Raw genomic sequence first — 110,574 nt, forward strand, 5'->3', positions numbered from 1 at the left:
AAGTAACTCCATTAGCAGTCTTCTCATCATTGTGTTTACTTTGGTTGTGACACATGTGGGGGATGCAGCATTCCCCCCTCTCCTGTCTCTCCATCACATGCTGGATAAATTATTCACAAGTGATCACATTCCAGTAGTATAATTATCACTGTCCGACTTCAACACTTCAGCAGTTTCTTAGCAACTGCTATCCACACATTTTCTGCTTCCACAACAGCAGCATTTTCCCTCTCGTTGAAGCCAGACTCAATGCGTGTGGAATTTATGAAATAATGCCATATGGTCCAACATATAAAGGAACACACTGTACCTTCCGATCAAAGCTGTTTTAATAGTCGCTCCTAAGCTAACGTCACAACGAAACATTTCTGCTCTATGCTCTTTTTCTGTGTGTGTTTGTTGAGATGAGGTGAACACGTCCTCTGAAACTCTGGCTCTTGATGTGGGAGTAACAGACAGAACATAAAGAGAGGGAGAGCAGCTCCATGGACACTGGTTGAAGGGATGAAAAACCTCCGGACTACGTTTGTCCATTATTCATCCACCCTTTGGAGCTGGCCTGTGCTGTGCATGTCAGCCTGGATGGCAGACAACCACCGCAGGCAACAGGCTGAGGGAGTCAGACTTGGTCTTAGTCAGGGAGCTGGTGGCTCAGATGGCTGTGTGGATGGCAGCCAAAACAAACAGGAGGGCGCCTCAGAGAAAGAAGCAGGGACATTTTTGAGGTTTTATTTGTGACAGTTTCAGATCAGTGAATTGCCACTTGGAGAATTTCACTTGGGGACATTTTCAACCAGTTAGTCCCAAGAATTAGGCTCAGGACACATGAGAACTAAAACATGATTTCTTATGTTTGGATTCCCACCACATCTCAACAAATGTAAAGATTAGGCAAGTTAGACCATTGACAGATAGACAATGACTTGTAATCACACAAACTGTGACTGTGTTACAGATTCTATGTTGGAAATGTGTGCAAAAGTTGGAAAGTGGGATTTAAATATCAGAGAGTGAAGACCAACGTCTTCAACGTTGCAATAACCCCCTATGTAAATGTTTCTGTGTATTATGTAATTGTATGAAAGCCTTTAACACTAGACTGATATCATGATGATGATAGCCTTTTTCAGATATACCAACTGTGTATATGTCTGCTGATGATAGGAAATGTGGTTGAGGTAATTTAAAGACAGTGTTATTTTCAAATGTTAATCTAAGGTTAATCTAAATTAACTGTAGGTCATGTCTCTAATCGTGCTGGTTGCAAAAGTGAATGCATTACTTCAATATATGACACTATTGACATCATGATGATGTCATCCCAGGATGCAGATATACTTCATCATGACATCACCTTCTGACTTCATCATGACCAGATAGAACAGGTGTGTAGACCACTACAGAAAATGATGGCACAACACAGGAGAGCCAGTTCCTCAGGCCACAGAGGAGAATGGTAATGTGCATATTTTGGACAGACAAGACAGATGATTTGAATGAGGAGTGAAAGGAGCCATCTTTGTCAAAAGACTCAACAGAGGAGGTTGTCTACCACCTACAATGCTGTCCTAAGCTCTCTCCCCAGACACCCCAATACGCATCCACACCCCAACTCCTGTGACCCTAATGACTTACAGAAGAGCAGCAGGGTGGGTCTACAACTTGCAGGTATCAACATCCATTCACAGCTTGACTAAGGTGACCCCAACATCATTGTACAGGGGTTCAACGACTTGCATGTTCAACAAAAAGAATTTTAACAAATACCTGAAACCTCCCACTAGTCAGTTAGAACTGAAGAAGCCTCTTGGATATGAAACAAGTCCAGTTGTCTTTGGACACTTGTACAACTCCTGAAGATACCATGACCTGTATGACTGACAATTTTCACACAGATATCACTTGATGGGGAGTCGTTTTCTGATTAATATAAACTATAGATTGTCTCTCAATTATTACACACACACAAAAAAAAGGTTATACAATAGAAAATGCAAACTTGGTCAAAATTCAGGTAAAACACATTTTTGGCTGTTCTACAGGGGAGGCGGTGAATGGGCGGAGACATACTCTAATTTTAACAGCAATCTGTCCCTGGAGAAGGCTGCTTATCGCACACAGAGATTTGTCTGTCACAGCCTAGTCTTGTGTTTCAAATTGTGTGGAGGCAACTCTCTCCTCTACTTCACAGTCTGTCTATAATCAGGTGTCAAGCTGCTATTTGGAGGAAGCATTCAAATAGGCACTGACAACACAAGTGACAATGCGATCCCTCTGTTTCTGCTTCTCTAATTCATGGCTTGTTAAAGCTGAAGGTGATCTGCACAGTAGTCCCGTTTAATAATCAGTGCACTGTGTGTATGTGTCTCCGTGCTGGTGGTTATACTGACATTTACAACCTTTTCCAGACTCAGATATTAGTACGATATCTCTTTCTCGTTAAAATGCCTTTTCACAGTTTGAACCAAATCTGTTTGGGATGTTGAGTGATATTCTGTGAAGCACTTTACTGACAGTTGTTTTTACGCAAGGTCTTATTGACCTGTGTAACACGGATAAGGAAGAAGGTGCAACATCAATAACCTTCCAGGATTAGTCATTAGGGTTAATTAGGAGGGACAGACTGCAATTTAACATTTACTCTTGAGTCGACTTCAAACTATATGACACTGTGTCAAAGACTTCTGTGCGAACTACACTTTGTAAAAATGGATGAACAATGAATTGGCTGAAGACTTGGTACAAACTCATATATATATATATATATATATATATATATATATATATATATATATATATATATATACATATGTCTTTGATGGATCAAGCACTACAGAAGACCAGGTCGGCTTCCACTCCTGTCAGCCAAGTACAGAAATCTGAGGACTCACAGACTATCTCAAACTTGGCAGTTGAAGAATATAAAACCACAGGCTAATCTGATGTATCTCGATTTCTGCTGAGGAACGCAGCATCAACCAAATCAATCCATCTGCACCCAAACTGGCTCGTGTCAACACCCTAATACCGACCATTTGTGTTTTGAATGCCACAGCCTATCAGGGTATTAGTTGATGACTATAATTTATAATCTTCAAATAGCTACATCCAGCATTATCTCTGTAATATGATAATAATATCAATATGGACTTCTGTAGGAAACTCATAGACACTGATGTCTGTTTTCCATTAGCCTTATATATTAGATTTTTTTCTGGAAAACTCAAATGAAAGGATTAACTGTAGCAATTAATACAATCACACTTCAAATTGTGTACGGCCCTCTTGGAAATATTCAAAAAGTTTTGAACACAGCACTTAGCACTTAGTGATAGCCGAGGGCTGAGGGAGCTGTTTTGCTCCAAGCAAAGAAAGCTCTCACACAAGCATCATCCAAAGACTGTTAACCCCGAGTTTAGCCTCGGGCTTGCTGGCTGTGCTCCCCTGAAAATGAATAAACATGGTTCCAGAGGGAAACAGGGCAGCTTGCTTTTAATCAGATCCGAATCAGAATCAGAAATACTTTATTGATCCCAGGGGGAAACTGTGTAAAGACGAGTCTATTGAAACAACATTGGACAATGTGAACATTAGTTCCAACAGACATTCAACCCAGGGCTAGTGACAATGCAGTGACAATCGTATAGCCCTGGGCTAAGGTTAACCCGAGGTTAATAATGTGTGTGTAAAAAGGGGGTAAATATTAGGTCTATTCTTGGATAGCCCTGGGCTCAGAATGTGCAGTGTGAATAATGTGCTACAAATTAACAACTGAATGCCAACTTATCAACTTAAGGAAATTCTGAGAAAAGTTTCTAGTAAATTTGATGGAAAGTATTGTTAAAAACCTCATCACAACCAAACTTCTCGGACAGGCTGCTGCTGCTGCTGTTGTTTATTTATTACTATTTTTGGAGTGCTTTGCTTTCTAGTCACTCCTTCACAGCAGAGAGGGGAAAGTGACAGATGACAAAAGCTCCAGGCAAAACCAAGGACACCTTGCACATTCATTAGCTTCATCACCATAATTCAATGATATGCTTGTGTGTTAAATGAGCTCTATCAATAAACCTGAATACTAATCGGCTCTGTGTCTAAAGAGAGAACCAGATGTTCGTCTCTGTCGCCTTCTTGTTAGTTTAATTTGTTTGCTCAGAAGTTCAAGATGCTCTTTTGTAGCTGAACCAGATGATTTGGTACAACTGAGGCTGCCTCTCCGAGTAAATCTCCACAGAAGCCTCTTCAGTGTTTGATTGAAAGCTGCACAGTTAATGTGTAATTACTTTTTAAACTCAATGACTCAAATAGTCCGATGGACCAAACACATCTACCAGTGACTTACTGTTTCTCTTCATTGCATTTTAATCTGATAAATTGATAATTGAAAACTCCCAGTAGCATAAATCCATTTTCTTTCATGTTTCCATGTTAAGAGATTTTATTGAACTGAATTACACAAAATGCATCATCAGTAGAGTACAAACAGAGGGATGGCCAGATGGTGTTTACATCTCTTACTGTTCGTACTATTACCAACTGCATATGAGTAATTTGATCTGTAGGTTTTACTCATCACTAGCATTTGGGTAGAATGTATCATTTGCATCAAAATGAAGATAAATAATTAAAATTTACAGAACGGTTCCAAAGCAATGTGCAATGGAGCTGTTTTCACTTAGTCGTGGATAAGGTTTGAATTTTACAGTGTCCTAAGACGATAATTGACAAACATTTATGATGTTAGATTTCACAAAATAATTTTCAATAAATCCCTGTCAAGTCTTGTTAGGGTCTTTCTGGTTTGGGTTCCTGTATGACAGTGACTTAAAATGGTGAAGGCTTATTTCCGAGATCAGGTTTGCCTCTGTGTGTTTAGTCGGTGGAATGAGAACATGTCTGACAGGAGATTTGTCATGGATGTTGACCATGTACTGATGCTCCATCACACCCGGGTCTGTGTGTGGGTATATGTGACCTATCAGACCTGGACACAGACACAGATCAGCCTGCTCTTTGGGAAATAATAGCCAGTCTTACAAGAACAGGTTGAAGGTTAGGACATAAATCCAGTAATAAACTCAGCTAAGTCTTTATTCTTGCATGCTGTTTCCTGCATTGACATCCCCTCAAATGTCAGTGGATCCCCTTTCTGATCGAGCTTATTCAGTGGGGTTGACATAAAGACTTTTGTACAGCAAATGTCAAAACCTGCTGGTTTCATTGACTGGTCTCCCGCCACCCACAATTCCAGTCAACACCGGTAACAATGATTCTTGATTTCTGTACAAGAAAGATTATGACATGCTGAGTCAGTCAGCAGAGTTAAATGGCAAACCTGTTGGAGACTTTCGAATTTCTATGGAGAGCTATTTTCAACTCATTTTATGCAAGTAAAAGTGAGCTGCCATTTACAGAAAGAAGTGCTTCCTGAAATGTTCAAAATGTCAGTAAAACGCACTTATTAGTTCTGCAACTAACAATTATTTAGAAAATAATGGAACCTACTAACATAACATAACCCCATGGCCAATGTACCTGCTATCTTTCTAGACCTAAAATAGGCATTTGATACAGTTAACCACCAGATTCTCTTTAACTTTTCTGACGAAGCTATTCTATGGATAAAATCATATTTATCCAATAGATAAATGTGTTTGAGTCCAAAAAACACTTCTGGAGTTTAAGGGGTAAACTTTGTTGCAGCCGAATCTGATAAAATTAAAGTCAATGGGTAAACTACATTTCAGACGTAATAAAACAACAGAAAAAACACAGCATGGCTCCATACTGCTCGTGTGTTGTCATCCAAGTGTCCGCAAGCCCCGATGTTCATATTCGACTCGAAACGTGATAATTTACACCGTGTTTTAGTCTAAAAGTCCACTGGAGGTGGCTAAGATAGCGGACGATTTCCTTTTTCTGTGAACTATCCCTTTAAGGTAAACCAGAACTGTGATCACTTCTTAATGGATACATTGCAGGCTGTGTTTTGTCCTCTTTTACTTGTGTGATGTTTATATTTGTTTCTGTATGTTGTTGCTTGTGATGGGTCTGTCTATTTTTGTTACCTGCCTAGGGACTACTGATGTAAATGTGCATTCTTGCTAGAATCCTGCATGTTTACATGGAGTGTTTCCAAACTGATGTTCATTAACATGCTCTGTCCTTATCAAACAAATAAATGAACTGAAATTATAGCGATAGTTGCTGATTATTTTGCAGTCAACCAATTAACCAACTAATCGTTTTAGCGCTACTGGATATTTGCAGCAGGGTCTCTTTGGCCCTGTTCACACCTGGGATTTAAAATATGTCCTGAATGTGTCTCCTGTGACCACTTGTGATTAGATCTCTATGTATACTATGTATAATTACAGACGTACATCTTTTTTTTAAACAGTATTTTAAAACAAAAACAATCTCCATCAACTCAAGCGTTTCAGCTGTGTTTCATCAGTAATAATCCACGTCCATAATAACACACTCGAACATTTATATCACGTGACCATTCATGTACACTACGTGTGCGTGTCGGTGTGAACAGGAAGCAGATTGACTACTCTGCAGTTGCTTAGTTAAAGAAAACACAATGAACAAGAAACTGCAATGGTGAAAAGTTAGATGATAACTTTCTTGGACCGACGATGAGGTGGAATTGTTACAAACATTAAGTGTTGACAACGTTTTGCCTGCACTGGTGGTAGTTGAGTCAAGACTGATAAGGACCAATAAAGAAACAAGTGAGGGTGACTGCGTTAGTGTTACCGAAGGTTTTGCCCGTCCAGACTACAACGCAGCCGGAGAGTTTTCGAACCAAAACAGGATCAACGTTTCCACATTTTCAACATTTGGAAACCTAGCAGCACTGACGTAGTAGTGGGGATGTAGCCTGAGTACTCGGATCTCAAGACACATTGGGGATACATTTGGGTGCCTTCACACCTAAATTAGGTGCTATTCACTTGTGGTGGGATCACTAAGGATGAATGTTAATACCAGTTCTTAACGGGGTCTTACAGATTCTCCCATTAAAGCAGGTCACAGATCTCCTCCTGTTCAGCAACAAACATCCAAAAGTAGCTATTTATACAACAAAGCTTCTACTTGCTGTAATTACCATGCTTTACCACAGTGAATAAAAGAATGTAAACAGGGCAGTAGTCTCCTGTTGAATCATGAGACTGGGAAAACGTTCCCATCATTTCTCTATTCCACAGAAATGAAATAATACTATGGGAGATATAAATAAAACATGATATCATATCCATCTGGCTTTGTGGTGGTGCTATCAGTGGGGGATATCTCAACTATAAATCAAAACCTATATCATTGATATGTAACCCATGTCAGCGGTTTGGTCCCCATGGTTCAAGATACATTCAGCTTGTTGTGGCTGGAAGTAATTATAGTGTCAAAAAAGTATTTAAGCTGCAGGAAAAAAAAGGAAATGAGTGTAAGTGCATGATAAAAAATGTGACGAATGACAAACAGCAAGAAGGACAAACAAAAAGATAAACGTGACAAACTTTCAGGTCCAACATGAAGCACCAGCTCAGTGTGCTGATAAGTGAATGACCAAGAAAATAAAAAACATTATTATCTGGAGCCTTAGTAAAAGGCCTCTTCCCTTTTTAGTCTATTGACCTTATGACCGTGATCTCTGAATAACTACCATGGCCTGCTGGACGCTGAGGAGAGCCACTTAGCTGCCAATACGGAGCATATACGATTATGTCCTCTAAATTTGATTTGTACGGAAGGAAAGATGAATTGCACTTCTGATGGCTCTAATTATGTTTAAAAGGGGTGACCGCCATAACATCAGTGGGAATGTACTTGCCTTGCTGAATTAAACATTCTGCTTCAATGTGAATTATACATACCATATGAAGGTTTAAGTGGATTAAGTGCCAAGATTACCACAAATTAATTTAATAGGAAATAAATGCAAGTGGAACACTTGTCATTCTAATTCCTGACTTAAAAACTGACAGCCAAATACTATAGCATATCTAATTATTGTTAATTCGATTGTTCAATTATTGTTTCCTGTTATTTGAGACTCTTCCTCTGCAGAAAATGGAAAATGCACCATCAAATGCCAAATGGAAGCTCGCTTTACTTTTCTAATCCCGACCTTTATCAAGGAGATTTACCACTACTTAAGTTATTTTACTTTTATTATTGAGTAAGTTTTATGAGGTGCCATCCTGTTAACCTGAGGAGACAGAATCACAGAATCATAACATCTATGTCATTGAAAAGACAAGCACATCCTTGGCACCAGCACAACACCAACAGTGTGTTAACCACTTACTCCACAGTGTAAAACACTGGTGACATAGTGGGGGCATAATTTAGCAATGCATGATTTGGAAAGGACATCAAGTCCCTTGAAACAGCTTTCCTTCCTTTGCCACTAATGAAGTTCACTTTGGTTGGGAATAATGGCTTATTTAGTAAACGATCTGTAATATTGTGAAAGACTACCTCACAGTAGTAAAAAACACAGTGCTAATAAATTCTAGGAAGGCTTTGCAGTTGGGGTTTTCAAGCATTCCTGTTATTTTTCAAGAACCAATAGACACTTCCTTATCAACTGCATCATAAACACCAGCAGAACAAGCCTACCTGTTTTTTAGTAGGCGGTATTATCTGCCTAAATCGGAATGCTCAATGTAGGATATTGTTTTAATGGGAGAAGTGATTTTAAAAATCCAATACAAATTCATATAACCTGGTTTAAGAAGCTGTGACCTGCAGTAGTGATCCGAGCTCAACACTTACAACACACTGATATGCTTACAGTGACAATGCTAAAAGGCTGGTGTTTAGCAGGTATGTTGTTTGCCATGTTCACTATCTTAGTGTAGTGTGTTAGCATGTTAACATGTGCTAATAAGTGGTAAAAACAAAGTAGAGATGAGGCTGGTGGGAGTGTCATTAGTTTTGCAGACCTTTGGCCATTTACATAGACTGTATATAAAGAGTTGCAAGGTTACAAGTCAGTTTTAATAGAAGTCTATAAGAAAATGACCGTACTTCTCACATATGACATCAGTAAACATTTTCCAAAGGAGACTATGGTTTCAATCTGTGGAAAGTTTTTTTCAATACAGCAAGGCGTTCATTCTGTAAATTACGGTCCCATTTAGAATAAAATAGGTTATAAAGCATGGTATGCATTGGAGCATGGATAAGGTGTGACTGACAACCAATACCATAAAATGGGTGCAGGTCACAGGTGTAGGTGGGCGTGCAGTGTCCTTGATCTCTCAGTAAGGCTCACCCCACTGCTCCTGCAAATATGGTTACACCTGATTTATATAAAAACAAGATGGCATCGGCCAAAACGCCAAAATAAAGGCTATGGGTAACATCAAGATGGGTTACCACTAAAACAAAGTACTAGAAAAATCAGATTATTTGAGTTAGAGTTATTTTAAATTAATCTGATGGGTACATCAATGTATTTTTTAAATTCCATTGCAATCCATTAGTGATGCTACACTTGCGAATGATCTGATGCTTTTGAGCTGCTCTTTGGTCTGAACAAAGAAAATGGAGTTGTAATTGAGAGCCATTTTTTACATTGTCGTGTCTGACATTCCCTTTTGTGCAGGGTCCACTAGTACTGACCAACAGATACACTATGATAACCCATGCCAGTCCACTACAGTATGTGAACTTTGCTTTGGTAATGAACATCTTCCTTTTACTTGAAAAGCTGCATCAATAATTCATCCTCTGACTTGAGAAACATTTCTCTCAACTAAGAACTTTTTCACCTTTGATACTTTTGATGTGTGCAGGACAGCCACCTCCAACTTTTATCTGTTCAGAACCCCAATGCTCCTCAAAAACGATGGTGTTAGATTAGTGCAAAAAACACCAGAAGCCATTTTAAGCTGGCTGTAAGAAGTGGCAAGATGAGAACAGATGAGACACAGCATGAGGGGCATGACACACTGGGGTCAGACGTAGTGTCTTGATAAACTCCCACCTGATGTCCCAACCTCAAAATCCTGGATCTTGTTAAAATCTCCCGGCTGAGCCCTGAGGAAAGTTGTCAATGTCTCACTTTGCTGTCACCTAGATGCCTGTCAGCAGTGCAATGACACTGAGCACCTACAGTAGGCTCTCATTTCTTAACTATGCTACATTCATTTTATAACAACATTTTTATTATAGCCATAATACTGCACGATTTACAAATTGGACCATTAGCTTTTGTGCAAGTGTGAACAGTAACCTACATATTGTCCTCGTAGAAGTGTCTTTTCTTTAATGGCACCAAAGAGAACAGTTCAATTTAATCAAATTATTCTAAACAATAAAACATTCAAATTGGCATGATAGGATCTCATTCTTTATCAACTCAGACGCTCAATTGGACAAAGAAAGTTGCTAATTTCCTCCGACTAATTGCTTTGCCCAGGATTGGCCCTGCTATGCTGTTGTAATAGGATTTTAAAAGAGCCATTTCAAGGATTATGGGGTTGGCTGGTATAACTCATTGCCGTCAGCTCTTCCTGAAGTCAATTTCATTTAAGAAGGTCAGGATAACTTGGATTGTCTGGGTCCCTGGGAATAGATGCTTTCATAAACAAAAGGGATTTTAACTCATCTCATCTACTTTGTGATGAAGGTGGTTGAACAAAATGGCTCCAGAAATAGTCCTGGGTCTTTTAATTTCTCGGAAGATGTGGTATGACATGAAGAAATACAACATACACTTGTGTATGAAAGGATGATTCACACCATGTAACTTGAGTGTTTAAGCTTTATGGAGCGCCACTGGCAAGGGGGGGGGTTGGGGAGGTGGTCATGTTGTTGTTTGCAATGAAATCAAGGTTCTTTGTAAAGAAGTTTACTCCTGATTAAAGTGACTGTATAGTGGCACATGTGTTGCAAAAACACTCTCTATCCAAGTTTGGCCTGAGAGGAAGTAATAATCTTGTCAAAGGAAAGCAATTAAAATCACCTGGATCCTGAGTCGCTTTTAAAAAGCTATTTCTCAGAGCTGCAGGCTACTGGGGGCTACCCAGCCTCCTCTCTTTATAGTCTGGAGTTCCCTTCTCTGACAACCACAACGCTGACATGTACTAAGAAGAACACACACACACACACATCAACCTCTCGAGCAACTTTCAAACAACCTTGAAAGCACAGTAGAGGCCTTACAACAACTTAAGATAGAAATGTTCAGCTATGGACATCCCCAATAAATCATTATTATTTTGTGTGGATATACTGTTAGCTTGCAGAGCTGTTAAGAAGAACTAGCCCAGTTTATAAATATACCATCTACGGATTGGGAGCAGTGGCTGAAAGGTAAAGTCTCTTCAGTGGTTCATAATTTCACGGCATTAATTTTATGTTGACTTGTATCATTGTTGTAGTTAAAAGACACTAAATTACCAACAGGAAAATTAATTTACTGACTGTGATGAAAGTGTGTACATGGCTGCAGACTGATATCTCAGTGGATATTTCCACCAGGACCAGGATGCATGAGATAATGCCTGAAGTACGACAGCCTACTATAGCATTTGTGTCTGTAATAGCATTAGGCTAAAAGCTAATGTAGCTCACCACAAGTGATCAGAAAAACCAGAGACAAAGACCAACCTGATGTTGCTGCTCCTGATCCAGCTCATTGACAGAGTTGAAAGAAGAAGCTTTTTAAAGGAGTTCAAGTGGTTATGGTCAGTGATAACGAGTTTGTGGGTTTAAATGTTCGAGTTCCCCATCGTGACTTGAGCTGCTTTCAGACATGCACTGAACTGTGCAGATCCGGAGGAGGAGATGCATGTGTGAACCCAAAGGTCAGAGTGAGAGGCTCTGGATTATCTGCAGACTTTCTCTGCCTGGCCCCCATAGTTTAAACTCTGTAGAAAGTCGGGAGAATCTGATATGAGAACACAGCAGGGGATCCCCGCTGGATTCATCGCAAGTGAGGTGGGGGTAGATGATTCTTCTAACATGCGACAGATACAAAAATGATATATATAAAGAAAAAAATACATATATAGAAAACAAACATTTACTCACTGTAAAAAAACTGTGTCATACATATAGAAATCAGATCAGTAGTTTTGCATAATCCAAACACACACAAATGAAAACATAACCGCTGTGGATGTCAGAAGTCAAACAGCCAATCAATTACCGGAAAAAAGGCCAATTCAATTTCTTACAATCAACTCATGCAGTAATAATTTCACCTCTTATTAGATTTGAATCATACCTCAAGATGTCATGGCAGAGTATTTAATTCAACTTGCAGTAGTCACACCTCGGGTGAATCCAATAACCTGTTGTACTGTATAATACTAAGCATGAATTGTATATATGGAAGCTGTTTGCTGTGTCACCTGCTCAAGGTACTAAAGTTTATGGTTCCTTTGTTCCTAAACATGGCAGATGAGCCTTTGACTCCCCCTACCATTCAAAAGAAGGGGGAGCAAAGAAAACTGGAGGAAAAAACTGAGAAGACCAGTCACCTCTGCCTGAAGGGTTTCCACAGTAATTGAAACTGAAATACAATCTCGATGCAGCACAGTGTCAGGGTGTCACAGGAGACACCTAATTGGGGGCAACCCCTTGTACATCACGCCGTGATTAAGCCGGAGATGGCATTAGAGGACTGGAACAAGTTTAATTGAGTGTGTTGAATAAGTTGATAACTTCTGAGGTTTCTGCTCATTTGTGTGATCTCTACATTTCTGGTTATCTGCCAAGACTAAAGGGCTAATTCTTCTGATCAGCTGTGAGGAAAAAGAGGAAGAGTATTCACGTAAAAAAGGTGATGCAACAAGGATGTCCATAATTGGCTGCAAATCAAAGCACCTCTTTTAGATTTGCACCTGCTTTAATGAAATAGGTTGTGATGTCTCGCTCTTTGAAGAGAGGGCTGTTTTTTTTTTCCATTTGGAACATAGAGTTGTAACTGGATTTGTGACAAATAGGATCAAAACAAAAGACATGCTACAAAGCAGATTGCAAATTAGCTTGCTGAACAAAGGATCTAAAGAGAATGATTACATTTGTGTTATTGTTTGATGTGATCTATAAAAGTGTCTTCATTTGAAATGAGGTTTGTGCTAATTGCAGTTGTCACCAGAATTGGATTTTTTTAAAGAAGATTTAATACAACATAAAATGTCATTTGTTTTGCAGTCATACTGTTGATAAAGTATAAAGAATATATAAATAAAAACCATGCACTTACTAATCAATTTTGCTTATGTGTGTGAAAAATGTTGAATGGTTTTAAGCTAACATAGTATTAATATTCTACAAAGCTTGGTCAGCTCAGCCATTGACAATTTATCCTCGACCATGATTTTTCCTCTAGTGTACATTCATTGTATTTGGTATATAAGCTTGCCTGAGAGAGAGAATGCACTGGTTTCCATAGCAATTGTTGGCAATGTCACATGGTTACCAGGGAACTAGTCCTGTGATGCTGTGCAATTTATCTGTTTATGTTTGGCAGGCCTCCAGCTGTCGCTTATATAGAACAAAGCCATATCTTGTCATCACACTTAGAACTGTTAATGAAATTTGAAAGGTCGGACTTTGAGAGATGTGATGTGTAACGAAGGGACAAGGAAACCTCCTGCGTATTTCACATCAAGCGCCATGATTACAACCTAACAGGAGGACAACAGTGGGTCATTTGCAGGTCAAGAGGACCACACAGAAGCAACATTAGCCCTGGAACTCCAATTGGAGTGGACTGATAAATGCTCAGCAGATGTGGGTAACAGAGAGTGCAACGTGGGGCACACTGAATGAAGATGAAGATTAAAAGCAGAAGCCTTAATGAGTAATTTATGTAAATAATATATGAATCCCTCTTCCAAGCCTTAGTTTCACCTTTGACAAAGAAACCCAAATGCTCCATTTGTCTGAAATGATAATTTTTTTCAACATGGATTCGATTACCAGGGTTTGGGAGTTATACATTCCAAGCATCTGAATTACAATAATCCCATTACAAATATCTCAATCTGATTAATTATAGATGTTTAACTCACCTTTGACAAAGAAACCCAAATGCTCCATTTGTCTGAAATGATAATTTTTTTCAACATGGATTCGATTACCAGGGTTTGGGAGTTATACATTCCAAGCATCTGAATTACAATAATCCCATTACAAATATCTCAATCTGATTAATTATAGATGTTTAACTCAAACCAGACTGTTGTTATTAGATTATCTGGGCTAAGTACATAATCGCTCAGAACCATGTTTAAAAAAATACATTGTACCGGTGAACTTGTAAATGAAGACATTTACGTAGACTGAGACAAATTGGACATCAAGTCTGCTGACATAGATTATGATTATACTATTGATTACTATACAATGTCTCAGATTTATATAATGTATATTATATATAACATACAAATGTAAAGATGGAGTGATATACTGGTTTGTGTTGCAATGTAACTGCCAATTATGGTGATTAGTATCAGTATTAGTATGAGTAGTACTCCTGAGTGCTGACCATCACTACAGTTTTCTATGGCAAATTATTTTGTGTCAACCAAATCACTGTAACATGTCGAGACAGTGTGAGAAACCTAATTTACCAGAGTGTTCACAGGGTGACGACAGGCTTCCAGCTCATCTGCTTAATGAGGAGACCGACTTGATTGAACACTCCGCTCCTGTGAATCCTTAAAACACCACCCTTCTTCCAATCAGAGCAATCATGCTTCTCTACAGGGTAATGGAACATGACCTGATACTTTTCAGTTTAGAAAAAGACGATTGAGCACAAACTTGCTCATGATTCAAAAACCACCATCAAGTTCTAATGAAAGAAAACACCAACTTTACTATACCAACATATATTGTTTCATATCTTTGAAATAAACCTTACTAACATATAACTTGGCGACTAAACACACAGATCTTTAGCTGAAGATTTAATACAGCAGCAACCTATGGTCCATTTTTCTCCTGCCATTCATCATTCCATATCCTGTTTCAGAGTGCCCTCTACTGTTCTGGTAGGTACACTGCACCTTGACCAAGGTACAGTTGATGAACACTTTGTAACAGTATGAGTCCACGTACACAAATTCAGAGGTGTGGTCAATTCTCGATTCTAAAGCATCAAACAAACAACAACCGACTTAGAATGAATAAAATATATAAATATACTAATAAAGATAAATTTCCATTAAAATGTTGCAATAAACAAAAAATGATGTATTGCATCAGTGCATGTTGGTTTGAGTTTGGGTCACTGTGTTCTAGAGTTCAGGGTTGTGATGGCCTTGGGGAAGAATCGTCAGCCTCACATTGCAAATTATGATTTTACACGTTAAAACCATGAATTTCAAGATGTCATTAATAATCATTGATTATTCACAGAGTGATTTACAGTGGGAGGGTCTCAAAACTGGACTGGAGGCCACATTGGATGTGCTTTTATTGTACATTACTTGATTATATCTAGTTTGTGGTACAACATTACAATTCAAAGGTAGATTTTGTACTTTTGTAGCTGGCAACAGTCTGCCCTTAATGCCAAGTTCGATTCCACACATTATTATCAATTTGGAAACACAATATATGTTGATTTATTGTTTTTTATACAATCTTATGAGTCTCCTAAGAGACCGACAAAAATTGCCGTCGCCGACTATATTTCAAGTCGTCTAGGCGGGGTATTGGGTAAAGTTTTCAACTAGCAATAATCACACCTCGGATAAACCTCATAGGCTACGATACTGCCACTGCGCAAAGCTGACGACCAGTCTCATTCAACACCAGCTGACTCCGCTCCGCACACCTCTCTGTTATGGTTTCAAGCACATGTGGTTTCATGTAGCAGAGATGTGTGATGTGTGAAGTCTTCAACAAACGATCAGACCAAGAAACACACATGTAACTTTAGATAAATAAAAAACAACACTAAAAGAGGTTACCACTGTAAATGACGTCACGCCCGGTACGTCTTTGTTTAGGGTTCTCTAAACTCAGGCGGAGTAAAATAAAAATAAAAAACAGTTTCGACTCGACCCTATCATTAGTGACATTATAACAACAAATCAGTCGCTTGCTTATTAAAGAACTGGTAGTGTTTTAGAAAGCTAAATAAATAAAGGATTAATATTTGTTAAACCTGATACATGTCGTTAGTGAACAGAAACAAATCATATTTATATATATATATATATATATATATATTGAAGTTGTAAGAAAGAAACACGTGGTCATATCAGTGCTGTTTGTAGATGCTGTAATTAGTGATGGCGAGATGAAGCTTCATGAAGCATTGACGCTTTCCATCCAATTGGTTCACTAATGGGCCGAAGCTTCATGGTGCTTCATTTGCTCTACTGTGCCATCAAGTGGACAATAAATGTAAAACAGGCAGAGTGATTATAATGACACCATGGCTTTGGTGTGTGGCGCGTTGAATTGAATAAACGAATGAATGATGTTTGTGATGCCAATAAATAAATTATGAACTTATTAATATGGTGTCTGTCTTTATGATACAATGGCGGGATCAAAAGGGAAAGTGGAAACAAATTGGGCAGAGGGTTGTGATGTGAATGTGCTTGTGTTACTTTTAACACGTAAATAGGGACAACATTTCAGTCATTTTTATTTAAAAATTACAACTTTTCCACAGTGCTCGGTTTCAGGCGGTTTCTTTTTTTTTGCAAACAAACGCGCAATAAAGTCCCCAGTCCACAAAATGTGAGGGGGGGGGTCCATTGCGTTTCGCTGCCCCTTATATTTCGATTCGCACGCCCAACCCGCGAACCATTTCCTGACTCAGTCACGTGGTACGGCCGGCTTGCGAGGCTTTGAACGTCACCACAAACGTCATCAACACAAGCCTCGATACGCGCTTCACAACAATCTTCCTGGATTACTCGACACACGATTCACTAGCTGTAATGATTGTGTTTCAACAGAAGTATGAGTCTCCTTAGAGACCGACAAAAATTGCCGTCGCCGACTATATTTCAAGTCGTCTAGGCGGGGTATTGGGTAAAGTTTTCAACTAGCAATAATCACGCCTCGGATAAACCTCATAGGCTACGATACTGCCACTGCGCAAAGATGACGACCAGTCTCATTCAACACCAGCTGACTCCGCTCCGCACGCCTCTCTGTTATGGTTTCAAGCACATGTGGTTTCATGTAGCAGTGATGTGTGATGTGTGAAGTCTTCAACAAACGATCAGACCAAGAAACACACATGTAACTTTAGATAAATAAAAAACAACACTAAAATAGGTTACCACTGTAAATGACGTCACGCCCGGTACGTCTTTGTTTAAGGTTCTCTAAATTCAGGCGGACTAAAATAACAAACAAGTTTCGACCCTGTCATTAGTGACATTATAACAACAAATCAGTCGCTTGCTTAGTAAAGAATTGGTCGTGTTTTAGAAAGCTAAATAAATAAAGGATCCATATTTGTTAAACCTGATACATCTCGTTAGTGAACAGAAATAAAACATACATATTAAAGTTGAAAGAAAGAAACAAGTGGTCATATCAGTGCTCCCTTTGTATTCAGTAGTATTTATGTTTCAACAATCTTAGGAGTCTCCTTAGAGACCGACAAAAATTGCCGTCGCCGACTATATTTCAAGTCGTCTAGGCGGGGTATTGGGTAAAGTTTTCAACTAGCAATAATCACGCCTCGGATAAACCTCATAGGCTACGATACTGCCACTGCGCAAAGCTGACGACCAGTCTCATTCAACACAGCCTGACTCTGCTCCGCACACTTCTCTGTTATGGTTTCAAGCACATGTGGTTTCATGTGACCAACTTCCTAATATATCATTATGTTGATGAAATATATATATATATATGAATACTATGTTATGAAATATGTACTATACATATAAAGATACAATCCCTACTGAACGGGACTTGATCATATATATATATTCTTCTTACGGTTGGGGCTGTAAACCCCTCCCATTTTTCAGACTCTCACTTCAAACAGAGGGGTACCCAGAATGCCTTGCGAATCACCGGCAAATTTAGTATTTTCTCCATTAATAAGGATTTAAAAATTACGATAATGATTGTAATATCTTAGTTTAATATCATTTCAACGTATTGTGGTCCCTTTTTTTCACAACAACCTTGGAAAAAAGATTGCGAGCGCTGTCTTATTTTGCATGAAAATCCCGTCGACTATTGATGACGTATCGGGTTTTCGGGACTACTACTGATGACGTAACGGCTTCTTGAAAGGCTGTCCCAATTCGTAGGGGAAGATTATAACCACTCCCCCTTGTGACTCCGTTTCAAGGGGCAAGATAACCCTCGAAAACAAGGGGTAGGGCCAAGGGGTGAAATGGGAGTGGGCCTAAGTCTTCAACAAACGATCAAACCAAGAAACGTGCATGAAACCTTATCTAAATAAAAAGTTATTTAGTCTTTTAAAGTTTGTAAAGTTATTAGTCCGGGAAATATTACCTTCTCAGGAAGTGCATGGTGCAACCTCAAAACATCTATTAGTCATCAGGGCGTTGGAAAACTGCTGAAATACTCATAGTATTTTTAGTCGCCATAGAGACCATCAAAAATTGCCATTGTCAATTATACTTCAGGTCTTCAAAGAGCACCTCGGATTAACCTCATAGGCTAGGATACTGCCACTGCAAAAAAAATAAAAAAAGAGAGTGATTTACAGAGGAACGGTCTCAAAGCCGTACTTGAGGTGTATTGATATAATTTGTGTACATGAACTAATTAACTAATTTACTTTTGTACACATGTATGGTTATTAAAAGTCAGGGTCCCACTTCAAACTCCACAGTCGCCATTGTTGTTTCTCACCGATGCAGAGGACAGGCAAATGGCTCAAAATATGATTTTCAGTTGAACAAGTAGTGCTGCATTGTAGTAACAGTTCATGTACTTTTCCACGTCAGTATTGGTTTTATTGTCTATATTTGTTAAATTCCATGCTTGTTCTCACCAGAGTTTTACTGCATAACGGCGAGCGTGAAAACTTTATTAGACTCCAAAAGTTAGTGAAAGTTATTGATTGATCAACAAAACGTCACTCTTTTATGTGTCAACCCTGGATGTTGTGAGATATTGGTGCCAGCTTTTAGTGTAACTTCTCAGAGTATCCTTTGATATTCCTCTGATAACACCTTTTGATGACATAATGTTAAAGATAATGTTGTGCTCTTTCTTGCACAGTGTGATATTTACACATAATAAGTCATTATTATTGAATTCTAATACATTTTTAAGCTGAAAGTCTCATTACTGCAATGCGTTCATATTCATTTCAGAGGATCGTTGATTGCATTTTAGGATATACACAACAATCGTCATTCTTCATAATGCATATTGTTCATCCAGTCCCGTAGTATGATAAAACATGATGTATAACAGTATTTCATTTTCAATTTACATTTATTTAATAGAAAAACACATGTCCAACGATGCCTCTCACCCTCCACAACATTTGTCATGATCCTGTAAAAGCCTCTGTATTCTTTCAATTCAACCACATAAGCTAAATCTCTTCAGTTTTTCACACTGAAAAATGAACATTTCCTTCTCCTACCCCTGTACTGGACAACATTTATTCTCATTGCTGCAACATGAGATATTATTTGTTTGAAAAAAGCTTAGATGATCAATATAAAGGTAAATAAGTTCCATGTCCAGTACATGAACCATCTCCATTTTTTTACTGAGTGATAACGGCTTCATTACTGTTAGTAAAACATGCTATTTCCTCTCATCCTCTGCAACACACATCTCATATACCGCTACACTGGCATGCCCTTAATTAACTGATTCAAATTGATTTGATTCCTGGTATTGTGCGGAGCATGTAGCACCACAGTATTTCCAGTATCTATGGTTATATTAGAAGTATTGAGGGTCAAAAGTGGCACATTCAGATATTTACCAAAAAACACACAAAATCTGCTAGTGCTATTTTAGCGGGGCATTTTAGTGCATCTACAGGTCTACCATTGAATTGATTAAATTATTAATAGGATTTCTTTGTTGAAAAAGCTTTGAGAGAAAGTGCACAGTGACCCAGAACTCCTGGAGGGGTACAGGAGATGGCAAAGAGAAAGGTCAGCTGTCAGAAAAGTCTTAAAATAGGCCTAGTCATGTGTAGCTGTTATTACATTATTTAACATGTGTTATATTATTTCTGCTTCATTGAATTGTGTCTCATTGGTTGCTAAACATATTCACTCACTCACTCAGACTACATCAGTACTACAATGTTTTTGACACATCAACTCTGCGATGTTTACGACTGGTGTCCACACTACTCTGGAGTTTTAGAGCAGTAGTATCGATGTAGCCTCAAGCACTAAAGCCCTTGAGCAAATTAATTATATCTGATATGTTGCATTATTAACTAAACTGGTGGTAACCACAATAAAGTCATGAAATTATCCTTTTATTAAATAATAATAATAATAATTTGTTCTTCTAGGCTTTTTGGTGGAAATGTGAATAAAAATTGTGTATTGTGTCAACATAGGTTTTGAGATTTATAGTCCAGATTACTAAAGACCTTGCTTAATAGGTTTCAAAATAAAATTACTTTGTTTATGCCTATTTAAAATTTCTAGATTCCGTGGGAATCCCTCATTTACAGAAACATTATGTTCCATCTGATATGGTCGTAGAGAAGAAAACTCTCAAGAGAAAGAACGTGGTTGGTAGCAACATCAGTAGCTGATACATTCTCAAAGATTTCACAAAAGGGAAGATGAAGTTGACCCAAGGGCCAGTTGTTCAAAAGATTTAATCTGGATAAAAGTGATCTGGATTTTGCTACCTCGGATTACGTAATCCATTTTACTTTTATCCTGGTTGTTCAAAGCGACATTGGATTGGATCATTCTGATCCAGATAGACTTTTTACAATGACCAAATCCGGATAAGCATCAATCTAAATAGGACTACACATCCCAATATATGCTACTAGCTATGTGAAGAACTACACATTGAATAGCCAGTGTGGAGTCACTTTCGTGAACGTTTTTATTTAAAAAGACAGGAAATGGCAAAAAAACAATACAAAACAAACCCTTACATTTTAACTTTCTTTTAAACCGTCAGAACCCTCATCTGACCAACAACGAAAATAAACAAATAGACAAAAGAAATTTGTAGATAATTTGTACACGTTAAATTATAAAAATGTTAAATGTCCAACAGAAAACAGTGAAAAAAAAAACATTCACAATACTTAATTTATGATGAGACCTGTGATAAAAGAGTATTAGATTCCAAAAAATGTGATTGATATTGAAAGTTATTCGGGGAATTATTTGATGTGATCAAAAACCTTTACTATTTCTTCATTTTACTCAACTGACAGGGTTGATATGGAGCCTAATTTCTGTTTCATCTACTTAATCATTGTAATGGTTAAACAATTCCAATGCAAAATGTAAATAAATAGGTATCCATACTACATGATGCAAATGTTGTATAACTTGATTATTTTTATTAGATGTTTATTTGCATTTTCTTATATTCAAATTAATCATACACAGTCAGAGTAGGATCAAATGTATCCCAATCCTACCTAAAGGTTTGATTTCAGAATCCCCTTTTTCTTTTGAACAACCCATTTTCAGGATTTGATCCAATCTGGATTACTTTTATCCGGATTAGAATCTTTTGAACAACTGGCCCCAGATGATTAATTTAACAACAACCTGATACTTAACACACCTTCAAACTATTTGTGTTGGACCAAATGTAGTGCATTTCATAGAGTTTCAACAGACAGTCCGGATTAAGTAGAGCAAAAATAATAACGGTAGTTGCATGGACACTCAATGAGGTATTAATAGACTGGTAGCCTCTGGCTGTTGGTCCTTCAAAAGATTAAATGCTAAACGTTTGAAATATTAAGAGGTTCAAGGCACCTTTTAGTTATTTCCTCTGTGTATATATATATGTGCTTTCTAAATTCGGGTTAAACATCAGTATTAAATACCAAAGTGAACTCACCTTTATAAGTCGATTTAATTCCTGTACATTTTATAAGGACTGCTCCATTAATCTGGCATTCTATAGTGAGAGCGACTTGTTGAAAGGGCAAAACTCATAAAAGGGATGAACTTACGGACTTAATGCCTCCTTGACATAAAATATTTCTCACAATAATGTTTGTCAATCTTAGTGAAAATCCAGTTACCACTTAGATATATTTTATCACAGACAGCATATATATCCCAGCAGTCTCTCCACTCGTCTCCTCTGAGTTGTCAACATTTTGAAGGTTCAGCCTCTACTGAGCCTGTGTTGTCTGGTTCTTCATGTCCTGCCACTTCTTCTCCCTCAGGTTGAGCTCTGCGTCAGAAAAGGCGGCTGGACCCCAGTTAGTGATCAGCCTCTGTCCCTTGGAACCTGGAGAAGAAAGCAGAACGAGAGATGATTGACCCGAGGCAAATATATATCCTTCAAGGTGGACTAGAACATTTTGTATATGACAAACTGTTAGGTTGGCAGGTGTAGGTGAACTTTCAAACTTACTCGGTGGTAAGGTTATTAATGTAATTATCACCTAAGACCTGAGACTAGTTCAAATCACTTGTGGTAAGAGGAAAAAAGTAAAAACTTTAAGATAATACTAGCTACGCTGACACTTAGCCGTAGTCTAAGGGACAAACCCAAAGAGATTGCAAAGGTCTGAAGGGAGTTGATGGACAGAGGACGCAAAATAACATCATAAATAGACTTTATTTAAAGTTTTAATTTAAAATTCTTACCAAAAGGACGAACAGATCTGTATATTAAAGTCATCATGTTACTTTGTAGTAAACAACATTCTCTCAATTAAAACCTCCAGCCAATGGAAAACCTAGCTGCTGTGACCTGCAGTTTGCTTTTCACACATGCACAACACAGCGGGAGGTTCTCTGAGATATTTGTTTTCTCTTTTTCATTTTTGTGTCGTTAGAAGCGTCATCTACCCCCCACTCGCTCGCTGTGAATCCAGTGGGGGATCCCCTGCTGTGTTCTCACATCAGTAATCCTTAGTCATTTAAATATATGTTACACTACATATTAAGGATATAAAGGTTTTACAGGTAAAGTTCACTAAGGTTTTGTAGGCTGGCTGAGATCGATAGCGAAGCTATTTCAGAGCTATTGTTATGTATGTAACACATCTATTCTATCTAATAGAAGAACCAGGTTACATCCTGGAGTGTTTGGTTTTATCAACACTTCTTGACCCATCATAATAGCCATTTAGAGAAAGGTCGATCCATTCAAACCTAACAAAGATAGTAATACAAGCAGAAAGTGTGTGTTTGTTACCTGGTTGAATGAGCCGTAACAAGCCCTCATGTTCAGCCACCTTGTGCTTCCAGGTCTTTGTGTTGTTGGCTGCGTCCTCCAGTTTCTTTATCACCGTCTGTCTCACACACAGAACCAGTCACAACACTGCAGTTATTACCAAGTTATAAAATACAAGAGCATGTAGTTGTAAGATTTAAGAACAGTATTTTGGGAACATTGTTTAGATTTTCTATTATGTCTCAATAATAATGACACCATGTGGCCAACGAAGAAAGTACCTAACTCTAAAACAGTATATTCTAATAAATGTAGACAGACTTACTGATCAAAAAAATAAGGTCATGGTTATTATGTCAATACATCAATAATAGGAGTTTCTCTTTATACCTGTTGTCACTGTTAAATAAGGCTTTACAGTTATAGCAATACTTGCAACCATATATTATACCCGTATGGTATTGAGTATCTTTATTTTAGTATCAAATTAGGCCACAAAGAGTCATGATGTGAGCGCACAGCAGGAGATCCTCTGCAGGATTCACCGCGAGCGAGTGGGGGAGTGGATGATGCTTCTAACACGTGACAAATGCAAAAATACTAACATAAAGGAAACAGATATCTCAGGATGACAAGGCGGAGTCACACACATAGAAGACACTGACGAAGATATCAAGAAAGTTTGTGATTTAAACAAAAACACATCATCTCCGAAGTGGAATTAATACATCCTGCCTCTGCACCACAGCTCACCTCACACTGCGGAGGATTTGTTGCCAGTGTTAATGTGTCTGAGCAGAGAATCTTCCACTGTGTTGTGCATGAGTGAAAGGAAAACTGAGGAGAAAGTCCCGACCCAATTCTCCAGAGATCCTCCGCAGCTCCCATCTAAAAACGGCTTGTGATCTTATTTACAGTGATTTGATTTGGGACACAATTAGTCTCTTAGCTGACCTGGTACTGCTCCAGGGCACCCTGCCTCTCTTGCTCCAGGTGGTCCAGTTGTGTCATCGCAGCCTGCAGGGCGCTCTCTTTAGCCTGACGTTCCCTCTGCAGCTCCTGGTTCTCAGCCTCCGTCTCCGAGATGGCCCGCTGCTGCCGCAGATGGATCTCCTCCAGCTCTAACCTCTTTGTGGCCTCTTCCTCCAGTAACCTGCTCCACACAGACATTAACATGGATGAGGGGAAAGTCACATGCTTTAAATATGGGCCATTTACAAGAGTTGTGCTTCTCATTTCCACAAATATCTTTTAAAACACTGAGGGGTATAATCATGTAAAACGAGGACACATGCATACATTACCTGTATATAACAAACTTTAACAGGTATAGACACATTTAAAATAACAATATCAAGGTGAGTACCAAATGTCACTAAATGTGTGACAGACATATTTCCTCTGTCCATTAAATACAACTATTTTAGACAAGTTATAGGTTGTTGTAGTTGGACAAAGTGTCAGCAGGTGGTGCTAATGCAACTATTGACTATGGTTAAATTCAGATTGCACTTTTATATTTGTTATAAAACCCATTTTTATAAAAATGCAGCCAGGAATTTAGAGCTCCTGTCATCCTTAAAAGACAAGACAACAGTGGTGCTGAAGTTGGCCCAGGTATATTGTGACATTAACGACTTTACACTGTGCAACGTCTCCTCTCAGTCTCTGTGAGGAGTTTCAAGTGCCTGTCTAACCACAGCGTCTGTTATTGAGTTTGTTAACTTGACATCTTGACACTGGCACTTCTGATAAGACACTTGTCAACACTTCGATTGGGTTTCCTAGTAAAATAAATGAAACCATCAGAAAGGGGGGGAAAAAGATAAACTGGGGGAAACATCCATGAACCCTGCCTCTAGCTTTAATCCCAAGAGTATGAGAATAAAGGTAAATATGTAATCGGCTTTTAGCACAGAGTTAGTTTTAATGAAGCATCTACAACTGGTCTAAATGAAGATAAAGGACTGTTTATTGTGAACACTGGTTGATAAGGGGCTGCTAACATGTTCTTTACTCCTTCGTCAAACGTGAGGTGGAAAGTAAATGTCAGCAAAGAGGAAGGAAGGACAAGGGAGGAAACATAGTGGAGAGAGGGAAGTAGAAGTTGAACGTCTGGCTGTGTGTGCATGTGTAATAAAAGAGAGGAGCAGACAGTTTGGAGGCGGCCTTATGTTAAAGCCCTGTCACACACAGTTTACTGTAAATATCAAATTGAAATAATAAACCATCATAGGAGGAAAACAGAACAAATGATCAAGTGCTGCAAAATGTGACATTAACCTCACCCCTAAGTGTGTGTTTGTTCATGAACTAACAGACTTCAAAGAGTTCAGTGTTATTGGGTTGAATCCCAGTGAACGGTACAGGTATGAAAACTGCTGCTGGTTTCCATTTGTTAGAATCTGAAGGATCCAGGATTTTTTTATTCCGATGATAATTTTGATATTTGAGGGTTTAAACAGAGATAACATTAAATGTGCATTCATTTACTGCTGGTGTTTTTCTGTTGGTCTCACATTATAACCCTGACTTCTTTTCTAGAAATTAAACTTTTAAACTTAATATATTTGCAAAGACTTTTGACGTAACCTTTACTCCTCATTGACTGACCGTGCCTGTAGCCTACGGACGGCCTCCTCGTCCTGTCTGGCCCGTCTCTCGTCCTCCAGAGCGTCCTCCAGTTGACTGTACATGTCCTCCAGCTCTTTGACCCGCTGCAGGTACTGCTCCAGCTCAGTGGACTTCTGGGCCACCTGCTCCTCCATCTGCTGCCGTACCTGTGGTACCAAACAACAGAGCGGTAATTAACCTGGAATTCATGCAATAAATATAAATAATAATATAAAGAAAGAAATATATATAAACTCCAATCACCAATCAGGGAATTGATTAAAGCTCCTACACTGAAACTCGGTGAGATTTCATCCTTATTAGAGGATTGAGGAATTTGTTTCATATTGTTCCTGTTCCATATTGAGGAACAGGAACATCACCACTCAAAAGGTCCAACAAATCTGAGACCGGCCCCATGCAGCTTGTTCCAATCTATACAGTCTATGGTTCCAACACACCGGTTACCTCAAGCAGCCGGTGATTCGGTTCAAAATTACATCATAGAAATCATAGACCAGCTGGCACTTGTCTCAGTAATCTTAAAACTGTTCATGTTCAGACACAACCAGCTTCCAAACCGGTCTTAAAATCACAACAGCTGAAGTTGGCTCTTCTTGATGTCAGATCTTTGGCCAACAAATCATTCCAAGTCAGAGGTTAATGATAATAATTTGGACTGTATGTTCCTGGTTGAAACATGGCAGAGGACCCGTCCTTCAAACTATGAGTTTCCTCAGTCAGCTAGACAGGACAGAAGAGGAGGAGGGGTCGCAGTGATCTATTCCACACAGTTGGTATGCAACAACATTGAATCTGGGTGAATTTTAATATTTAGCTGTTGAGCTCAAAGCAAAATTATCAGTATTAATTATCACAGTATATCGGTCACCAAAGTATTAGCAGTTATCTCTGAAGGAACTATCAGAGCTGATGTCACCTGGTGTCACCAGGCTAATTCTGAATGGAGACTTGAATATTCATGTGATCTCGGATCATCTCTGTGTATTTGATGATGTCACCGTAACCATTGCAAAGACCAAAAGAGAAAATCTGGCCTTATGTTAAATATATGCTTTAACATAAGGCCAGAGCTTGATGAGCAGGCTGAAGTTCTGTGATATAATAAGATCAACTGAACCATACAAATGAAATGGTTGAACATTTCAATAACACCGTTTTGTCCTTCACACTAGCCCCGCCCACCTGCAGCTCTCTCCATCAAAATGTGAAGAGCTGGCCCTTTTCTTCAAAAACAAAGTCACCTCAACCAGCAAAAAGAGAAATGCTGGAAAATAATCTGGGTCAGATAACTCCTTGGATTAAATCGGGGGGTGACAAGTCTAGGTGTTACCTTAGACTCAGATCTGAGTTTTAAAACCCACATTAACAAGTTGGCCGCAACGGCATATTTCCACCTTAGAAACATAGCAAAGGTTCGGCCATTTATAAATCACAAATATGATGAAACGCTGATTCATGCCATAATTTCTAGCCGAATGGATTACTGTAATGCACTTTGTACAGGCCTCCGAAAGAAAACTTTTGCCTGTTACACACATGATTGACTTTTATGTCCTCCTCATACCAGGCTCTGAATGGGCGAGGACTGAGTTACATAGCTGACTCCCTAGTTAATTATGTCCTGACTCGAACTCTGACATCATGTGCAGCAAGTCTATCAGAGGTTCCCAACAACAACATTTTAATATATTTTTATAAACATGTTTTGTTTTTTAACTATATACTGATGTAAAGCACTTTGAGCTGCATTTCTTGTATGTTATTATTATTATTAAATATATAAATAACTCCTGGGGAACACTTATTTAACAAGTGATCCCTAAAGTAATAAATCAGCTGCCTCCTTCCTCATCATACCCTTTTAATTTCACCCTATGTAGGTTGTGTGATAGTGTGTGTCATATACACACAGTGTACACAGATGCAAACCTGCCTGTGATGATAAGACACATTTTAATCAACAATTTTAAGATCTTCTAAGGCCAATAATTGCAATGATTGAATTTTAGACTTTTTTTTAAAATTTGAAGACGCTGCAGAAACCTTGTTCAATGACCTTCAAATGAGCTGTAGAGGTTCATCAGTTTAAATCTATTACAAGTTGTTCTCTCATCATTTCACTGACCCTGATACATGTACATAAAAAAACGTGTCCTTTAGGTAATGACTCTGTGGAAGAAGGCGAGTGACCACGTACCAATTTCTCTCTCTCCAGGTCCATCCTGTAGCGGTCCTGGAGCTCAGTTTGGGTCTGAAGCCGCCTTCGTTCTTCTTCTGCTGCTTGAGCCGCTCCTTCGTCCAGAGCCTGGCCACCAGAAAAACAGATCAGTCAAAAAAAATACACGGTCAAATATTCTCAGCAGATAAAAAACACCTTTAAAGTGTTTCTATTTTGGCCGTTTACAGGTGCATTATTTTTCTTTGGGAGCTCTACTCTCTCATGGAGATCACATGAACATCACCTGAATGTCTGTGTGTGTATGTAGCTAGAGGTCAACCTTTGCTCTCTTTTTTTGTCATGATTATATGAATTTTTTATCCTTTATTGTATCGAATTTTCTGTTATACCTCACAGATTTTGTGATTTATGTTTAGTTGCTGCTACAACCCTGCAACCTTGATTTAGGACTCATTAAGTTGTCAGTGGATATCTGACCCTTACAGTGAGGGACATGACTAAAATATCTACAACTTTACAAACTCACAGAAATTATGCTAAATAAACTTTAAGTATGTGTTTACTCTAAGTCGCCATCTTCGAAAGACAAATATATCTTCAGAGTTGGCTCCTTTCACTAGACTCAGCCCTTTTACACACTTGTCCCCTGACAAATAGTGCAGCATGAACCCTGTGTCTTCCTGTGTGCCAGTCAGGTGCAGGTGTTTCCTTTCATGCTTTGTGAATTTCCCCTTTTGTCCGTGTGCTTTTTTCTCATTTGTTGCGTTGCGTTGTTGAGTGTCTCTTTGAATAACAGAAATAATTAAAAGTAATGAGATACAATGTGTGAGTATAAAGAGCACATGCGGACATTCAGTCTCTGGAGGCCTTTAGGTGAAAAACCTTGCTGATTTAGCAGCACATCAAACCCTCCCTGTGTTGTAGCAGGCATACTACTACTACTACTACTACTACTACTAATAATAATAATAATAATAAACTAATATAAGTGAGTAAAGCAGTAACCTGACGTTAACTTGTGTCATCCAGCTGTGAACTGAGTGTCGAATGCACTACAGCAGTATAGTGTGAGAGGCGGGGTCACTATTGTATATTTGTGTGTGTGTGTGTGTGCAAGACAGAGAGTCCAATCACTTTCTGTAACCATGCATGTGTGTCCATTGTGCATTGAGGCCATCAGCTCTGTGAGACTGAGACTTGCACCTCAATGGCAGATTGTTGTGCTGCGTCGTCCCCAACAAACACACACTGTTCTCTACTGTACACAACTCTGATGTGACTAGCTTGTCATAATGCTGCAACATGTCCTGTATGTGCTGGAAACCTGGGAACCAAATTGCGGGGTTCGTGTTTTTAGTTGAGTTGAAGGATAATGTGAGTCGATACGATCATTCAAATGGGCCCTGACAATAGTGGAGATACTGTCCAATGTACAGTATAAAGGATGCACACACAACCACATCCATAAACAGTTTCATATCACAAAGACTTGTTTATAATTGCAGAACATAAACACCACAACCAGACCACACATTTTTTCTACAGTTTTCTACAGTTTTCTACAGGCAGCCCTGGGTTATTAGGTAAGTCATAAATAGAACATAAGAAGAACATTGTGAGATGGTCGTTTTTGGACAGTTTCTGATTCTACAGGGAATAATTCATGGATCTTGATGGGAAAAAATTAAATTTGTGTGTATACGTGTAAACACTAAAAAACGGAAACTGAAAAAATGCCTCCGCTTTTTGCCCCAACTGGTCGAGGCAGATGGCCGCCCACATTAAGTCTGGTCCAGCTAGATGTTTCTTCCAGTTAATGAGGGAGTTTAGTGCAATTTGGTGCGGCTTGATTACATTTAAAGGGGCTGTGTTTGACTGAGTGACAGTCTAGCTCTTCTATGGGAAATGGTCCTGTCTACACTGACATGGGAAACACATTTCAGTGCAGTCATATACAACACCACCACTGAGTATGGCCTCAATAATAAACACATTTCAATTAACTGAACATTATGATCCTCCTAAATGTAGAATCTGCTTTTTTAATAGGATGAAAATGTAGAAGAGGTCAACATGTTGAGTGCAAATATTACAATGATTACAATAGCTTCAAAGTTCAAAGTTCTGACATCTACAACCATAAATCAATAATTTAAGCTAAAGGTGTAAAACTATAGTATTTTCTATTTAATTTTTGTTTCCTATTTTTTATATTTTCTATATTTATAATTGCACAAACACACCACAGCAAATTCCATGTATGTGTAAACCTACTTGCCAATAAAACTGATTCTGATTCTAATTCTGATTCTACAGTCGACTCTGACGACGTCAGCTCTCTACTGTTTGTGAAACTGACACTTCCTGTTGAACCCTTTACAGTGTTAACAGGAAGCAGGTATTCGTCATCAGGTAAATCCACATCATGACTGATCAGTGTGAACAGGCCGCATGGTGACTCAGGTTTTGGGAGATTTACGGGAAAAACATGTCTGATGGAAACTTACCCCCCCTCAGTTCAATCCACATTCCTCTGTCTGCACCAGGTGACAGACTATTCATGAGGTTGCGGGTGGAGCTGATCTCTATACATGTTTAGGTGACCTATAGACCTGCAGCAGTGTGTGTCTGAAACAACTAATACATACTAACCAAAAATACATTCACTGTGTCATTGATAAGAACACCAAACATGATGGACTCAGCCTGAGCCACTTTAAGGTTTGACGTTATGTCTGAGGAATGTTGTTCAGTCAGCTCCGACACTTTGTTCAGCTGCACTTGTGAGGACGTCAGCTGCACTGACACACGTCTGATGGGAATTATTATCTGTCATATTTCCTTCTTCTGAAAGAACGAGTTCATCAGAAACTACGGTATTAGACAACATATGACTTATACCTGCAACAGTTGGTGTCATCTAATAGGAACTTGTGTTTAACATATTTGATTGACTAAAGGGGGAACTCGCTGCCTGACGCTGCTGCTCCTCCATGTTGTGTTTCTATCACATGTTCAGATTTTATTTCTGAAGTTCTCTTCTCTGGAAACTCTGCAGTGTTAACCTACTGCGGTTATTAATATGAATGGAAGGGTTCCTTTTTTAACACAACTTGACCTCAGAGACTCCTCCATATTTCTATAAAGACAATCAGGGGCTTGTACTACAAAGCAGGATTTGTGGTTATGGAGGAAACTTGAGGTTTAACTCTGAGTTTTCAGTCCTATGAAGCTGGTTCACTTGTTACTGATGTTCTTTGAGATTTTCACAGAATAATTCATGGATCTTGATAAAAAACAAAATCAGGCACATTAAGGTGTCAGGAAATTTGGTGCAGTTTGATTGAATTCAAGGGAACTGTTGGGCCTTGGTAGAGAAATGCGCTCCTTCTAGCTGACCTTAGTGTATTTCCAAAGGACAGATGCCATGTAAAATGTCACAGTAACTGAGTACAATATATTCTATTACAATCACATGCCACAAACTAGTGGAACAAGAAAAGAAAGAACCCTTCATCGTTGGATGTTCATTTTGTGACTGATTCAGTATGATGAGAAGAACCCACAGATCAGTGGATGAACAGGGATTTATCGGAGATTGTTTCCCAGTAAAGAGCTGAGTCAGCTATGTAGAGGTTTGTCTTAAGCAGCTACACAAAGTCCTTGTCAAAGATTTATAGTCAGTGGTGCTTAAGAAACTATTCAGAACAACAAGTCCTCTTCCTTCATGATCTGTTAGCCTCTCCTTCCAATGTTTTAAACAGTCTGAGCCGGCTGCTTTACACTATAAGTTTAAAATTCTCCTCTGGGGAAATCCCTCAGGGTTTTTTTTACTTACTTACTCCAGTGAATGACTTCCTTCTTCTTTGCTGAGCACATATTTAAACACAAAACCCATTCTGATGTTTCAGATGTGTTCACATCACCGTCTCTAACACTGATGCACAATCCTCCTGTTTTACTGCACATGTATTTTAATCACCAGTCCACTCAGTGCTGTTTTTCTATATAAGCCTCTCATCTTTGTCTGGGTTTTTCTTTGTCAGTATTTTTAATCTCTTCAGTGTCTATTAAACATGTTTTTTTCTTAGAAATAGAAAAGTACATTTAGTAGCCCCAACTAACCATGCAGTTCAACAGCTCTGCCATCAGTTCTGCCTCGTTTATAAAGTTTAATTTTTAGTTACTTTATTTCTGAGGATATACTTAAGTAGAGTTGTGCTTTTGTCCATCATGTTTACAGACATGAGCGGGGCACAAGGGCGTAAAGCAAGTCAGTACAACACCACCACAAACGCTGAACTCAGAGATAACTAACACCTTTATGACAAGTGTCAAAAAACATTACTGGCTTCACAAAACACTTAATGGTAGAACTGCAGTATTAAGTAGCACATGAATGTACTAAATCAGCAGATAGAAGAGTTAGTGGAAACAGAGCTAACTAACAATGTAGAACAAGAATGACACACAGAGAGTACATACCTCCACCAAGCCTCAACAAACTCCCTGTGAAACCTCATTTCAGTTTAGTAGATCCAGAGTTTTACTTGGATCTGCACCAAATTGCACACACTCATAAATACCAGTCATCTTAATATGGCAAATATTTTAAAATCACGATCCATGAATTATTCTCTGAGAAATTAAGGAAAAAAAACACTTAGTACTTGCACCCTTGCAACGTTAAAGAAAGTGAAAGAAAATCCTGGACGAGCCCCCTGATCAGGATCTGCACCAAATAATAATGAGTTATTTCCTGACCTATACCACAAACAGTACGTCCACTAAGTTTCTTGTAAATCCGTCAAATAGTTTTTGTGTAATCCTGCTAACTAACAAAAAAAACAACCAACAAACAACCCCCCCTGCCAAACTGTAAACTGGACCAGACTGAGGATAAACCATCTCATACACATATTATTACCCTTCCACATTAGCCCAATTTGACCCATTCATTCGTCCTGCCCTCCTTGTGCCAAAGAAATACTGAAACACACTAAACTACGTTTCATTCTGGATACTTTAAAGGGGGATCGGACATTTCCTGAGTAAACTGGATTAACAGAGGAACATAAGTATGTGCACATGTGTCTGAGGTTGTCTCCTCACCTTCCTCATGTTCTCCAGCTCCAGCTGTTTGGCCTCATTGGCCGTCTGCAGCTCCCTCATCCTCAGCTCCAGGTCCTCCTGCTCTGCCTGCTGCTTCACTCGCAGCTCCCGCCGCTTCAGCCGAGCCTCGCAATGCGGCGCCTTTCGGCCCTGACGCAGCAGACTCACACAGGTCTGAATGGCTGAGAGGAAAAGAATCATTTCAGAGAATTTTTTTTTCTTTTTCTGGTGGCAGCTTCTTTGCTACTTTGCTGGATTCTCCAGTTTTTTATAATAATAATAATAATCAGAATCTTTGGGTTTCGGGCTTTTGCTAAGACAAAAAACGTAGTTTGAATGAGTTACTATGTAGTTTATTGCTATTTTCTGACATTTTATGCATTTATCAATAACTCAAGTTATAAAAAAAATAATATTGATAAACAATTTTTATGATTTCAGGTTAATAAATCTGTGATGGAGAATAATCCCTATCGTTAAATTATCTTGATAATTAATGAGTCAATTTCATAAATCTTTCAAGAAAAGAGATCATATATTTTAAATCTTGCAGCCTCTCACATGTGTGCATTTGCTCTGCTGATTTTTTCTTTCACTGTCTAAAGTTGTTCACGTAAAACCAGACATTGTAGATGTCATCTTGGGTTCTGCAAAAATGCATAGGTCACAATTTATTTGACATTATACTGTATATAATAAATGATAGAAAGAAATCAGCAAATAACCCAATAATTTTCTAAGAGGGATTATGTAATGAAGAAAACAACTCAGGCTTTAGTTTCAAATATTCCAACCCTGAGCACCCCGATCTGATACTTTATCTTATTTTATTATCAATTTATATCTCAGTTTTCTACTGAGGTCAATGAAATATTCTCAACTTGTCACCATCAGAGAAATGCAGCTTTGCTAAAAATACTCTCTTTCAGTAGTGTGGAGTGACTGAGAGATAATGAAGTCACCATGTCAGCAGAGTTACAGGAAATGCTGATTATCAGATGAGTAATGAAAAAAACAATGTCGGTGTTTTTTAGTTTTGGAATAAGTCTCATCTCTACTCACCATGCATCCACTCCTGTCTCTTCTTCTTGTCCGACGCATTGATCTCAAAGCTTTTCAGTGACGACCTGATGATGAAGAGGCACTTCTTTCCCTCTTTGTCTGGTAAAGGCTGAATGGATACAAAATAGATTAAGATAAATAGACTAATGTGTGCAAACATGAAGAGTATAGATCATTTCCACAGAGCTTTCAGCTGTGCTTTTAAAATGCACAAGATCAAGAATAAATTCCATGAGAAACAGTAAGGTTCTTGCCTCCACACTGCAGTTTCCATCCAATAAGATGTTTCCTTTCTTATCAGCCAGGTCCTCGCCAACGTAGTAGGACATGGAGTTTGGTTCCAGCATGAACCAGCGCTCCGTCCAGTTCTTCCTCTTGTGACCTTTCTTCAACATAAAGCCCTGCAGAGAGAAACAGGGGTCAGTTACACCAACAATTAGAGGTTTGTCATCTACTGGTAATTTAATGGCTGGATTCTCTGTATGATGCTGGACAGGAGCAGAACAGTGGGATGAGTCCAAACAAACTGCTGTGTGTGTGATCATGGTTATGAACAAACTAGTGCAATCTAATACAACAATTCTACGATAAATCCACTCCTGTGTGAAATCAAAGCCTTGTTCGTCATGTATAAAGACTGAATGATCCGAGCTCAGTCTGTGCAGGGCTGCTGCGGCTCACCTGTTTGAGCACATCCAGGATGAGCTCCTGGTAGACCTCCGTGATGCCCATGGAGAGCGTCTGCCGGTCAATGGCTTTACTGAAGTGACCCGAACCCACCAGGCTGATGAGCTCCCAGGCGCTCAGACACTGCTGCTTCGAGTCCAGCTGCAGCTTGTAGTCCTCGAACCGCTCCTCCACCCAGCTGCCCCCCATCGCCTCCGTCAGCTTACGCAGGAAGTATTCGATCTGGGCGCAGAGACAAATACAGGACCTTGAAATATTATCATACAAAATGGTCACATTTTATTTGACATAAAAAAAAACAATATGATTGTTCAGATTTTTCTTTGAAACGATACAGCTGTTTATAATCAAAGATGCTTGTCCTGTATGTTTCCCACAATTCATCTGGACAAGGGCTTATTGCGGCATACAACTTGCTTCTGCAAACAATCTTCCAGTGATTCAGCTCTGATGTTTGTAGTACCCAACAATAAATCGTCCAGCTTTTGTAATAGAACAGGAAGCTGGAAACTTCCTTTTCTGCTCTTAACCGAAGCAGTGAAAAAACACATCGACACAAGTACAACTCAACTCCAGCTCTGAATTCATGTCTGGCCTGTGTGATATTTTCATTTAAATGAGCAACGAGAGAAGTGGGAAGTTATCAGACTAATACTGGTTAGCGTGACTCGATTGACATCATAACTTCCCCCATTTAGACAGGCAAGGAACCATTTCTTTTAAAAAAGTGTTTTTCCCACATGGAGATCGAGTAGACGGTTACAGATGAGAAGTGTTTTAAATAACTTGATTTTCTTTTCTAATTCTATACTTTTGGAAGTTTATCTTCTCTCTTGATCTCTTCACTTGTTACGACAGAACTTTAAACGGGTTACTGAGTTAGACCTGAAACAATTAGTCCATCCATTAATTAGTCAATCAGCAGAAAATGTAATCGTTTCTTTAGGATTCGATTTTTTAGGTTATTGTTCAATCTAAAAGTCAAAAACTTTGACCGCTTGGAGATTTAATTTCCCTCTCTTGTCTTACATGATATTTAAAAGATTTGGGGTGATGAACACTCACCTCTTCGGTGACGATTGTCAGCGGATAGCTGTCCTCAGACAGGAAGTTGAAGATGCACCAAATCTTGAAGGCGTCGTCGTTGGAGATGAGCAGCTGACTCTGTTGCAGGTTTTTCCTGGAGCTCAGAGTCCAGCACATTTTGTTGAAGTCCTGACGGTCAAAGTTATCAGTCACCTGCAGCAGAGCACAAGAGCTGTGGTGAGCTGGGGATTCATGTTCGACACAACAGATGAAAAAAAAGGAGAGATGACTTATTAAAACACTGCCCAAAAAAATGAAGGGAACACTTAACCGTCACACTATAACAGTTAAACTTCGGGATATCAATCTGTCCATTTAGGAAGCACAAGTGATCAACGAATCAATTTCACCTGCTTTGGTGCAAATGAAAATGTCAACAGGTTCAATGGAGGCAGAAGCAAGACATCCGCCCAAAGAGGGAAATGGTTTTACATGTGGTGACCACAGACAATTACTCTCTCCTTATCCTTCCTGACTAATTCCTCTCTAGTTTTGTGTTCTGCTGGAGTCCTTGCCGCTACTGGTAGCATGAGGCGGTATCTTCAGCCCGATTAGGTTGCACAGGTAGCCCAGCTCCTCCAGGATGGAACATCCATATGTGTGGTCGCAAGAAGGTTTGCTTAGTCTCCCAGCACAGTCTCACGAGCATGGAGGAGATACCAGGAGACTGGCCATTACACGAGGAGAGCTGGACAGGCCCGTAGAAGGGCATCAACCCAGCAGCAGAACATGTGACAGGCGTGAAAGAATCTGAAGACACCGTGGTGAACCTTATGCTACCTGTAACATCATCCAGCATGACCGGTTTGCTGGTGGGTCAGTGATGGTCTGAGGAAGTATATCCTTGAAGGGATTCACAGACCTCCATGTCGTAGCCAACGGTCCCCTGACCGCTGGTGCAGTGGGCCCTGGGTTCCTCCTGGTGCAGGACAATGCAGTGGCCAGAGTGATGAGGCAGTTCCTGGATGACGAAGGCATTGATGCCATTTACTGGCCCTCACGTTCCCCTGACCTAAATCCAATTGAGCAGCTATGGGACGTTATGTATTGGTGCATACGACACCACCAAGTACCTCCACAGACTCTCCAGGAGCTCACTGATGCCCTGATGCAGGTCTAGGAGGAGATTACCCAGGAGACCATCTGCCGACTCATCAGGAGCATGACCAGACATTGCCAGGAGTGCATAAAGGCACACAGGGGCCATACACACTACTGAGTCACATGATGAGTTTCTGTGATGAAATTGACCCAAGTTGGGTTTCAATTTTTTACTTAGATTTTCGGTGTGGTTTTGAATTCAGCCCTCAATGGGTTGAAGATTTTGATTTCCATTGACCGTCATTTTGTTCTTAACAAATTATACAATGTCCACCAGTGGAGATATCAACTTGAATAATCTATTCAACAAGATCTGATGTGTGATTAAAGGTTCCCCCTTATTTGTACTTCGTTCCCTTATTTGTACTTCATTACTTCCCACCTCTATAAATTGACCAAGGATTTAACCCCATCTGTCATTTGAATATATTCAAAGTACTTTTCATTCCCAGAGGGAAAACACAAACCCAACAGAAAACTGCCAAACAAGTGAGAAAAGGGGTCTGTTAAAACAAAAACCCTCTAAGGATCAGATTCCAGAGCAAATAAGAGGAAAGCTCTTGAAAAGGTACAACTGGTGCAGTGGAGTGGAAGTGTTTTCCTCGAGCTGGTGAACAGTAGTGTCTCCATGGAGACTCTTGGCCGCTGTCCCTTTAAAAAAAAAAAAAAAAAAGTCACCAGCTAACCCCGAAAAACAACTTGAAAAACGTGGACTGAAGTTTTTCTTTTCAAAAACCACTATTTGCATAGACTTTGTGAGAAATGTGGTGATGGCATTTCATTGTGGTCTGAGCAGCCTGCGAAGCAAAACCTGGTTTCGTAATCTCCGCACAGAAAAGAACACAATAAAGATAACAACAGTTACAGCAGCAATAACATGAACCTGTATGAAAACATCACTCACATGTTAACTGTGACTGTGACACTCCTGATATTAACAACTCTAAATAAACTTATATTAGCTTTATCAGATAAAATAACAGGAATGTATTGTAAATAGATTCAAACTAATATAACCACACAACACAGACACAAGATGTAAAGACCTGTCGGTGATTCTGTCAGTATCCTGCCACTGTTAATGTATTTCTGATCATGTTATGGACTTAACTGAACCTTCAGTAAATGGCTTCACAAAGGCTCATCATCGTTTGACATTTCTTTATAGATTAGTTGTAAGCCATTAGAAAACATTCAAACAAAACACCATGTTGTCATATTGTGATATGTAACGAGAGCCAATGTGAGACTAGAACTTTATAGTTCTGTTCCAGAAGAAAATGATATAACGGATAACACTTTGTTTTACAACATAGAAAGTAAACCACAGGTAGATGAAAGTAATGCGGAAGAGATTGCACTGAGATCCTCAAGCTAGTGGAACTGAGGCTCGCCATATTATCACCATCATCAGTAGTAGTAGTGGGAGTAACAACTGAAAGGTTCATTTTCATTTGGTATACAACAGCTTCTGATCTTGCATTAAAATCCCTTCTGCTGATGAAGTCTTTAGGTTGAAGGTAACAAAAAAATCCAAAAACAATAAGTGGATCTTGAGTCAAATAAATTGCTGATGTTGATAAAGTGATTCTTGTGTTTATATCACACAAACTGAGCTGTGACATCACATGAAAAACAGCTCAGAGCTTTTCCACTGGGAAAAAAAACAGAGATTTCAAAATAAACTTTGTACTATGATGCATTATGTTTAATTCTGTTCATTTTCTGTGCTGAGGCAGACATTCAGTCCTCGTGAATGACTGCAGTGAAGTGGTGTGGACTATTCTAAGGCAGCACAGGATCTGATGTAACTTTCTATTGTCCTAATTTAGGGCAAGTGCCTTTGTGGAAACCTGGGCTGGATGTTAAAGTGATACTCCACCCAGAATCTCCATAGCTCCCTCCCCTTTGAAAAAAGTTTGTATTCAAGAGAACATGCTACAGCCTTTTCTAATGGAAACACCAATCACTTCCTCCAACATAATATACTACTGTGCGTCCACAGGCTCAGTATGTTCCTGATAGTCCTCACTTTCCTCAGAGCTCACATGCTAAGAGAGAAACGTCTCTCAGTAAATACAACACAGTTTAACTGCAGCACAAATTACTTCGCCTAAAATAATGATAGACTTGCATCAAAACCTCTATACATCAGTTTCAACAACAACAAAACATTATAACCTCAGTGGAGATACGATTGATAGGAAGGTAGTTGCTGTTGGACCAATAAACTGGGTTAGGGTTAAGCAAATCAGTTGAGAGGTATTCTTTTTATGTTGTACTAAGGTTGTTTAAACTTTCCATATATGTCTTTTTGTCAGTGTGTAATGATATTGTAACATATTTCCATCAACCTGTTACATTAGAAAACGATGGTAAAAACTGCACTGGACTATTTCTATAGCCACCTCTAGAACCATCAAGACAGCGTTTCTCCCATGATGAATATCAAGTTATCATATTTCAAAATCTGACTGAAAAAAACTTGTGTTCAGGTGGTGACTTGTGTGCATCGTCCTGCTGCCCGTTTTAGACTTGTGGTTCTGAGTGAGTCAGCACACAGACGAGGGGAACGGCATGATGCTGTGAAAGCAGAGTTTGTTATGGAAGAGCAACTCTTTGTGTCATGCTCATCGTGTTGGTCTTTGTCCTCATGGCTCGGTGACTCTCGGTCTCTATCTTTTTCTATTCCTCCTCTCGCTCCGTCCATCACTCTCTCGGTCTCTACACTTCAACAATAAGAGCCTTGTCAGTGCTGCCTGCCCTCAGCTCCACATGTCCATTAGGATTCAGGAGCCAAACTCCAGCTTAATGAGCAGCAGCATTTTTCAGCTCTCACAGAAAGTCCACAGGAGTGAAGCAGGGACAATTACACAGCTCGTTAACAGTTAAACAAGACTTCCTGCTATTTGATCAAGGGGATTGCTGCAAATGAAATATTCACCACAAGGGACAGGACCAGTATTCAGTGGAGGTTAGAAGATGACATATTTAAGTCATTTAAAAAGAGGAAATGATAAGTTTTTAATGCTCCAGAGCACAAAATGATCACACGCACTGCAGGTGTTAGCTGGGAGGTTCATCCGTACCAAAAACCTTACAACTGTGTGGTCAATGTGTTGAGACTTCAGGGTTTCAAAACTTTATTTCTAAATGTCCGGTAAGAAAAATGAAACTAATTCACCCATTCTTGCACAATGTGTAGGTGGAAAAGTGTTTCTTACCAGCAGAGCAGGTTTTACAAACCTGGATGGTGTAAATATGAAATATTTGAACTATGAAATCTTCTTACAGTTAGGACTCTTTGAGTTTATCTATTCCTTCAAAGGTCAGCGCGATCAGGACAGTGTGCATGTGGTTGAGCATCATCACTGTACCAAACTTGAACTCAAAAGGAAAGCACCACACAAATAAAAAAGAGGAGTGAAAATGACAAAGAATGTAAAAATCTTTCAAACACAGATACAAGGAGAATGGTGTTATGTAATCACGGTGACATGATGTTAAAAGTTCACATTTTTGAAGTTTATCTAGCAGGTTTTTTTGGCTTCTTCCTCTTCCTCTTTCCTCTTTATGCTTGATGTGGAGATATCTCAAATCAAAATAAAAACTGACATAGCCGAGATATTGGTTGAATCAGTTCACCTTTCTGTGAGTTGGTCCAACAGAGTTGCAACAACTGCAAAATGTCCTCCCCTGTATATTTCTTGGTCATGACCATGAACTGTATATTAACATGGACAACACATCTCCACTTCCTCTCACTATCCTGAAGTGAGGCCAAAACATAGTGGATATCAACGTTGGAATCTTGTGCATTTGGAGCCAGAGTCTGCTTGGTGGAGATCAGGAGATTGAAGCCATTGATATCTCGACCAATCGCGAGTCAGTCTCGATCGCGATCCGTTTTTATAGCATCAAATAATTAATAGAGACCAAACTTACTAGGAAAATGTATGCTTCTTAAACAAACATCAGTGTGATAAGAATTATCTAAAATGAAAGAAAAATGTATTTGATATGTACTTTAGGTTTGGTCCATGTCCAATCCACTAACATGGAGGGATCAGGCTTTATGGCGGATACTGCAGCCAGCCACTAGGTGGCGAGACACTTTGGCTTCAGACACTTAAGCTTGGGAGCAGTCATCTTCAACCTTTTTATACAGTCTATACTCATGACGGTTAAAAACAATGGTACACAATTTGTTTTGGGTAGTGTAAAGGTGAATTCATAAAGTAACTAAACAAGTATTAGTGTATTAGTCATCTTACAATCCACCAGTTCTGTGTAAAAACCTTAAGTGTATCTTAAGCTGTATCTTAAGAATTGTGTGTTTGTCACATCATGTTGTCATCTTACAATTTTTGTGTTATTAACGTGAAATGTCCTCCCATATGTCGCACCACAGCAGCTCAGCATGGAAACACTGTCCATGAAAACATTACGACAAACATAATGTGATTAAAAAGTCATTAAGCCTCCTGAAGCCTCATATTAGCTTTAATAATTTTTTGCACTGAATTAGGACTTTCAATGGAATAGCATTAGAGAGGATTTCTGTCAGTGTGGACCGCAGGAATAATTACAGCCAAAAATGACACTCAGACACACAGACACACTCTGGATGGTTCAGGGTTAACACTTGCTTCTGAGGAATGTTTCACTTCAATGAACCACAAAGTGGTGAGTTCTGAGCTTCAATGTCACCGCTGTCTCTTCTTTCTTTGGCATTTCAGTGTCAGGTTTCACCGCACTGACACAGTTCTCATTGTTTTTGTACTTTGCTAAGAAGAAATGTCAGGGGTGTGCAATTTATTTACTTCTGCATTGTTACTGACTGGGTCAGAGAAGACGAGGATGACACACACACGTAGACAAATGATGAGGCAAAACAACCCTGGACACAGACATGTAAAATGTCCTCTACCTCTCTACAAAGAAGAAAGACCACCAGAACCAAAATCAGAAAATGTCTTTTAAAGATAATTGTGTCTCTTTGTGATTATGTTATGCCTCTATCAACTATGAAATGATTGTGACTCTTATCAGCTGTTTTGCATCATTTTGTAGTGTGTATTTGTTTTGTTTCATTAGTTTTGTTTCTGTGCCCGTGCAGTCGTTTTCTGTCTCTTTGGTCTAGTTTTGAATTTCTTTGTACTCGTCTTTGTGGTCATGTTGTGTCACTTTCAGCTGTCTTAGAATTTTCTATAGCTGATTAGTGTGTATTTGTCTCTATGGTTGTGATGTCTTTTAGCAGTCATTTTGTGTCTCTGTGGTCTGTTTTTGAGTCACTTTGCGGGTGAGTCAAATTACCAGGTAAATGCTCAGGACATGTTTTGCTGCTTTCCCTTCGTACTGTGGCAATAATGGTACAGCACAATGACATTTGCCATTCTTCCAGTGGAAATTGAAAAGCTTTCGAGTCACTTTGTGTCTGTTTTGACTCACTTTGTGTATTTTTATAGTTTCCATCTCTTTATATTTGTTTTGCATCTCTGTATGTGGTCATTTTGTGTCTTTTTTTCCATTTGATGACATTCAAGATGAATTCTTAACATACACATAACTTAAGAGTATTCCTACGTTTACATTTTTCTTGACCATCAACTTTATCAGTGTGTAAAATAGGTTGTTGTTGTCCTGCCTTTCAGGTTTCTGGTGACAACACAAACATGTGCATACACAACAACTCATACATACATGCATACATGTACACAGTCTCCCAGTGTGTGAGAGCGGGTGGAGTTTCCTCAGGAGTGAGAGCAGCTGAATGTACCAGCCGACGCCCTTGCTCTCCACTGAGAGGTCACCACCACTTCAATGGGAGGGTGGGGGGGTATTAACATCTGCTCATGAAGTCACTTCTCCTTTCCTGAAGCTAACTCCAGAAGTTCATTTACTAGAAGAAAAGAGTGCCTGTTTCCCAGAGACGTTACCTTTTCAAACCAAACATTACAAACTCACACTGTCCAGTCAAATTTAGATCCTATTCACATTACTGTATTTTATACTCTCATGTGAATTTTAGTCAAATGGCCAAATCATGCACAAGACATATGTCATCACAACCCTCAACAAAAGCAGCCTGCCTCAGTGATTTCAGCAACAACAGTGGCACCAGCGCCGGCCTTAACCTTGACAGATTTGTTACAATCCCTTCAGAGTAACAGAGTCCACATGAAACTTTACAGCAGCACAAAGACTAACACAACAGATGACGGAGAGATGAATAGATTCATTGAAACAAAATTAGTGTGATTTTAGGTAAAACTTTGTTTTTGCTTTTTCTTAACATAAAACTCATGAATTCAATATTTATAAATAAGGACACTAGCACATCATTTATCCATCATTTACAGTTTTAGATCTATGTTGCAAGAGTTGAATATGAATTAAATCAATATATTTCAATTTTCATCATATCTATCCAATAACCACTGTAAAAGTAATTTTAATTACCCCGTGGAGTAATCCAAGCATCATTCCACTAATGAACTTAATGACTACAGACCATGGAAATGCCATAAAAACAAATTAAACAATAATCAACTTATCATAGGACTTCAGAAAATAGGTATGCTGCATTTCTTCAGGGCTCAGCGAGTCCAATTTAGGAACCAACAAACATGCGACAGTATGAAGGAAAAACACAAGATATGATGATTAACTCTTTTTAGAGCTGCCACATTTAGTCAGTTAATCGAATAGTCCATCATTACAAAATCATTTCAGACATTCAAGCGAAACAAATGAGAAATGTTTGCAACAAAATGTGAAGATTGGGCTGATTTCTTCGGATTGATGAACGAACAAAGCAAGAGAAGATATTCAAGACTGTTGTCAATTCAATTCAAGACTTTTTCATACCTAAACGGCCTTTGTGCTGAGGAGAGTGACTCCACTTTAAGACTTGTAAAGACCTGGGCAGACACGCTGATCCAACCAGAGGTCAAAGGTTCTTTGACCTTTAGGAGAGTTTTTATGACACAACAGAATTCCAAACCTTTCACCACGGCAACACCCATAGACCATCATCATGACATCATACTGCAAGAACACCAGACAGCCAGCGAGAGTTCCAGGCTACTTATGACATCACAAAATGAAAGGCCTTTTCTCTTGTCATGATGCCTAGAACAACAATCACCAGCGTTCCACTCATGCTGTGACCCGTTATAACATCATCACTGAGGGATGGATGGAGGGAGGGACAGACGGAGGGAGGGATAGACGGAGGGAGGGACAGACGGAGGGAGGGACAGACGGAGGGAGAGACAGACGGAGGGATAGACAGACAGCTGAATGAATCGACTTAGTGTTCAATGACTGGTGCTGTGTTGCTGTTTGAGCTCAGTACAATGACAGAAATAACACTGTGACACAGCACAATATATAAATGCTATGTGTCAATCAATGGATTTTTACAGTCTAACAAAATATTCAAAATTTGCTGCATTATTAAATAAGATATAAAAAATATCCTCTTAACTGAATGAAAGAAACAATAACACAACGATCACATACTAGCCACAATCCACACTGAGATGGCACAAACTACTGAGGTCCACTCAGAGGATTAGAACAACAACAAGCTGCCTTATCTGGATTTGGCAGCGAGACAGTCAGAGGATGTTGTTTCAGATAAATCTGAATGGAAATTAAATAAATGGGCCTAACTGGAAATCAAACCCTTGAACTTCGTGCCACATCCCTTTTCAGGTCTGCTGTCAAGTCTGTTGAAGGTCTCATGATAATGTCTCATTTCCCATAGAGTATCTTATAGCACACTGCAATGGTGATAAAAAAAAAACATGACACACTCCCCACAGAAAAGCCATAGTGAGAGCAACAGCGGTTTCTAAATGTTAACCCTGAACCAGTATGTCTTTAATGAACTTTAGCTGTTTCACATCCATATTTGCTGACTTTATGAATCAACTAAATAAGGTTAAATATAATGTCTTGCATCAACACAAAACTGGTAATATTATATTATACTCTAGTTTTACTTGCTTGCTTTAAATACAAACATTTTAGTTTCATCCGCCGCCTGTGTCCAGATGTGCGACACAATGGGTTCTCCAGTGACAATCATTGTTGTGGACTGACCTTATCCAGGATGAACTTGTTCAGGTACGGCATGTACCCCTGGGTGGAAACGGGACCCTCGTCATCGTCTTTAAAATGCTCCTCCAGGGCCACGGGGTCGTGTGGGATCTTCATCACTGTGCACAAGTTGTGGGACAGCACCTGGAATGATGGGAAAAGACTTAGGTTCGAACTTCGTGTTTATAGAAGTTGCTCATTTATTAGGTCAATTGTCTATATATATAAAACAGGAAATGTCCATCACAGTGTCCTTGAGCACAATGTGATATCTTCTATTAGATCGATCAGTGCAACTAAGAATTCAAAACCCAATAATCGGAGCAATCCCAACAGGGTCCTCACACTGTTAGTGCTCAGGCCTTCAAAATATTTAGTTCACAAAATAAAAGCAGAGAAAATCAGCGACTCCTCCTATTTGAGAAGCTCTAACATGAGGATATTTGCAGATTTCTCAGAACAATGAGAAAGGCCCATTTCAATGTCCTAAGGTCAAACATGACGTCTTTAGGTGTCTGGTTTAGTCCAAAGCTCGAAGATATTAAAATGGACTACTTTTTTCATTCATTCATTCAATCAACCTCTTAACTCTATGAGGTAGAGACCTAATTTACAATATAGTTGAGTACAGAACATAAAACATTCAGAGACACCAAGAAAACACAAATAAGAAAGAGTCAAATTTGCCAGATAGCCAAAGCAAGAGCTAAAGTAATAGCCTATGGGAATATAATTTAGATTTAAAGAAAATTAATAAATTAAATCAAATAATTCAACTAAAACAAGAACCGCTTGAGGTGCAATAAATTGAGATTAGAAACTTAAATTGTTATTCTATACGTTATTCAATGTTGCAGGTGCACTACTTCATCATACAAGACAAATCAAATCCGCAAATATTCCTGTTTAATAAACTGGAACCAGAGGTTTAGGCCATTTCGCCTCAAACAGTAACCATAGTTACCAATTAATTTCCTGTTGATCGACTAGATATTTCAGCTCTAATTATTACACAGCTTTCATGAACTGTGTGTATTGCTCCTCTTGGCTCGTAGCTAGACTTTGACATGTATATTGTGTTTGTGAGAATCCGACTCCAGGATCTACTTCTTGCTTCATTCTGTGATGACCAACACATGTCAGGAGTAACATTTGAAACAAGTACAGTTATTGACAAATGTATCTTTTTTCTTAAGCTGTTGATTTCCTTTGTTTCACAGATCATCTTTTGCCACCCTGCTGCATTCAGATGGTGCTTAAACATGTACACATAGAGGATGCTTTGGAAAGAGGGTCTTGGGTCAGAAAAGAGAAAGGGATTCACCTCTTACAACAACAAGCTGCATTGCATTCTGGTCTACTGAGGCAAGTGAAAGCTCTTCTCTTGAGATTCAGACACTGCTGACCTGAAACCCTGACCTTTATTGTTTATATTTCCAGCTTGGGAACAATGTCTGGCTGGCACACTGCAGCCTTAACAGACCTGGGGATATGTGGGCATGTCTTAAAGTTGTATACATGTCGAGTTATCTTCCGGAAACTTAAAAAAGTTTAGTTTTGATTCGCTGAGCTGTGGTTTCATCTGGGTTTTTCCACTGACTGACCCAGCTCTCCTCCAATGAACAATGCATTGAACCGTGAAACATCGGACATGAATACGGATTAAGATGTTTACAGGCAGAACACACCTAACAACACAGAGGTTTAATATCATTTTAGTGTAATAATGCTGAGACTATCTCTCAGGGAAAGTTCCATTTTAACACAGAGGACCTTTAATTTGAGCACTAGAGTAATGATCCCAATCTAGCATCACTTTACAACACCTGCTCATTCCTTCTGTGTGTCCCAGACTGATGCTGGTGTCAGTCCCAGTGGCACCACAGTGACTTCTAAACCAATATAACCACTTCATTCAATACCTTTTGATTCGACACGTGCATTGGTTTGTGGTTTTATTGTGGTGGGTTTTCTCCCGGAAGTTGCTGAAGTTTCTAATAAGCGATCAGCGGGAGATGATCGGCAGGTGAGGAGCCGCAGTCTGGGTTCAACACTCTGTGCTAACAGGTAGTAGTGTTAATGACGGGGAGAGGAGGTGTGTGCGCTCACTTCAGACTCTCACAGGAAGATAATGAAACTATTGTTGAGTGTTGTTTGTTGTTTTTTTACCTTCAGCTGAGATTTGGAGACTTTCCCGCTCTGGTCCACGTCCAGAGCAGTGAACGCGTGCCAGATCGACTTCAGCAGCTCGTCCCTCAGCGCCATGATGGAGGATTCAACAAGTCAACCTCTTCTTCTTCTCCTCCTCGTCTTTTCTCTCTGGCTCCCCTCTAGAGATATATGTGTGTGTGTCTCCTCTCTCCTCCTCCTCTGAACGTGTGAGTGAGCTGTCCCTGCTGCACACACACCGCGGGGACGGGCAACAGGTCACGTGACGCGGGACAACGACGATGCTGCAGCACCGCTCAGCGAGAGACACACACATATACACACACACACACAACAGAGTGTTTGTGTTGTTGTGTCACATTTGGCCCATTTAATGGATCGAACATGAAACAATCTGTGCATCCTATTCATTATCCTAAAGGGATAGTTCACCCAAAAATGAAAATGGACTCATCTAGTCTCCACTATGCAGATGGAGGGGTGGGTGAAGTGTCTGGGTCCACAGAACCCTTCTGGAGTTTCAGGGGTAAACAGTGTTGCAGCCAAATCCAATACAAAGGAAGTAAATGGCGACCACTTCTTCAAACATGCATAGCGTGAATGTTTTTAGCCTGAACGTCTGCTGTTATCTTCCTCTGGAGCTGCGTTAGCAAACGTTTCAGCTAAAAACATGGTGTAAATTTGACCTCCTTTCGGATAATTGGTCACCAGTTACTTCAATTGCATTGGATTTGGCTGCAACACTGTTTACCAATGAGACACTTCACCCACCCCTCCACCGGCATAGTGGTGAGTAGATAATGAGTGAACTATCCCTTTAAGACAACAGCGATCTACAATAATAATAATAATAGTAGGTGTCTCTTTGTTTGGAACAATCTCCCTGAGGACATCCATCTTACCCCTTCTCCTCTTTTTACTTTCTATTAAAGACACTTTTTTACAGGTGAGCTTCTTCAAATTCTGATCTTACTGTTTGTCATTTTATAATTAAAAAAAAAAAATCTTGTTACTCTTCTATTTGTATTTGTCTAATGCAGTGTAATCTTCAAGTTTCTTTTTATTGTTTCTCTGGTGCTTTTATCATTGTTAATATGATCAGCGTTGTGATTATTAGTAATGATAATCGTAGTATCAGTCTCAAATTCAGTACTCTTATGTAGTAGATGGGTTGTTCTGGGATATATTGTTACCAAAGTACTGTGTTAAACTATGTTTGTTTCTTACTGTGCGTTAAATGTAATTTTTGAGACACATCATTTCCAATCTTGTCACCTATTTCCTGTCATTTTATGCCTGGAGAAGCCACTGTTCAAGCCCCTACAGAATATTAGACAATTTTCCTTTATATTGCCTAAAAAAATTACTGTAATTAGTGTTATTCAGCACCACTAACTTTGTCTAAAATGACAACAGGAAACGTCAATACAAAACGAACTTGAATGGGTTGTTATATTGGACTGCATGCTGTGCACATAGTAAAGCAGCTAACCCTAACCACCACCCCAGGCACATCATACCCACACAAACCTCTGAAGATTTCCAACCTTGTGTGCTGAGGGTTTTGGAACCACAGTGTCAGTTCCAGTCTCCTGTAAATGGCTGATCGTAGAATTTAAGTGAGCCCTCACAAAATTGGTGCCTGCTTTGTCTATTGCAAGGCCCCTGTTCACACGCATGTTGACATTATACAGGATCATGAGATCAGTGTAAATTTCATGCTCAAGACAGGACAATATAAATCAGTCTCAGGGAACAGGACAGGTGATTCAAGGTGTTTGTGGTTCAATGCAAAAAACAAGGCACAAGCATCAACTACCTGAAACCACTTCCTGTGAAAAAATGTTTACAACAAAAAATTGAAACTCCTAATAAAAAAAAATATATATATATATATATGAATATCTATGGACTGATCATCTCTATCGACTGCTAACATTAATTTGATGTACTGGATGACTAACTGTATAAACCGTAACAAATAAAATCATCTTGACATTTTTCAAAGCTAAACAAATCTGCAAATTAGTTTTTAAATTCCCCTATCACTTCTTGTAATGAATGACTCTTTAATTCAATTTAACAGCCCCTGCTAATCCCCTTAACAATTGCTTGTTTTGTGCAAACATCAAAACCCAAAAGACATTTTTGGTCACTTTTGAGGAACTGGCACTGTATTGGTCGTTCTTGTAATTAATCATCTATCTTGTTTCAACTCTAAAACAATCCTGTACAAGTAGTTCAAACACTGCAGATAGAAATAATCTTTACCAAGTGATTGAAGTCGAAACTGCAGGAAACTGTATAATATAATCTGACAATATTCCCTCTGCACCACAAATAATCACTAAACAGAGAAGAGTGTAGGAGAGACTTTATTAAAAGAACATATGTACATGTTACAACAAAAAGTTTTGTGTGTTAGAGTTTAACAGAACAAAGAGATGAATACTTCTCTAAGTGAAGGAGAGCCTCATGGGAATGACGGCATGAGAAAAACAAAAAAGGACAGAATACACGAGAATCCAAAAAAACAGGATGATGATTGTTGCAATGCTACAAGGCAGGGTTGGCAGCACCAATCAACAGGGGAAAATCACAACATGGATCCATTCTAACCTCACAGATGATTTCAATCACCGGGTTTGGTACTTCAAGATTATTTTCCTAAATGCCACGAGTCCTTTTTTTATCCAAACAGAAAAAAGAAAAGGTGTGATATGAGGGAAGGGCTGATGGACTCCTGCTACTTTCAAAATAAGAGCCAATGACCTCGAGAACAATCCAACCTGAAACTGGCCAAACCCTGATACATACAAAACATCAATAGCAGCAGGTTTTTCTTTTCTATTAAACAAAAAAAATGCAACGTGGGAAGTTCCACGTTTTGCCTCCAAAGTGCTCCATTACAGACACAGAAATCATCAGTTCTCAGACCCTCTGATACCCAGCATCAGGCTTTTGACAGGCAGTAAGGTGCACACGGCGACGGCAAGTACATTCACACTGAAGAGAGCTTCACTGCAGCTTTGTTGCGCTGCCAACGGACTTCGGCTTTGTCGAGGGAAGTGCAAGGGCAGACACAGAGAGACACCGACGTCTATGCAAACTTAAGGAATGACAGAGTGTAAAGGTAAAGTAACTACCTTTGAGGAATGAGTTTTTTTTTCCAAATAAAGTTCGTTGGCAAAAAGGCTGAACTATGTTGGCAATGAGAGTCTATCGAGATGAGTTCAAGTTCGGTGTGGCAAAAGTCTACAGCTTCCGTTGAGCCGCGGAGCCCAACACCTTGACCGACCGGATTTAACCTCCGATAAGAAAAACAAGACCACTTCAACTGAACGGCCCGAGTAAAGGTCCATGAGCTACCTTCCTGTCAGGTTGGATTAAAGTCTCAGTAGATGGTGAGGCTGACCGACCGATTCATCTTCTTTCCGATAAGTCTGGAGGTTCTGGGGTTGGACTGGACTGTGGAGCGGGTCAGGACCCTGTCGGTGGACAGAACCTTCTCCTCTGCTGCAGCCCTGGCCATCTGGGCCTTCTTCAGCTCCCTGGGGAAGACAAACACATACAGGTGAGCATTAATGACACCACAACTCTTTCTTAAACTGAATCAAGGATGCATATTTTCAATCTTACTATATAGATTAATCAGTTTTTTATTTCCCTGATTAATGCCAAAAACCCGAAAGAGTTCAGATACAAGAGGCTCCAACAACTGAACATCTGTCATATTTGCTTGTGAAAAACTTCAGTGATTGATTATCAAACTACTTGATTAGATTACTGTTGATGTAAATATATTGATAATTTTTTCAATATATAAATCAGTACCACCTTTTCAGAAAGATAAATAAATATCAACCAACACTAGTGTGGGTCTAAGTTTAATACACTGAAAAAGCTTTTTGGGATTAGGCCGGAATTTCACCATAATCACGTTTAACGGAAACATTGATGTGTTTACATAAGCAGTTAATTTTGCTTGTAATTTCAGTTTTATTCTGATCTCTAACAAATGCGTAAACAGACACGTAGAGTCGGAGTCTGGTTCACTTGGAGGAGTATATGCACAGTTGATGCCTCATGTAGTCTAGTGGCCACAAGGACAACAGTAACAATCTTTTCCTCAGAGGGAATTTTCCTGAGTGCCCTGTACTTACTTTTGTAGCAGTGCGTTTTTGAACTTTTCAGCGTTGAGTTCGACCCGGAGCTGATCAGCACTCATTCTGGCAGCGGTGAGAAGCACTGGGTGTTTGATGAGCTCAGAAGTTGATGGTCTCCTTGTTGGATCAGGGTGGATCATCAGCTGAAGTACAAGAAAAAAAACTACAAGATTAGGCCAGAAAGAAAAGCTACTGAACGGCAATGGAAAAAGAAACATAGGCACAAAGTCATCTCCCTACAGAAATTAAGGCAAGACATAAACATGTACATTACATTAGTAATTAATCAGCAAGACATTCTCCGCATTTGTTTTTATAGTTGACAGTAGATTTCTTTCTATATTTATCAGTTTGTTAATGACATGGCAGAAAAGACATTGACAGTCATGACAGGGAGGGAAATAAACACTTCAGACATTTTCTTTAAGGTGTAAATCTAAAACAATCTAATGGATTAAAAAGACAGAATTTCAAATATTTAGATCTAAGACTTGTTGGCTGTTACCTTGAGGAGGCTGAGAAACTCGGAAGAAAGCACTTGAGGGATGGCTGGAAGTTTTCCTTTTCGGATCTCGTGCCATTTGTCTCCATTGGTGGGAAGAGGCTCGGCCCCAGAGACACTGACAACAGTCAGAGCAAGCGCAAAGATGTCCGCCTTCATCAAGTTAGTGTAGTCCTACATACAAAAAAAAACAAAACAAGTTAAGGACCTTGTTTAAAGCTTTACTGGTTCAAAAGGAGTTTGTATGCAGGATTACAAACCTCTTGTAAAACTTCATTGGCCAGGTATCTGCTGTCACCCTCCTCCACTTGGGGATTGTTTACTCTTGTCACATGACCAAGATCACCTGAAGAGCAAGCACATACAAAATAGATTTTAGATGCAAGGATGACCACCCAATTCTGAGTATAAATACAAAATTAATCGGTTAAAGATTAAAGATTCAAGTGCAGGAAGTCATTATACAAGAACTGTGAGAGCATCTTACCAATTTTGTAGACAGCACTGGTGACCAGACCATCTTCATCATCACAGTCATCGCAGCTCGCTACAGCTTTCCGAGAAATAAAGATGTTGCCTAGGAACAAGACATTAATGCTTCTGTTAGTTTCTGACCAGAAAACCCTTCACATGAAGAGTCTGGTCTCTTCACAGACTTGTATGAAAGACAGTATCAATAAAAACCAACAGGGATTGATTTGTGGGACTGGATATGAAGCAGAACATTTGGAATTATTAACCAATTGCTAACATAACATATTTATTTTTGGTTTTATACAAAATTTTAATATTCAAGTACTTTTTTCTCAGCATCAAACTCAAACGCATTTCAAGGAACCATGAAACCCTCCTTACATTAGTGTCACCTCACAGACTTGGTTTCAGCTGGCAATTTCTGACTTTATACAAATCTATAAACGGTTACTTTTCTTCTTATATACTCACTGGGCTTGATGTCCATGTGCACCAGAGATGTAGAGTGGATGTACTTGAGTCCTCGTGTGACTTGTAGAAGCAGATCTTTCAGCTCCAGCTCCGACAGGTAGCTGAGCCGCCTGTAGTTCTCTGCAATGACATCTGACAGCGTACCTCCATTGCAGTACTCGTTCTGAATGAGCATGTGGTCGTCCTCGGCCCAGGCAGAGTAGTACCGCACCACGTGGGGATGCTGACCCAGCACAGCGTGGGCATACACCTCCCGTAAGGCGTTCTGTCTGTGGAGGAGGGGAACAGATTGTTTTAATCAATTTACATCTGATGTAGGCTTTTGTAGTGAAAACGAAAAAGGATGCCTCAAACAAGGTAAACAGCTTTTATTGCATGGCCAATAAATTTAAGTTAACGACTCATCAAAAGAAGATAACTTAAAATTTTAAATATGTAGAGTTTTTCAACATACTCATCTATTGATCCTGCCAAGGGTTTCTTCGATCGCTTGATGGCATAGATGCAGCCGTCGATTCTTTTCACACACTTGAACACAGCACCAAATTCCCCGCAGCCAATCTTCTCCAGCTCGAGGAACTCTGAGGCGTACCGGGACATCATGTTGCTTTCCATCATGGTGATCCTCTGCAGGCAGATGGAGAGCTTTATCAAAACATGAACATTTTGAAGAACTAGTTTTTAAATTCAGTCTTTTTTGTCATGAAGTTTGTACTGTTGCTGCTTCACAGTGGCTATTTAGCATAACCACTATAAATAAACAGGTTTTCTTAGTGAACTGGTTTTAGTCAATTTACATATGAAATGATTTAAAGCCTTAACTGTTTCTACTTGTTGTACCTGGAGCTACAGTGACTATTGCTCAATATATACAATGAGTCTATACAATTCTTTATTTATGATAATTACATGTATCTTTTAAACTGAATTGTTTTGTGGGTGTTTTTCAATAAATAATTTGTATAGGCTCTGATTAATAAAATAAAATAACAAAAAATTGGATGAAACAAAAAGCTTCTAATGATTTTAAATAAATAAACTCCCTGCATGCAAGTGTAAAAGTCAATATCACTGTATGTCATTAATGCATACAATCATAAAAAACATTTAATTACCTTGGAAGGTGGGAGGGCTTCCTCCTCTCCTTCACCATCACTTGCCTCCATGTCTTCACCACATGAGCTGTAAGATCAAACACAAAAGTGGGTTAACATTCTATACAGCAGGGGGCAGCACTGTGGGCTTCACAAGCACATGGCAGAGTTCACCAGTAACCATGAGGTCTTGGTTCCCAGCCAAAAAGTCTGGCCCCAGTCAACGGCTTTAACGTTTTTTGGTTATTATAACAATAGGTTTGATCTGTGTACAAGATGGTGGTTAAAGGTGTTCAATGCCCCTTAGTATCTGTGGTTAACTACCGTCTCCTGACTGCAATAACAAATGTGTAAAGTCGTTTAGTTATAAAGCAACAGGATGGAAAGTGTGCATACAACATATTGACTGCAGCTGGTCTACTCATACCTCCCCTTTGGAGAATCAGCAGGTTTTTTAACGTGCAACTACTAGACACCCGAGAACAATGGTATTTCTAACATGAGTATCAGTGTGAGAACATCTGAGCAACATACTCATTCCAGTGTGCCCGTTTCCTGTTGTTCCTCTGCTGAGTTGCGGACTGGATGAGGAGGGAGTCCGGGGTGAAAGGGTTAAAATTGACCAGAGGGGTCTGCTGTCTCCTGCTGCCGTCAGTGATTGACTTTGCTGAAGGCTCAACATTCTTGAACAGGGCAACTCTCCTGCTGGAGGATCCTGGGCCGGAGCCCCTGGCTCTGGACAGCAAACTCTGAAAAAGACAGATTTATTGCTTTGTTAATTTGAGCCCAGTAACAGAGACAGACAGTTAAGACTTGGAAAAGACGACTACTTGACTTAATGATTAGATATAAACCTAGTTAACAAACCGGTATGTGATAATAAAATAAGGTTTTGAGGAATATCTGGGTTAAACTTTGGTGTTTAAAAGAGTGCTGTGCAATGCAGAAATCACAGATAAAGACATGCCCAGGCATAAAACAATCCATCTGCTCGGCTGACTACAGTCAAAGTATTATGCAATGATTACAGATATACAGTACGTGGGCCACTCGTTAACCGACACAGACACTTGTATGCGCTTGGTGTTGCTTGTTTAATTTCCCGAACACCTGAAAAGAGCCAATAGTGCAAACACAAAGTGTGCAAACTGGTAGATGTAACTTTAAGACATCTGAGGAAATCTACCATGAGTTGCGTGTGAGCTCATGCAAGCTGTTATCCAAAGCCTGATCTGCGGCCCGTGCAAAACATGTGTAAAACATGCCACTGATTCTCGATAAATTAGTCTCTCGGGATGATTGAACGATGATTTAAAGCATGCACAGACAAATACTAACCTTTGGTGTGTGTGGTGTGTCAAAAAGCCGGAGTTTTCTGAAGGTTTTGTGTGGAGGTGTGTCTGGACAGTCCGGGATCGGGGAGCTGGATCCTTCCCCGTCGTCCTGGACGTAGGACCGCTCCGGTGAGCCTCCGTACAGCCGGGAGCCTTTCCTCGGTGACGGCGAACAGTTGGCGAAGAGGACGCTGGTCGGGGACCGCAGATGAGACGGTGAGCCGAAACTCTCCTCATCCCACAGCTCCACGTCGTCGTCCCCGCCGGACTGGTTCAAGGGGCTGCTGCCGCCGGCCAGCCGTTTATCGACGGTGTCTCGTCGCACGGGCATCGGGGAATCCATCTCCGTGAAGCCGGACTCTCCTCCAGTACTGTTGTTAGCATCCTCAATGGGCTCGTCCTCTCCGTCGCTGGATGTAAACTGTAGTTTTTGCCGAATCGGCCCAGTCTTCGGAGAGGGGGATCCGTGCCGATGGAGACTGTAGCTCGACATGATCAGGGTTTAAACCCCGGCTTCGTCGACGGGTGAAACACGCGGTTGGACTTCCACTACGGTGGTAGTGGCGTTTCCGACCGAAAACCCAAACCTATTTCCGCTTTTAACTACCTTAAAGTCAAGGTATCGAACTAAAAATGACAACAAACTACGACGAAGCGCTTAAATGTCCGTTAACATCGTAGGAAAAAGTTAGCGTGTCTGCTATTTCCTACACGCCCATCTAGCGCTGAGAAGTAGCCCCGGAGTTAGCTTGTTTCCACCGTGAGCGCAACGTCCAAAGTCGGCGGTAGACTAGAAACCTCCCGGTTCAGTCGAGTATCGGTGTCCGTCACCTCCTTGCGATGAGTTCACCGAAACGCAAACACGTCTTTCCGCAAAAAACCCAAACCTATGTTTACACTAAACTTTGAATGAGCCGAGAACTAGCCTCTTCCTATCACGCGCGTGGCAAAGAGCTTCCCGCGACCGTTGGTCACGAGACTACGGGCGACCAATCACAGCGCGTTAGAGGATTTTGAAAGATGGGCGTGCCTGAGAGTGTTCGGGAGACGTTACGTCATGAGTGGCGCAGCAACAATGTGGCGCGAAGATCAGAGTCAGTGCTGTTATTGAGACGGTGCGATCAAAGAGGCGGAGGGACACGAGAAGAAGAACTCAAAATACAAGTTGACCCCTAATCCGATCACTCTCTGCAGCACAAAGTACCAATTAACCACTTTTACATGAACAACAACCGTGCGAGGAAGTTAAAATACACAACTACCACCACAAAGCCATCTTAGAAACTGCATGTCAAGGGTGAATTCTGCTTTGGGCAAGTAATTTGGATAAAAGCATCAGCTAAATGAAATATAATGTAATTTAGACCCCCCCCCCCCACACCATGTTTACTTGATATAATTTCCATCTGTATAATTTAGTCAATTTAAAATAAATTAGCTCTCGTGGATGAGCCAAAACTTTGTAGTTTCAATTCCTGAATTTATTTATTTTTGCTTATACTGGTTGCTCATTTGCTTTTGTTTTTTTAATTTGATCATTGTTTATTAAATCAATTGCTATTGTTTTATTAGAGTCCAGTAAAAAACACAGAAATCCTAAGTCAAGGTGGAATTGTTCCATTATATCAGGCTGCAATAACCGATTTACTTATCAGTCTCCCAATTGTTCATTGTTGTGAATAAAGTATGGAAAAATACCCAAAAATGCCCATCAGTATAACCTGATGCCAAAGAGAAGACGTTGAAAACATGAACATATCTAGTTTACCATCATAGAAAACTTGCAAGTACTCACATTCCAGAAGCTGGTGAGAAAAAAAGTTAAATATTAATCAGTTTTAAATTTTGTTGCAGATACATTTTCAGTTAATCAACTAATCTACTCTTTGTTTTACTGGTTTCTTTAAATAAAGTGCCACATTATAGCGAGGACAGATTGGGGCCCAACAACAAACTTTTGCGGGGGACTTATTATAAAATTAATCTGGTCATGATTTTAACAGATCGTAGTAAACTAACTTTACATCTGAGCAAATGTTAAGGTGTTCAAAATCAAGTACAGTCCATTAATCACACTTTTTTTTATTAGAAATAGCATTCGCTGTACACTGCACTGTACACTGTGCACCATAAACATTAGAAAGCATTTTTCTCCTCTCCCATTTCTTTTGGCTGAGGAACAAAATAGCATAGCTGAACTCCAGTTATCAAAATACTATGTACACATAAAAGCTAAGTTCTTTTGTGGAACAAAAAAACATGGAGGAAGACATGATTTCTCTTGATGAGATGGTTTTGATCCTAAATCATAGTCCATAATGAGTCCATCAATCATCCAGGCCTGGTGACTCTCCTTGTTGTATCCTTGATGCTATTCTGATGGCTTCTTCCAGCGAAGGCTGATCACTGAGCTACAGAGGAAAAGAAAACAATGTGCATCATACAAACATGGATTGACATACTGATAATCACTGTGAGTTGATCAGCACTACTGATTTAATTTATTTACTCTGGCACCCCTTTAAAAAGGCATTACCAGCTCCGACAGTGTGTGAACTGATTTTCCTTGATGATAGTCACATGGTGGTAAAGGTGGAAGGCTTCCTTTGCTTTAGTAATTAACATGGTTTAAGATGTTTTACATGATAAAGGTTAGTCACCAGACCTGCAACCTTTGCTGCAAATGAAGCTCCTCAGGGTTTAAGGACCTGAGTAGTTGATACATTGTAAAAACATTTACATAATATGTAGTTAAAGAAAATCTCGTTTTTCATGTAGGGAATCTGTCTGATGTAGGTACAACCAGTTTGTCATTACGTAGTCACATGGTCACCTCACCAATGGGAAACATCCAACCAAATTTAAGGTAAATTCAACAAATTTTCCTCTGCTCTTGCTAAGAATGTTTTTAGTGGTGTCAATGCAAAATGAAATAAAACCACAACTGTAAATGATTATTTATACATTTTCCTTTTTTCAAGAACAGTAAATTACATATAAAACCACACATCCCGTGGTTGTAAGTTTCAGTTTGGTCTGAATGCACCAGCAGGAGGGATGACACGTCTCCACCCCCTGAGCTAACCTACCCAGGATTTATGGTCAAGCCTTTAAGCAAATGGGTGCGAAGAGGCTGGGATCTGGGGTGTGATTATGTGGGTGGGCTTAATTTAACCATTAAGTTCTAATTGAAACTCCTGTTAGTATCACATAAAACTCCTGGCAGTATCATATTAACAAGAACATTGCAATTTTCAGCAAAAAAAAAAAAAGACTAATGTATCCAGTCTTCTTCATCATATCTTGAACTAAATGGAAACCACCCCACCATTCTAATCCCTCCTATGAGGTCGCTCTACTAACCTGCACTGCAATGTGAGTGCCGTTGGAGGTGGCTAGTAACGTGACAGGATGAATTCCATCTTGTTCTTGGCTGTAGCCGGCCTCCTCCACCGTTTGGAACGAGGCCATGTCGGGTGTCATGATGGCCACCTGAGGAAGACAGACATTGTACTCAGATCTATTTACTGTGATGTGGCGTGACAAATCAATTAGTGACCTTTTGTGACACATTTGAGGCCAGGTCCAACAGAGAATTGGTTAAGCACCATAAAGAGTTAATTTGGTAATTTGCCTTGACATGTCACAAGCACTAAAGACTGACGGTTCAAGTACTATTGACCGGTCCAAGGAAGCACATTTGTTTCTAAACTTAAGTAACTGTGACACACTCAACTCTTATTACATGACGTGTTAATGCATAACTTTTGTGTTACACACGAGACGACATGAAAATTAGATCCAAATTAGTTTTTTAATACTTCTGTGCAGTCCCCACTGAACTCTGACAGTTTTTACCTGTTCATCGGAGCCGTCTGTTGTTACCATGGTAACCGAGTGAGAACCTTGTGTTGCCAGTTCGTGGGCTGGGATGGTTATGGTTGTGCCTTCTTGGGTTACCATGGTTATTGTGCCACCCATAGCTTGTAAGTCCGCTTCAGAGATACTGACCTGATGTGAGACACAATACAGATTTAAGATTTAGTTTCATGGTAAATCACTCAGGGTCTTTGTTGAAAAACCCATTGTCCACAAATGATGTTGCCATATAGCCTTTTTGGATTAACATCAAAATACACAATATCAATCTTTATTTGTAGAGGACAAGACAGCAAAATAAGTCATAAAAACTTTAAGTTTAAAGGAAAAATATATTTTTTAAAAACTATTTGATGTATACAAAACAGTCTAGTAAAAACAAAGTTAAAAAGTTTAAAAAAGGAAGTTCAGTCTGGTAAAAAAATCTTGTTTTAAACAGTTTAAAAAGAGATAACAGACAAAAAGAGCCGATTGAAACCCATGGCTACTGTAAAGTCACTTGAAGGCTGATTGTAAAAGCAGTGTCCCTCACAGAAGACACCGATGAATATGTCATGACAGTTTGTGGTGATAAGAGCAGACGACGTGATCTCGGCAGCAGAGTTAATACGTCACTTCCTGCCTCTGTCCACCTCTCGCCTGAATAATACGTTAAATATAGTATAATAAAGTTGAAATGTTATATTTGCTGCTGAAGGTTAAATTAATGTTTATTGCTCAGTATATGCTGCCTCTATGAACAGAGTTATTGCAATCTATAATTACTTCCTTTTTTGATATTTTACAGGTTGGATAATGGGCGTATCTTCTGACTGCAATTTTTCTTCCATTCCTACTGCTAATAATCCGTGGTAGTGAAGACTCTTGAGTTGAACCTACTAATTTTTTTAACTGTATGGAAAGTATTTACTACTCACCTGTTGTTGTGTCCCGTCCTCCTGCGTTACCAAGGCAATGTGCTGCTGACCAACCATTTCTGAGTTCTCCACTGTAAGCTGCTCTGAGCCAGAGTCATCTGCCTCAACCACTGTAGCTGAGTAACTCACGTTAGGGTCATCAATAGCATCTGAATAAAGATACAAAGCATTTGTTAAAATTTGAAATTATGTTATTCTTATTTAATTATTTGTTATTCCATTTTTTTTAAAAAATCAATGTATATTTCCTGTACACTTTCACAGCGTGTACATGAACTATCCTTTCTTCCTGCTGTACCTTAGTTTTTCTTTCATATACATATATTTTTGCTATATATATTCTAATGTAAGTATATTATACTTTCTCCTCTTAACCATAGATCTTTGAATGAATATACTAGTGTTTATATGTGGTATCCAGCTTTGGGGGCTGTCACACATATTCCCAAAGAGTATTATTACAGTAAGCATAATAGGACTGTAACAAAAGGTTATTTTTATTCTTCATAAAAACATATTCAATATTTAAGTGAATAATATAGGTTATAAGGCCAAACTGACATTTCCCCAATTCCTTTGTGTTCATTTCTTCGACAAACAGCTTAAAACGGGAAGATATTCAGTTTATTGTCAGGACAAAATTCATCACAATTGAGAAGGTTGTTAATTGGTTGCAGATATATCTTCTGCCAAGAAGGTTATGTTTTTACCCATGCTGAGGGTTTGTTTATTTGTCAGCAGGATTATGCAAAAAGTACTGAACCGATTAGCACCAAACCTGGTATAGGAATGGGGTAAGGGCCAGGGATGAATGCATTCAATTTTGGTGCAGATCTAGTTAAAGGGGCAGATCCAGGATTTCCACTTTTCTTAACATAGTGAGAAAGAATATTTGTGTCTATTTCAGGAAATAATGTTTGCATCTTGGATCTGATTGTTATCAACAAAATGCAATAATGATTTTGATTAATCATTTGTTCCATAAAATGTTAGAAAAAGGTTAATTAAGATAATTTCCTACAGCCCAACATCATGTATTCAGAATGATAGAATGTTTTATTCCAACAGAAGACTGAACCTTTAACATAAATATATACATGTGTGAGAAAGAAAAACATCAAAATCTCTAACTGAAGACGGTAAAGCCATGAAGGCGATCAGCTAATCAACATGACTAATTGTTGCAGTTTTACATTCAAAGTCAATCTAATACATTCTACAGATTTTATTAAAATTTTTATCAAGATCTTTACACTGACCTGTTGGTGGTTCAAAGTATGTCTCCTGTTCCTCCTCAATGGGCTCGGTGTCATTGTGGGCTGTGCGTTTGTGCATGGCGAGTGTGGAGATCTGTTTGTAGGTTTTCCCACAGTGGTTGCAGTTGTAAGGTTTGCAGGGCGTATGAACAACATGATGTTTGTAAAGGCTGGAGTATTCTGTGAAGCGCTTTTCACACCCAGGCACTGTGCACACATATGGTTTCTCCCCTGGAGAAGCAGGAAAAGAAATTACATAGTCAGTTTTTATTTTATTATTATTACTGTGAGAAGTTGTGACCTTACAATATTGAAGTGCCTTGATATAATGTGTGTTGTGATTCAACAGTATACAAATAATAATGAATTAAATTGAATTAAAACACTGCTTGGTGACTCATGAATTACATGGAACAGACAAAATAACAGACTGAGGCATAGAAGGTCTCACCGGTGTGAATCCTCATGTGGTTCTTGTAGTTGGTGGCACTAGCAAAGGACCTTCCACAAGTTGGCTCAGAGCAGTAGTATGGCCGCTCACCGGTATGTGTTCGGATATGAACTTTACGGATGTTGGAGGTGGTAAACGATCTGCCACAGCCTTCGACTGGGCATTTAAAAGGCTTCTCTCCTGCCAGACAAAAAATGGGAAGTAAGGGTTTAAAGCTAGGGTTTGCAATCCTGGAAAAGCTAGCAAGGGCAGGCTACACTTAGAAAACATGCAACCAATACATCGCACTTTTGTAAAAAGTTACGACCCCAAAACACATGAACGTGCACTGACTGACAACTTCTAGAAGCCGACTCTTCCATGACTCACTTGCCAACTTCTGGCTATCGCCTCTGCTTCAACGATGTAAGTCTGTCTGACTCTCTGATAGTGACAGTGATTTTTGAAGGTTTAAAAAGGGAAAGTCAAGTCTAAATCAATTTTCAGTTCAATAATGTGACCAGATTTATGTGTATAAAATAAAAAATAAATCAATTTGAAGATATAATGTAAAGTCTTAGACATGTTGGTATATTCTGTGAAACATTGATGGTCTCTCTATTAGGTAATAAAACTCTATAAATAATATAACTGCAAAAATCATCTATTTCAAAAATAAACTGGAACATGTTCAAAATGTTGTGCTTCTCATGATGACCATGTGCCTGAAAACTCCTCCAGCACTTTGCTGGCTCTCGGCAAGAATTCAGCTCCAAATGTCTATTCAACAGTTCCTTGCACTTCGTTCAGCCAATCCTGGCACTTGACTATTATCTGTTTTGTTTCAAAAATCAGGTGGTTTATGACTCTGGCCTATTTGTTTGGACCAAAATAACAGAATATCAGCTGTTCATATTTTCAGCTCCCACCAGAAGCACAATTGCAGTTTAACCCTGTGTCACAACCATGACATATAAACAAGATATCTATACAGCTTCAGGCTTAATGTATACTGCAGTGACATTATGACTGTGGTCGAGTACCTGTATGAGTCCGTGTATGCTTCTGAAGGTCACCGGAGGTTTTGAAGGACTTGCAGCAGTTCATCTCCTGACATCTATATGGCTTCTCCCCTGTGTGTGTGCGTGAGTGACTCTTCAGTCCATACCCTAAAATAACCATGAAACAGAAAAGGAGTCACAGACATTCACTGAAGTCCTTATTCCTGGTCAACACATTGAATAACAGCACCCCAGCACACAGCATTTAATCTGATTTAAAAGGTTTAATTATTGGTGCCCATCAATAGACGATTTCCAAAGTAATTTGCCCCAAATGTTCTGATGTCCTATCTCTTTCTTCTCTGAAATATGCAAACTCAAGAGACACAACATAAGTATAATATGTTCCAATGTGTTAAACCATTTTACACATTAAGGCTGAGTTATAATGGCCAGAAAGGATATTTTTTATTTTAAGAATACTATGATGTCACAGTAAGGACGACCTTCGGGATATAAAATCTAATGTAATGTAAATGTAATGAAATTCCCTTTAGGTGTTCCAGAGATACGTTCAAAAGAACCTCTGACCACTAATTTATAATCAGTTGTTTGTGAAAAAGTTAAAGAGAAAATTCAGCTTGAAAACATAATGCCTCTGGTCATTACCGTCACCAGTGTGGAGGCATAAAACTATATGAATATGTTTAAAAGTGACAAAAACAACGTTCACCACTGATACCTGTAGCAAACTTCTTCCCACAGCCCGGATAGTCGCAGACATATGGTTTGTCTCCGGTGTGGGAGCGTTCGTGTACCTGTGAAAAGCACAAAAAACACTGTTCAGCAGTGAGGCTAAGAAATGAACATGTAGTTAACAAATAGGGCTGCACGATATTAGGAAAACAAATGCTATATGCGAAAACGATTTTGAATATTGCAATGAAGATATGACAAATACGAAGTCTGGGGCAGACACCCAGGGAGCCACTAAGTCCACTTACAGTTTTAATGTTTGGAACGTGAAAAGTTATTTTGTTACAGTTCTTACCGGCTCCGTCAGTAATTTACTGCTCCTCTCTGTGACTCTATCATTCGCACTGCGCCAACTGCATCTAGTCAATCCGAGCGCGCCCCGTCCAATGACACTGTTTGTGTGTGCGAGTGTGTGTGAGAGAGAGAGGGAGAGAGCAGGACGGCTGATGAATTTTGATGATGTTGTGGCATCATTTCAAACATATCAACATTTAAACCGTAAAAAGTCATCATCTGAGAGAGCGAGAGCGAGAGACAGCGAGAGAGAGCGAGAGACAGCGAGAGAGAGCGAGAGCGAGAGAGAGAGAGAGAGAGAGAGAGAGAGAAGCTGAGTCTCTGTGTGTGTGTGTGTCTGTGCCGTTACTTTTCCCTCAGGTTATGGGACTATCATAAATAAGCTATGCAAGTCATTTATATAAACAACCGCTTATAGTAACGAATTTGACCGAGGACAAACCACAACTAGAAGTTTCCACAGTAGAATTTAGTGTGGAGGAGGCAGAGGCGGCACGAGATTTGACAATGTCGCCACAATTCTCTGTTCTCTCGCTTCTTCCGACAATGATTCATTGACGCAAAAACCAGACGCAAAAACGAGAGCAATCCATCTGATTGGCCAAGCTGTCTTTTGCGATACGTATACATGTTGATATCGCGATGACGATACGTTTTCGATACATCGTGCAGCCCTAATAACAACATCATGGGAATATGCTTCTAATATCTGCTAATACTATCTTTAAACAATCACATACATGAGTAGAGACAAGCAAACACAACATCCACACTGACCTTGAGATGATGGGCAGTGGTGTAGAGTTTACCACACCCCTCATATTCACAGCGGAAAGATTTTTCTCCTACATTTGTCACCCTTGCTTGCCTGTTGTCTTGACCCTGTAACACAATCTGAAACAAGAATGGGTTAGACGTCATTGTTCAACCTCAATAAAAGGATAAAAAGTCATGAAAAGAAAACAGTAGAAAAGATTCTGTACCCGCATGTGAACGCCATTGTCTCCTTCCACTCTGCTGAAGGGGCCTAAGGGGTTTTCTATATTCTCCACCTTAGGAAAAATTTACAGTACATACCGTCAGAATTATTATGAACATTCACAGTCAAGGGAAATACATGGATCAAGACACACAGGTATGTCATCTAGATCTGTAAAAGGTTAAACAAGATAAACCCCAAGGTCTATATTTCAAAATCTAACCAGGTTAATATCAATATACGGTACATTAACAAATGCTTCATATTGTTTTATCTATACAGATTGCATAAATTTCAGCTATTACAACAAAAAAAAAGAATATGAAAAATAATGACACTTCGGGATCCAAAGGCTGGTAAAGGAGCAAAATGACACAATTTAAAAGAAACATTGTCAGTACAGAATTTGTACACAGAAAATACTCTACACAAAATATAGTATATGAGCATATCAGTTAAAAAAAATAAAAAATATATATATATGTACAACATCAATGGCATGTAAAATTCTAGATATTAAAATAGTATATATACAGACACAATAGAAAAGTGTACACATACAACATATATAAATTGATGGATAGATTATTCCAAAGAATTCAAACTTCCAGGTTGTTGTTTTTTTCCCACTAATTAGCCAAACTGGTGCCACACCAGCACCGTTGGAGGCATAATAGGTTTATGGATGGTTTATGAGGTCTCATGGGGGTTCATTAGTTTATAAAAAAGGAATCAACCTTTGACTGTTTAGGTCTTCCACCCAGAAGGTTATACAGTTTTTTGACCACTGCTGCAGCTTGATGCTGCAGTTGTTACTCATGTTCTGAATTCTTGTGATTGATTTTTTTATTATTGGAAAGAATTTCAGGTTTATTGACACTCAGCATGTCAGGGTTTTTTTCAACCGTTTTGCTGACCCTCAGTGACCTAAAGCACTGCCTTAGCCTCTATTAGTACACTGATGTGGAATGTCTACCTTGGTGGTATACTGTTCAAGCACGCTGATGGTCTCAGGGTCGATGGCAGTGCCTTCAGTCTGCAGGTCTGCGATGGTACCGTCAGCCTGGATGGCCAGGATGGTGTTGGACTGGGGCATGTGCACTGTGTGCTGGATGTAGGCCGTGCTGCCATCCTCCAGCTGCACCTCCTGCAGGCCGCTCTGGTCATATGTATCTTCACAGAAACAAGGAGAAGGAAGTAGAGACAGAAATAAGATAAAGAATCTGGCCTTGAGGTAGGTGTTTATACAGAGAGAATGGATGCTTTCATACTGTACACATCTGTAGACAAAGTATGTGCTACTATGAACAAAACCATTTATCTGTACGAGAGGTAAAATGAAAAACTACAGGAATGTATTTTTGTAAATCCTTTCTTTAAATTTGTATGAACAGTTTTAAAATGATCATAAATAAAAAATATAATATAAAGAATAAAAAGCCAGCCCGTAAGAATATTTCAAGATGTTTCACTGATTGACAACGCAGTGTGTTTGTAAACACACTAAGCTTTCTACTTGCACACAACTTTTCGTTTAGAGGTGTTATGAACAAGATATAGCAGAGGAAATTAGGTGTGCCAGACCAATAAATTATTTTATTACTTAATTTCTCTAATTTGCTCTTGTCTCTTCATTCTGAGTTAAATGGTAAATGGTCTGTATTTATATAGTGCTTTTCTAGTCTTGCCATTCACCCCCATATTCATACAGTGCATCTATGGGCAGCACGTTTTCTATAAGAACGGCACAGCCGTCAGGGGCTATTTGGGGTTCAGTATCTTGCCCAAGGACACTTCGGCATGCAGATGGGGAAGACTGGGATCGAACCGCCTTCTGGTTAGAGGACCACCGCTTTACCCCTTCAGCCAAAGCAGCGACTTTTCAGTTTTAAGTCTGTAATGTTTTGTCTTAAACTAAGAAGAATAAGAATAAAAAGTTATTCTTCAAAAATGACTTGCAGAATTACCTGGATTTAAGCAGCTCATGAAACATGTCAAAGTTCATTCATAACTGAACGACTTTAATTCTTCAAATTTGTATGAGATTCAATTTGATTTCCAACAAAGATAAAAAGTTTATAACAGTAATGAAGAGAGTGAAAAAAGGAACTAAAAATTATCTGAAAAAAGTTGTAGGTGATAAATGTCTTTTACCTTTGGGTGTGTGAATATAGGCTGTTGTTCCATCTTCAAGCTGAACTGCCTGTCCATCTTCAAGCTGTAAACTGTCCACTCCTACAACAGAAAAAATATATATAAAATAATATAATAAATAAATTACAAACACAGTGATTTGAATGCATTAGGTAACCCAGATGAAATACAAATACATCTGTTTCCTATCAAGCTACAAAACCTTGCAACAGTGGTGGGTGGTTTGCCAGCTCACAACAGAGTCAGAACGAGAGTACTATTCTGTGTGGAGATACAGCAGTGTTTTACCTGATTTAGGCATCGACACATGCTGAACGTAGGCAGCAGATCCGTCCTCCAGCTGGATCACCTGGCCGTCCATGATGTGTCCGTCCGAAAAGGAACCTTTGGAGTCATGTTGGATGTATGCAGTGGATCCATCCGCTAGAGTGACAGCCTGCAGGCTCACTGTGTCCATGCCCTCCATCTGATCTCCATCTGGGGAATTATTTGACAATAAATATACGTTAATTGTCAACTTAAGAAGTAAGAACACTGCATTGTGGCAGATGTAAGATCAACGTGTTACGGCTTGTTGTTTTCTAAAAGGATAGAATACTGATACTGGTACCATCTTTGTATCGATAGTTCACTTTTAAAGTCAATATTAAAGTTCCTTAATTAGATGATTTTTCTATTTCATCCCAATTTTGATTAAAGTTTAAATCAAATATGGTAATTCAACATGACAGCTCCTTTCCTATCAATTTTCAGGTATCTCTTTTATGAGACAATCAGCCTTGCCAACTGTCTGTATTACTATGTGCAGAAAAATCAAATCTCATATTTTATTACCATCTATTGAAAGATCTACATTGCCTCACTATAAGTAGCAAAGAATAAAATTACTCAACTCTTTTATATATATATTTTGCATAGTCTGGATTGTTTATAGTAGAAGCTAATAACATAAACAGTGTAAACTTAATTTACCTTTGACCTGTATTTCTTGTATGAAATGTGCTATACAAATAAAGTTTATTGTTATAATTATGAGCTTAATGAAGTTTGTCTTATTTCTTCAAAATAAGCACAGCAACAAAATACACACACACACACACACGATACAGGAATGAAGATTAAAATAAGAGAAACATTTGAACAATTGTCCAAAGCTGTAGTGTAATATTGACAATAAGTGGTATCAGAGGGTCAAGTGCGGACACTCACCTGCCACTGTCACAGCCTCCGTCAGACAGAGAGTGACCGGCTGCCCGTCGGCATCGTGAAACTCTGCCATTCCCTGCGAGTCCCGATTTATCTGGGCCAAGAGCATGCTTCAGCTGCTGGAGTGACACATGCAGGAGACACATTTGAAACGGTCATGTCAGAGACACACAATGGCATGATGCACTGTGCAATATGATAGAGCTACTGGTCCGTTGATGGTAGTAAGACACTTGTTACTAGATGGTACAAATAATTTGTAAAACCAACATACAAAAGTCTTCCCAATAAACTGATGGGTCCCTATTAACCCTGTTTTCCTCTCACATGTCCAGATTTTCTATGCTGAAAGACTGAAAATGGGCCTTGAAAACACAAACAGAAATAATAAAGGTCTTATAACTAATTCAAAACAGTTATCTTTAAATAAGGGCATTAAGGGTAGGACAATAAAGCATTACTTCTTTTTCTTTCTATATACTTTACTCCAGATCTTCTTAAGGATGAATAATTATCTATGTGTGACAATGTTCTAAATATAATTCTAAATTTAAAAAGTACAACGTGACCTGAACATAACATACAGTTACATGTCAAAGCTGAACACGGTTAACAAGGAGCAGCTATTTAAGACACAGCTACACAGGATTAGTAGGGAGACTAAAGTTTAAAACACAGCGTCAGATTTGTGAAACCCAATTCTATTTATGAAAATACAAAAAACTGCATTTTGCTGGGTGCTTTCTTATCATCTAGACATCAGACCATGTCCAGATCAAACCACTGAACCTGGATTTATCTAATCTGGACCACAAATTAAGCATGAGCTCATAACACAGTTTGAAATAAGGTTAAGGGGATTCCACAACCTTGTTAGTGCCAATGAAAGCTGCAATTAAGAGTCAATTAATCTATAAATTTAAAATTAACAATGCATGATCATTTTGAGGGTTGTAGTTAAGGCTCAGGTGCTGTTCCAATGCATGTTGTTGACAGGTGTTCCTTTTATTTTGTCCAACACATTAAAACCAAAGAGTGTAAGCTAAACGACAGACAAACAACAGTTCAACAGTATCCTCGTTCACTTTGATTAAAGCAGGTTAACTGCAGGTCTGCTGTATGAGACTGCATCAGTTTGACATGCATGTTCCTGTCAAACAAGTGAGTACATCAACATAGAAATGAAATAATCTATATCTTAAAACTGGATTCTGACAAGAGGTACACATTTCCAAGTCCAAGCCTCAAGTTCAGGCGACAACACAGAATTATCTTTAAGACCTGTGTCCTGTCAGTGACTGTGTTTTCATGGAGCATAATCCCAGACATATTTCTATATAATGACAAACTAAATTGTAAGTGCTCCGCTAAAACACCAAGCCTGGTGGTTTGGAGCAGTAGGGAAGTTGTCATCAAGCTTTGTTTACACCTTCACTGAACAAATAGATTTAGCTTATTTTATAACTGGTATCAAAGACCAGCATTTGTGGGGCTTTCCTGTTACTATATTTGACTTGTTTTCACCTGGCTCTGCCCTGATGTCAGTGTCTGCTGTCGTCGGTGCTGTTTTTGGCGCTTGTTGATTTGAATAGTAGTATCTGGGGCTAGCTAGTTAGCAAGCTATGCTATGCTATGATGTACACATGTACGAGTTGCCACACATGTCGCTATGAACATAAACATAATGTGACAAGTGTGTTAAACCGACGGTGTTGTCCGGCTGACGGTGGCTGGTTAGAGCACCGCCGGCATGTGTGTACGGTCACATACGGTTATAACGCCCTGTCATAACGGAGCTAGCGTGCTAGCCACCATGCTAACTGCGGTGGTAACAGCGCAAAAACCCGCTGTCACGACTTTAATTCCACGGCTATCATGACACTGTTTCTCCAATACCGTCAGGTTAGAAGCGAACACTTGGTAGTAGTTAGTATCGGGAGCCCCTGCTGACTGTGTGTGGAAGCTGGAGGGGAAGCTAGCTGCCTCCGTGTAGCTTCAAGCCGTGGAATTAGCAACGCAGTTCGGAAACAAGACCGGGGAACCGCTGCGCTAAGAAACGATAACATAAGCATTTTGACCCGCTGGGTGTCACTTTATTTAAGCCAAATCTGTCCTTTCTACGCGTGTTCAGAGTCCCAGCCGCAGCCTGTCGCGCACCCCTCCTAGTAGAGATGGCTGTAGGAATAATGCACACTGGGTAAAAACCAATTTATAAACTAACCTCCGAAAAATTTCCAACAATTCCTCCTGTTCGACCACCATGCACCAGTGCAGGAAACGCTCCGTGGTGCCCGCACGCCGGGAACATGTACACCAGCACTGTCCTCCGGCCCGCCTCCCCACACACCAGGCCCCATGGTTGGCTAGAGACTCACAAATCCCGCTGCTATTGGTCAATCAACATGTCCATCATCGAGGATTCGCCTCTGGTATTGCAGTTATTCATCTTCCCGGGCCCCTGCAAGACGCCATTCCGCGTCGGTTTTCGTATTGTCTGAGGGTTTGGACTGAAAAAGCGAAGCGCCCTCGTCGAAAATTAATATTCAAACTTCCACACAGGACGAGTTCTGACTGAGGGTGGTGTGGTCGGAGCCGCACTCAGCCGCGGGATGTGGTTAAGTTTGTTTTTTCTGCGACGTAAACAGCGACGTGTGGTGAGGTTTTTCAGCCTCCATGTTGAAAACAAGGCGATGTGGGAAAAACAGGGGGAATGTGGGCAATGGAGTGAAGAGCGCTGTCCGGCCTACATCTGTCAGACTGTGAGGCTAGCGTCACATCTGGAATATACAGGCGACTGAAAAATCAAACCATGAATAAATGAAAAACACAACAAATGCAGATGTTTCCACACATGTTAATTTACATGGTGTAATTTGTCAATCATGCCATAATTCATCATCATTATTCACAAAGTTCATTTGAGTAATCCAAGGGATAAAGAAACTTGTCCTTCTTGATGGGAGTGGTCCCCTCTAAGACTTTGACGACCTTTTACCCACAGGGTAACTGGGTGAATTATGAAAATTATGTGATTCGTATTCTTATATAGTTCAGCACCAATGGGATAATGGTCCATGTTAGACAGTGCTCAACATCACCATCATCAAAAGATGAAATGGAGGAATATTTTTGAAAGAAATGTTGTGCCCTTCCCAGATTCATAAAATCTCTTTAAAGGTTCAGTGTGTAGAATTTAGTGACAACTAGTCGTGAAGTTTTGTTGCAGCTGAATATCCCTCACCTCACCTTTTAAACATGAAAGACAACCTATATGGAAGACTTCAGTTGTCTTAAAATGAAAAAAATGTGTTTAGTTTGTCCAGTTTGTACGACTGTAAACAAAAATTGGCGGCCTCCGTAGAGAGGACCCGCTCCAGATGTAAATATAAAGGGCCCATTCAAGGGTGAAGAAAACAACCATTCATACAATTTAGATGAAACACACTAGTGAGAACATCACAAGGATTATTTTATATTCAATTTCTGCCACTAGATCTCTTTCACCTAAATCTCACACACTGAACCTTTAAGGTCGCATTGAAGCTGAGCTGTTGGCTCATGGTGGCCCAACATTGTTAATGTTGGTTTCTCCTTTAATTTGTAACCTGTCATGTACAGTGCACATTTACATGAGGTCTACATTGTTGCAAAATGCATAATGTCTAAATATAAAGTGAGCTACATAAAGACAATACAGTTAACACTATTTATGAAAAACATCATTCTGCACAGTTTTTATTATGTTCATATTATCTCCATCTTTAAGTGAATTTCCCAGCATGGGATCAATAAATCTTATCTGATTATAAAATAATCTATAGTATAGTATAGTATTTCATTGTTTGTGCTGTTTGATCAAATGCCCAGGCACATGTTCACTCTGAGGACAGGTACAGCAAGGTGTACTTAATAACCTGTTCACCTCTAAAATCATCATACAGTTGAATCATTTCTGATGATTTGGTTTGTGGTGCTGTTAAATTGGATTGGATTATGCAGCCTCCAAAAAATTGAAGCAGCACGTACAAGCCTCTGATGTACCTGTGGTCTTCAAATTCAGAGGCAAAGAATTTCACAGTATGGCTCCAGGCCTGCAGAGCGCAGCTTTACTGAAGGTCTTTAGTTATTGGTTTAGTGAGAAACAGAGTCTCAACCAGGATATACACTCAGCGGCAACGTTGTAAGGTACACAATTACTTACATATTCCACAACCCAGCTGTCCTGCCATGGAGTCGTTTTTTATGATGCACATAATATGTAATTTCAATATTCAAAAGATGTTAATTCAGTGATATTTTAGCACTGAGGTCATTGTTAGCAGTGGTGTTAGAAACATGGTTTTGCTACATATCCCCCCAAAAAGTCGTGATTCTTTTGTCATGTGTTCATGGTGAAAGTTCATATGTCTGACGTCTCTTTCTGTTGTTTCTGGTGTTTCTTTGAAATGTTAATCAGCATCTTTTTGTCCAGTTACAAAGCAATGCCAGACTAGACAGTAGAATCTAGCTGTACAGTTTTTTAAACTAAACTTTTAGCATCGATCACATACGTATAGATAAATCACTGACAAAAAAAGATAAGTGCAATATAAAGGACAATATTTATCATGAAAATAAAAATGGGAAACAAATTGAAAAAGACAAGTGTGCGAGAGTATAGTAACAAAGAAAATTCACCTAAAAACACAAATTATGATATGTTTTTGACATACATTTCATTCATGAACACAAAAACGTGGGGTTATTTGTTCGTGTATTAACATTTAGGTATATGGAATTTGGCGAGAAGCAAATAATGAGGGGAAAAGCATCACTATAATCAAGACAACGTGGTATAATATTTCTACAGTCAAAGTTAAAGTCAGAGACAATATTGTCAACATTAACAGAGTTAAAGTGTTTCTACTGCGCGCCATGGACATTGATGTGCACGATCTAACGACAACGCCGCGCGCCAGCGGAAACAACGTCATTTGTGGCGCGTCGCCGGACGCGAGTGCAAGAGCGAGCATAAACCTGCCGTGATGGAAGAGCTGAGAACAAAACCACCCGCCACGAAGCGGAAAAAAGAGGAAGAAGAGGACGGAGGACTCGGAGGGATAGAACTGGAGACAAGGCTGAGCGAGCAGGTCCGCCTGCACAGACACCTGTATGACCACTCCATGAGGGAGCACAGAGACCACCACATGGCTCAGAAGTCCTGGAGGAAGATCGCGCAGACTCTCGGGAAAGACGAGGTTTACTGCAGGAAACTGTGGAAGAACATCCGCGACCGCTACGTCCGGGCGAAGAAACGCGTACACGCTCGCAGCGGCGAGGATGAAGAAGAGAAGCCGTTACCGATCGTCTTGGACATGGACTGGCTGTGCGACTTCGTCAAACACCGAGAGAAGGACACGGAGGTAGAAGATACATCAGATTTTACTTTGTTATCGGTTCAATATTAGTTTTTTCGTAAAAAAATTAATAAATTCATTAAAGGGGACATTGTATGCCCATTTTACCACAAGTTGATATGGTTCCTTGGGGTCTTAATGAAATGTCTGTAACATACTTTGGTCAAAATACCACAAGGATCATTTAAAACAGCACCCTATTTACCCTGTATAAAACAGCCCTCCACAGAGTGACCTGTTTTGAGTGCCTGTTCCTTTAAATGCTAATGATAGTTCCTGTGGTGGTTAGGTTTGTACAGTTTTGTATAGACTGTACTGAACGTATTGAATCTACTGGAGCCTCAATTTCCTCTTGGATTAATAAAGTGTGTGTCTCACTTATCTTCTCGTCAGTAACTCAGCACATCTTGCTCGGTGTAGTTAAGAGTAAGAACAGCAGCACGAAAACTAGAATTACCGCACTTCTGTTGTATGCCTCCAACCAGTGCCGTTTCCGTGTACATATTTTTACATATTTTTTTTCCAGATTCATATAAGGTCACTGTGACCTTTGACCACTGAAACGTAATCACTTAACTGAAAATCTTTGTACAAGTAACAATTGATAAGTTGAATAAATTCCCTCAAGCAGTCTGCAGACGTGATACAGGTAACAGTAACATGAGGTCACTGTGACCTTGACTTTTGACCTCCAATCACCAAATATCCAATTCAATTTTGAGTCCAAGTTAATGTTTGTACCCAATTTGAAGAGATTCCCTAAAGCTGATCTTAAGATATCATGTTTAAGAAAAACAAACATAATTCGAAAGGCCACCGTGGCCTTTGGCTACCATAATGAAATCCAAGTTCAAGTGAATGTCTGGGCCAAATGTGAAAGAATTCCTCCCTGTCCCAAAAATATCGCATTCACTAGGCAAAAATCATGCTTTGTGAGGTCAAAGTGACCTTGACCTTTAACCACCAAATTCTATTGAGGTCATCTTTGAGTCCAAGTTAATGTTTGTACATCAAGTTGATATTAAGATATCACGTTAAAAAAAAAAGACATGTGACCTTGACCTTTGGCTACCAAAATCAATTGAGTTAATCCTTCTGTCCAAGTGAATGTTTGTGCTGAATGTGAAAGTATTCCTTGTTGGAGAGAGAGATATCACCTTCACAAGGCAAAACATGTGCGATGACCTTGAACTTTGACCACCAAATTCTAATTATTTCATCCTTTAGTTCAAGTGAATATTTATACCAAATTGGAAGAAATTCCTACAAGGCATTCTTGAGATATCGCATTCGGACGGACAACCCCAAAAACATAATGTCTAGAGGCACAAAAAACGCTGGAATAACAACAAAAAGTAAACGTACACAACATTTTCAGTTTCTCAGTTAGTGATTCATGGATCTTGATTACTGAAGATTACTGATATCTATTAGTGTGTAATTTGGTGCAGCTTGACTGAATTTAGGGGGACTGTAGGGCCTTGGCTGAGGTCTGAGCTCTACTGAGTGCCAGTCAAGTTTCACAATTCTTTCACATTTTTCTAACATCCCTGGAACTGATCAAAATGTTAACCGCTCTAATTTTTTTTACATCAGGACACTGCAACAAAACCATGCAGTCCTGCAGTGGAGTCACCAAACATCTGCTCAACGGCGGAAGACTTCTCATTACCAATAATCATCTCGGCCTCTTCCACCGCATCGGGCCTTCCACCATCTCCCTCACCTGCAGAGCCCCCATCGCCATGCCTCTGTGCGCCCTCGCCGACTGCATCCGGACGAAAAAGGACGCACACCGACGAGTCCTTATCTTTGAGGTTGGAGCAGCTGCAGGTGGAGAGGGTGAAGTTCATGCAACAGTACAGAGAGAACCAGAATAAGCAGGAGCTGCCGCAACAAGACACACCACACACACGGTTTGCTCGGGTTTTAGTGGACATGTTGGCTTCAGTCGATGAGGCATACCAGCAAGAGGCCATGCACAAACTGTACCAAGTCATGTACGAGTACACTACAAAACACCCCCGGCTGCCATCATGACAGTGTTCTGTGGTGTCTTCATTTAATGTTTGTTTCTCTTATCATTGTTGCATTGTTATTAATATTATTGTTTTAAGTGGGGTTGCATTGCTTTTCACATTGCATTGTGTAATAAAATACTTGGTTTGCTAACCATATATACATGCTTTTGATTGCTTTAACCCAGCACATGCAGGAAAATTGTAGTTGCTCAAAGACTGATCTGTGATAACTCAGGAGACGTAGCACCCATTCAGACCCTGTTACTACCTATTATGCTCCTGTACAGCTCATTATGTTCTCAACTTACCATATTAAATGTAATAAATCTCTCCAGAGTAGTTATATCCACTCATCCAAGAACATGCTCACCAGTCCCTGAACAACCATCATAGACAGGCACCAGCTATTTACTCCTCAATGTTATTGAGATTAAATTGACTATGTAAATGTGGTCTGTGTAAAAGAAATATCACCTTGAAACTGAGGAGATAACAAGGATAACTTGATGCTTTTATGTGAAGTAAGAGATTAAAAAAAAAAAAAATAGTTAATAGTTAATTAGCTAAATGTTTTATTGCTCAATCAATAAGGCCACTTCAGTTCAGGGAATGTCTCTTAATTACATGGGTAAGAGTCCTTGCGGTGTTAGGAAAAATGACTTCAGGTTATTCCTCGCCGCAATTGCAACGTTGGATGCTCGTGTGCAGCAGAATCTCCCAGGGTCTCTCAGGTTGGTGTGTCTTGTCAAAAGGCTCCTCCACTCACCAGGTATGAGTTCTCCCGATGCCCCTGTGTTGCCCGTTAAGTTGGGTGGGATGTAGCGGCGGCACGTCAGAGACTCTGCAGCATCATTGTGTGCAAGCATGTTGTGGAGGGCAATACAAGCCTTCACGACGTCCACAGCCTTTTCTGGGTTATATTCAATGGACCTATCCAGAATCTTCCAGCGTGCGACCAAGATATCGAAAGTGTTTTCAATGACCTTCAGGGCCCGTGAGTGGTGGGAGTTGTAGGTCTTCTGAGCATCATCCAGATTGACACCTGCAAAATTTACAAAAGATATTGTAATGAGATTAAACAAATACAAATGTCAGAGCCACTCTTCATACGATAAGGTAAGCTGTATTGATCCCATCAAGAGGAAATTCACTTGTCATAGCAGCAGACGGTCAGAATGAGGTAGACTAGAGAACATGAGTATAAAATAGAATAAGATAGGCACAAACATTTTATAAAAATACAGGCAATACGTACATAATATAGTATACACCTTTACCTACAGATAGAAATATTTGTGGAGGAATGTACTTGGATGAAAACTGTATTTGTGCATTATGTATGAGATCTTGAAATAGATACAATTTCAATCATATTGTTTAATATTTTGAATTTATACCTATTTATATATATATATATATATATATATATATATATATATATATATATATATATATATATATATAATATATAAATTCAAAATATTAAATATGATATGAATATAAAAACTATGTAACTGAATTTCACAATAAGAGGCATACATATAATAAATAATAAGTACTGTATACCTTATACAGATAGAAATTCAAAGAAATGTGCAAGAGGACACTGATGTGCAAAAGGACATTTTTATCAAAATAGTGCAATTAATGGTGAATGGTTGTGATATGAAACCCAGAGCAATGCTTATTTTACATTAGGAGTCTGACAGCAGTATGAGGCGTTCCTTCTTACACTGTGGGTTCAGAAGTCTGATGCTGAAAGAGCTGCTTCGGGCCCCCACAGTGTCATGTAGGTCAGGGGCGCTGGGAGAAAGTCTATATAATTACATTATATTAAAAAGGCAGTGCAGCAGCTTTGTGAGTTATGTATGAATCTGAATAACCAACAACATTTTATGCCAGTTTTGACTTGGAAATTGGACTTGAAACTTGGTCTTTAAACAAATTTGTTTAAAGACCAATGTAATCCAATATTACCACCACTGAAATCATTTAAGTTCACGTTATCCATGTCACATTTGTGCATCAGATAGGCAACACAAAAACGAGACTGAATATCCTGAAATTAAATTAAATATTAAAAGATAACAAATAAAAAAGTAAGCCTACTGCTATATTACTCTCAAAGTACTATAGAAAATGAAATTACGTTTTTGTTAATGGTCATCTATAGTCAACTTTTTAGCCTTGTAGTAACAGTCCCTGGCCAGTGGGGGGGTACTCCAACAGCCCCCTCAGCATCCCTACTTCCAGCGTCCTTGATGCAGTCATGGGGTGAGAGGTGTTGTCCATGATGGATTTCACTGACAACAAGTGTAAGGCTTAAACGCATTACCTGAGTAAGGCCGCATTAAGTTCTCGTGCAGAGGGAAGGCAGCATCTCCCAGGAAGACGTGGGGCAGCTTGGTGCCGGAGCCAGGCAGGGCCACCGGCTGCGGGAGCCCCAGGGTTTTGTGCACCAGCCTCGACCCGAAGCGACTGATGCGGAAAATCCTCTTCTCGTTCTCACAGTCATACGACGCAATGTCCACCATCGTGAAGCGGTGGTGCGCGTCACAGGTGGCAAACAGCTCGATGGACTGTGCGCCGTTGTAGTAGACGGAGTCACTGCCCGTCCGGATGCTGACGCGTCTGTCATCGATGCAACCTACACAGTTAGGGAAGTTCCACAGTCTCCAGAAGTCCTGTGCGATGTCCGTCCATTCGGTCCCTTTGGGCAGGGACACGTAGTCCTCCTCCAGCGCCTGCCAGATGGCCGAGCACATCTCGGACACGATGCGGGACACGGTGGACACTCCCAGCTTGTAGCTGTCGGCCACACTCCTCTGGCTGTTTCCGGACGCCAGCAGCCGCAGTGTGACCGCCAGCCGCTCCGGTAGATCCACCGGGCTGCTGTGGGTCCTTTCGTGGCGAACGAAGGGCTCGACCCGACGGAGCAGGTCGTCGAACCGCTGCGCAGACATCCCAAAGTAGCTGAAGTGCCTCCCCTCGTCCAGCGTCCTCATGGGTTTCACCAGGACGCTGAATTCCCCCAGGACACTTCGGCCGTCGTTGGGAGGCCGAACTGCCCACCGTCTCTTCCGTCGCCTTTTAGCCAGCAAGCTGAGAATTAAGAGTTCCTCCTCCTCGAACATCTGCAGGATCATCCGAGCCGCCGCCATTCCGTTTGTGTCCTTCTTCTTCTGTGGATGAGGCTGCCGCATTATCTTTAGCTTTACCGCCACCAGCTGGTAGGTAGTGTGGATCAGGAAGTCTTATATATTATCTATTCAAGGAGCATTATGTCCACCACCGTTTGTTATTAAAGCTTCTATAAACGTTCATTCATGTTTTTGTTCATAGGTAATTTTATTTATTAAACACGTGTCATGCAGGGAGGGGGATTCAAGATGCTGCAGGAACATTAAAAACAACACAGAGACCAAATTATCAGAAAGAAATTTAAATCTAAAAGCACAGTAGGAAATTACATTTTCAAGCAAAATAAAGAATTCAAAAGGGAACAATAAAAGAGAAAAAAATAGGTAAAAGAAATATGAATGATAAATCTGTATCATCATTTAAAAATAAGTTGAAAGGGGAAAATAATATAAATAAAAATAGAATGAAATATGATGATTACCTTCAAAGATAGCTCCGTTAAAGGCATTGTGTTCTACCTTTCAATGGATCAGTGATCTAAGGGGTCTCACGGGGTTATATTGGACTATCATGTCTGTGGTGTATTTGGAAGCAGCTCAATTAAGAGATTTTAAAATGAGTAGTAAAACTAAGTCCTGTGGCTCATTGGTAGCTAGTGTAGAGATATAGGAGCAGGGATGATGTCGGCTTTTTAAAAAAGATTTGGTTAAAGTTCTTCCAGCTGAATTTTGGATGACTTGTAAGTGCACTAGTAATTGCAGTGCTCGATTATACTGGAGATAAAAGCATGAATCATCCGTTTTTCCACACCAAGTTTTGTCATGAGGTCTCAATGTTTTAAGGTTAAACTGAATTTCCCTTTAATTTTCTCAAACTTTCTACAGTAAGATCTCTTGACAGTGGGGTTCACCATGAACAAGAGTTAAGAGGAAATTCTTGGTCACCTATTAAGGACTTAATAATATACTAAAATAATATTTATTATGAGCAAGTTATGCCATAATGAAAATTATGAATTCCCTTTGAGTTTCTCCACATTTTCTGCAGTAATATCTTCTGAAACTTGACAGGCTGTGGGGGGATATAGGGTATATACTGTATATATTTATATATATAATGAGGGACCACATGACCGCGGTTTCTCAGCGGCGACCCCTATCGTTCAGGAGAAGACTGCAGTGAGTCACCATATGTCAACAGTGTGGGGGACACGACAGACTCTCACCGCCTCGGTCTGACTCATATAGCCGCCGTCATGTTCACAGGGATGCGGGAGGAGGAGCAGGAGGACGCTGCGGCTCTGAGGCAGCAGAGGAGACTGAAACAGGCGATCAGGTTCCTGCACAAAGACTCTGCTGATCTGCTGCCTCTCGATGGACTCAAGATGCTCGGCACTTCTAAACAAGGGGTGAGCCCCACCTGACAGGCCTAATAACATTATTATCACATTTATCCTATTTGGACTTGTTCACTTTAACAACCGTTTAAACTGGCTGAGCCACTGCATGTGTCTGTCATGTTGTATATTTTACATCGTATAGTCCAGCCTCTGTAATATAATATATAAAGATAATATTTTTTAAATTATGACAAATGTATGTCTTTTTTGTTGAGGGGGCAGTGAAACACAACCTGTAAATGTTATATAAGTTATTACACCTGGCTGGTATATTGGAAACGGATGATGAGTATAATGTTGCTTTCACACCAGTGAACTAGTCTGGGGTTCCTTTGAAACATTATTAGTAAGGTGCATGCATAAAAATAGAATTCCCATATTGCACGAATTAAGACTCAATCTTAACCATACTAAAATGTTGTGATGGTTTCTGTCACGGGGTTAGCCTGTGCCCTGTAAAGACCCAGCCAGTATAAAGGAGGAGGCTGGAGGTCCCGGGGGGAAGTGTGTGATGATCTTACCTGAGTCAAGCCAGTGCAAACTGCAAGGGCCCAATAGTTATAGCGGTCATTGCCTTATGCAGAGCTGAGTTTTGTGTTTCACCCAAGTTTAACTTTTTTGGTAGTTTTTGTTAACAGTATTATTTCTGTATTCTTTTGAATTTTTTTTACTTCTGTCTTTATTTTCTTTATAATTGTGTGTTTGTGTCTCTTACTCTGACATTTAAATTTCACTGACATTCTCACCCTTGCACTCAAACCTATAAGTAACTTGGTAAATGTTCTTGTGAAGTATGTCATTTTAGTTGATCTGCATGGTCTCTGGACACTGAAGAAGCTCGCTGAAGTTCATCGGACAGTGTCCTTATAGAGTCTTAACTGCAGCTCCACAGGAATGAAATGAGAACTTGGCCCATTTTCTAACCATGCTTGTACTGTTTTTTTTTTATTTTGACTGCAGCAGCCGCACCATATCCTTCAGAAGCGCCTGCTGGAGTCCAAGCTTTCCCGGGAAAGGATAAACATGTGCGGAGTGACGGTGAACAACGGAGGGGTCCTCCTGAGCTGCACTCCTTTAAATCCACGGGAAGATGAGGAAGAAGAGAGGGAATATTTGATTTATGTGCAATGTAAGGTGAGTGGAAGATGGCCAGTTGGTTACGGTGCATACAATATGTTGATAAAAAAAAAATACTGTATTACAGTTGCTTCATCAAATTGTTGTAATTAAGGCTCTGTTGCATCCTTCATACAGCCATTTCCACCTTGACCTCCTTTGTGTGTCTGCAGTGTGTAGGACAGGAGGTGAATGTGCTGATCGACACAGGCTGCAGACTGAACCTGATGTCCTCGCTGACTGTGGAGAGATTAGGGTGAGAGGATTCAGAGCTCACACTCTCAGCATCTGTCTATTTGACTGACATTAGTTAATTTTCAATGTAATGCTTTTGTTTCTCCCAAAGTTTGAAAGAGCTGGTGGAGGAGAACAAAGAGGAGATGGAGGGGTTTCCATTTCAGAGCAAACTCTACATCGACGGCCACATCAAAGGGCTCAGTCTGACCATCGGACAACTCAGGATAATGTGCTCATTTGCCATACTTGGTAAGGAAGAGAAATATGACTCATTCGAGAGTAGAATGACTCCTTGAGACTGTAGCCACTTTGACATTATTGTCCACCATTTATTTATATGTATTTTGTATTTGCAGAAAGTGACAGGCCACTGATGTCGCTGGGAAACAAGACACTTAAGTCACTAAAGGTAAATCATTTCATTCACCTTGACTCAAACTCAGGAACAGTTAAATATCTTCATAAACGTATAGACACTGCAGATACTATAATAATTGACTGATTTTGCTTTTTTATAGTGTGTAATTGACACTGAAAAGCAGATGTTGGTGTTTGGGACAGCTGTGAGGGAGCAAGTTCCATTTGTTAAAAGGCCATTCAGAGAAAGGTAACATGATCGTTTTATTACCTTTAATTCATTGTCACTGTCTGAGTACATGTCCTCTTTTAAAAACACATTTCAATCAGAAAAATAAGTATCAAATTACTGTACCATTGCAAACAAGTGGGACAAACTGCATATTGTGGCAAAAAGCACAACTGTTTCATGCTGTATGATGGTATTAGACATTTTTACTTGATAACTTGAACATGTTGTGTTAATTTTATTTAAATTACAGATACTTATTCCTGCACTGCTTAAAACTAAATGCATTGTTGATAATATATGTCTTTTTACAAGAAAACTGTGGTCTTATCAGCATGTGTAACATATATAGACACTAAAGCTATGTATTTTGGCAGATGCTTTGCTCCAAATCTTAATTTAAACAAGTAATTTCTGCTTCTTTTTCTCTTCTATTTGCGCAGCAGCTCCTCTGACTTCAGAGACCTGGGATAGTGATCTTCTCACCACCAACACACAAAGTGACCAAAAGCAATAGAAATACTCTTTACTCTTATAACTAGACCATTAGGTTATTAGGGGAAATTCAGATTTCTCACCTTATACATTCTCACTTTCTCTCTGCCCATTTCCTCAATGCAGTCATGGGTCATTGGTGAGGTCACGTTACCATAAAGGCAGCGGTTAACACAGCAAGTTCCTCGTGTAGCACCGACAATAAATAGCATCCTTGTAGCATATTATATTATTTACTATTGTGACTACAGTAGAAGTTGTAGTGCTGTAAACATTATAGTTATAGGTTGTGATAGAACTGTGATCTAAAACTCTTAATTATAATAATAATAATAATAATACATTTTATTTCATGGCATCTTTCTAATCACCCGATGAAACCTGACAATACGTCATACATCTTGTATTCTACATTATATTTATATCTGAAATCAGGCTCTGAGAAAAAGCTTTGCACAATGTACTGCACACAGACCAACTGTTTATCTACTGTATTTTATAATGTTGTTAATGTGTTTTCTAGTCTGAGACATGTATTTGCATCGAGGTCACTGCCTGACAGTGACTCTTGTAACTTGTTTTATCATGTGACTGTCGTAAAGTACATCAAATTAAATCCCAAATCATGTATTTTCTTATGTGCTTTTGCATACTTTGCTAAAAAGAAGATTCAGCACCTAACACACAATGCAACATACAGTATATCACTTTAATAATTTGTCCCTGTGCTATTCTATCTGAGGACCACTTATAAAACTGGGCCAGCTAAAAGTAGCGTGACATAATTAGAGCTGTTAATAAGAGCTACCGTTGAAGAGGGTGACTGTAACCCAGCAACTGTATCGTGACTGTAGTATTTGGTAACGCACCCTGGTTGGCTGGTTGGTAGGTGAACAGCCCCCCCAGTGGCCATGATGCTGAACACTTCTCCATAGAAACCAACATCAACAGTGAGGCCAAGTTGACGCCTGCGGCTGACTGTGCACACCACATTAAAGTGTAGGTAAAGTCCTGAGTCTATACTTAACTTTAGATCAAATAACAAGGAAAGAGTTGTGTATTTAGCTGCTTCATTTACTGTGTGTTGTGTTTGTGGTGACAGAACATTAACAGAATAACTATGTTTCCTGTTATTGTCAGTCACAAGTTTTAAACTTTGTTTCAGTGATGGGATGAAACTGAGAGAATTTACTCAAGTACGATACTAAATTACAGTTTTGAGCTACATGTACTTCACTTGAGTATTTCACATTTCAATTACTTTATATATATTGTATATATATATTTTTAATATAAAACATGATTTTGCCAGCATGCATTGTTATGAGCATATCTAATTATGTTTTCAGTAAAATATTTAAGTAAAAATTGGATTCAAGTCCTTTTACTTTTGAGTATTTCTACACTGTAGCATAGCTATTTTTACTTGAGCAAAATATCTGAGTACTTGTTCCACTCACCATTTACAAAAGAGATTAAAAATTTGAATATTTTGGGACAACATAACTTTTTCACACCAAGAGATTAAGAAAAACAAATGTTATGTTTAATACAACTACAACATATAGGTTAATATGCTCACGTGATACAATCATCCATTGTATTTGTAGCATTACAATGTTAAATTTAGCAAGGGTCTAAATAAGTTCCAGAAAATCTATGACTCTATATGAAACCACTGAAAATCCAGTTAATGGTATCACTCCTTCAGGTTTTTCAGTGTTGGAATGACATCCAGGCAGATGGGGGCGTCTGAGGATGCATTGATCCCACTGTTTGTGGGGAAAAAAGGCTGCAACATCACTTTTGTCCTGGACAGCTCAGAGAGCATGAGAGCTGTTCTGGGGTCAGTGAAACGGCTGCTGATCCAGACCCTGCTGACTAAAGCTTCACTCAGAGACTCTCTCTTCAACATCGTAACGTTCTCAGACAAGGTGAGGGGGGGGGGGGGGGGGGGGGGGGGACTGTTTCCTGAGTACAGCACCAGGAGATCACAGAAGGAAAAACTCTCTGGAGGTGGAAAGAACAACTTACTGACAAATCATCTATTGTAGCTGGCTTGAATCGCCCTTGTTAGCATAAAGGATGGTTATTAAAAAATACAATGAATTGCTTCTGTTTAATGAGTTAAAGGCAGTTTGTCATTGTGGCCTGTGGAAACCATGATTATCTATACCTGAGTTCAGAGGTTGTGATGTGATGGACTGATGATTTAATCTAAATAACATGGTATTTAAAAAAAAAAAGTAAAGTAAATCAAAGTTGGTAGTGTCCTATTTACTGAGAGAATATAAAATTTGAATATAACATTTTTTATTTAATCAGAGAGCCCCTTTACCTCAGGACAAATTTTCTGTTATCCACTTTGCAGGTGAGCTGCTGGTCCCACCACATGCTTCCCTGTGCTCCTGACACAGTGTACACCGCTCTGTCCTGGATTCACTCCATCAGGTGCGGCCCCGGCAGAGGTCTCCTGGCCGCCCTGAGTTTGGCCCTCTCTGACCCGACCTGTCACGCCGTCCACCTGCTCGCCACGGACCTCCCTGACCAGCCGGAGGCCCTGCTGAGAGCTCTGCCCGCCCTGGCAGCCGGGAGGCCTGTGAACACTTTCTATCTGCAGGAGTCATACAGTCAGCTGGACGGCAACACAAGAGATTACCTGCAGTGTCTGACTCAGGCCACAGGAGGAAGCTGTTATGTGATTGTAGACGGTTCCAATGGGAAACTGGGGAAGGTATGACAGAATGGGTGCTGGATGGTATGTGGTGGATTGAAGAAGAAACACAACTTCTTTTCACTTTTGTGTATGTTAACATGTTTGTTTCAACGACAGAGTTTAATTTACTATATTGATATTGAATCCAGTTGTGAAAATGTCACTATGTCATATTGGAGCATGGAATCATGACCCGGAAGCTGCATTGATTATTATAACCTATGCTTTTATAATCTACTCAATTACTTTACTATTCAGATAGCTACAGCTAACAAGCTACACTGACATTGATTGGATCCTAAGACACCATACCCCACAGTCATGGTGGCAACATTTATCAGCAAACATAAACTATGCCGACACACAAACGCTGCAATACATTACACCTACAATCCAAACCAGTTTCAGTGTGAGATAAACAAAGTATAGATATAAGAAACAGTGACAATGTCCACATATAACGTTGTGACTGTTTCTCTATGCCTGCCATCAGGTGATTCCTCTGTATGTAGCTGAGAGCCAATCGTCAGTGCCATTCGTCTCTCTAGCCGGGTGTCGCTGTCCGTCCACTTCAGTCATGATCCCACAGCAGCAGCACAACATGTCTTCTCTGCTCAGGTCAGTTTCCATGGTTAACTACTTACTCATTTGAAAGCCTGATCTGTCAGATCATCAGGTCTCAGATATCATACATATAGTTTGTGCTTTGGGTGCAATCATCAGCCCAGTGACACACACACATTTCAGCTGTACCCTGGCCTCTCAGGTCCAGTCTGGATAATCCGGCCCGCCTGGTCCCCTCCTGTGTGCTGTCTGACCGAACCCTGGCCCATTCAGAGTTCTTCCCTGGATCCTGTGTGCTGGCCAGGAGAGAGGTGGATGGCTTGTATTATCTGGGCACTGTCATACAACAAGTTCAGGTGAGCCGATGTCGTGTTGTGTGTGTCTCACTGTGTGTGTGTGGAGGTAGGGAACGTGGCTCCTGAATGCATCATATCAATGAGTTGTCCACACAGTGATAGTAAAAGAACATGTGTGTCTTTCTCTGTGTGTGTGTGTGTGTGTGTGTGTGTGTGTGTGTGTGTGTGTGTGCGTGTGTGTGTGTGTTTGTGTGCTGTGATGAGAAGTGATTCTGGATAGTGGTTGAGCAACTGTTTAGTCACAAGTAGCTGTTCTGTCGATCACGATCACACTTACACATGTTATATGTGGTCACTCTTCATCCCTGACCACCCCCGGAGGTGGTTTGGGCAAAAGGATCACGAGACATCTTATTCCCATATGTCTAAACTCAGGGCCGCACAGGAGTCTGGGTAGTCGAATTTGACTGTCCAGGCACTGCTGGTTTGGGCGTGGTCTCCTCCCAGAGGCAGCTGGTTTGCTCCCTGGACATGGTGAGCCACCACCTCGGGCATCATAGGCGCTGTCTGGTTCCTGGAGACGCTGTCCTGTCGCCATGGGAACCAAATCTGAGAAGCTACGGGCCGGGGAGAGCTATGGCCATCACAGAGCGCAGAGGTGGTTTTGGAAGTGCAGAGGAAACATTTTTACAGATGTATGCAGTAATGTGAATGGAGCGATTAAATTAAACCTTCTACTAAATAATTCTGTTCAGGATTATATTTATTGAAAGATATTTTTAGGTTTTCTTAAGTATCAAACTAATTCAGTGACAGATATCTGTCCAACCACTGGTACATTGTTAACAGGAACAATAGCTAATTCCACATCTACCTGCTAATTCCAAAAACATGTCCTCGGATAAACTCCAGCAGCATATTGATATTTGAATATTTGTATTTCACCATATTGGACTGAGACAAGGACACAGCACAGGTGCTGATCTCCATCATGGCAACAACATTTAAAGAATGGTAAATGGTCTGTATTTACAGTATATAGCGCTTTTCTAGTCTTGAATACTACTCAAAGCGCTTTACAGAACAGAATCACTTCCTATTAGGCAGGGTACTGGTACTCTTAATATAAACAAATAATGGCTAGAAAATCACTTTTTCTATTGCTTTCATACTTTTCTGTCTTTACAAAGAAATTTAAATTTACAAATGTTCTCTATACTGAAGATGGTGCATGTCAAGATTATTGTTGTCCTATCTAGTCATGATCACCCCCAGTAAAGCCCTGTTATATCTTAGTCTTTTTCCTGCAGCTAATGGTGTTGTGAGTCTCCGGGTGCTGATGTGGAACGGCTGTGTGTCTCTGGTTCCTGACCGCCTGGTTTTACCCATTTTGGAATCTCACTATGACAGGATAACCAGAGAGCTCCAAATCCCAACATCAGCCCAGAGTCAAAAGTGCAGCTGGCTTTGTGCCTGCCGCTCCTCCTGCCCTCCCGAGCTGTTCTGCTTTGACTGCTCAGCTTCACCTTGCTGTCCTTCAGTCGCCAACCATCGGCCCTGCGTGGTTCCACCCAGATACAGGTCCAGTCTCGGAGAGATGGATGGATCTGAGAGGGCAGTGCGGGATAAGTGGCTGAACCTCAAAGATACAGAAATGGGAAAAGGTGACCCAGAGTCCTGTTCCTCTTCATCTCTTACTGATGGTGAGACCAGAGCAACGTTTCCTCCTGCGGTGAAAATGAGGAGTAAACACCAACGTCCTCCCTGGAGGTACTGGAGGAGTATAGGGACCGAGCCTCAGCACAGACAGCCAGGTGGGAAACACAGACACTCACTACACTAATAAGTTCTTGACTTTGAGGGAAATCATCTTGTTTTGCTTTACGGCACAAAAGAGAAAGAGCATAAACATCATCCATCCAGAGAAAACTGAAGTACAGATCAGTTTTTCACAGTACCATAGTGACAGTTCAACATAGTGACATGCTTATCGAGATATCCCTTCAGACATGTGAAATACATGGTAAATGCTCATGAAGGAAAGGACACTGTCAACACAAAAAGAAGTATGGTCCCAGAATCATTATTCATCTGTGTGGTAAAACGTTTAGAAACAGGAAAAAGAACGTTGGACACACTTTGCTTGAGAAATTGATCTAGTGTTGGATCACACCGGTCCATTTGAAAATGCTGATACATTATAAATTCATGCCCTCTGTATTTGTGCAATGGCATGTTTGGTGTTATTTTCATTGTTGACCAACAATTTGATGAAACAACCCAACTCAAAACTAGATGCTGTCAAATTATTGATTTCACCTTGAATTCTGACAAACACTTGTACTAATGTAAACACCAGACTGGAATGGCAATCAAAAGTGTTCATATCTCCACCAAGGCCCAACAGTCCCCTTAAATTCAGTCAAGCTCCAACAAAGTGCACACATCTATTGATATCACTTCCCTAAATCCACCCTGTGGTTGTAGGCCTCTGCCAACCAGTGTAGTTTCAGTCTACAAATGAGGTCAGTGACCTTCGACCCCTGAAATCTAATCAGTTCATATTTGAGTCCTAGTGCCAACTGGTCAGAATTTGGAGAAATTCCTTATGGACAGACTTAAACTATCATGTTTAAGAGGCCAAAAATATGGCCACCGTGACCTTGACAAAAATCTAATCAGTTCAGTGTTCACAAGAATGGGACGGATGTGCGTACATAAGGACAGACAACCTGAAAACATAAATCCTTTAGCCACTGCCTTTTGCCATTGCAGTTGCATAGAAAAATCAATGACACTGGTATTGTGGTCATAGTATGGTATTGCAGTTGAGGTTTCCAACAAAAGCCTCTGATAATGTAAAGTAACACCAGTTAACCTGCAGGAGATCTGTGCATGTTTCTCATTTTCTATGTTAATCTGCAGGGAGCGAGGTGCCCAGGAGGACCTCACAACCTGTGAAGTTCAGCTTCCCTGTCCCGCAGATCAGCACCTCCTTGTCCAATCACAGCTCTATGTTTCAGTCACTTCCTGGTGCTAACGGGAGAAGAGCTAACATCATAGACATTTTTGGCATGAACCTTTAACCTCGACTACCTGTGGGACTGCAGCCTAAACAACGCTACTGTTTAGGAAAAACATGTCAGAGTGCAGATTATGAAACTTGACATGTGTCAATAAAGTCTGTAAAAAAGAAAAACGCTGTTTGAATAAAAAAACACTTTATTTGATTACACTGATGCAGGTAAAATACTGTTAAGTGCATGACATCATGGTTTAATTTCAATACAATAAATAAAATGCATCAAAATATGGCTTCTCATTGTGCAGGAAAGAAACCTTTCCGATAATAAAATAAAATGTAAACTCCATGTAAAGCAGGCAACAAAACACGTATACTTAGCATATACTTAGCATTAGCATTGGTCAGTTCTGTGAAAGCAGGTGAAGGGGTTTGGTTTGGTCAGAGGTTAAAGGTGAGGTCGATGCTCTCTCCAGCTCTGACACTAACCAGCTGAGTCTGCTGCTGCGACTCTGGAATGTAGGCAGTGATGGCATACGTTCCCGGAGAAACCTCGATGTGGAAATCGTCACCTGTTCCCGAAACGTGACCCTGAAGAAAGAAATTGTATTTGCAGAAGAGCATCGGAGGACTGGAGAAGGGAAACTGATGTGGAAGCACTGTAAAGTTCCTCTAATGACTGTTGAATTCAAGAAGCAGCAGAAATATCAAAATAATATTCTTTCTACAAGATGCATCATTTAGTATCTCGGCCAAAGAAGTCTAGTTTCCAGTAGATTCAAACAACTTTCTGTTGTACGAGGCTCTTACGCGTTTCCTGGTTGGCAGAGTGGCGGTTGCCTTCCCAGCAGCTGGTCGAGTGTGGAACCTGGACACGTGTTTCCTCTCTTTGTCAGTCGGGTCAGTGCAACAGCCTGACTCATAAAACCTCTAAAGCACAGAGAGTATATATTTTAGTCTTCCCGGTCACTGGCTGAGAGCACAGACACATCAGGTGAAGACTTAACACCTCACAGATATTTACTGACCTTGCACTGATAGGTTGTCTGTGCCATGAGCTCTGCCAGGGTCGCAAAGGCATCATTTAGCTCTGTGTGGCATCTCTGAAAAGGCAACAAAAGCGAGGAGCTTGACTTGAGAATAGATGAGCTAATGTGAAACTCAGTCAGGGTTAATCAACCAATTGAAGGAGTGACATTACACAGAAACCATGTAGGCACCTTGACAGGGATTTGCGTGTCTTCCTCTATGGTAGTCGGGGTCTGGGATGTACCAGTGCTGGTCCAGTCGACGCTGCGCCTGGAGGCCCGCTGCAGCACCTCGAGACCCAGACTGGCAGAGCGCTGCAGGGAAGACTCCAGCCAGGCGTGGCTTGTCATGACCAAGTCATGTAAAAACTCAGGTGACCTTAGATGTAGAAAATTCGGGATACATTTATTCTTTGCAAGCTTAAGTTCTTATACTATGTTTTTAAGGTGCAGCGGCAGGCTAATGAGGCCATACCAACTAAAGGTTCAGATCAAAGGCCTCCGATGACTGAGATTTCAAATGGTATATGAAGTCATACCGATTAAAGGCTCAGTTCAAAGGCCTCCAATTTCTAAGATTTATAATAGGTCTCAGAATTGGACTGAAGATAACCAGTGATTTAATATACCATTAAAAACCAGTGATTTACCAAAATGCCAAAATTCACTAAAGGAAATATGTCATCATTAGATTCGGGACAAATCAGAAGTTTTGAACTAGAAAGGAGGTAGAGAAAGCCACCTCCTGATTGGTTGAACGGTCAACAGCAGAGACGGAGTTGAGCATATAAGCAGAAGGTCTGAAGCTTAGTCTTCAGTTGGGCTCTGGAGCCAGCTCGGGTTTATCACTTGTAAAAGAATAAATTCTACTGCATTGAACTCTGACCTTCTCCAGTGAATTATTTCGACCAACAATTGAAGACTCCTGTAGCAATAGAGTACACGTGTTGGAAAAGAAGTCTAGTCTTAGTATCTGGCCCAGTATTAGACATTTATCTCTAACACCTTCACCTGAGAGGAGGAACAAGTAGAGAGCATTGGCTCAGGCAGTTTATTTTTTTACTTTACCTCACAGTGAAGACCAACAGACTCGAGCTTTATTCCAAATATAAACTGGACTGATTTGATGGTTTGATGTGAAGCTGAAATGAAATGACAATTAAAATCAACAATCGATACTAAGCAAAGATACCAAAACTTAACAGCTGCTCAAATGTAACATTGATAATGGTATTAGTTTTCAATGATATGAAACGGAGTATGTTTAGACTATTGGTTTGGATAAGACTAGAAAGGTGAACGCGTCATCTTGGGTTATGGGAAAATATGATTGACATTTTCCACTAGCAAAAAACAAAGATGGTTGTCACTCACTGAGGTGAGTACAAGAGCGAGTGTGAGCAATTTGGTGCAGATTCCCTGACCATTTGTGACAGCTGTGCATTAAGCAATTTTACTTCACTGACATTTTCCAGTATTTTCAATTTTTTTAGACTAACTTAAAAGGGATAAGAAGGGGTAAGAAGTGTGGTGGAACTAACAACTATCTTCACTATCAGTTATTCTGCAGTAAGAGATAAATGCCAGGAAACTGTGCCAAATGTCTGAAACACATTCCTAAAGCCCAAGCCTGTCATCACCTGTTTTGTTTGAATAACATCCTAAAAGCTGAAGGTACTACATTTACTATGAACTTATAATAGAAGCAAATCATCACAAATAATCAACTGGAGCTGGCCTTTTAAAATAAGATATACCTGAAAAACAACGACAAATAACAAAACATTTTTGTTTTTAAAACAAACAAAAACTTGAATCGGTCAGTAGTAATATAGGTTTGGTGGCTTTATTCACAAACATCTGATCATGAGCTACTTTATTCTACGTCTCACAATTAATACAGGACAAGCGAACGCAGCAGAAAATCAACGAAACTGCGCATGCGTGAAGATTAACGCCACTCTAAGCTTTGATAGAACGCGGCTGTTTTGTTTTGTTTCGTAGCAACTCACGTTCTTCGTAAAGTCAGCCGTAGTTTTCACGAGCTCAACAGAAACAGCTGCAATCTCACGTGTCCGCTTCTAAAGTCGCTTCATGCAAGTGATCCAGTGAGGAGATGGTTTACGTGTTTACTTGTTGCGTTGAGAGAAAATGCGCAGAAACACGACACTGATACGTAAAACCCACGCTTCTTCTGTCACTTACCTTTATCGTTTAGTTGTCACATTTTCCACTTGCAAGTGTGTGAAGCATCACTTTCACTCTCCGCTCGTGGCTGTGCTGTGTCAAAGTGTCAGGACAGGAAGTGCTGCATGCTAAGCCCCGCCCCCCGCCCACAGCACCCAGTAACGTGGAGGTTTATCTCTAAACATTTGGAAGGGTTTGCAAATATGCCCATAATCATCTAGTGAGTTTCAAAAAATCCTTATTCACCTCAAAAGTAGTGTTTGTAAGGTTGCACCCTTGATCTTTGTTCACCTTAAAAACGTAACTCCAGTCTGAGGGTCAGGAGTTTTAATGAGTGATGAAATTTGAAAAACTTCATTTGATACATAATAAAGCTTTTTGCTCCATATTAAATTCTGCAGTTAAGTCTCTAAGATAAGGTTTAAAAAATACTTGCTGGACAGATAAGTCACCGTTTGGTAAGTTAATAAACAGGTGTCCTCCTGTTGGCCGTCAAGTTTGACAATTAGCACCATCACTTTTAATGGTTTAATGCCTAGGCTTCAGAAGCTTCCTTGCCAAAGACTTGTATACCAACTCCTTCCCTCCTGATGTTTCTACACCAAGATTCACTGCCACCAACCAGTTTCCAGGGTTCCCCTACTCAATTTATCAAAACTGCAGCGAATGCCCAATGTAAAATTATTGCTGCATCAAATCTTTAGTGGTTTTCACAACCAAGTCTGTATTCTTTCACTGGAAAAAGAAACTCATTAACCAAATAAGTCAACATTGTTTTATGAAGTTCAGTATCCTCTCAGTGAGCTGTCCCTAGTCTAAATTTGACTTAAATCAGATGTCCTGGATGCCTTCATCCATGTAACGTGTTCATAATTGTGCACACATCAGTGCAAGTGATCCTGACAAGGACGTTCTTCAATGTACTAAAACATTGTAACATTTGCACAGATTGCGTAGTACATTTATTCATTGTGCCATTAGAAATCAGACATGACAAACACTTTGCCATTTATACAGTTTATTTTTGCAAAAAACACACTGACAAGAGTTTTATGCCATCAGCACGCAGGCTCCTCCCACTGCCTTGATCTTCTCTTCGGCCCTTCTGCTGAAGAACTTGGCCTTGACAATCACAGGCTGTTTGGGCAGCTTGCCTTTGCCAAGAATTTTGTAGTAGCCCTGTAAAAATATAAGACACATTAGTGCACCATAGCTAAATAAACCAAGTATCACCATCTGACAATATGCCACTCCGCTGTTTTCATGTACAAACTGTACAGAGGCTTAAGTTGCAATAATTGCCCATACTTAACAGGAAATGACAGAGCACTGAACGTGTGCACATTACATTCATTTGCACAACTCATTCTATCTCTAAGTAAAACGAATTTGACTGCAAAAGTGAGAGAACGTAATTTGTTACAGATATCATGGCAATATGTTGGGAGTATGCATAATTACACTTCAGCAGTACTTTCACATTTTTATCAGCAATGCCATTGTCTCAAAATTAGAGCTTCAAAAATCAATTACTTACTACTTGGACTATTAACAAGGTTTGTAACGCCAAGCAAAAAAACCTTCTCAAATAACAGAAATTTATGCTTTAGCTATCGGGGTAATTCAACACGGGTAGCCTTAGGAAAAATAAGTTAATTACAGAGTTTGTGTAAGACATTGCAGATGTGAATTTAACCTCTAAATTAAACTGGTAACACTATGGTTGACATTTGAAATTATAACTTTGTTCGTTTTTACATCCATGATGTGATGAGTCATGGACATTCAGGCTCCCAATGACCCAAACTCTGCATTGTTTTAACAGTAATAAGGGATGAGAGTTTTTTGGCCAACACTTACAGCGCGCACAGCATCGATGATGGGGGCGGGACCCTCAGGCTTCTTGCCATAGTTGAGTCTGGTCTGCTCGCTCACCAGCGTCCACAGCTTGTCCAGGTTGATGGTGGGGCAGTGGGTGGTGTTTCTCTTCAAATGGTAATGTCTCATACCCACTTTACCGAAGTAGCCCGGATGGCTGAGGGTCAACAGAAAATACAGATGTAAGGTTTACTGCAATACAACCAGTCCTTTCATTGTATGTCACGAATGACAGGACAGGAAATATAGGTCGTCTCTTGGACAAGTAATCAATCTTTTGTTAAAAGTATTGCTGTACCATAAATCTTGTGTGTGATACAAGCACAAGATGAGTCAGCAAAGTTAGACCGAGACATGATAGAAGTTTTGTAACTGCCCATGTGGGTGACTGACCAACAAAAAGCCAGTCGGTGAATAGGACCAGTCTTCACTCTAAGAGGACTCAAGCACACCAAGACAATGATTTTGTGTCAAGGTGAGACTCTAGTCTCTACACAAAGATTATCCATTACTTGACTAACACATCAGCAGGAATGCAGGCATGAGATACAATGCCATGCTCAACTGATGAATGAATGTTTCACACAAATGTCAGTGTCCTATATCTGGAATATAGAAAATCTGTTTATTAATCTGCATTGACATGTAGATACTATTGCTGATAAACACAAACCTACACCTCTGTCAGGAATTGCTCCTAGACACATTCATATTAACAGTGCAGTAAACACAGGCATGCAGTTGCATTTACTTCGTAAATTCCATTTTCATTGTGACATTATAACAACCGTCCTTCCATCATGTAGATGAGACGAAACTGACTAATACAAATGATTACCATACAATATGTTGAAGAATCTTACAGACACTGCCTTTCCAAACTACAACATAATGCAATTGAATTGTCCTTGGATTGCTGCACTGCATATTACTTTTCCAGTGTTCCCAGATAATCTGCCCACTTCACTAAACACCACACAGAGTTGTCTCCTTGGCAGCCTTGCACTTATATAGGTGTGTTAGTACATTGCATGTGCTGCCTCTGTTGTTTCTTAGTCCGTAGAAGGTTACATAATCACTGGTTTTGTATGTTCAAATATTTTGATAAAGCAGTGCGTGTTAAAGTAAGTGGGATTTATTGTTCAGTTTTTGGTTAAGTATTGAGTTGGATATCAAGAATCATAGAAATGTCATAGTATTGACTACTATACCATTCTCTACACCACACTCTCAAGTATAAGATGTGTGTCAACAGAAGAAAGTTTTAACACCAGCAGGGCATTATTTTTGTAACACACTTTGGCATAAATACAGTCTAAAGACAGGTTCATGTGAGATCAGCTGAACACTAAAACAAACACTTCTCTCCTACTCAGCCATTCCGACACATTGAGCAGCACTTACTATTTGTCAAAGTTGATTCTGTGGTGATGCATGCCACCAGCATTACCACGACCTCCAGGATGCTTCCTGTGCTTGCCTGTTCAGATGGACGAAATAATGTTCATTATCACAGTGACATAAACAGACTTAAGCAGCTAAAACTACTCAGCACTCGGGTACATGGGATGTTGATACTCACCGATACGACCATGTCCGTGGCTGACGTGTCCTCGGAGCTTCCTGGTCTTGGTCGCCTTGGTCGGCTGTTTGGAAACAATGGATGAAGATTAAAACACCTGAACTTCAACCCTCACTGATGTGGCTTCTAGAGGTGTGAAGCTAGCTGGTTAGCAACAATTCAGAACACCGAGAAAACCTGTCTAGTCTGGCATCACGGCGGGTTAGACAGCCGGTCAACTTAAAACACTGGAGTGCAAAACTACATAAACTCAAAACGGGACACAGCAAACACATTGCAATAGTAAAACGCGCTCAGCCGGTCCAGCCCATGTCCCCGGGTACTTACATGCTGCCTAGCATTCTCAGAAGCTAGCGCTAGCTCACAGGCAGTTTTACGCGTTTAGCACAGTATTCAGGGTCGGTTCTAACATTGGCAGCAGCTACTTGTGTCACATTAATGAAGACAACGGTGGCTTCACGTTAACTCAAGCTAACCACTGGACAGAAAGCGCAGGCTAGCTGCAGCAGCCGGAGGCCAAGCTACCACACAGGCAACTGCTCACAAATCCCTGTATAATGAATAAATGTGTGTAATAACAGCCAGGAACCACGCAGCAGAGGGGACCGCTCAACAAAATGTCACCGGGTGATACTTTTCCTGGCCGAACGCACGAGGATGGACACAGATTTATCTCTAGTTCAGTGCTGAGGGCTTCACGATAGCACCTACCATCTTGGAGGAGAGTTGAAAGAGGAACGGGATTTGGAACTCACGCGGTTTTGTGCGAGATTTGCTTCCCGACAACAAAGTGCAGTGTGTCTTCTTTGGGTTTTAATGGCGATTGGTAAACCTGCTTACAGGCTCGCTACCGCCACCTACTGGACTGGAGATTGAATAAAACTTAAAACTTCTCTTATTCTGTTCATCTCCATGGTGTTGTAGCAGATTCGCCGACGAAATATTGTGTTTTATTAGATAAGCACACTCTTCATTCTTTTTTTCCACCTCTTTGCATGTGTAGCAGAATCAATATTCCAGGACTACCTCTGCTGCCAAGCAGTGCAGTATGGGTATTTTTTTTATTAAAGCATAAACCCTATACGTGTACTTCAGGTAAGGTACTGATCATGTGTGCATACAAGATGGTCAAAAGAACAACAGACACACTGTTCTACTTACATTTTTTCCTCAGGTTACTTACTGAACATCTTGATACTGATCATGAAATATTGCTGATTCTACATGTGTAAATGTAAATTTGGCAACTGTTATTCAAAGCTGACAGGACAAGGTGTATTTTTACCTCCACCGAGGACATTATGTTTTCATTTGCATTTGTTTGTTAGTTTGGAGGATTTCTCAAAAAACTGCTGAAGGGATAACCACGAAAGAATGTTGGAAGGATATGGTATGTGTCAAGGACGAACCCGTTAAATCTTGGTGCAGATCCGAAGGGTGAGGTTTAGGGATTAGGGTCAGGGGGCGGTTCTAGGAAATATTTTTTCACTTTATTCCACATTGTGAGATAGGATGTTTTTCAACATTAATTCATGAATCTTGAAAAAATCTGACATGTCAGGGTATTGATATCTATGAGTGTGTTGCACATCCAAATAAAGATTTAAATGAATTCAAATTAATTCAAATGTGGTTTGTTTTTACCTGTAGGAGTAAAGAGAGGAACAAAAGTTATTTTTATTCTGAGATGCAAAGTAAATTTCCTGTGAAACCCAAAGTAAGTATAGGATTAAAACACTTTCATTATCAAGTTAGTGTGATGCTGCATTATCTGTGGTTCATACAGGCTCAGACAAGTTAGAAGTTCATTTACAGACAGTTGCCCTTTTATTCAAATGTAAGCAAATTATTTCGAAATATAAATTTATTACAGGAGTGAACTCGGTTTATATTCTGATATCTGCTTCATGCTTCGATGGAAGAAAAGACATCTGAGCCTTATTCAACCTCATCAAAGCTGTAAGGGATGTTCTTCTTAAATCACTCAGTAATTAATCTTGTTGGAAATTTCACATGTTAGAAGTTGTATATAATTGCTGTAGTTATCTCAGAATAATGAAAATGGAATTCAAACATGTACATTTACTCAAGTACTGTACTCAATTTGAAAGTACTTTACTTAGAAATTTCCATTTTGAAGTGCTTTATATTTTATAGTTTTTACATCACTCTATTTTCCAAGAGCTAAAGCTACTAGTTCATTTTGAGATGGTGATATTATAAAATATGGTGCCTCTAACAATGTCATGTAAAGTAAAAGTAAAGCTATCCCACAATAGGACTACTGACGTCAAACCATTTCTGAAGAAACAATTCATGATGCACTTGTGACTGTCTATGAGCAGTACTGCAATGTCACAGCTGGCCGAGGTTGAATCTGCTTTCCACCAATCAAATCGTCCGTGTCACCCTTGATACTGGACACATGTAACAGTTGCATCCCTCTCATCTTCAGCTCACATCCACCGGAGGACACACTCACCTGCTTCCTGAAGCACAAATCTTGTTCTTTCTATCATTCACACTCAGGTAAGACACACTTACCATTGTACTTAATTCCTGCATTTTTAACATTCTGTTTCTACTCATCATGTGCTATGTCTATTTTTTGTACATGTTATTATCCTTCAAATTTCCCTGTAATATTTTCCTTGGTCAAATGTGCACATAAATTAATCAGAAAATCAAATTGCTCTGCTTCACCTCCTGCTTTTTTGTGCTTTTCTGTTTGTTTTGATTCCTGTATTTTGCCGTCAAACATGGGGCACACAGGAGTTTTCAAACCAGCAGCTTCTTCTGTGTTTTCTCTTTTCTCAGTTAACCCCAAGGGGCCTGATCTCCTGGAGATGACAGACCTGGTGCAAAGATGCCATGGCAACCTTCCCCAAAGGCGTGCCACCTTGTTTCCACAGGTAGGAGAGTGTAGAGCCCAGCTCTCACTGGAGGCCATGCCATCTGAGAATATTGTCTAAATCCAGAATCTTCGGCTGAGGAACCAAGTGTCCAAGTGTTACAGTGCGGAGAAAGTGGGAGAACAGTTGTTGATATTTAATTTGATTATTATTGATGAGAATGATCAATCTCATTATTTGATAGCTCTGCAGGAGTGGATTCTCTGAGATGAAAAAGGAGTCAAGTCAGTTTTACAACGGAGAAGCTGGAGCAGCTTCGCCATCATCTGAAAAACAACAAAGACAACCTGTTACCAGTGTCGCAGCTGTACTGAAGAGAATAAGGTAAATGAAATCACAACATGCAGATTGTCGCTCCACAACACATTTGTATTGAAAGGAAAAGTTGGACATTTTGGGAAATAAGCTGATTTGCTTTCCTTTGAGAGAAGAGTGATACCTCTCACATGTCTGTGCATCTTGTTAGTTAGTTTGACTTAAAGACAGAAAACACATCGAAATATCCAGCCTGACTCTGTCCAAAGGGTAATAGGTGTATTTCCAAAATAGTAAAACTGATTATGATTTGAGATAATTGACAAGACAATATTTTGTTTGTGCGATTAGAAAGCTAGACATTCTTTGTGTCGATTGATCTGCTTGAAAAATGTCAGTCAAGTCTTCATCTATTTCCACAGGGTTCATACAGAGGCCCAGAGGATTCTGGGTAATTCCTGCATACCTGTAGTGAGCCTGGAACGCCTGAACTTCCAGTCCGTCTCCTTATCGTCTTTGCAGCCTGAGGTGTCTCTGGATCGACTTCCCTGCCAAACACAAACTGAGCTTCACAATGACGTCACTATAAATCATCCTCAACAGGTAGAGACATGAAGATTTAAACATTTTCATTTGAGACAAAGACAAACAGGAGTTCTCTTTTATGATTATTTTAACTTTTTACTTTACGTCTGTGTCCTAATCTCTGCTCACAGAATGGATTCAGTCAAAACGAGCCACACATTTTAGAGATCAGAGAGGATTCACCTGAGTCTGAACCGGCAGCATTATCTGATCTCAGTCAACCAGAAACAACATCAATTTCCTGGACTGAACCGTACTCTCCTGACAGTTTTCCCGGTGAAGATCCAGAGCAGGACGCAGGCTTTGACTGTGAATCAAACCCGGATCAGTCGTATATCCTGTTTGATTGTGGATCTGATGAATGGGACCCGGATGGAAAATCGAACTCTGAAACGTTTTATTTGGATCCAGATCTGGAGCAGACCATTACGATCGTATTGGATCCAGAACCAGACACCGATCAGACCGCATCCCTGCAGCTTGAGGATGCGTCTGAAACTACATGTGAGGTGGATGTGGTTGAAATGGAGGAGAATGAAGAGCAGAGAGCTGATGTTTGCTGCTCACAGGAGGAGGCACACTCCTCCATCCATCAGCCTGAACCTGGAGATGGGACTGAGGAGGTGGAGAGTGAAGACTTCTGTGCCGTCTGTCTGAATGGAGGAGATCTGCTCTGCTGCGACCGCTGCCCTAAAGTTTACCACTCGGCCTGTCACATACCTCCTCTCATCATCCTCCCACTGTAAATACTGTGCATGTACACATATCTGCAGACTGTATATGCATTTATAAGCTGTACACCCTCTTCATGTTTGTGTTCAGTGTAATGAAGGAACACTTGATACAGATGCAAAAACGTGATCTTTTTTATGTATATTCTTTTTTACTATTATGTAATAATACAAATAAAAGACAAAATAATGCCACTGTATCCTTCAGCAAACAAAATACATAAGTATATCTCATAGATGTGGCAATCCTTGGAATGAATGAGAAAATATATTTTCTAAACTGTGAATTAACACAGTCCTGTGTGTCCTACAGAGGTGACTGGGTGTGCACGTTGTGCAGGTCCGACCAGGAGCCTGTGGAGGGCTACGACTGTGAGAACATCCACAACTGTGAGGGAATCAAACCCCCGTACACATTGTCCGACCAGGACCAGAGGGTGAGCTGTGATGCACTGGTTTGGTTTATATGCTGATGTTTGGATGAATTTTGTATTTTTTCTCATACTTCTTTATTTTGATAAACCTTTATATAACCAATGTGGGCATTAAGTTCAGTTTCCTTTCTATTTCTCATGAATAACCAACCAAGATAAGGAGGGAAACCAAATTGTCATTTTACTGATAATAACTGTTTCACAAAATTAAAGAGACGAATCACAGAAGAGAATGAAGTTACATAGGGTTTGTATAACAACAAAATTACATTGTAGTATATTGTGATTGTGCATCACTCATATGCTTCTCTGTTTCAAATCAGTTTGAGTGTGTGTGTGTATGTTTGTGTTTCCCTCTGCAGAGGTGTGAGAAGTTGACCCTGCTGTTGTACAGTCACCTGCTCAGTGCTCCGTTTCATGAACCCGTCAGTCATCTGGTCAGTCCGACAGATTTATTAAAAAAGATCTAATGCAGGATATTACCCTCATAGCAATCAATCAATTAATCAATCAAATTGTATTTGTATTGCCCATATTCACAAATCACTGTTTGCCTCATAGGGCTTAACAATCTGTGCAAGGTGCCAACTGAATAATAATCCTGTACCAATGAACTGTACCAGTACAAGTCATAATAACTAGATAATAGCCTGTACTTAATGACATCACAATGTGGTGATGTCAGTTTACAATTTAATGTCATGACAAATATTAGACCCATCCTGCATTATCAGAATACACAAGCATATATCACAAATAAAGCAAGAATCCAGTGTGTACGCATACAATTTTAAATGTATATTAGTACGACTCCTTCACCACATACAACCTAACCTTGAGTAAAAAATAATCTGTTGTAAATTCATATCATTATAAAATCATTATAATTTATCAAATACTATAAATCAAAAGGAACAAAGCAGTCTTTTAAAGCAACACTATGTAACTTTTACTAAGCAACAGCGCCCTCTGCAACAGTTCAAAATTGTAAAAATATATGGTTTAAATATTTATGTAATACAACAGGAAATGTAGCTGATTAAACTATAATACAACTTATTACATATGAAGTAATTTTATACCAACTAATTCTAGTGATTTTTATGAGGTTTTCATTGAAGAGGTTTTATGGTTTTCAATGATGAATGAGATACTGTGTAACATCAACACTTTCAGTTGGTTTTCCCTGCTCAGTCTTTACATGATTTACAAATACTGTTTTGTTACAATAAGTGAAACATGTTCAGTGTCCATACATTTGTCTGGACAGACTCCAGATTGTTAAAAACCACTTACCAGGGACAAAATAGACACTTGCTATGCTGACTTAATGTACAACTCACACAAAGTGACATCATCATGTAATGATCATAACAATCTGCCTAAAGAATAGAGAAAACACACAACAGCCTCTCGTACAATAATGTGATCTGTGACTGCCCTCCAGGCTCGAAACTACTACCAGATCATCAAGAGGCCCATCGACCTGTCGGTGATCCGCAGGAAACTGGACGAGAGCAAAACTGTGCACTACTTCAGCTCTGAGCAGTTCGTCGATGACGTCCTGCTGATGTTCAAGAACTGTGCTACTTTCAATTACGTAAGTGTGTCATAAGGATGTTGGAATCTGAGTGGATTTGCCAGTTTAATCTAATTTGATCCTGTAATCAAATTATTTCTTCAATATAGCTTGAGGGAATAAATTCCACATGTAGCATCAAATGGGGCCCGGATACTATCAGGTCAATAATTGTGGTATTTTCCACTTTGATTTGTCTATTTATAGGCACAACCAATCGGGATGTGTCTATCTGCTGGTAGAGAGTAAATCTCAAGTCAAGACATCACTAGCTCCATTTTGATTCTAACATATCCCAGTCCGAGGTCCATAGCTTGATTGGGAAGGGTTTTCAGATTAGAAAATAAAGTACCTGCCAAGCAGACAGTATGCAGACTAAATACAGCAGTTTTTATGTGTTTTGTTGATGCACACTATATTGTCACCATTTTATTTTCATAATGAGCTCATGAATTCTCGAGTTATGGCCATATATGTATTTTTTATGAAGTCATACTGACCTTAACCTTATAGACCACCAAATCCCAATCAGTTCATCATTGGGTCCAAGTGGACATTTTGTTTTGCCAGATTTGCCAGAATTCCCTCTGGGTGCTTCTAATATATCATGTTCACAAAATATATGAGCTCACCGTGACCGTGACCTTTGACCCTTTCTCAGTAAAAATGTGATCAGTTCATCTTTGAGTCCAAGTGAATGTGTCTGAAGAAATGACTTTGAGGTGTTTCTATGTATGGACATGTGGATGGATTGGACAAACCGATAATATATCTTACCTCCAGTCATTACTGACAGAAAGCCATTCAAATTTAATTTAACTCCTCTCTCTCTCTCTGTGATGTGCAGCCAGACTCAGAGGTGGCTCAGGCCGGGCGAAACCTGGAGGTGTTCTTCTTTAGCAAACTGAGGGAGATTTTTCCTGACAGGACGTTCCCGACGGCCAGCCAGGACACAGTGGACGCCGCTCGTCTCCGCTGGCTGAGCAGGAAGAGGAAGGAAAACTACAGGAAGAGGAGACACACGTTTAGTGGGAAAAAATATTATCTTTAACTTAACATTGTTGTGTTAAAGCCTTTTGTACTTTTATTTTTACATGGAGAAATGCATTTTTATGGGGAACCAATAACATGTGTGTCAGATATTTCCACAGATTTGCAGGTATGAGAAATTTTTGGCAAATTATTCACATTAGTTTAAAGGCAGCAGAGCGATGCGGTGGTGAGCACAACTACCTCACAGGTTCAAATCCCAGTTTGATCCTACAGTCCAAAGACATTGGGATTAGGTTAACTGAATATTCTAAATTGTCTGTATGTGTGTGCGAATTGTTGTTTGTCTTTGTAGCCCTGCGATATGGTGGCAACCCGTCCACCTCCCCCAAATGTCAGCTGGGATTTGCTCCAGCTCCCCCAGCGACCGTCAAATGATAAACTGTGTAAATAATGATAGGTGATTAGGGTGATGACTAGACATCTCGTCTCATGTTACTTTTTGTGATGTAACTGACATTGTTCTTTAACTCTGTGAAAATTAAACGAGGGCCTCAGACAACACTATGTAGGTGGTCGGTTATACAGGTATAATACCTGGTCTTATAACCATTGAACCAAGGTTCTTATATGTTTTATAATTAACACAATTTCCAAACAGACAACTGCTTGTTTAGGGGTAGAGGTTCTGCCACAATATACAGACGTGTACGTTGCCCCCAACTTTGGAGCATGACACCTTAACTTGAAGTGGCAAAGTGTTTGGCTTCTTTTCACGTTTTGTCAGCTATTTGTCACAGTTATAGCAGAAACAAGTTGAAATGATGTGGAGAGAAATACTTCAATTCATGCTGAGTGGAAGTTTGTATTGTTTTCCAACATCAAGGTGAAACTGGGAGGATACTACTAATTAAGAGTTTCTGATGACTTTGACTTACACATTTTTAAAAGCAGTTTAAAGTAAATATGCGTCTCCACTGTTTTGCCATTATTACACACAACAGCCACCAGGGGTCATCTTTGTGTTTTTTTCCACATCCACAACAACTTCAGCATGTCCCATTTCTGAACAACTGATCAACACTGTCGGAGATTATTCAGATTGACTGAAGAACAAAGGAGCCTTGATAAATATGAAGTCAGTTGGAGGTCTGTCTCAGTGTGGACACAATCCGTAGGTAAAACTGACAGGTTTTCTTTGGAATTAACTCGCTGCTTGAAGTCAACCACCTGAGTGATACAGTGAGAAAATTAACATCTCTCCTTCATAATTAAACTTTTATCCTCATTTCCATTAAGTTTACATTTTAGATATGTCTACTGGCCAGGACAGCACAGGGTATAACTTTACCAAGTGCATTAAAGGTCCCATTTTGTAGAAAGTAAGTTTCTGTTTTGATGACAAAGCAGGTGCTACATGAATACTGTGAAAGTATCAAAGCACTCAGTCCATGGAGGAATGCCCACTCTCCGTGGATTGGGTGCACTGCACAAACTGCTTTAAAAAGCCATCAGGGCTTCTGTAACTTGAGCTGCTGTCAGACATGCACTCCGCAGTTCCTCCTCCACCTGACCGCCTGAAGTCCATAGAAATCCAGGATAAGTCGATCTGTGAGCACAGCAGGGGATCCCCCGCTGGATTCACCACGAGTGAGTGGGGGGGGGGGGTTGAAGATGCTTCTAACACGAGACAGTCGCAAAAGTGAAAAAAACTATTGTCTGAAGACATCGAAAAAAATGTCAAGAGAGTTTGTGGTGATAAGAGCTGACAATGGTGTCAGTGGAGTTAATACGCCACTTCCTGCCTCTGCCTGCTCCACCTCTCGCCTGAATAATGCAGAGGATTTGTTGCTGTTGTGAACACGTCTGTGCAGAGAACCTCCTGATGTGTTGTGAATGTGTGAAAAGCAAACTGTGGAAAGCCAATTCTCCAGATTTTACGTAGGTCATGTCGGAAAGCGACGTGACTGTGTTGACTAATCTGTGTTGTTGTGACATCACACGTCGTCACTGCCTCAGCTGCCTCCAACATGGCCCACATGGACCCACTGTGGTTTCTCTGATCTCTATTAGGGACTTTTATTTTTTTTGTTTGGCCTCCAACAATCTTTTCAGATTTGAATCTTTTTTAACATTTTTCTTCTACTGATCGTTTGATTGCTTTTGTCTCAACTTTCCCCTGTTTTAACTCGTGTGTCACTTGAAATGACAAACAGATGTTGTTATGGCTGCGTGTGTGGACTGCAAACGTGCTTACTCACAGTTCAGGTTTGATATCCATCGCCTGGAGTCTGAGCTCTGAAAAGAGAACAAGCTGCTTGAAATGTATTTCTCTGTAGCTGGTTCCCAGGCAAAACATATTTCATATAGTGTATACAGTCTTCCACTCTTGATGTCCCCGCTGCCTTTTCACCAACCTGCCTGATGTCCCCAATGGTTTAGGATTCTATGGTCCCACATGCTCCCCTGGTCTACCTTTACAAACAGAAGACAGCCTCTGGGTCTCTGATTGGATGACGAACACAAAATGCTCTGTTCTTGTTAAAACTCTATAGAGAGAAATGTTAAACTATTTCAAGATGTTCTCTAATAGATGTTATAATATCTCTAAATTGAAACACATGATCAAAGAGGAGATTAATATAGCTGCTACCAAACTAAACAAAGAAACATTGTTTTTAATACGACTATTCAATAAGAAATCAAAGGTAGGACATACATAATGCACATAAAATGGAACAAGTATAACAAGCAATTAATATAATATGAATCTTTTAAAATGTGTGTTTGTAAGAGAAGTATAACCCAAATAAAAAAAGAAAACTATCATACACCATTTAACGTGTCTGGATTTCAGTAATGAATAATAACAAGAAATGTTGAAAATGATTATATATGTTCTAAAATTCAATGTGACAGTGAAATTCTCCCTTAAAGCACGTTGACACCAACTGGACCACAATTCACTTCCTCACTGGCTCCACTTCAGAGGCTGCTGCTGCTGCTCAGCTTATATCATCCAGTCTGGACAGTAATGTCCCTGCAGGAAGACACAAGTCTGCCAAGTGTCTCACAAACATGACTCACATGATACACCAGAACAATGTTGTTTAAACACTTCAATAAAATGCTGTTCTGTAAAATGATCAACTGTTTGTTGGGTTGTGACCAGGATTAACACACATACTTGATTTATCTGTTTAAATTTGGCGTGCACTTGAATATTTCCATTTTCCATTATACACTTTAACTCTATTATATCAATTTGACAACTTTTACATTGAACTGATGCAATAAAGTTACACAGACAGTTAATATGTAATTGAAAAACATACTGTCACAGTTTACAGCATAATTATTTTTTGAGCGTATGGCACTCTCTTAACGGACCTCCTGCCACTGAATTTGTACTTTTGCGTTTGATGATCAAAGTATATTTAGTTGCCAACACTATACTTTAGTCAAAACCTTTACACTAATCACTTTTTGCAAGTGATTATTTATATAGTTTTCTGTTGCTGCTTCTACTCAAGTAAAGTGTCTCAATACAAGAAAAACAGAGACGTTGTTGATACTGGCAAACTTCTCTACCCTAGAATGGGCCCTTTATATTGAAATACTTATATATGCATCAGAAGTGGCCTTGTTTTTCAAAAGTCGTCCGAACTAGACAAACTAAAGGGGAGGGTTGGAAGGGGAGGGTGAGGTGACGGGTATTCAGCTGCAAAATTCAAATTCACCACTAGATGTCATTACATTCTACACACTGAACCTTTAACAATGATATATAGATATATTTTTTTAAGTGTTCCAGGACATTCTGTTCTTCCAAGATTCAGCTCGGTGTAATTTGTCAGACACGAACAGTTCATACTTTCATCCACTTTGTTCAAAGTGCTTTTCTGTGTAATATAATCCATTAGGACACCTACAGCATGAGTGCTCTTACTCTGCGAAGGAGGCCAAATGGACAAAATCTGCTGCAAAAACTGAAAAAAGCCACTCTGGTTTCACCATAAACACTCTATAGTGTCTTTGATTTATGTGTATGTCCACTAGGATCTCAACATTTTCAGCTATTGAATGAAGACTACTGAAGAAAGATTAGAGGGGGAGCTTTTAAGGGCCAGCGGCAGCAGCAGCAGCCCTGTGGCTAATGTTGAGAGAAAATAGGGGAAATTGACCATGAGACGTTATCAAAGGGAGGTTTATGCCGCGCTTGTGTCTTTTAAACCCACTTCATTCAGGCCAGTAAACCTCAGTCACATGTCTGCTCTTTCTTTTTCTTTTCCTTCTCCATTATCCCCCCCCCCCCCCATCCCGTTTGTAATGATGTTTCATTTAAGAACATCAAAAGCTCCCATGTAGCTCATCTTACTCTGTCTGAAGCTGGGTGAATCACTAACGCACATGAGCAGCGGGAAAAGGTTTGCTCAGCTGCTTTGAGAACGTCAGCGTCTGCTTTAAGTGAAGACCCACACATCTAATGCTCAGACCAAACTAAAGAGCAGGCACCAGCTGCGATGAGACGACTGATGTGTTCCATCCATCTCATAAGAGTGTCGTCACTGTGGAGCAGTTCTTTTAGATGTACACTTACTCCACAGTGCCTGCCCACAGTGTTATTTAGGGCCATTAAGACACATTTCCCCGCTCAGAGTCTGATAAGTTGTTGCATTAAACCGTTATTTTCTTGAATTATCGTGTCTGGGAGCAGAATAAGTGCATGCTGTATTCTTTGGACAGTGTTGAGAGCACAGCTGGTAGTTTATTACAAACTCCTGCAGATAAGATGTACCACATTAAAACTTAATGATAAAACTTGATCTAAGTATAAGAAGTTGGCTCTGTAAAGACACATTTAACCATATTTCTGATTGTATCTCTGTGTAAAAGCTCTGGGATATAACCCTGAAAGAAAATAATGTTTACGCTTCATTTTTCAAATCAAATTAAAAAACATTCTTGATCCAAAGACAGAGACTTGGATGCTTTTAAAGAGAAAAAGAATAAGCTGCATACAGCAAAACAGTCACGGTCATTTCGTTTCATAATTTTCAGCTATGGAAATATTTAGAAACATCTCCTCTGATGCCCAAATTTGGGAATTAATCTGTATATGAGAGAATATGAGCAGAAGAAGAAGAAGAAGAGGAAGGAGCCCTGGGGCCAAATAAGAATAAAAACATAGGGTGTCACTTTATAGATCCGGCCTGTGCCTGGTACCTCAGGTCAGTTCAGAGCAGTCACATTTTCAAAATGTTTGTATGAAGTGGAAGAAACAGTTACCAATCTGTTAATGATGATCAGACTGTCCCTGCTGCCCTCGCTCCTCTCATCTCTCCGACCCGAGTGCAATGCATGATGGTAGATGTCAGTGACCATCAGTTGTACACTATTTTTCATGATGCATTATGGGAAACTTTAAGTGTATAGAGGACTATATAGTGATTAGTGAGTGATTTCAGACACAGCCAGACTAAATACACAGGGGAGGCTGCTGGGATAACTGAACACATGTGAAACACATGTGGAACAGGTGGAGTCTGTCACACTGGCGGGCGAAAGGACAAAGACAGGAGGTAAAACAAGAGAGACACACAAGGACAGGGGTTTCAAAATAAACAAAACAAACTTGCATTTATAAGAAACAAAGAACTCAAAGTGCAAAGAAAGACAAATAAAAAAATCTAAATAAACAAAATAAGGTCCAAACACAAGCAAATACAGAGTTAATAAATAAAAAGTCAAAAAAAGTCTTCACAAAACATCCATACATTTTAAGTCTCAACTAAAGTAAACAAAACTAAATTAAACTAAGCTATGTTACTGTATGTCACTGGAGAAAAAAAAGGCTACAAATCTAATTCCAATGACTTTGAGTAAGAGTAACCATTTAGTTTTGAAATGGCATCTCCTTCCTGGCTTGCAGCCATATAGAAATGTCTCCAACATAACTTTTCCCATGTCATACATGGCAGATAATCTCGCTTCACAGAATAAACAGAAACCTTCCAGACAGATTCCTGCTGCACAGACGTTATGTAATGATGCTGATGATGTGCTGTGGTGCCCTTTGATGTTGATTTGTTGAAGTTCCTTGTCTGTGTGTGTGTGTGTGTGTGTGTGTGTGTGTGTGTGTGTGTGTGTGTGTGTGTGTGTGTGTGTGTGTGTGTGTGTGTGTGTGTGTGTGTGTGTGTCTGTGTGCAGCTGGTGAGAATAATGTGTTTCTTGGTGGGCACATGACGTCGTCCCATGTGAAAGCCACTCCACAGCCACGTGTTGATCAGCTCAGGGGAAACGGTTTCTGTGCCTGATTAAAAGCTGCTATGGATGGCTGCCTCTTCCACCGTGTGCTCACCTTGGAAGTAAAACACAGGAATTCGGTTCTTCCTGTTTGCAGCAGGACTGATCTGTCCTTTTAAAGGTTTTGACGAAGAGAGGAAATACAATTTATATTAACATTCTCGCATTGATGGAGGGTATTGTTTTTCTGATCCGAAGCGCTTGCAGCTGAGGTCATCAAGTATTTCAAGGCTGATTAAAATTCTTGCTTTAACTGTCTGGGATTAGTTCTGATTGGGACAAGCACATTTTAACCAATGCTCAATATTAATCTGTGTTTTTTCAACATTCCCCTTTGTTCTGATGAGCGAGTCACAGCGTTTCTGTGGCGTGTTGGAGATTTCAGTCCTCAGCTGAACTCCAAAAGCATGAGGTTATCTGGTACCAATTATTTTTACCTCATGCAAACTGATTTGCAGGCTATAGGATATCTAAACATCTCTGAATGGAAAGAGTATAATTTGGTAAACATTACAAAAGCCCTGCCATGTCGTGCATTGTAAATGGATTTGGACGCACACGTTGTGGTCAGGTTGTTTTCATTTCATCGTTGCTGCTTATGTTTTAGTATGTAAAGGTCCAAATCTTTTTATCCTAAAGTTAACAAAAGAAAAACACGCCATAAAAGGAGATGGAAACATTTGTCTCTCCTAAATTGACTGACATGTTTCTGATGCATTGACTAACATGTTTTAAATGTGTGTCCAA

The 110,574-nt window shown here is 39.8% G+C and overlaps 10 protein-coding genes and 4 non-coding genes across 21 annotated transcripts; 4 read left to right on the forward strand and 10 right to left on the reverse strand.

The window, feature by feature from the left end:
* Nucleotides 1-15,632: 15,632 nt before the first annotated feature.
* Nucleotides 15,633-15,773, reverse strand: LOC117763919. The gene has a single exon (XR_004614273.1). It is a non-coding gene; the product is annotated as a U4 spliceosomal RNA (small nuclear RNA).
* Nucleotides 15,774-16,964: 1,191 nt separating this feature from the next.
* Nucleotides 16,965-17,105, reverse strand: LOC117763947. Its single transcript, XR_004614299.1, has one exon. It is a non-coding gene; the product is annotated as a U4 spliceosomal RNA (small nuclear RNA).
* A 490-nt stretch (nucleotides 17,106-17,595) lies between these two features.
* Nucleotides 17,596-17,736, reverse strand: LOC117763908. The gene has a single exon (XR_004614262.1). It is a non-coding gene; the product is annotated as a U4 spliceosomal RNA (small nuclear RNA).
* A 3,296-nt stretch (nucleotides 17,737-21,032) lies between these two features.
* swap70b (switching B cell complex subunit SWAP70b) lies at nucleotides 21,033-64,374 on the reverse strand. Its single transcript, XM_034588493.1, has 13 exons — nucleotides 64,356-64,374; nucleotides 47,459-47,641; nucleotides 45,293-45,433; nucleotides 36,059-36,232; nucleotides 34,988-35,215; nucleotides 34,561-34,707; nucleotides 34,307-34,415; nucleotides 33,245-33,426; nucleotides 28,151-28,258; nucleotides 25,930-26,096; nucleotides 24,271-24,469; nucleotides 23,338-23,434; nucleotides 21,033-22,422 (listed from the first exon to the last, which is right to left on the reverse strand). The coding sequence occupies exons 2-13, from the start codon at nucleotides 47,552-47,554 to the stop codon at nucleotides 22,304-22,306; spliced, it is 1,767 nt and encodes a 588-aa protein (XP_034444384.1). The 5' UTR covers nucleotides 47,555-47,641; nucleotides 64,356-64,374; the 3' UTR covers nucleotides 21,033-22,303.
* On the reverse strand, nucleotides 49,815-56,479 carry wee1 (WEE1 G2 checkpoint kinase). The gene is made up of 10 exons (XM_034588492.1): nucleotides 55,504-56,479; nucleotides 54,700-54,914; nucleotides 54,187-54,253; nucleotides 53,526-53,698; nucleotides 53,072-53,340; nucleotides 52,614-52,703; nucleotides 52,387-52,472; nucleotides 52,130-52,300; nucleotides 51,622-51,767; nucleotides 49,815-51,009 (listed from the first exon to the last, which is right to left on the reverse strand). The coding sequence occupies exons 1-10, from the start codon at nucleotides 55,990-55,992 to the stop codon at nucleotides 50,853-50,855; spliced, it is 1,863 nt and encodes a 620-aa protein (XP_034444383.1). The 5' UTR covers nucleotides 55,993-56,479; the 3' UTR covers nucleotides 49,815-50,852.
* On the reverse strand, nucleotides 57,566-71,004 carry znf143b (zinc finger protein 143b). 2 transcript variants are annotated; one of them, XM_034588489.1, is made up of 15 exons: nucleotides 70,593-70,664; nucleotides 68,375-68,490; nucleotides 67,454-67,642; nucleotides 67,166-67,246; nucleotides 65,988-66,184; nucleotides 65,016-65,084; nucleotides 64,810-64,926; nucleotides 63,725-63,800; nucleotides 63,025-63,150; nucleotides 62,003-62,182; nucleotides 61,555-61,782; nucleotides 60,296-60,444; nucleotides 59,358-59,510; nucleotides 58,863-58,991; nucleotides 57,566-57,910 (listed from the first exon to the last, which is right to left on the reverse strand). In XM_034588489.1, exons 2-15 carry the CDS (start codon nucleotides 68,478-68,480, stop codon nucleotides 57,827-57,829), a joined length of 1,884 nt encoding a protein of 627 aa, XP_034444380.1. In that variant the 5' UTR covers nucleotides 68,481-68,490; nucleotides 70,593-70,664; the 3' UTR covers nucleotides 57,566-57,826. The 2 variants fall into 2 exon arrangements, with proteins under 2 accessions (XP_034444380.1, XP_034444381.1); XM_034588490.1 differs by having other exon boundaries at nucleotides 57,569-57,910; nucleotides 68,375-68,487; nucleotides 70,593-71,004.
* LOC117763405 (protein ALP1-like) lies at nucleotides 69,835-79,006 on the reverse strand. 2 transcript variants are annotated; one of them, XM_034588497.1, is made up of 4 exons: nucleotides 78,124-78,955; nucleotides 76,685-76,830; nucleotides 75,568-75,572; nucleotides 69,835-70,484 (listed from the first exon to the last, which is right to left on the reverse strand). In XM_034588497.1, exons 1-4 carry the CDS (start codon nucleotides 78,947-78,949, stop codon nucleotides 70,469-70,471), a joined length of 993 nt encoding a protein of 330 aa, XP_034444388.1. In that variant the 5' UTR covers nucleotides 78,950-78,955; the 3' UTR covers nucleotides 69,835-70,468. The 2 variants fall into 2 exon arrangements, with proteins under 2 accessions (XP_034444388.1, XP_034444387.1); XM_034588496.1 differs by lacking the exons at nucleotides 69,835-70,484; nucleotides 75,568-75,572 and having other exon boundaries at nucleotides 76,347-76,830; nucleotides 78,124-79,006.
* On the forward strand, nucleotides 73,324-80,964 carry LOC117763406 (transcription factor Adf-1-like). 2 transcript variants are annotated; one of them, XR_004614152.1, is made up of 3 exons: nucleotides 73,324-73,773; nucleotides 75,364-75,930; nucleotides 80,954-80,964. XR_004614152.1 is itself a non-coding variant. In XM_034588498.1 (2 exons), exons 1-2 carry the CDS (start codon nucleotides 73,396-73,398, stop codon nucleotides 75,805-75,807), a joined length of 822 nt encoding a protein of 273 aa, XP_034444389.1. In that variant the 5' UTR covers nucleotides 73,324-73,395; the 3' UTR covers nucleotides 75,808-75,944. The 2 variants fall into 2 exon arrangements, 1 of the variants encoding a protein (XP_034444389.1); XM_034588498.1 differs by lacking the exon at nucleotides 80,954-80,964 and having other exon boundaries at nucleotides 75,364-75,944.
* Nucleotides 80,099-83,392, forward strand: LOC117763408 (nuclear receptor-interacting protein 3-like). Of its 2 annotated transcripts, none has more exons than XM_034588500.1 (7): nucleotides 80,099-80,337; nucleotides 81,289-81,462; nucleotides 81,618-81,700; nucleotides 81,791-81,930; nucleotides 82,038-82,090; nucleotides 82,200-82,288; nucleotides 82,714-83,392. In XM_034588500.1, the coding sequence occupies exons 1-7, from the start codon at nucleotides 80,185-80,187 to the stop codon at nucleotides 82,739-82,741; spliced, it is 720 nt and encodes a 239-aa protein (XP_034444391.1). In that variant the 5' UTR covers nucleotides 80,099-80,184; the 3' UTR covers nucleotides 82,742-83,392. The 2 variants fall into 2 exon arrangements, with proteins under 2 accessions (XP_034444391.1, XP_034444390.1); XM_034588499.1 differs by having other exon boundaries at nucleotides 80,100-80,337; nucleotides 82,711-83,392.
* Nucleotides 83,393-83,551: 159 nt separating this feature from the next.
* Nucleotides 83,552-89,642, forward strand: c6h11orf16 (chromosome 6 C11orf16 homolog). 2 transcript variants are annotated; one of them, XM_034588494.1, is made up of 8 exons: nucleotides 83,552-83,761; nucleotides 84,474-84,696; nucleotides 85,134-85,496; nucleotides 85,972-86,096; nucleotides 86,245-86,398; nucleotides 86,774-86,996; nucleotides 87,649-88,152; nucleotides 89,264-89,642. In XM_034588494.1, exons 2-8 carry the CDS (start codon nucleotides 84,490-84,492, stop codon nucleotides 89,422-89,424), a joined length of 1,737 nt encoding a protein of 578 aa, XP_034444385.1. In that variant the 5' UTR covers nucleotides 83,552-83,761; nucleotides 84,474-84,489; the 3' UTR covers nucleotides 89,425-89,642. The 2 variants fall into 2 exon arrangements, with proteins under 2 accessions (XP_034444385.1, XP_034444386.1); XM_034588495.1 differs by having other exon boundaries at nucleotides 84,483-84,696.
* akip1 (A kinase (PRKA) interacting protein 1) lies at nucleotides 89,543-92,726 on the reverse strand. Of its 3 annotated transcripts, none has more exons than XM_034588503.1 (5): nucleotides 92,594-92,726; nucleotides 90,581-90,767; nucleotides 90,389-90,463; nucleotides 90,171-90,290; nucleotides 89,543-89,951 (listed from the first exon to the last, which is right to left on the reverse strand). In XM_034588503.1, exons 2-5 carry the CDS (start codon nucleotides 90,737-90,739, stop codon nucleotides 89,802-89,804), a joined length of 504 nt encoding a protein of 167 aa, XP_034444394.1. In that variant the 5' UTR covers nucleotides 90,740-90,767; nucleotides 92,594-92,726; the 3' UTR covers nucleotides 89,543-89,801. The 3 variants fall into 3 exon arrangements, with proteins under 3 accessions (XP_034444394.1, XP_034444396.1, XP_034444395.1); XM_034588505.1 differs by lacking the exon at nucleotides 92,594-92,726 and adding an exon at nucleotides 92,401-92,579; XM_034588504.1 differs by lacking the exon at nucleotides 92,594-92,726 and adding an exon at nucleotides 91,457-91,507.
* Nucleotides 92,727-93,580: 854 nt separating this feature from the next.
* rpl27a (ribosomal protein L27a) lies at nucleotides 93,581-97,335 on the reverse strand. Its single transcript, XM_034588183.1, has 6 exons — nucleotides 97,321-97,335; nucleotides 96,747-96,839; nucleotides 96,036-96,099; nucleotides 95,858-95,933; nucleotides 94,436-94,610; nucleotides 93,581-93,754 (listed from the first exon to the last, which is right to left on the reverse strand). Exons 1-6 carry the CDS (start codon nucleotides 97,333-97,335, stop codon nucleotides 93,626-93,628), a joined length of 552 nt encoding a protein of 183 aa, XP_034444074.1. The 3' UTR covers nucleotides 93,581-93,625.
* Nucleotides 94,818-94,947, reverse strand: LOC117763922. The gene has a single exon (XR_004614276.1). It is a non-coding gene; the product is annotated as a small nucleolar RNA SNORA3/SNORA45 family (small nucleolar RNA).
* Nucleotides 97,336-98,494: 1,159 nt separating the features above from the next.
* Nucleotides 98,495-104,491, forward strand: LOC117763223 (E3 ubiquitin-protein ligase TRIM33-like). Its single transcript, XM_034588184.1, has 9 exons — nucleotides 98,495-98,564; nucleotides 98,853-98,947; nucleotides 99,132-99,271; nucleotides 99,625-99,805; nucleotides 99,919-100,529; nucleotides 100,832-100,955; nucleotides 101,315-101,389; nucleotides 102,400-102,552; nucleotides 103,379-104,491. Exons 2-9 carry the CDS (start codon nucleotides 98,882-98,884, stop codon nucleotides 103,580-103,582), a joined length of 1,554 nt encoding a protein of 517 aa, XP_034444075.1. The 5' UTR covers nucleotides 98,495-98,564; nucleotides 98,853-98,881; the 3' UTR covers nucleotides 103,583-104,491.
* The last annotated feature ends 6,083 nt before the right edge of the window (nucleotides 104,492-110,574 follow it).

Source organism: Hippoglossus hippoglossus, chromosome 6 (assembly GCF_009819705.1).
Source record: "Hippoglossus hippoglossus isolate fHipHip1 chromosome 6, fHipHip1.pri, whole genome shotgun sequence".
Taxonomy (NCBI): domain Eukaryota; kingdom Metazoa; phylum Chordata; class Actinopteri; order Pleuronectiformes; family Pleuronectidae; genus Hippoglossus; species Hippoglossus hippoglossus.

What these genes read in the sequence shown, in the direction of transcription:
- znf143b (XM_034588489.1), bottom strand. Translation starts at nt 68,480, where the DNA reads ATGCTCTTGGCCCAGATAAATCGGGACTCGCAGGGAATGGCAGAGTTT. An exon ending in CCACTGCCCATCATCTCAAG is followed by an intron (nt 63,801 to 64,809) that starts GTCAGTGTGGAT and finishes TGCTTTTCACAG; the next exon opens with GTACACGAACGCTCCCACAC. An exon ending in TGGGAAGAAGTTTGCTACAG is followed by an intron (nt 63,151 to 63,724) that starts GTATCAGTGGTG and finishes TGGTTATTTTAG; the next exon opens with GGTATGGACTGAAGAGTCAC.
- rpl27a (XM_034588183.1), bottom strand. An exon ending in TTCAACTCTCCTCCAAGATG is followed by an intron (nt 96,100 to 96,746) that starts GTAGGTGCTATC and finishes GTTTCCAAACAG; the next exon opens with CCGACCAAGGCGACCAAGAC. An exon ending in TCATCGATGCTGTGCGCGCT is followed by an intron (nt 93,755 to 94,435) that starts GTAAGTGTTGGC and finishes ATATTTTTACAG; the next exon opens with GGCTACTACAAAATTCTTGG.
- LOC117763223 (XM_034588184.1), top strand. Translation starts at nt 98,882, where the DNA reads ATGACAGACCTGGTGCAAAGATGCCATGGCAACCTTCCCCAAAGGCGT. An exon ending in GCTGTACTGAAGAGAATAAG is followed by an intron (nt 99,272 to 99,624) that starts GTAAATGAAATC and finishes CTATTTCCACAG; the next exon opens with GGTTCATACAGAGGCCCAGA. An exon ending in TGTCCGACCAGGACCAGAGG is followed by an intron (nt 100,956 to 101,314) that starts GTGAGCTGTGAT and finishes TTCCCTCTGCAG; the next exon opens with AGGTGTGAGAAGTTGACCCT.
- akip1 (XM_034588503.1), bottom strand. Translation starts at nt 90,739, where the DNA reads ATGACAAGCCACGCCTGGCTGGAGTCTTCCCTGCAGCGCTCTGCCAGT. An exon ending in AGACAACCTATCAGTGCAAG is followed by an intron (nt 90,291 to 90,388) that starts GTCAGTAAATAT and finishes TCTGTGCTTTAG; the next exon opens with AGGTTTTATGAGTCAGGCTG. An exon ending in CTCTGCCAACCAGGAAACGC is followed by an intron (nt 89,952 to 90,170) that starts GTAAGAGCCTCG and finishes TTCTTTCTTCAG; the next exon opens with GGTCACGTTTCGGGAACAGG.
- c6h11orf16 (XM_034588494.1), top strand. Translation starts at nt 84,490, where the DNA reads ATGACATCCAGGCAGATGGGGGCGTCTGAGGATGCATTGATCCCACTG. An exon ending in TCGTAACGTTCTCAGACAAG is followed by an intron (nt 84,697 to 85,133) that starts GTGAGGGGGGGG and finishes TCCACTTTGCAG; the next exon opens with GTGAGCTGCTGGTCCCACCA. An exon ending in GCCTCAGCACAGACAGCCAG is followed by an intron (nt 88,153 to 89,263) that starts GTGGGAAACACA and finishes GTTAATCTGCAG; the next exon opens with GGAGCGAGGTGCCCAGGAGG.
- swap70b (XM_034588493.1), bottom strand. Translation starts at nt 47,554, where the DNA reads ATGGCGCTGAGGGACGAGCTGCTGAAGTCGATCTGGCACGCGTTCACT. An exon ending in ACAAGTTCATCCTGGATAAG is followed by an intron (nt 36,233 to 45,292) that starts GTCAGTCCACAA and finishes GCTCTGCTGCAG; the next exon opens with GTGACTGATAACTTTGACCG. An exon ending in ACCTGGAGAGAGAGAAATTG is followed by an intron (nt 26,097 to 28,150) that starts GTACGTGGTCAC and finishes TTGGTACCACAG; the next exon opens with GTACGGCAGCAGATGGAGGA.
- LOC117763406 (XM_034588498.1), top strand. Translation starts at nt 73,396, where the DNA reads ATGGAAGAGCTGAGAACAAAACCACCCGCCACGAAGCGGAAAAAAGAG. An exon ending in ACCGAGAGAAGGACACGGAG is followed by an intron (nt 73,774 to 75,363) that starts GTAGAAGATACA and finishes TTTTTACATCAG; the next exon opens with GACACTGCAACAAAACCATG.
- wee1 (XM_034588492.1), bottom strand. Translation starts at nt 55,992, where the DNA reads ATGTCGAGCTACAGTCTCCATCGGCACGGATCCCCCTCTCCGAAGACT. An exon ending in CCAATGAAGTTTTACAAGAG is followed by an intron (nt 52,301 to 52,386) that starts GTTTGTAATCCT and finishes TTTTGTATGTAG; the next exon opens with GACTACACTAACTTGATGAA. An exon ending in AGTTTCTCAGCCTCCTCAAG is followed by an intron (nt 51,768 to 52,129) that starts GTAACAGCCAAC and finishes CTTGTACTTCAG; the next exon opens with CTGATGATCCACCCTGATCC.
- LOC117763408 (XM_034588499.1), top strand. Translation starts at nt 80,185, where the DNA reads ATGTTCACAGGGATGCGGGAGGAGGAGCAGGAGGACGCTGCGGCTCTG. An exon ending in TCGGCACTTCTAAACAAGGG is followed by an intron (nt 80,338 to 81,288) that starts GTGAGCCCCACC and finishes TTTTGACTGCAG; the next exon opens with CAGCCGCACCATATCCTTCA. An exon ending in AGACACTTAAGTCACTAAAG is followed by an intron (nt 82,091 to 82,199) that starts GTAAATCATTTC and finishes GCTTTTTTATAG; the next exon opens with TGTGTAATTGACACTGAAAA.
- LOC117763405 (XM_034588496.1), bottom strand. Translation starts at nt 78,991, where the DNA reads ATGCGGCAGCCTCATCCACAGAAGAAGAAGGACACAAACGGAATGGCG. An exon ending in CTTAATGCGGCCTTACTCAG is followed by an intron (nt 76,831 to 78,123) that starts GTAATGCGTTTA and finishes TAAATTTTGCAG; the next exon opens with GTGTCAATCTGGATGATGCT.